The sequence below is a fragment of the Cryptomeria japonica genome, chromosome 5 (assembly GCF_030272615.1).
Source record: "Cryptomeria japonica chromosome 5, Sugi_1.0, whole genome shotgun sequence".
NCBI classification, from domain to species: domain Eukaryota; kingdom Viridiplantae; phylum Streptophyta; class Pinopsida; order Cupressales; family Cupressaceae; genus Cryptomeria; species Cryptomeria japonica.
In genome coordinates, this window is record NC_081409.1 from 126,004,371 (window position 1) to 126,148,549 (window position 144,179).

The 144,179-nt window shown below is 36.5% G+C and overlaps 1 protein-coding gene and 1 pseudogene across 1 annotated transcript; both read left to right on the forward strand.

The window, feature by feature from the left end:
* Positions 1–9,634: 9,634 nt before the first annotated feature.
* LOC131030166 (plasma membrane ATPase-like) lies at positions 9,635–17,020 on the forward strand (annotated as a pseudogene).
* An 18,538-nt stretch (positions 17,021–35,558) lies between these two features.
* LOC131030157 (uncharacterized) lies at positions 35,559–97,940 on the forward strand. The gene is made up of 6 exons (XM_057960862.2): positions 35,559–35,757; positions 35,867–36,100; positions 57,465–57,625; positions 58,298–58,328; positions 76,829–76,931; positions 97,328–97,940. Exons 1-6 carry the CDS (start codon positions 35,689–35,691, stop codon positions 97,525–97,527), a joined length of 798 nt encoding a protein of 265 aa, XP_057816845.2. The 5' UTR covers positions 35,559–35,688; the 3' UTR covers positions 97,528–97,940.
* Positions 97,941–144,179: the final 46,239 nt, after the last annotated feature.

Here is a 144,179-nt window from a genome sequence, read left to right on the forward strand (position 1 = left end):
TTTGGTCAAGCCTCTTTGGGTGAGGCAAGAGTGATAAAGGAGATAATACAGAATTATGCATCCTTTTCTAGTCAGAGAATCAATGTTGATAAGTCAAAGATTTTTTTCCTTCATGCTTCACAATTGGTTCAGGATAGATTGAAGATTTTTTGGGGATTTACATCTGGAAATCTTCCTTGTTCTTATCTTGGTATACCTTTCTTCATTAAGCAGGATAGAGTTGAGTTTTGGGATAAGATCATTTCAGTTATCTCTAGAAGGATCCTATCCTGGAATCATAGATGGTTATCTTTGGCTGGTAAGAGTGTTCTTATTAAGTCTGTCCTAAATTTTGTTCCTATTTATCTCATGTCTATTTTGCAGTCTCTGAAAGCAGCTCTTGTTAGTTTGCAAGATACTCTTAGGTCCTTCCTTTGGAGTAATAATAAAGATGGTAAGAAGAAACCCCCTTTAGTAGCATGGGATAAAGTTTGTTTGCCTAAAAACCTTGGGGGCACAAGCATTAGGAGTCTGGAAAGTCAGAATTTAGCCTTAGGTGCTAAGTTGGTTTGGAAATTGTATAAGAGCACATTCTCCTTTTGGGCACAAATTATGTTTGCTAAATATTTAAATAACGAACCAAGAGAATATGTTTTTCAAGTTTCTAATTTACCGTCTGGTTCAGCTATTTGGAATTTTCTATGTAAATGTAGATCAGTGATTTTGCCTCATCTCTCGTGGATTGTTCATAATGGTAGAAAGGTTGGGTTTTGGGAGGAAGTTTGGAATGGACATCCCCCTCTGGTGAACTCGAGGGATTGGTCTCCTTTAATTTCCACTCTTTGTTCCCTTTGGGGTGTCTTTGTGGCTGATTATTTTGAAATTGAGTATAGTGGGAATCTTAAGGTGGCGAAATGGAAATCAATTGAGTTTTTAGATATTGATCAAAATGTGAAATAGGAATATGAAAAGATGTTGGTAGAGAGAGTAATAATTCTTTCTGATGCTGACGATGAGCTTATCTGGACAAGGAATATCTCTGGTAAGTACACAGTTAAGGATGGCTATAATTCTCTCTTGGTTGCTAAAGATTTATCTACTTGGCCATACAAGTTATTTTGGCATATGGCTTGCCTCCCAAAGGCTGATGCTTTTGCTTGGTTAGCAGTGCAGGACAAGGTCCTTATAGGAATGAGGTTGGACAGGTTGGGTATTACTACAGTATTTTCTTGTGTCTTTTGTAATAAAAATTTAGAATCCTCTGCACACTTGTTTCTTCAATGTGATTTTGCCTATGTTTGTTGGCAGTGGTTGTTTGAAAAGCTTAATCTTTCCTTTGTTATTGGTAAGGATCTCCTTTCCCACTTTAGAGCCTGGCCTCTCCTGTTTGCCTCATCTTTCTATGCATGTCTTTGGATTATTTCTCCATCTATTGTGATTTGGAATATTTGGTTAGAGTGTAATAATAAGATCTTTAAACAAACAAGTTCTTCCTTGGTTGAGGTTTTATTGAGGATTGAATCTTCCATCTCTGAAGTTGCTTTGTCTTTTATCTATAAGAATTTAAAAACCCTTACCTCTTTTTCTCATTGGGATGGTAGGGTAACTCGAGTTTGGAGAATGTTATCAGTCTTACCTTCTCATGGATCTATTTTAAATAAGACTAATGCTATAAGTAAGAGAAATTTTGCTTGCTGGAAACCTCCTCCGCAAGGGCACTTTACATTGAATTTTGATGGTGCTTCTCGTGGGAACCTTGGCTTGGCAGGGGCGGGTATGGTAATTTATGATCATAAAGTAAGATTTATTCAGGCTCGTTGTCATGCGATTGGTTTCAAGTCTAACAATTGTGCAGAATTATTTGCTTTGTCTTTTGGTTTGGATATGGTTATATCTTTGGGAATTAAGGACTTGATAATTGAGGGTGATTCTATGGTTATTATTCAAAGTGTCATGAAAAAGAAGTCGAATTGTTGGCAACTACAATATATACTTGATCATATTTTGCAAAAATTAGACTTTTTTTATTCCTTCTTGATTTCCCACTGTTATAGGGAAGTGAATAAGATTGCAGATTTCTTGGCTAATTTAGCCATTGACAGTGATGCTAATATGCGGGAGGTAAGTGTGGATGAGATCCCTTCCTCGGTTTTGGAATTTTTGAAGTAAAGAAGGGCATAGTTGTTGTCTTCATCAACCTCCTTATTTGGTGTGGCTTTTCTTTGGTGTGGGTTCTGCTATGATTGATCATAATGTTTATTTTGACAGGGTGTTTGATTATGGTTTCATTTCTTCTATGTGGTATCATTCTAACTAGTGGTTGGAGAATTGTGTGTCATAGACAGGGGTGGTTCAGACTAGTGTTTTTTGGCAGAAATGGATATGCATCCTTCAGTGATCATACTTTAATCTTCCTTCTATATGCTTCTATTGGCAGCTTCCTTTATATCTAATGCAACTTATGTAACTGGGATGAGTTTTTTGATGTACTGTGCCAATGGGCATTTGGTATTGGGTAGAATAGGCTTGTGTTACTTAAACAATACTAAAGGGTTTTCTTACTGGTTCTTTCCCTTAAGTTCTTTTTGAACCAGACACTGTAAAAAAACTTTTAAAATTTAATATAGTTCAGTGGCTCTATCCACTTTTATCAAAAAAAAATAATAATTGATTTTTATGGCTCAATTAGTTTATGGTTTAGGGTTAGAGTTAAGTTTGATTTAGTGTTAGGGTTTATTAAGGTTTAGGATTAGAGTTATTTAAATTTGATTTGGTGTTAGGGTTTGGTTTAATTTGGTTTAATTCTTTATATACATTAAGATAGATGATAATGATATAATGACTAAAAACTCGTGGAACATGGTATTAGATTTTTCAAATTTATTATTGAAGTAGTGTTAAGGTTTAATATTCAATAAGGATTAGGCTTAGGGTTCAATTTTCTATAGTGTTAGGTATCACTTTGGTATAGGGTTAGGGTTTAATTAGGCTTATGGCTCAATTTGGTATAGTTTTAGGTATCACTTTGGTATAGAGTTAAGGTTCACATTGTTTTAAGGTTAGGGTTTGATTTGATTTAGAGTTTCACCTCAATTTGGTATAGGGTTAAGGTTAAATTTGATTTAGAGTTAGGGTTCAATTTGGTCTAGTGTTAGAGTCAGTGTCATAGTTCAATTGTATTTAGTATTAGGGTTCAATTTGGTTTAGTGTTTAGGCTTAGACTTTAATTTGGTTTATAGTAGGGTTTAATTTGGTGTTAGGGTTACAATTAAATTTGGTTTATGATTCAATTAAGTTTATAGTTAATGTTTATTTTGGTCAATAGTGTCAAGGTTCAATATAGTTTAAATTTAGTATTTATTTTGGTGTAGTGTTACACTTAGTGTTCAATTTGGGTTAGGGTTAGTGTTCAACTTGGTTTATAGTTTAGGTTATAATTCGATTTAGTTTAGGGTTAGGGTTTAGTTTTGTTAGTTTTCTTACATTTATGGTAGATTGTAATTTAGGGTTAGGTTTAGGATTTAATTTGGTTTATTATTCACTTACTATTAGTGTTAGGCTTCAATTTTATTCAAGGTTAGGGTTACAAATTAATTTGATTTATAGTTAAAGTTCAATTTGGTTTAAGATCTATGTTCATTTTCTAGGGTTGGGCTTCAATTTGGTTTAGTGTTAGGATTAGGGTTGACTTAATATAGGTTTAGGATTCAATTCAATATAGGGTTTAATTAGGTTTATAGCCAACATTCAATTTTCTATAATGCTTGGGTTAGCTCGTTAAATTTGGTTTAGGGTTGAGTTTGGTGTAATGTTAAATTAATTTTGGGGTTAAGTTTCAAATTTGTTTAGGGTTAAGATTTGATTTTATTTAGGGTTTGGGGTTGATTTGGTATATTGTTAAATTTGAATTTGGTATAGCATTTAATTTGGCTTATGGTTAGGGTTAGATTTGCATTTGGTTTAGTGTTCTAGGGTTAGAGTTCAATTTGGTATATTATTAAGGTTCAAATTGATTTTGTGTTAGGGTTCAATTTGATTTGATTAGGGTTATGAACCTTAGGGTTAAGGTTCTATTTGGTTTAGGGTTAGGGTTCAATTCAATTTAGGGTTTCATGTTAAGGTTAGGGTACAATTTGATATAGGGTTAAGATTCAAATTGGTATTGTTTTAGGGTTCAATTTTATTTGATTAGGGTTGGGGTTAGTGTTAGATTTCAATTTGGTTTAAGATATGTGTTCATTTTGTTTAGAGTTAGGGTTAGGGTTCCATTTGGTATACAGTTAAGGTTAAATTTGATTTAGGATTAGGGTTAGGGTTTCATTTGCCGTATGATTTAGATTTAGTTTAGTTTAGGGTTAGGGCTCAATTGTTTATGGGTTTAGTTTGGTTTAGGTTTAGGGTTATGGTTAATTGGTTTATTATTTACTTACTATTAGTATCAAGGTACATATTTATTGAAGTTTAGGGTTACAAATCAATTTGATTTATGGTTAGAGTGAACCATTTGGTTTATATTTGTGTTCATTTTGTTTAGGGTTAGGCCTCAATTTGGTTTAGTGTTAGGGTTTAATTTAGTTTTGTATTAGGATTAGGGATATAATTTGGTTAAACCTTTGGGTTGAATTTGGTATAGGGTTAGGGTTGACTTTGATATAGGTTTAGGATTCAACTCATTTTATGGTTTGATTAGGTTTATATTCAACGTTCAATTTTCTTTAATGTTTGGGTTAGGGTTAGGGTTAGCATTTAATTTGGTTTAATATTTAATTGAGATTGAGGTTAAGGTTCAATTGAGAGTTATGGTTAAGAAAAATAGGGTTATGGTTCAAATTAGATAAACAAAAATTTATATCTTCATTTCCTACAGATAAACCTTTGAAGAAATTCTTCTTTTGACCATATTTTGAAATGGTTTTTTGTAATGGATTTCATAGAAATATAAAATATTTCTTTTATGGAATTTGATTTGTTACACATTGTTGGGATTTTAATTCAACCTTGCAAAGAGAAACTATGTTTTAATCTTAATTAATGAAATAGATTACCTTTAGATTATAAATGGTAATCAATTGTATTGGGATAGTTTGAGTTGGATTCATATTCAAGTAGCTATACTATTTGATTTTTTATGCATTTATAGTTAAATTTAAAGTTAATTAGATTTAGTTTGAGGGTACAATTTCATTTAATAACGAAGCCTGCAATATAATAAATATAGATTAAGAAATAAGATTACATAAGGAAAATACGCAGGAAGAAGAGGATGTGCATCTTCAATCCAAACAGCCAGAAGATTGCCATTGTGGACAAAAAAGAGAAACCCAACAAAACAGGATGAAAGAGGGCATACATACAAGAATTTTAAATTTTAACATGTCGATTGACCACAGAGCCTAGTTACCAGAAATGTAACAGAACACCATCGTTTGGCGTTTCGATGGGCGAAACGGGTTTTCGTTGCGAACGACCGTTTCTCAGTGCTAATTTCCATTTGAAACCGTTGCCATTAAAACTTTAACAAAAAAACTTGGATTCTTTAATTTTTTCCCCTAATTTCGAGCAGTTCAGGTTCAGTTCAGGTTCATAAATGGCAGTACCAGGTGAATTTATAATTTTTTGATGGGCAGTTAACTATCACACAAACTTAAATTTTTTTATGGTAGATTTATTACACTTCTCATGCATGTGAAGCCTTTGTATAAATTATTTTAAAATAAAAGAATGAAATTTAAACCTTTTTAGAATGTTTCTAGCTTTTAATTTTTTTTAATTTTTAATTTTTTACATAATATATTTTATATATACACACATGCATATATGTAAAGGCCGTTTCTTATACGCAACCTTTCGATATCCCGTTTCTCATCACATTGCCGTTGCCATTACGGTTTCGTTTCTCGTTTCTCGTTTCTCGTTTCTGATAACATAGCCACAGAGCAATGGTAAAGAAGCTAGCTAAGTGCCCTAGCAGCAATGTTTAAGAGGTAGACATCAAAGCCACAGCCAGCGGCACCAGACGAGGTGGAACATAACGCAGTAGCAACGGGGAGGAAAGAGGACAAACACTAGGAGGTAGCTGGGATAGCCAACAAAACCATAGTGACCCAGAGTGGGACCGTGCAGGATCAGGAAAATCAAAACCACACTGAATCTACAATATCCCAGATTCGATGTCAACGATCACCTCAAACAGAGAGTGCAGAAGGTATAGAATTACAAAGCCAAGTGAAGAGGACTGAGCATCACATCTGCAGGCATAAAGCCAACTCGAACATTGTCAAATTGGATACTCCACTCCAGCACACCGCATGCACGCACTGCTCAGACTCCGAGAACAGAGGGAACATAGAGTGAAATATTAACAAGAACTTGACAGCCGAACCCGTGGAATAAAAAGCGAAAAAACCTGCCCACCGTTGGATTCTAGTAGCTCTAGCATGAACCTGCACACCGAAACCATGGTACAGTAAAAATGAAAGCACAACCAGAGGCAACACATAATCTGGCGAGTTCGCCCTGCATCCAGACAGCATCCTGAGGACATACAGCCAATCCACATGATCTTGATAAACCACCAGTGAGCTATATTAGGCCAGACAATGGCCAAACTAAAGGCAGTGAGAAGTTTCCTCCTGCATGATTTGGAGAAGATCTGCCCTCTGCCAGATCTCTGAAGGAGAAAGGAACTGAGATCCATCATTTAATTGGCAGCCATGATTTACAAGGCAATCAACGAATCTGTTGGCTTCTCGGAAACAATGGTTAATGGAGAAATTTGCCAAAGAGTGGATGATGGCGATGGCCTCCTGAATCATATAGTTAATTTTCCAACTTGGCGCCTCGAGACCTTTGAGAGCCAAGATCACATTCATTGAGTCCCCCACGATCTCAAGGTTATATATCTGATGTTCTAGGGCCATTTTGACTCCCGATAAGAGAGCTTTTGCCTCTGCAATGTTATTTGTGTCGTCTGGGATTTTCGCTTTCCCAGCTACAATGACGTTACCCTTGGGGTCGCTGATAATGCACCCAATGCCTGAGACTCCAAGGTTGTCCTAGATGTGCCATCAAATTTTAGTTTATGATAATTTACATCAAAATTTAGTTTATGATAATAATTTACATCAAAATTTAGTTTATGATAATTTACTTCTGTTTTGAATTATTTAGGAGGCTTCCTTTGAATGGGAGCTTGATCAAAGCCCATTCGAAAAGGATATTACTATCCCATGAAGTGAAAGGAGAGCTAAAAATTTTGTTCTTCATAACATGGGCATTAACAACCTCTGAGATATTAGATGTTATTCTAGAAACAATCTCTTGAATACTGTTTTTCTCCTTTCTAAAAACACGTCTATTTCTTGCCCACCAGACATTCCAAATTATGATGGAAGAGCTGACCTCCCAGATTATGGAGAAAAAAGCCTCTGTGAACAACCTCGGCCAAGAGTTGAAGACATGCAACAAGGTAGAATTGAGCAAGGAATACCAATGGAGTTTGTGCATCATTGAAGTGCAGCATTCATGGGCGAAGTGACATTGAAGAAGAAGGTGATCAGAAGACTCAAAAGACAGGTCACAGAGAACACATTTGAAAGGATGGGGGAGGCCAAGGAAGGAAAGTCTAACGCTGGAAAGAATTCTACCTTGAAGAAACAGCCAAGCAAAGGCCCCATCTTTTGAAGGCCTGCCTCTATCCAACATAAGGAGAAGCCCCTAGAGGTGGATATAATGTCTGATCTAGCGAGCACCTTGTAACCCTGCTTTACTGAGTATGCACCTGAGGGGGAAGGAACCCAAATAAGTTCATCGTGAGAATCTTTGAAATGGACCACTCGTTTGAGGAATTCCTGCCACAGGATCTGTTTTTGAGCAAAGGGAACTGAAACTTGTGAGAAGTCTTTCCAATTTACTATCCAATAGCCATCCTTCCACAAAGTCTGAAAATAGTCTCTAACCAAGAATCCCCGCAAGGATTGTAGCTAATATTTTTACTCTGAAATGTCTTGAAGGAAATCCAACGGGGGAGGCCATTCCAAGAGTCCTCCCAAAATCTAACTGATCCGCCATCACGCACAACCTAGGAGAGGTTAGGAAGGAATATAGCTCTACATTTTATCAAGAAATTCCACATTTGGGAGCCAAAGGAAGGATCAAGGGTGGAGAAGATTCTGCTTGGCTCAAAGAATCAGTTAAAATGTAAGTTAAAAAGGTTAAATTTTGAAACATAGAAGTTATTTTTATTTTTTCTAAATCGAAAATTAAAAACTCTTTATTTGTTTTTTATCAAAGCAATGGTGTCAAATTGTCAATCAATACCACACAACACATATAGAAACTTTCTTATAAGACACCATCCAAAGATGAAAACAATTCTTGAAAAGCATGTTGATGTTGTAGAAGGAATTAACTGATTGAAAATAGAAAGTTGCATTTTTAACTATTTCCTATAAAATAGAACTTGAACTCATTATAATTGTTCACATTTCTTTCAAATGAGAATTTAAGAAGTTGCAAATACCATAATTGCTAACATTTATTTCAATGAAGACAAAGTAATAAACTGTTCACATTTCTTTCAAATGAGAATTTAAGAAGTTGCAAATACCATAATTGCTAACATTTATTTCAATGAAGACAAAGTAATAAACTAATTATATATTGTAAATCATAAGTATATATTTAAAATTATAATTTAAACATAAACCTTTTTTCAATAAGAAAAAATTGTCTTCTAAACCCTTGCCAATAATATGTGTTGGGTATATGAAGCCCAACAGTCACATGGTTGTTTGTGTTCCCCAGAAGACTCTTCATTTCATATTTGATATGTTTATATAAATGGTTGTGTGCAGCCCATACATGGATGTACTGTGTAATTGGATATTGGTTCAAAAGAATTCTCCCTACATTTCTAGTGGACGTAGCCACTTAGTGGTGAACCACATTAACTTTGTGTCTTGAGTTCTTTGTTGTGTCTATTATTCTTTCTACTATTTTCTGTTCATTATTATGTGTTTTCTCTGCTCATTTTTAAACTAACAATTGGTATCAGAGCTTAGGTGAAGTGATTGAGTAGAGATGGAAAGGTAGATAGATAAAGAATTGAAAATTCTCGAGAAGATGCAGAAGTTCGAAGTTAGAGAAATTAGTTGCTGGTATTGTGGCAAGCGAGGCCATGTCAAAACAAAATAATTGGTTTCTCGATAAGGCTAAAAGGCAACCAAAAGATGAAGACATCGATTCAGTCATCGAATATTTTCTTGCAAATTTAGACTCGGTGGAGAGTAAAATTGTGCAAGCAAAAGTTAAAACAAAATGTCATGTTCATTGGTGGGATGGCTGGAAAAATGAGGAGACTTCGGCTGAAGAAGAAGAGCGTTTGAAGTGCTCGTTGTTTGAAGATTTTCTTGATTCGACTGAAGAAGAAGAGTGTTTGAAGTGCTTGTTGTTTGAAGATTTTCTTGATTCAACTAAAGAAGAGGAAGCTGAAGAGGAGGACGCTAAAGCTACAAAGGATGAAGTTGATGAGGTTGAGACCAAGACTCTGGAAGATTATGAAAAAGAAAAATTTATGAGGTTGAAGGAAGAGAATCTCCTACTCACTAACAAACTGATTTGTATGGACCAAAAGTTGATGGTTTTGTGTCGCATCATGAATATTGGAAAAGATAACTTTGAGAAAGAATGGGATTTTTTTGAAGAGACCATATTTCAGCAAGAGGAAAGTGATGGGAAGCTCCTAACAGAGGACTCTTTCCTCACAAAAATGTATGCCTTGTTGATAGGAAAGCCTTTCTTTGGTGGAAAGAATCCACAAGAGGATTCGGGGTGCCTGGAGATTGAATATCGTAGGAGCCCAGGGATTATAGAGATCACGAAGGTAGGAGAGAGCCTCTGGGTCAAGGTTGTGCAAGATCCAGAAGACTTTGGAAAGGCTGAGGATAAGGTCTTTGAGGAAAATGAATTTCAAAAAGAACAAAAGAGTGATGATTTATTGCTCCAGATTGCAGAAATAGAGGCGGAGTGGAATGTATTGATTGCAGGTACTGCACAAGTTTATGCACAAAATACAACAAATTCATTTGATATGGAGCCCGTTGGTGCAAGGTCTATAGCTAGAAGCTCAAAATCAGATCTCGTGGCAGCCCACTTGCATAAGAATATTGCATCCAGTGTTGGTCAAATAAAGAGAGAACATGGGTTCCAATCTGGCCAGTTTGATGGCAGTAGTAATGATTCATTTGATTTATTTATGTTGGATGTCGTGGGGCCAAATGAGAGTTGGTGTGTTCCAGATATGGACAGTGAGGCAACCATGAGAATTGCGAGTGATGTTTGTAGGCTATTCACACCTATACGAGAGTTTTATATTTGGGTATTAAAATCTGATAATGGTGATCTTCTAGATATTCTATTACGGGGGAGCACAAGAGCAAGAGACTTTGATGGAGGAGTGTATTATGCATTTGTACATAGTAGTGCTCATGGTTATGGATTACCAGATGAAGTAGTTAGAGAATATGTTTTTAACTCTGATCTGACTTGGAGAAGATTAATTCGCACTGTTCATGAACAGAGTTTGGCAATATTAAAATCTTCTCAAGAGCTGGTTGTAGTATGAGCCTTGGAATGGAGATGCAAGGAATGTTACAGGCTGTGTCGGTTGGACTTCACGGGGGAGATTATTGGGTATATGAAGCCCAATAGTCACATGGTTGTTTGTCTTCCCCAAAAGACTCTTCATTTCATATTTGATATGTTTATATAAATGGTTGTGTGCAGCCCATACATGGATGTACTGTGTAATTGGATATTGGTTAATAAGAATTCTCCCTGCGTTTCTGGTGGATGTAGCCACTTAGTGGTGAACCACGTTAATCTTGTGTCTTGAGTTTTGTGTTGTGTCTATTATTTTCTCTGTTGTTTTCTGTTCATTATTATGTGTTTTCTCTGCTCATTTTTAAACTAAGAATATGTTGCAGTTGATGCTCTCTCAACAAGAGTTGATTATGCATAGTGTCATTTGAGCTAAAATAGAAAGATTTTTTTGGACATAATCTTAATTTATTTAAGATATTATAGAAAGAATTTTTTATCTATTGATAAATATTCCCAAACTAACAAATATTATTTGAAAATATTCATCGACTTTGTTGGTAATTGTCTCAAATCAATTTATGTGCAACTAAATTAAATAGAAAAACATTGTTATAGTAAATTTTATTTTAGAATAGATTAATTGTGTAGGAAAAATACATTTAAAAATCAAATTTAAGAGAAATATAAAGTGTGCTAGACACTAAATTAATTCTCCAAATCAATAACCTCTAGTAATTAATTACATTAGTTATATCATAACATTAGTTATTATATATTAATTTTATCCATTTGTCATATTAAGTATGCATTTATTATCATTTATTACTCGTTGGATTAAGGTGTCTCAACATTTGCAAATCCTAACATTGTTATTGTATTTATTTGTTATATTTATTTATTTTTTTAAATTACTTATAATGTCAAATCATCTAGTGAGACCCACTTGCTAGTTGGTATCCTATCTGGTGATCACTGTATTGACATATATGTTGTGCATGTGGAGGTAGGCATTCGACTTTGAGAATCTTGACAAGTGTCATGTTATGATAAATTTATGACGGAATCTATAGTGGTTATTATGACACACTTACATTTGAAAACCTATGATAGATTCTATGACAAAATGGATAAGTGGTAGGAGATACCTTTGCACGAATAAGGTAGGTGCCCAAGTTGGATTATGACAAGTAATAGAATGCATTAATTATGGTCAGTTATGACATAGATTCTCTTACAATTTTTTTAAGTGTTGTAAGTTATGGAGATAGCAAAGAAATTGGAAGTGTTACGCAGATATGGAAATAGCAGAGAACTAGTTTTCAATCTTAAGCCTCAAAATTATCAACGACGATCAATAGATCAGGGTTTTAGATCAAATGGGTTGTGGTTGAAAAATAATAGAGACCAAAAATGTAGGAGAAGACCCTTCCGCCAAGGTTTCAACTAGAACCCCTGATTGTTTAGAAAACAAAATGATTTCACGAAAGCTGGCTACCTTGGAGGAATGAGAATGATAGAGGGAGAAGGGCATGTGCAAAAATAGGGGGAAAAGTGTTTTCAATATTATAGGATAAATTTGCAAAACAAGAGGAAAGAAGGGGGAGGAAGATCCGAAGAAAAGAGAGATTTGCACTAGACAAAAGTAAGCAATGAAATGATATATGCAGTATCAATAAGAGAAAACAAAAAACTATTTGGTGGAAAGGAAATCTTGACCAAATAGAGTTTTTGCATGCACTCAAATTTTGAGAATTTTTATTGGCTTAAGAGGGGATTTCGAAGAAGACGTTCAGAAAATCCTACAAGAAAATGGGTTGAAAGAAATCATGTTAATGATAAATCTCTAATGAGACTCCTAATCAAAAGAATGGATAATGAGAAAGGAGATAAGGTGGCACCCCAAATATGAATAAAGAGAATGTGAATCTGAAAAAGGATGGTTTATGGATAAAGAAAATCTAGGAAACAAACTATTTGTTATGCCTTTGGATCTTACAACCCTAGCAATTTGCAAGCTAAAGGAACTAGCTTTGTTTGTTAAATGGGGTGGCATGGGAGGAAGTCCTCAAGAGATAATGGAGTGGTGGAGAAAAAATACCTAGAAAAGGTATGTATACGTCCCCTTTGGAATGAAGTCTATTTATTAGAATGCATAAATACGATTCATAAAAAATGAAATTTATTATGGTAGCCCTAGTTTTTTCAAAGGAAGTAGTTTTAGTAAGACCAATTGGAGCCTAAACTTTGACCCATTAAGTTTCGAGATTAACAAGTTGATTAAATGGCTAAGTCTCGTGGGTTTACCAGATGATTTGGGGGTTGGGGGGCAATTATCAAAATAGGGGATGCTTTAGCTACATTTATAGGGGTGGACAAGGAGTTTTTGAATGGTAGAATAGGGAAGGTGGAAAATATATGTGTATAAATTAATATGGATATGGGTATTTATATGGAATTGGAGATTGTCTCAGAAGGAGTGGGTGGAAGCAAAAAGTTAAGCCTCTAGAAAGAAATTTCCCAGATCATTATTTATCAAGGGAAAAAATGTGAGAAGGGATGTCAAAAGTTTTAAAGAATGGCGAGGAAAGTGTCACTATAGAAAATGATGTAGCTAAAACTACCCAAGATCATACTAACCCTTCAGGGTCTAATATGAGTCCTTCAAATATAAACTAGAGAGGAATGGGGAAAATACCATCAAATGGAGAAAAGATGATAGAAATCCCTTCCAAGAGAAGGAAATAGACTGGTTCTTATCCATCAACAGATGATGGTTAAATGGAAAAGAATGTAGTAATGAGGAGTTGGTGTTGCCCACTAATCATAACAAAGACAATGAAATAGAGCTAGTGGTCCTTCTTAAAGATGCAGAAGAACTTAGATAGACAATACAACATCATTTGGAGGAATTTAGACAAGAAAATGAGGGCAAGTGCACCAAGATGGTGAACAAAAAGGGGGGTATAAGTGGCCACTTTTTTTTCTAAAAACAAGTAAATTTGAAATTCAAAGAGATATTCGAAGGTTGCGCACTCAAAACTTGGAGTTGAGAAAAAATTAAGAATTGTAGTAATCTGAATCTAGTTTCTAAACTACTAAAGTTTTTTAAAATTGGATAAGATTAAGAGGGTCAAACCTCTCTCGCACTAAAAAATATTCCTAATTTTTTCAGAAAAACATAACATAGTTGTTTTCGTGCGTTGCACAAAATATATAATTAGATTTTGTATTTTGCAAAACCCTTTGGTAGGATGATAGGTGAGATTGAGATATAAAAGTTGTGTATTTTTTTGTAATTTTTGGTTGAGTATTTTTTTTTTACGATTTTTTGAAGTGACCGCATCCTGAAAATTTGGTACCTGTTAGTGCGTTGGGCCTAACTTGCATCAAAATTATAAAAAATGAAAACTTTTTTTTTTAATTGTAAAGAATCTAGTGTAGAACAATAATATGTAATTTATTTTGAATTTTGTCAAGTATATCAAAAGTTATTAAAAAAATGGTAGACATATGTCTGTGAGGACTGTCAAGGCACTAGTAAAGAAATTAAAGTTTACTATGCTAATGTTGTCTAAAAATAGAAAAATTTATATGGTCAGAAAGATGAGAAGACATGTGAGATTATGGTGGTAATTTTAAAGATACTAACTTGATCATTTGTAAACTTGATGATGATGAAGTTGAGAAATCATGTTGGAAGATGAAAAAATGTGTAAAGGGACAAAAATGGAGGGAAAATGAGCTTGCAAGCCTTAGGGTCGTTTTCCAACCCTCTTACCAAGCCAAAACCCACATGGGTTCTGATGTGCAAGATAACCTGCTCAGGGTTTGAAAAACAAAAAGTATCATTCATAGTTCTACATAACTTGTACACGTAATGTAGAACTAAAACCATCATTTTGAGTTTCACAAAACCTATACGGGTTATGAAAAACCATAATTTTGAGCTTCACAAAACCAGTACGGGTTATGAAAAACATCATTTTGAGTTTCATAAAACCCGTACGAGTTATGAAAAACCAGTATGGGTTATGAAAACATCATTTTGAGTTTCACAAAACCCATACGGGTTATGAAGACATCAAAACGTATGCTTGTAAACTTAGCATATACTACACATATGTATAGACATACATATATAATATGTGTGTGTGTGTGTATATATATATATATATATATATATATATATATATATATATTTGTATGCATGCATGTCTCTCTTCTTTTCCTCTCTCTCCTCTTCCTTCCCCCATCACCATCTTTGTCTATTCTGAGCCCTAATTATCCTCCTTGAGTTCTATCTCATCTCTCTCCCCCTCACACTTCTCTCTCTATTGAGTCTCTCACCCTCTTCTCCTTCTCATTCTCTCTCTACCTCATGTCTCTCACCCTCTCCTCTCTCTCTCTCTCTCTCTCTCTCTCTCTCTCTCTCTCTCTCTCTCTCTCTCTCTCTCTCTCTCTCTCATTATCTTGTCCTATTATCACCCTCTCCCCCTTCTCTCTCTTTCTCTCCCCCTACCTCCCCCTCTCCCCCTATCCCTCCCCCTCTCGTTATCTTATCCTACTCTCTCTCTCTCTCTCTCTCTCTCCCCACTTCTTCTTTGGTTCCTAGTTATGCATAACCCATATGGGTTATGCAGAACTAAGACCAAAACTTCAGCTCGAGGTATGTATATGTTTCACAAATTTTGAAATCAAGCCAAGTATACCTTTTTGAACCATAATTATTTTTCATCTCAACACTATCAGGTCAAATTAATTATTCTTTTGTATTTCATGTATATCTGAGGACCTACGTTTCAAATTTCGGATTCATATGAGATTATTTGATATGTTGTCTAAAGTAAAATGCAATTTCTTCAAATTTGTAGTATACAATTTCAAAAGTTTTATCAAGTGATCATAGTAAAAGACTAACAAATTCCTTTTTGCGGGAGTATCATGCTGAATGAATTACGTCTTGAAGCCTTATGTTTGCATTTTACATTTTTACATGAAAGTCATTTTATTTGTATCTTATAATTATTTTTCTTAAGTATAATATTAATTGAAAATATTTAATGTTAATATTATATTTGTCCTCCAATTAATATTATAGTTTTTAAATTATCTGTGTTGTGAAACTATATGATGCCAACACTATTTCGAGTTTGTATTGTGTGCAGAAGGAGCTAAAAAGGTTTATTATGTATTATGGGGTTTCAATTTTATTTCAAATCATTTTATCCTACTGAATAAAATGCCAATATCTTTTGAAATCATTTCAATAAATTGATTTAAAAATCTACAAGCATCTTTTGAGGCACGTTTTCAATCAACCAATGAGTTTTAGTTTCCAGAGGTAAATTTGTTTAATCTTTTAAAGTTGCAAGGTGGGGCCTGATGGGTGAAACCCATCGGGTATCGGCATAGGCATTTGAGAGCCCTCCCGATCCCCAATAGGGCAACCATTGATAACACAAATAATGTAGGCAATGTTGATGCTGCTCTAATGACCCATTTAGCTCCCAAGACCAAGGTGCTTAGGGATGGCAGATGGCAGGAGGAAGATGCTTCTATCCTTGTTCCTTGGGATATAATTAGCATTAAGTTGGGAGATATCATTCCTGTTGATGCTAGGTTGCATGAAGGAGACCCTTTAAAGATTGATCAGTCTGCTCTAACAGGAGAATCTCTCTCAGTAACTAAGAATCCTGGGGATGTATACTTTGGCTCTACATGCAAACAAGGAGAGATTGAGGCAGTTGTTATTGCCACTGGAGTACACACTTTCTTTGAAAATAACAGAGATAGGATTAATAATTTGTTGGTGCTATTGATCGGGGTAATTCCAATGGCCATGATTTTGTTTGTAACTATGGCCATCGGATCACACAAGCTCTCGCAATAGGGGGCTACCATAAAGAGAATGACTGCCATTAAAGAGATGGCTACAATGAATGTCCTTTGAAGTGATAAAACTGGAACACTGACTCTCAACAAGTTGAGCATTGATAAAAGTCTAGTTGAGGCATTTCTCATTGGAGTGGTCAGAGATTCTGTGTTACTTCTGGTTGATAGAGCTTCGAGAATAGAGAATCAAGATTCCATTGATGCAGTTATGGTGGGAATGCTAGTAGATCCTAAGGAGGCTCGAGCAAGCATCAGGGAAGTCCATTTCCTGTCATTTAATCCAGTAGAAAAGCATATAACATTCACTAATTTTGGTCCTGAAGGAAATTGGCATCGAGCCAGTAAAGGAGCTCCTGAGTAGATTCTTGATCTCTACAACAGCCAAGAAGCTCTGAGAAGCAAGGTGCATGGCATCATGGACAAGTTTATAGATCTCGGACTGAGATCCCTTGTTGTGGCTAGACAACAAGTTCCAGAAAAGAGTAATGAGAGTGCAGGAGACCCACATGAATTTGTCGGAGTAACATCGGGACTTTGGGAGGAATAGAAAAAGACTATTCCAACCCCTGATGAAGATAAAAGCGCCTGTGGGGATATCGGTGTGAATTATACCAATAAAGTAACAAAAGGAAAATGCATCAGGTGCTCAGTAGAGCAATAAAATACTTACCCCAATGAGCCGATGAGGAAGACCTATGTCATCGAGCTATCGACATAATTAAAAATGTGCTACCCTGACATTGGAAAGCTACACTGATGGAAATCAAGTGGAAGATGTTACACGTAGGAGTAAATAGATTTTTTGAGGGAGTATTCCTTATCCAATCATAATGTTTTGATATTCTATTTTGGATATAATGTTTATTATTTGCAAAAGTATTTTGAGGAAAATTTATTTATAACATATGATATAGTCATGATAATGTTTCAATGTTATTGCCTTTTAGAGAGTATAAAGAAATATATTCTATCAAGAAGGAAATTATGACAACATGACAACAGGAAGTATTTCTTACCTAAATTTAATATAATGTTTTGATATTATATAGCTTTATCATTTGTAAAAGCATTTTGGAAAGTAACTCTATCTATTATATTTTGATGTAAATAATATTTTAATATTATTTATTATTCTTCAGATAGTACTAAGGCATTCATTTTGTCAAAAAGGAAAAATGCATTTGACATACGTGACTTGAGTGACCTTTAAATATTTAGCATGTCATCTTGTATTATTTTCATTTGAATGATCTTTTTTACCCTAATTCATTAAAATTAAAATATATACATTAGGGTGAAATTTATTATTTCTGAATATTAAAGCCAAAGGATGAACGTCTTCTTTTCTAAGTAATATTTTTTCAAAGGTTTAAAATACTTAGACGCAAATGGATTATCTTAAAAAGTATTTATATTAAAAAAGGGATTATTAATCTTACAAAAGCAAAACCTAATCAAGAGTGATATATGATTTATCAATGAATTTGATTGGTTTAATTTGTGTGCAGGATATTTTATCAGGGTGCTGTATTATAAAATAATTAAATTATTTTCCCTTGGCACATAAATACAGAGGAAGTATTCTTAGACCTTGGTTATATTTTTAATTTCCTTTGAATAAATACAAGTGAATATTCTTTGTCTTTTTAAATTTTGAAAATCATTAGGATATTTCCATTATATATTTTTACCCTTTAAAATTCATTGAATCATTTAGATTAGGGTAAATAATTATAATATTTTTAAGCATCAAAGTGTAATTATTGTTATTTTGAGAAAATGTACTTTTACCACAAACAAAGTGATGAAATTGCATTTATTAAAGATGAATATTAATGTTATAATGCAATCCTTTCATATGCATATTTTTTGCTTTATGTGTATAAATTGAATATTTTTTAGGATATATTATTCATATAATGTACTTTATGGTTTGATTTGTATTTGCAAGGGTATATCCATGCAATAAAATATTTCCTATCTATTTTAGATTGCCCTAAAAGGTGAAAAGGTAGTAGAAGTTTTCCATGGATATCATTTTTACACAGGGAAGTATATGCTTTTTATTCGCTATATAAAATCTTTTACCTTATGTTTTTTAATGAGAACTATTATTAGGGCAAATTATTACAAGTATAAAATACTTTGATTTAAGTGAATTATCCTAAAACAAGTATTTTACATAAAGGATTATTACCTAATCAAAGGTAAGATATAGTTAATGGTCAAATCAAAGGGATTTGATTGGTTTGTCTAATGTGCAGGAGATATTGAGAAGATGATGACTATTTGCTGAGGAATTGTATCAAGGCGGAGAATACGAGATACATTATTAAAGCATCATTCGTATGAATATTTTAGGGTTTTCTTTTAATTATCTTTGTAAACCAAAGGGTGTGTCCTTTGGGAAGACAATTGTTTGTAACTCCCTTTTGTGTGTGAAAGGGTGTGTCCTTTCATATGTGCTTATTGATTTATATATTTAAAGGGAGTCATTTTTATAGAGGAATGGGAGATTTTCATAGAACATCATGTTGTTGTAAGGACTGAAAGTCATTTATACTAGGGAAGTTTGTAGGAAGAAGAAGTACCATTTTGTGCAAGAAATTTGTAATGGAGTATCTGCAAGTGCAGCTTATGTATGCAATCATTTCCTGAAGGTTAATATACAAGGTTCATTGTTTCTTTTCCAAATATTGTGCACACTTTTGTGTTGATGATTATCTTTGTCCTCTTGATAAATCTGTATATAGATTTGCTATGATGTGAATCACATGTTGTTACATTAAGTGAAAGATTGAGTTCTTATTGTTTGTGTAACACATACTGAACCTTCATAGTTGATGAGAAATTGTCTCTTGAGTTGATAAGATATTCTGTCCACAAAGTGTCATATATATCCTTGGATAGAGGCACTGGTCTGTTATTGATTTTTCAAGGTTTTGATCTGTATGCATTCAAGGTCCTTGACAAAAAAACATTCTTCCCAAATCCTATATGAATTGATCTATGCATATGTCTTTTAGGTCATGAAAGCAATCTCATATTCAATATACATTCATAATCATTTATTTTCGAGGGTATTTATTTAAAGCACATAATAAAGCATAATTGCAAACAACGATTTGCTAGTTTGTAATTTGCTAAAAGGCTTAAATCCACTTTAAATAATCTCTTTTATGATTGAGAGTGTGAGGTACACCTACCTAGGTTTAGTGGAGCCTAAAGTGCAGAGGGATTTAGTCTTTGACTATCCCTGTTCGTTGGCCAAGGCTAATTGGACTGCTTGAGGATTTGGCAAGTCTTTGGGTTTTCCAATCTGTGGTTTTGGGCACCAACAAGATCTATGATACAATGAATCTCTATGAGGAAAGAGTTGATCAATTTGAGTGTGAGAGAAAATATTGAAGCAACTGAGTGTTGAAGAAGAACCGGTAAGGAAGGTTTAACCGACAAGGGTTAAGGTAACCAATAAACTGTTACAATGTATAACAGTATGTTAAACCGACAATCTCTGAACCAGTAAGAGATCAACAAAGATTGAAGGAGAGCAAGGTAAGTTTCAGAGAAGATCTGGCAAGGTTGAATTCGAGTTGATAAAGGATTCAGAAAGTAAGAACAAAAGACCGATAGAATAGAGAAGCAGTAATACAAAAAAAGAATTTTAACCGATAGAGTGAATAGTTTCCAGGTGTTACAAAACTCATTTGTAACTAGGTGTTTATCATTTTATTGATTTATATCTCATTCTATTTCACTAAGTGGGTGCTCGGTGCTCCTTGAGTTGGTGCTCAGGATAGAATAGGGGTTGGTGCCCATAAATTTCTAGGAGTCGGTGCTCCTTGGGTTGGTGCCCTAAACATTATAAAACTGTTATTTCATTGTGAGGCTGGATTGGAGTAGTAGATCTCCAACAACTTTTCTCACTAAGGTTTTTCCCATAGTGGGTTTTCCTCGTATATATGGTGTTATGTGATGTGCTCTTGTGTGTGATTGCTTGTTAGTGCTTTCTTTATCCTACTGGTTCCACACATTGTTTGAAATTGTGTATAATCACTAATTCACCCCCTCTCAGTGATATCTTGTGTTCTACAATTGGTATCAGAGCCTTAGGTTCCCTGTTTGTCAAAGCTTTCTCTACCTTTGGTAGATTCTGGTTTAAGAACACAATGGAAAGGAATGAATCCTCCTCCTCCAAAGATCCCATGTTTGATGGTACCAACTATGCCTTTTCAAGTAGAAGAATGGAAACCTATCTGTCCTCCCTAGGTTTTGATGTTTGGATGTTTGTGCACAATGGGTATATTATCCCTAAGAATCCTCCTACATATCTAGATGCTAAGAAGGAGTACGAAAACAATGCCAAGGCCAAACATCCTATTCTCAGTGGTTTGTCTGATAATGAGTTTGTTAAAGTTATGCTCTGCTCATCCGCCAAGGAAACTTAGGATAAGTTGAAGAGACTGTTTGAAGGAGATGTCAAGGTTAAGGAGGCTAAACTACAAACACTAAGAGGTCAACTTAAAGGATTGAAGATGAAAGATGAAGAGAAGATTGTTGATTATCTTCACAAAATTGATGAAATGGTGAACACTATTGGAGGACTTGGAGAAGGTATATTTGATGAAGTGATTGTCAAAAAGGTACTTTGATCACTCACATCTAAGTATGGCACAAAGGTCTCTGCAATAGAAGAAGCCAAGGATCTGAAAACCTTTTCGATGGATGAGTTATTTGGGTCCCTAGCCACTTATGAGTTGAGAACAACCGGTGAAGGAATTTCAAAGAAAGAGGCTGCTTTCAACTCCATCAAGAAGGGTGAGGAAGAAATTACTCATGGATAATCTAGTGAGGACTCAGACACAGTGGTAGAAAAATTTGTAAGGAAGCTTAAAAGAGGATCCAGTAAGTACAAAGGAAAATTACCTCTCAAATATTTTAACTGTGGTAAAATAGGAGACTTTGCTTCAAAATGTCCCTATGGTGAGAATGTTGGAGAGGAGCAACAAAGCACCAACAGACTATCAGGTGAGGATAAAATTAAGAATGCTTACCGACAAGATAGAAGAAGCTACCGGAAGAAGGACAACTTGTATACTAGTGAAGATGATGTCACAGATGAAGAAAGTGCCTCAAAAAATGATTATTGTGAGGATGAAAGAGAAACCAATCTCTTTATGGCACTAGATGAACCAATTGATGAAGATAATGAAGATGAAGGCATTGAAGATGAAGTGGACCTGGAAGGTGAGCTCATAAGTGCTCTTGAGGAGCTGAGTTAAACAAGAAGAGATCTCAAAAATGTTAAGTGTGGTTGCTGAAGAACAAGACCATTTGAAGCAATCCCTGGATGAGTCCAAGAAAATAATTTCTAATTTGACACTCCAGTTGGAAGAGGTCAAGAGGATATGTGAAGTTACATCCTCCAATTTGATAAAGAAGGAGAAGGAGCATCATAATTTGGAAGAAGAAATTGTAAGGCTCGGAAAGGAGCTTGAAAAGAGTAAAGATGAATTGAAGATGAAAAGCAAGTATGAGGGTAGCACTGAAGCCTTGGACAAAATGTTGAGTAATCAGAAGCACTCAAAAGATACCAGAGGTTTAGGTATTGAAGAAGGATAGAGTTCAAATAGATAATACACATCTGACAAGGAGATACAATTTGCTTCTTCGAGTGAGAGTAAAGAAAAATAAACCTTTACTGTCAATAAAGCTACCGAGAAGAAGACCTATGTTGAAGCTACGAGAAATCTTCCTGTGAATTAGAGTGCTTAGAAGTGGAAGGCTCACTCTCTATACTAGAATGTAAACCATAAAGGCAAGTTCAAGATTGTTGAAGAGGGGTTCACTAAAGTCAATAGCATGAGAGGAAAACATCCGATTAGACAAAGGTTTTCCGGTCCAATGCATCAAGATTGGTATGTACCCAAATTCCATGGTTACTATTACTGGTGTAATAAGTTTGGTCATAGAATTGCTGATTGTAGTTGATTGCGTAAGCCCCCTTCTAGTTTTGAAAGTAGAAATTTGTGTGTTGCACTCTGGGAGATGAATGTCACTTGTTATCAATGTAATGGTTTTGGTCATAAGAGTTATGAATGTAGGAGAAGTAAACGGGTATCCTACAATAGTTTTTCACATATAGCATTCAATGTCAATGTGAAATGCTATCATTGTCAAAATGTTGGCCACATTGCAAAGCATTGCAAACTCAGGACTTCTAAGCAAAAGAAGTCAGTACCAAATCAAAAAGAGGAAGCAAAACTAGAGCAGAAAATTGGAACTGACAAGAAGAAGGAAGCCAACCCGGGTTGGGTTGAGAAAGATAAGAATAAAGCATAATCAAGTCTAATTGTGCAGACTGCCCTGCATGCAGAAAGAAGAAATTTATATGTTGTAGACAACGGATGTTCCAATCACATGACCGAAGACAAAAATAAGTTCATCAAGTTTGATGATTGGAATGGAGGTTCAGTGAGGTTTGGAGACAACTCTTCCATCAAGATAAAAGGAAAAGGAACCCTGAACATAGATGGCAAATTAAAGGCACGCGATGTATACTATGTGGAAGGACTAAAGCATAATTTGCTAAGTGTGAGTCAAATGTGTGATAAAGGATTAAAATTCACATTTAACTCTACCGGTTGTCAGATAAGGAAGGATAGTACTAGACAAATTGTTGCAGAAGGTAAAAGGATAGATGTAAATGTGTATAATTTGAAGGAATGCTTTGAGTCCCAATGCACGATGGAAGAAGTAGATGAGAGTTGGTCATGGCACAAAATATTAGGCCATATAAACTTTGATAATCTGGTTAAGGTGAGAAAGAAAGGTTATGTTAGACATAACCACCAATTATCAAACCGAAAAGTACTTTCTGTGATGAATGTCTAAGAGGCAAGCAGACTAAGGTAACCTTCAAGATCAAAGAACATAATACCTCAAGGCCCTTAGAACTTGTGCATACATATCTGTGTGGTCCAACCAGAACAAGAGCTTTAGCCAATGAGAGATACTTCATGTTGTTCATTGATGATTTCTAAAGAATGACATGGGTCACTCTCGTACATGACAAATTACAAGCACATGAGAGGTTAAAAATATTTCAGAAGATGATTGAGAAGGAAAGTGGATGCTAGTTGAAGTGTCTAATATCAGACCAGGGTGGCGAGTTCACATCGAATGAGTTCATAGACTACTATGAGAGGCATGGAATTAGAATATAGTATTCAACGCCAAGAACACCACAAAAAAAATTGTGTTGTAGAAAGGAAAAATCAGACTGTCAAGGAGATGGAAAGAACTATGTTGAATGAGGCAAACATACCGGATATGTACCAGAAGGAAGCAGTACATACTGTTGTATATACACTGAACTGGGTTCAGTTATAAACAAATAGCAGAATGACACGTTAGGAACTGTGGTATGACCAAAAGCCATCAGTTAAATATTTCAAAGTATTTGGAAGTAAATGCTCTATCAAGAGAGATGAAGATAGTTTAGGTGGTTTTGATTCTAGGAGTGATGAAGGCATCTTCTTGGGTTACTCTACTCACATCAAAGCTTACAAATGCTACAATAAAAGACTGAGAAGAGTCATTAAAAGTGTGCATGTAAGAGTTGATGAAGATTTGCATAAAGGCAAACAAGCACATGCAAATTGGTATGATGATCCATGTGATGAAGATGAATTTTAATTAGAGAATGAATTGGGAGAAGCACCCAATAAGACCCCTAATAGATATGTGCAAAAAAATCACCCGGAAGAGTGGATTATAGGAAATAAAAGTAACAGTGTATAAACAAGAAGAAGACTTGCTGGGAACAATGAACAAGTGAATTTCTACCTCGTGACTGAAATGGAACCCAAAACATTCAATGAGGCCAACAAAAGTGAGAAATGGATGGATGCAATGGAAGAAGAGCTGCAACAGATTGAAAAGAACAAGACTTGGGGAATTAGTTCCTAGACCAGCATATAAGAATGTCATAGGTACTAATTGGATCTACTGGAACAAGATGAATGAAGAAGGTAAAATTGTCAGGCATAATGAAAGGTTAGTGTGCAAAGGGTTTTCTCAAGTAGAAGGAATTGATTTTGAAGAAATATTTACACTGGTTACAAGACTTGAGGCTATTAGAATGTTCTTAGCATTCTCTGCCTTCAAAGGATACAAGGTATATCAAATTGACGTCAAGTCTACTTTCTTGAATGGTAATTTGGAAGAAATCTACATAGAACAACCAAAAGGATTTCTGGTGCATGATGATGAAACTTTTGTATGCCGATTGAAGAAAGCATTGTATGGTTTAAAGTAGGCTCCAAGAGCATGGTATTCAAGGTTGGATAAGTATCTAAAGGAGCAAGGTTTCAGAAAGGCAAGCACAAATAGTAATCTGTACATAAAAGCATATGGAAATCACCTGGTTATTGTTGTTGTATATATAGATGATATAATATTTGGAGGCAACAAGGATCCTGTGTAAAGAGTTTGTTGATCAGATGCAGTCAGAGTTTGAGATGTCAATGCTTGGAGAGCTCTCATATTTTCTTGGTTTACAAATTTCACAACAAGATAAAGGAATATTTATCTCTCAAACCAAGTATGTCAGAGATATGTTGAAGTTTTAGATGGAAGACAACAAATTGATAAGTACCCCCACGGTGACCAGATGCAAGTTGAGCAAGGTTGATGAGTCACCGGAAGTGGATCAGATCCTGTATAGATCCATGATTGGTAGTTTGTTATACCTTACCGCCTCAAGATCGGATATAGTACAGGCAATATGTATGGTGGCAAGATTTCAAGTTGCACCTAAACAGTCACATGAGAATGCAGTTAGAAGAATCTTCAGGTATCTACAAGGAACACTTAATTATGGCTTATGGTATCCAAAGAAAGGATATTTCACTTTACAAGCCTACACTGATGCTGATTGGGCAGGTTGTATTGATGACCGAAAAAGCACAAGTGGTGGTGCATTCTTTTTAGGTGATTTGTTAGTTTCATGGCACAACAAGAAGCAGGATTCAATCTCCTTATCTACTATCGAGGCAGAATATATTCTACTGCTACATGTTGTGCTTAGGTGTTATGGATGAAGCAGACCCTCAAGGACATTCAGATAGAAATATCTGACCCTATTTCAATCAGGCGTGATAACTCAAGTGCAATCAACATTTCAAAGAATCTGGTTATGCACTCAAGGGAAAAGCACATTGCTATCAAACACCACTTTCTCAAAGAGAAGGTTGCAGAGAAAGAAATGAAGGTAGAATATGTTCCTATAGGTGAACAAGTTGTTGATATCTTGACAAAACCTCTACTGGTAAACATATTTGAATATCTAAGACACAAGTTAGGAGTTTTCTCACCAGCTTTATGCTCTTAAATGTGTATGGAGATCTGTGGTTCAAGGGAAGTTAATATTCATCCATTTTTTGACTCTTGGACCATATGTTGTACTCAGAGGGAGAGTACACATTCCTAGCTTGTTTGTATTTTTATAGTTGTGTCAGGCGTCTCTTCAATTCACAAGACTGGTAAAAATTTTAGTATCAAAAAGGAAATCAGGTTTGGGACTTTGGAAAATTGAATATTCAATTTGTCTGTCTACCAAAGTCATAATTAGTTTGATTGGGAGAGTGACTTCACCACGGAAGAATGTGCTCATCAGTCCATGTTTGTGGTTGTTTTTCAATGTCTATTTGATTTGTACTTAATAAAAATCACAAATTGGACTGTAGAGTGAAAGGGAAAAGTAGTTTGGCCTACCGGGAGATACAATATAGTAGTTCATGAATTACCTACAAAGGGGAAGACCTCAGAAAGCTATCCTGGACCTTTGAGAAAGCTATCTTGGACCTTTGTCATTTTTGTCAAAGGGGAAGAAAGTCAGCATTGGAGATGGTTCAAAGTCAGCATTGGAGAAAGCTCATAGTTGGAGATAGTGCATATTGTGAGCTCGATAATATGGGTGTTGCTATCAATGCCAAAGGGGGAGATTGTTGGCATTGTATTGTCATTGATGTCAATTGATGAGTATGTCAATCGGTATGCAAGATATTGTTACTAGCATTGGAGATTGTTGGCATGTTGATGTTAACCGGTACATCTGTCAACCGGTAAGCAAGCAAACCTAGTAAGTGTAGTCTGGTATACAATAACCTAACCAACATAATAGTGAAGTGCATGTTATGAAGGTTAACCGGTTAGTGTATATCGGTAGCATGTTCAGTCAGTGACCAAATTTGAACTGACACAATCAAGTGAGTTGGATGCTGAAAAAGATGACACATGGACTCTAGGTGGCAAATGTGCATTGGGTAAGTGAATGGTGTGTCGACGAGGTAGTTGTCGACTGCGAAAATCACAAATTAGTTGCAGAGGATTACGAATCAAAGCAAATCGAAGGGCAAAGATTTGATTCTTTGACATCATGATCGAACCAGGATATTTGATCGTCTAGTTGATTTGGAGAAAGAAACTACTAGGTCATTTATTGTGATCGACAAAATCAAGACTGATGAATAGAGTCCAGTTTGCTAAATATAGTAAAGATTCATAGAAAGAATAAAATATGAAAAAGCTTTGTGTTTTACTATTGCACACTATCAATTCAGGAAAGATGACATCTGATATGATATGGATCAAGGTCGGTGAAGAAAACCCCAAGCGCGTGAAGTTTGAGTTTTTGTTTTGGTAGGAAAGCATATATAAATATCCAGATAAAAAACTTAAGCAGGTTGAGAGTGAGCATGCTTGGTGAGAGATCTATGATATAGTGAATCTCTACGAGGAAAGAGTTTATTTGTCTGAGTGTGAGAGAAAATATTCAAGTGACTGAGTGTTGAAGAAGAATCGGTAAAGAAGGTTTAACTAGCAAGGGTTAAGGTAACCAGTAAACTATTACATAGTATAACAATCTGTTAAACTGACAGTGTCAGATCCAGTAAGAGATCGACAGAGAGTGAAGGAGAGTAAGGTGAGTTTCAGAGAAGATCTGACAAGGTTGAAACTAAGTTGATAGAGGATTTTGAAAGTAAGAACAGAAGACCAACAAAACAGAGAAGCAATAATACAGAAAAGAAGTTTAATTGACAGAGTGAATAGTTTCCACGTGTTACAAAACTCATTTGTAACCAGGTGTTTATCATTATATTGATTTATATCTCATTGTATTTCATTGAGTGGGTCCTCGGTGCAGGGGTTGGTGCTCCTGGAGTTGGTGCTCCTTTGGGTAGGTGCCCATAAATTGCTAGGGGTTGGTGCTCAAAATAGAATATGGGTTGGTGCTCCTTTGGGTAGGTGCCCATAAATTTCTAGGGGTTGGTGCTTCTTGGGTTGGTGCCCTAAACATTGTAAAACTGTTATTTCACTATAAGGTTGTATTGGAGCAGTAGATCTCCACTAGCTTTTCTCACCAAGGTTTTTCCCACTTTGGGTTTTCCTCGTATATCCGGTGTTATGTGATGTGCTCTTGTGTGTGATTGCTTGTTAGTGCTTTCTTTATCCTACCGGTTGCACACATTATTTGAAATTGTTTATAATCACTGATTCACCCCCCTCTCGGTGATATCTTGTGTTCTACACAAGGATATTTTGGAAAAGGCTCTTGTTGATACTACAGTTCCCAATGACCTAAATGTTGATCGATTCCAAGCCATGGTGGAACATTTAACTATGCCTCATAATCTATCATTCTCAGAACATGATGATCTCTCTCTAAATCATCCGCATAATACTCCACTCCATATCGAAGTCCTAGTCTATAAACATCGAGCGAAAAGAGTAATAATAGATGGAGGAGTTAGTCTAAATATATGTACTTTAAAACATATCCTTGCATTGGGTTTCTCAGAGGTAGCCATTGATTCTAAAAAATGGATAACAATCAAAACATATGATTACGAGGAAAGATCATCAAAAGGGCTTGTGGTATTACCCATTCAAGTAGGGCCCATTCAAAGAGATACTCTATGTCAAGTCTTGGATATAGATTTATCTTATAACATACTTTTGGGTCGTCCTTGGATCCATAAAATGCAAGTGGTGCCATCCACATATCATTAGTGCCTGGAATTCCCATATAATGGACAATAAATCTCTATTACAACAGACACTAATCCTTTCCAATATTGTCATATTGCTTTGTTGGGAGAGTGACACTTAACATTCCTACTTGTGTGTCTTCATCATCCTTGTATAACCAATTCAAAACATCTTTGTCGTCTGTCTCATCTGCTAGTGTTCTTGCTTGAATGAACATTCCATTAAACTTTTTGATAGGTTGTGAAGATTGTTGTCTTGAAGTTGAGGGTTGTCCATGAGACCTTGGTGAAATTGGCAATTTTGATAGACATAGGGATTCAAAAGAGTATTCTCCCATGCCTTTGTCCTTCAATTTCATATTTTTCTCAAAATCTAATGATAGAGTTTTGAGTTGATCCCGACTGTTTGATGATGTGGAAGTGAGAGCTTCCCTATTATGTGGTACAAGAACATTTTGAACTGCTTTGAGACTATTGCAATCCTGTCGGTTGTGACCTCTCTACCACTGGACGAGTCACAACTATGTGCTCCCATGCCCACATTTGTAACAATGTGACCCCAGTTACTAGGCTCACACCCCTATCATATACCACCTGATTCAACTCATGATACAAGTGGGCCAAAACAGAGATACCCCATGCATATCGTGTCCTTTGTCGAATCATCCATCATAATACCTAGCCCCATCCAACTGAAAATCCATGAGATCTCCTATCGGGATAGAGGAAGCCACCGATCAAACTTGTTAATATAGATGGTAGTGGGGCATATTGATCTACCATGTCCTGCCATGCCACTAAGTAGCCATTGAGTTACAGATCACCAAACACCTTCCACAATGCATTAGTCCCACCTTGCTCCTCCACATCATACTGAACTAACTCTCTAGTGATCGGGATTTGAAGAATCCTATATATGTCCTCAGGTGTCACAATAATCTCTCCTGTGGGTTAATGGAAGGTGTTATGATCACTATGTCACCTCTCCGCCAATGTAGTCAATAGAGCCCTATTATTTCGATAGGAAGGCATGTGCAGGATATGTGACAAACCGCACACATCAATAACTACTCTGTCATCATTTGTCAAGGCTCCTCGCATGACCAATGTCTTCGGGTATCGCTCCCAAAGCATCAACACACCTAATGTGGCTTGCAAAACCACAATCGACACCATATTAGTCCTAAAAACCATCGATGCACTCTCCTATCAATGACGAAAGTCATGATATCATTTATAGAGTTTCAATCTTAAATTCTTATCAGTTAGGTGAATTTAATTTCACCTATCCTATCATATCCTATCAAATCAGTTGACCCATATCGACAACCAATGTATCCCACATCAAAAACCAAATTAGACCCATATCTACAACAAACGCAAACAAAATTTGACCCATATCAAAAACAATGTATCCACATCGAAAACAGGCTATCCCATATCAGTGATATAGTTGACCCATATCAAACTCACAGTTATCCTACAATGACTCATATTGACAACAATGACCCATGTCAACTCTATTGACTCATATCGACAACAACGACTCATATCAAATCAAGACTCATATCAAAATCAGTTTGACCCATATCAAATCAAAACCCATAACGACAACAAAGACTCATATCAAATCAAGACCCATATCAAATAAAAACCCATACCAGCCACAATGACTCATATCGACGACTTATATCAAACCTAAACCCATAATCGACCCAACGACCCATATCGACATCAATGACTCATATTGACATTTGGACCCAATATCTGACATCATCAACATCTCTAAAATCAATTTGGCACATGTCAAAAATTACCAAAAGTTTCAAAAAATCAAAATTGTGACAAATGCACCATAATAGTCAATATATGCGCCAAAACAAATGCGCTAATACAGTACACAAATGCGCTAATACAGTACACAAATGCGCTACAAAATCGAACAAATGCGCTAAACAATTAGACGTATGTGCTAAACAATCAGACATATGCGCTACAAAATCGAACAAATGCGCTAAACAATAAGACATGTGCTACATAACTAAACAAATGTGCCACGATAAATTGCATATGCGCTACAAAAAATTACAAATGAGCTTGGAGTTTTAACCTATGCGCTAAAAGAATCTAAAAAACTAGGGCACAAAAATATCGTGCAAAACCGTTCAAAAATCTTTAGAAACCTAGCTAAAAATCACACGAGGAGGTTAGAAAATTCACTTACTAATGGTCCATACGCTGCTGGTTGCTCATATCGTCAAACCCACTTGAATCGGTGGCTGGCATAAGGTGGTACCGTTTTGCTATCTCTCTCCTTCTCCTCTCCAAGCTCCAATCTCCAAAAGCCAAATGTACAAATGAGCTCAAAGTGGACCCTTGGAGGCTTATATAGCTCCATGTGTTGCCTAGATGGACGTGCGCAGTGTATGTTTTGTATTGGGCATGTAATTTTACAGACAATATCATTTTAATTTTAATTTTTATCGACAGATCCATATCGAATTTTTTTGTAAAAATCTAAAAAATCCAAAAAATCGCCAAAATTTTGTAAAAATCTAAAAAATCCAAAAAATCGCCAAAATTTTGCAAAAATCTAAAAAATCCAAAAATCGCCAAAATTTTGTAAAAATCTAAAAAATCCAAAAAAATCCAAAAATTGCCAAAATTTTGCAAAAATCTAAAAAATCCAAAAAAATCGTCAAAAATCAACAAAATCACCTCGAGCAGCAAAATTTTTCTCAATTCATCTCTCGAGGGGGCATCATTATCATATCAACGTCATATCAGTATCGACATCTGAAAATCAATATCTGGGGCATCATATCGAAACTTTTGGCAACGACATCAAAATCAAACATTTTGACAATATAATGAGTGATTTTCTTTGAATCAACATGTGGTCACACGTTTCGAAGAGGGGCAAAATGTAGATGCCTAAAACTTGAACACTTAATTAAATGAATTTTATTTATTTAATTATCATTTATCCATCCTATTAGTTAAACTAAGGTTTAATTAATATCCCCTTTTCTTCTATCTAACCATTAATTAAATACAACATTTAATTGATATCCTCTTTCTTCCATTAATTGAATAAATTCTATTTATTTAATTAAAATCCCTTCCACCATTTTAATTCAATTTACATTTAATTAAAATCCTTTTTGCAAATAAATAAATCAATATTTATTTATAAAATCCCCCCACTTACATTTTTCTACAAATGCAAGTTGCATTCATTTTGGTTGAAATAAATCTTTTTATTTTTAATTAAAATTCCCCTTTTCTCCCACTTGCATTCTCCTACATTTCCCACTTGCCTCTTAATCATTCTTCTAGAACCTCTCAAATCTCACTTAACTAGCCTTAATTCTTCTAATCATGTCACATCCCTAAATTTGGGGAAGTCACTTCTCCAAATTTGGAAGAAAGTCTTCCAAAGGTATTTTAAGACTTTATCCTTTTCAACAAGTTAACTTGTTGAGTTCCCCAAATTTGTCTCCAAAGTTTTCCAAACCATTAAAGGTTATTGCAAAACCTTGAAGGTTTCTCCCTTCACACAGGCTAAACCTCCAAAGTCTTCAAAGAGCCTTTAATGCTCTTACAAGACATCATCTCTTCACCATGCTAACCCATGATGGATTGTCCCTTTGACCATCTTTCAACTTTGCACAAGAGTTGAACCAATGGGTAATAGCCTACATCCTTAGATAATAGCTTTACCCAATAATCTCACCCACATGGGATTAACCATCAAAACTTCTCAAGCATTAATGCTTATTCCCTATCCTCTCAAGCCTCCTCATGGTGACACTTGTCAACTTGAGATTGGATTGAAAAACTCACATGGATTGCTAACTTTTAATCCTGACCCTTGTTAAGATTACTTAATCTTGACCATCCATTTGATCATTTCTCCTATAAATAGAGCTCATTTCCTCCATTACACATCATCCAAGTTTTTATGCATCTACACTATAGTCACATAGCATTTAGTATTTTAGCCTCTCTTTGAGATCATTATAGTAAGCATCATAACATAGATTTCATATCATGTTTTTGCATATCATGTCTTAGTATATCATTCTAGTTCCAAATCATCTTCATATCATTCTCATGCTAGTTTAATTATCTCACACTAAATCTCTCATTTTGGTAATATATCCAGTGTTGCATATCATTAGCTCATCACTAATATCTTAGTTGCATTCATTTAGATCTTAGATCATACACTATCTTGTTCTTTGAGTAGTCATCCCAAGATCAAGTGCTCTTCCAAGCTGAGAGCCACCTTGAATCTAAGGGATCCTTGGAGATAGAGGACAATGGAATGTGCGTAAAGTTTGGTTTAATTTGCTTATTTTATGATTGCTAACCTGTATCATAATGTTTCATTGGTGTGTTTGTGTTGTTTGTGTCTCTCTTGCAGGTACTACAATTTGAGCATACATTAATTAATATATAAGATTCATATTACTTATATTATATATGCTTTGTTATATTTTTTTCATGATATGACTATATGAAGTGTTAAAATTGATAATAGAAAGTTGAATACAATATTATATTGAATTTTTTAATTTGGAAGGACTTTTATAATTTCACATTAAATAAAATATAACATTACGAATATATAATTTTTTTTATCAAGTGTTAGACATTTTTTACGAATATATATAATCTATTTAAACAAAGTTAGACATTTTTTTTTTAATTATCTATTTTTAATCAATTTTCATATTAAATCAAATTAAATAAACATATTATAATTTTTCATAAATTGATTTAAGATAGATATTACATATTTATAAAGATATGCCTCAAAGTCTAGATTAATTATTTAATAATTAATATATAAATACATAAATCTTAACTTCTTTTGTATAAATTTATCTCAAATAAATAGATTACTTGATAAATCTATGAGGGGATCTTATGGATTTTATGAATTTTGTAGTGAGTGTAAGTTTTTAAATAAAAATAATTAATTGATAGAAATTTAAAATTCTAGGGGAAGAGCACTAGATTCTTTAAAAGCATTAAAAAGTGGTGGTTCTATGAATTTTGTAGTGACTACAAAATTCTTTAAATAAAAATATTCAATTGATACAAATTTAAAATTAGTAGGTGTTATACTTCTAGTAATTATTTACTTCTCGTGTACTCATTCACCCAATTACTAACTTTAAAGAAATAAAAAAATGATAATCAAAAGTTCATTAATAAATTTCACATGTATTATATATGCTCACTTTTTAGCTTTTGACCACTACTAGGACATTTGTGCATGACTACTGAGACATTTGTGCATGACTATTGGGTCATATCGGAGCATCTTTAACAACACTTTGAAATGTGTTTTTTTTTGACCCCATCGTGTGTGTCATTACTATCCAAAAGTCAAAACAATAGCTATATGCAGTTAATTATACGAAAACAACTAAATAAAATCATTGAAATCCGTTAGCTACATATATGCTTCCCCTAATATAAGAAGTGACACACTGGGTCAAGCCCCTGCCAATAGTTTGGTTGGTTTAGAGTAGATAGAAGTAGATATGTAGAGGGAGATAAATAGATAGAGAGATGTAGAGAGGTAGAAAAAATATAAAAAATAGAGAGGTAGAGATAAAGAGATAGACATATAGAGAGGAAAAGATAGAGTGAGAGATAAAGATAGACATAGATAGCAAGAAAGAGATGGATAAATATATAAGAAGAGGGTAGGGTAGATGAAAGCAAGATCACAATGTGAATTACAAACCGTAGAAAAAGATAAAGTTGTGAATCACTCATCTAAAACTAAGACAAAATAATAAAAATTACCTCAAATCTTAAACATTTTTATAGAGATTAAACCTAGGGCCAAACCCTAGGGGTATAAGATGGGCCAAGTTCATCAATTCATGTAATAATGCAAATGATTACACTACATAAATAGGCTAAATTTTTTAATGTTTAAAGCACTAAGATAACAAACTTATATTGAATAGTCCAAGCTAATTAAATAAATACAATTTATAATCACAATTAATCTATATTTATTAGTTGGGTTAATAATTGTAATAAATATTAAAAAATTAAATGAGAGAGTTTCATAGTGGTACTTAATGTTCATGAGACAAGTACAACAAACAATGCACCAATTATTAGCAACAACCCAAAAGATGTCCAATATATTAAAAAATAAAAATAAAAATACATTCTTTTATTTTTAAGCTCATTTAAGACAGACATTTTTAAAGCATTAAGATAAAAATAAAATTTTCCAAATATAATATTTATATTTATTTTATTGTAAAATTATTTTATTCACAATTTTTTTATTTAAGATATTTTAAATATATTTTTTTATTCAATATAAAAATTAGATATTAAAAAATTAATAATTATAATACTCTATACCTACTCTAAAATTATAAAAATATCTTAAAACGAAAAACATTATATTTTGACATAGATCTTATATATTAATTTTTAAAATCATTGTTCATACAAATTATTTATTATTTATCTTAAAAAGATAAATTATTATTTAAAATAAGAAATTAAAAATAGATCAACTTTACATATTTATATTAATAATGAGTCCAAAATTATTCTGGCTAGGCTACATCCATTTCCTTTTAACTTATTTTATCCTATTCCTACAAGAATTGAACATGTACAAGGGCCATTAATTATTTTAATGGCTAGTAGAGTCAAAACAAAAGTGGAAACCATTATTAATATTTATTCTAGGTAAGTTAAAACGAAAGAAAAATGAGATTTTAATAATCATGTAAAATAAAAAATAAATATAAACATTAGAAATTTCATTTCAAATTTATAATTTTTATCTATTGATCAAACTAATAGAAAAATTGGATGCAATAGATACACAAATTATTTAACTTTGAAAACTTGAAAAGATTTTTTTTTTTAAACTGTTTTATTCAAATAAGAGAATACTTAATATTATTAATAATAATAATAATAAAAATAAAAAACAATGACATCCCAGTGAAGATTTAAATCAAACACATAAGAATTTTAACTTTAATGACACAGAATCACAACACCTCTGTCTAATTTTAGCGCCTGGTACATTCATACCATGGAAATTATGTAACAAATATCATGAACACATAATTTTACTCGAACGATAGAAGGACCGGCAGAAATGATCGTGCCTGGCTTGCTGAGACAAATACACCACAACAGTCGGGATGCCCTCATCTCTTCTGCAAAGGTATAATTTATCCTCTTTTTATACTGTGCGTTCCGGAACTCTTTGCCTTTCTACACATTGAGAAAATGCTTCACAGAAGATTTTTTATTGACTCAATGTTGGCCAAAAGCTTTTATATGCAGCGGGTAGCAGCAGGTCCTATGCTAAAAAGACTTTTGTTAAACTTCCAACCCCTAAAAAAAAATCAGAATGGTGGGTCGTGGATGGAGAGATGCATGAAATAGGAGACGATATACCTCCCAGAGAAAGGTTTCACATACCCAGGGATAATATCCCTAATAGAAAGAGGAAACAATTGAGAAGCCAATTCATGAGGAAGACCCGCTTGAACCTCAAAGAATCTGTATGTTTTTCCAATCTCTACCTATACTTATAGCATTTAAATTCAGGGTTTTGTCATTCATGTGGGTAATGTTGTCATTACTTTTCATAATGAAAATTGGGCGTGATTTGATTTTTTTAATCATTTTTAAATTACTACGCGGGATTGAACTTGGGAACCTCTGGCTGGTAAATGCGACCTGGAACTTGTATTGACATCATCTCTATTGATTATGAAGTTTCTAAAGATTTGCTGTGTGGAAATTGGTAAGGTTAAGATCCGCTTTTAAGGCTTTGTGGAGTAAGCTTGGGCCATTTTTTAAAGATATGTTAACACGGTAAACATCCAAACGTGCTTAGTAATTGTCACACGACGACCTTGGCACATGCCTGTTTGAGTTTTTGGCTACCTTATTCATTGTGGGGGATTTGAACCTGGTTCAAAAAGTTCTCCCTCACAATCACATTACAACCCGATAGGGGGTTTTCTATGTTTTTTTTTAATATTTTTTTTTAAGAAACTGCAATCACAGGAGTACCTACTGGATAGTAACTAGAGTTCATCTTAGTGCGTGCATGGGCATTGGGAGTTATTAATATTCAAGCAAGAAGTTACGGGAACCTTCCCTTTGACACAAATTGGGATAAACTTGGACCAAAAATTTGAACATTTGTAAACATGTTTCTTGCTCGAGTATTTGCCATAATCACTTAACAGAAAACTTGTTATATGTTGGCCTGAGTTATGAGCCACCTGTTTGCAGTAAGCGAAATTTGAACCTGGGTCCGAGTTTTACAAGTGGATTCCATTATCATTATGCTTTCTCCCTTGGACTGCCAACCCCAATGCTACTAATTTTTCAGTTTCCTTTTTCAATTTAAGGGTAGTCTGATTACATGAGTAGTATCTAAAGAGGAACTAGAGTTCATCTAAGTAAGTAGCAGATCTTTTTGTAGGATTTGGCTGGAAGTGCTCTAGTTATTCCTCAATTATCTTTTGTGAACACTGATTATATAGTAACTTAAGAAACCCCTATTATTTTTTGCTTGGAATTGTTTTGGATCAGGTTATGATGAGCTGCCGTAATCTAGAGTGGGGTAATGCTTTGACGGTTGGACCACATTCTTGATATCTATAAACATGGTTCACACTTGCATGTATCTCATAATTGCTACACAACTACCTTGCAACATGCTAGCTGGAGTTATAGGCTGTCTTTTGGCGGTGAAGAGGATTTGAGCCTGGGTCACACTCTTACTAGGGCCCCATTCCCATTACACCCCAACCTCTTAAACAATTAAGAAACCCCTAGTTTCTTGACAAGGAACTTGAAGTACTGCTAACCAATTGAATAGTTTTCCCCCTTTCTAAATGTGGGACTAGTGTAACTGTAACCCAAGTCAGAGGGATATCTGATTAGCAAATTGCTACACAAAAGACACTGGAGGAATCAACACTCGAGGAATTTGTGAGTAAAGAAATGTACTACTACTTGATAAAGGCAGTGGAGATAAAGTAGCTTGCTTGCAACTTTGGTGTCCTAAATATTGTATGTTTATCTATTCATAATGGGCAATTGCCAATTGGGTAGGGAGAATCTTCTTTCCACGTACATATTGGTGACTACGAAACTGTTGGTCTTTCCAAAGAGCTAGGGTGGCTCCTTGTGCACTTAGGCACATTCCTTGGGTTCTCACAGCTGTCTGGCCTCTACTAAGTGCAGTGATGCTCAACTGGAGAATTTCTCAACTGTCAAGCTTTGAGCTTGGACATCGTAAGATATGTATTGCCATTTGAGCCCTGAGCTGCCTTAGCTCGAAATCAAAATTACCTTGCATATCTGCTTAATAAATTGATGGTGGTATGATAATGAGGAGGATTTTTCTTAACTACTCAAAACGTTTACCTTGTCTATCCAACCACCCTCAAGTAGCTTTCGTTGTGAAATTTGTTGAGAAACAAGGTGAATAAAGCCTGCAATATTAACTTTCTTATGTGATTACAAATCTGAAACGAAATCTGAAATGAACATGTGATTGCACCATTCAACATAAATATAAAATCGACCATACCAAAAGAGACACCACATTTATGTGGAGAAACCCTTTCAGGAAAAAACTCCACCAGAGAATGAGTGCAAGTATATTATAAGTGACTCTTCAAGTGACTCTCAGGGTGCCAAACCCAAAGCCACTTAGTCTTTACACATGCCAAGTGCTCCAAAGCTTGCGATGACTGTTCAGATCCCCAAATGGACACCTTTTCCCCTCCCAAACTTGGTCTCCTTATGCATGACTCTTCATGCCTCATTATGGATGTGGGAAGGAGTGTATTTTATCCATTTTGATTTATATTTATCAACTCTTCATGTTCACCTCTTGAAAATGCTATTACAAATAGCTATAAACTACAAATATATTAATATTTTTCTCACATGTACTAGGGAACACTTTACAAAGAACATGGAGATATATGAATGGCTTAGGATTGCAAGGTTAATGTCACCTTAACCTAACAAAAATTTGATCAGGTTCTAAATGTTATTAGATTGAACCACAGTGCATTACTGCTTCTCTTATTTTCTTCTTAGTTGTTATTGGGTTTTGATAGCTTCCTTACAGTAGATCTGGCTTCATCAATGTACTTATCTGCATCACAAGGATTTTGTGTAATGTCCCTAATTAATACTTTGGACAAATATATTTCATGTGCAAAATCAGAAATTTCCCTTCACATCTACACATTAATATTGATCACCAAGATTACAACTCAGGCCCATAAAAATGTAAGGTGAACTGTATAACATTTCTTATCATAAACAGATCTTAAATACATTACAATATGCTGCTACAGCAGCAATAACAAACTGAAATACAATGCTCAAATCCATGCCAAGTTGCAAATCGTACAAGTCTGAGGAAGCTAAAATCTGCCACCATGAAATTTCAGTCACAAACTTTGAATGGGATCGTCCTATAGGGCTTATGGGGTTTCATCCTTTGACTCGTGAAACCAAAGGTTTTCATTCTTGTTGTGACCTAATCACACATCACCCCATCCTAGATGGGGACCCGCTACTTTTTAGGCCCTTTTGGTCATTTGGTTTTGGTTTTTTGTGGGTTTTGGTGGCAGTCTCGTCAGTCTCTCAACTTTGTGAGTGTTCGGGGGTCAAATTGGTTAAGTCTGCTTTTCGTTTGAGTGAATTTGATGAAGTCTAGGGCCTGTTTTGTCAATTTTAGGGTTTCTCCCTTTAGTCCTAGATTTTAGGGGTTTCTGTTAAGGTTTTGGAAAAACTGAACATATAAATGGAATTAGGTCCTTTCAAGGAACCTCCCAGTAAAATTTGAGCCAAAATGGAGCAACTTTCTATTTTTAGAAAGTTCCTATTTTTTAGGGATTTTACTGAGTCCCAGAATGTCATCATTTTGCCAAAAATCAAACTTACTATTTTTAGTAATTTCTATTTTTAGTAAGTTTTTATTTATAGAAAGTCATTTGGTGTCCTGTTCTAGGAGTCTAACGCTGATGTTCTAAAGGTTTCTATTTTTGGAAGTTCATTTCTGGTAGGACCATTTAGGCAAAGTGATGAAGGCCAAGCATTCACGACTACTTCTAATTCTAGAAGTTAGAAAGCAGACAAAGAGAGTAAAAAAACGGCTAAGTGTTGAAAGCCCATTCCTGAAGTGGAAAGCTCGAGAAATTTGTCTCTGTCCGGGAAATCACCTCAAGTCCACATATGGTAGCCTGATCCGGAAGAAGCTCAGAAATTCACCTAAGTTCGGAAGAAGCAAGAAAATGATGAATTCCTCCTTCACTGTGAAAATCCGCCCAAGGCATAGTAAAGGTGCTAGAATGGAGGTGTCATGGAGGATTCAAAAATCTCAAAATTCCATGACATATGAAGAAATGCACCCAGTTCTCAGATAGGGTGCCAAAGTGGAAGGGTCATGGAAGGACAAAATGTTGAATTCCTTCCTTAGGGTGAAATAGCGCCCAAGAGAGGTAAAGAGCGCCAAATTCACATGGTCTTGGAATTCATAGTGAATCACGAAAATCCCTGCCTTAGTCAAAATTGCGCCCAAGTACTGTGGAGGGCGCCAAATTGAGGGGTCCTTGGAATGCATGGAAATTTGATGAATCCTTGATCAAAGCAAAATGCCTCCTAGGAGTGACGGAGGGCGCCAAAATAGCATGCTCGTGGAAAATGGACAAAATTGCCAAATTCCTCCTCACCACCAAAAGTCCGCCCAAAAGGGTCAAAGGGCGCTAGAATGAGGCCAACATGGGGAGCGTTGAAAACATTGAATTCCATGGCAAGTGAAAAATGCCGCCCAAGCACTATGGAGGGTACCAAATTGGGGGGTGCAAGGAATCCATGGAAATGTTGAAATTCCATGGCCAAGTCAAAATGTCGCCTAAGGATGATGGAGGGCGCAAAACCAAGGGAAGCAAGGAAAAAATCTAAATTTGCTAAATTCCTCCTCACCATCAAAGATCCGCCCCAAGCCAGAGAAGGGCGCCAAAATGGACATTCCATGGAGAGCGTGGAAATTATGAAGTTCCATGCATAGAGAAGAATTGCGCCCTATAAGGAAGGAAGGTGCCAAAATGGAAGGGTCAAGGAAAGATGAGTAAGATCATAAATTCCTCCTCCATGAAGAATTTCCGCCCTAAGACAAGGAAGGGTGCTATAATGGAGTGTGCATGGAGGAATTGAAAATTTGCAAGAATCCATGTCTAGGTGAAAATTCCGCCCAACACTCTGGTAAGGCGCCAAAATGAAATGTGCAAGGAAAATTGAAGAAGTTGTGAGTTCCTTGCCTTAGGAGAATTGCACCTTGGCTAAGAAGAGAACGATTGAAATGGCTAAGCCAAGGAGAATCAAGGAAGTGATGAATTCCGCCATGAATTCCATGCTTAAGCTTGAAAACTCGAAAATTTGTCTAAGGCATGAAAACTGAAGGGTCAAGGAGGAATGAAGAACAAAAATCCCCTCGGGGAAATTTTTGAAATTTCCAAATCTTATTAGAATTTGGAAATTTTTATGGATTCGGAATCGTGAGAGATCTCTCTATCTAATGGACTTGGCTCCTAAATTTTAGGACCCCTAAAAAATAGGGGATGTCGAAGAAGCATGGAAAATTCCTCCAAAGCAAGAAAAGTCAAGCTAGGATGGAGAATCAAGTGAATCTTGAAGAATCTTCCAATTTCCCTTCGAAATTTGAAAGAATGGAAAGTTAATGAGTTGGCAAAGGGAATATTCTAAGTATGACGCATAACTTAGTGCATTAAGTGAAACTTCCAAATTCGAACTCAATTACAAGGGAAGTTCCATTTGCATGGCATAGTGATTGGGAAAGTATGACGCATAATAAATTCAGTTGCCAAATTAATGCCTCCTAACTTAGCAGTACGATTTGAAGAATTCTATATAAGCATGGAGAAGCATTTTATTTCTCATGTGCAGGTTTTGAGAAAGAAGAATTGGAGAAGTGAAGAAAGGTCATACTTAGTCAATTTTTCGTCATTTTCAAGGTGCTTTTCAGAATGGCGGAATCAAGCAAGACAACTACCATCACCAAGCAAGCATTGATCAAGGCAGAGATGAAAGGCTTCCTTCCTAGTTCCCAGATGAATTCCAGATGGAAGGAAATCAGCGATACAAATTTGGGCACATTCAACCTGGCTGCCTTCAAGATCAAAATGTTCGGAACAACAAGACATAATCCATCACCAACAGTTGTCAAATTTGTCAAGAGCAGAGTTGTTGCAGCAACTGGTTTTCCTCCTTCTATTTAGTGGTCCTGATTTGATTCTGGAGTGTGCAAAGCATTATAATCCAGAGCGGAAGACAATTTCAACGTCAGATGGCAAGCTGTTGGCGACATTGACTCCAGAGTCAATTGGTGAAGCTTTTGGGATTCCTTCACACCATTCCATGATGTACATGACTATCAGCGGAGCTCAAGCAATGTATGCCGCAGGTCCTGCTAGGTGTGCTGACATGATCACCAAACAGTGGTTGCTGAAGCCTAGGCGACATGTCTCCAAAATGCCAAAGACTCTCACCATCTTTGAGTTCAAATAGGAATATGTGGACTTGATAAAGATGCTGAGCAGGGTAATGGGATGTTCACATACTGTGAATTTTGAGACATGGATGTTTTTCTACATTGGCGAGATCATGAATGCAAACGGGCTAGTTGACTGGGCCAGATTGATTAGTCATTACTTGCACGGACAACTGAGGAACTTGAAAGAAAGAAAGTCTTAGTCCTTCTTCATGAGCTCCTATGTAATCTATATGCTTGCACGAAGGGGAGGATTTGATGGTCTGCCAGCAAGTGGAATCATGGGTTGCGGACCAGCACAACTGAAAGTGCATGAGTGTTATCCCTAGCTACATCTTCACAATGTTAGTTCTTATAGGCTGGCGAACGACACCTTCACTATATACTTGACGCGACTTATGCAGAAGTAGTTGCATGTAAGGGTGTCGCCACAAGCAAGGGCCCTGGTTCAGAAGTATGGAGCCATGTTCTTACAGTTTCCAAAATTCACCTACATCAAGACGCAGGGATTTTCATTTCAGTCATACAAGTTGCCAAGGTATCCATCAGACAAATCCATACTGCTGGAACTCATGAGGCAGTTAACAGCCTATGATCAGCTACAGAAGAAGAAGAAGAAATAGTCCATTGAATTCCCAGTTGTCCTAGGTGACTTCATGGAAATGTGCCCAGGTTTGGAAGCGTTGGAGAGTGCAGCGGAGGAGTTAGCATTCTATCGCTTACCATTTTATACATCCAGAGCTCAGTTTGATCCTTACCGTCAAATCAGGAAGGTTGCTGGCATGAAATTCATACACAAATTTGACTTCGAAGATTATTAGGCAAGTGCCGAGGACAACCTTGAAGTTCGGAGGAAAATGCATTCTAGACTGCCCCTTGACACCATCAGGATAAGTGAAATTTACCAAGTGTCGGATCAGGTGAAAGAGGATTCGGATTTAATGCAACCTGAATTTGAGAAAGTGAAAGATCAGCCCTTTCAGTTGCCAGATTGGTTAGAGCTTGAAATTGATTATTTGAATGTCCTGGCTAGTCCGGTGCTAAAATTCACTAAGCACTGGGTTGATCGACAAGTAAGGAAGTTGACGGAAGGAAATGTTCATTTGACATATCAGCTAATGGGAAGTTTAGATTCCCATAGTGAAACAACTGAAGGATCTTCACAGGCCCAGGCAGAAGGAGAAGTCCGAATTGTTAAAGGGAAAAGTGCTCCGAAGAGATCAAGGACGGCAAGACAGAAAGATATCCAACAGGAAGTTCAACAAGAGGTGCGATAGGAAGAACCTTCGTAAAAGAGAGCAAGGGTAGAAAGGGTGCAGTCATCGGCAAGTCCTTCCAGTGTACATGAGGTAGAGATGTTTGCACATCTAGCAGATCCACCTTCAGGTAATACTCCAACATCAGATATACTCAGAACTAGTGCTTCACACAAACCCAATCAGCCAAGAAGCCAAAGACAAGAAAGTCCTCCACACTAGGAAGAGACTCGTCAGGATAGCTTCGTGGAAGCCATCCTTGGTGAAATGGAGGAAGAATCACAGGAGCAAGAGCACATGGAAATCCATAGTCACTCCATTCCCGCTCCTGATTGGTTGATAGAGAGGCTGAGGAAGGAACCAGAAAAGGAAATTGAGCCAGCTCGGGAATTAGAAGATTTGTTGAAGAGGATGGATCAGCCAACAGAAAGGAAGGCTCCCCTTAAATTTTCTAAGGTTGTGAGGGATGAATCTAGATCCTGGACCCTGCACATTGCTGAGCTTGCAGTGGATAAGGACAAGAATGAAATCAAGCAGGAAGATTATGTTATTAGACAGGTTGATCTTGGTCCCGCTTCCACGGGACAAGTAATTGGAGACTTTGAAGGATCTTCCTTAGCCATGAAAGAAAAGATGTTGAAGACAAAGGCGAAATGTAAGAGGTTGACGGAAGAAAATAGAGCTTTATGCGAGTACATCAAAAGTTTTAAATGGCCACTCAGAGGGGTGTTGATGTGTCTTTTGTACATGACCAAACACAGAATAAAATACCCAAAGGTACCTTATCCTCTCTTGAGCAAAGCTTCTCCGAATGCTGAAGATTTCTCCTAAGGATCAATCGGAACAACTCCAAGGTTCTAATATGTAGGCTCTCTACTTGTGGATAAGCACCAGTGTTCGTTGTGTTCGCTGTTTCATCAAGGGGCCTTACGTACTTTCTGCGAAAGCTGGTTCTTATAACTATTTGATCAATGAGGAACTGGGTTTTCCTAATACTAACAACGTTTCAAAAAAGGCAAAAGATAGGGGATTCGAGAGGGTTATGCTAAACTAGGCCTAAGAATGACTAAATGGAGAGCGATCTTGGTGAAACTCTACCAATCTCAGTATTGCCAAAGAACAACAACTCTACTGGAATTGGTGCGATCTTCGAAGGGAATTCAATGATTTTCGAATCATCAATGAACATAGATACTATCAATTAGATACATATCGGTATTCAAATAATGATTGAACTCTGAACAATTTCAATATCTCTAGTTGACCACACAGGGCACACTTACAATCAGTAAGAGGCTAGTGGTTTGGACTATGAGCTTCACTAAAAGATCAACCACAACATTTATCACTCAATATAACTTTAACATCTAAATAGTATCTTCAATAAGAGCGATTCAAGAAGATGAACAACCATGTAAGAAGCCACAAAGATTGCAATAAAACACCATAACTTCAATATTTCATTGATCTCATAGCAAAATAAAACAACAATTGTTCAACTTTCTCTCTTCACCAAATGTGTATAACTACTCTTCTTCTCTGCTGCTAATAAACTTATTCCTCTTAACTTTTTTCTAACTCTTTAAAATGAATTGAGTGAGGGCTTATATAGCACTCTCAAATACAATGAACGACCTGGATCTAAAGAAGATCAAAGGCTGAGATTTTGACACAATAACCCTAATTAGGGTTTGTTACAAAAATGACCCTATTTAGATAAGTATTATCACTCCATAGCCAATAGAAATTGGCACAAATAACGAGGAAACATAGCCCAATAGGAATTGAATTGCCACATCATTTCATAACAACTTTTCATTTCTATGTTCTTTTTTGGCATATTCAATAAATCTGGACATAATCCCTTCGATCTCTACAATGGGAATCTCATGCAGGTTCTTCATCCACTCTTCCAAGTGAAGGACCTGATCAATGGCTGCAAGAAGGGTCATCTTCCACCCATGCTCTAGTTCTTTTGTTTTCTCGATCAAGAACATAGTAGCATACATCTGATCTCATTGCTTTTATGTGATCATGCTCTCCTCTTTGCAAAAAATGACCTTGATCCTATCTTCCAATTCTTGGACATCCACATCTGTCAAGGATTGTACATAATACATCAAACACCTTATCCTGAATAGGATGGATAGTATTGTCCAATCGGCTGCATCTACTATTGATGTCCTTGAATAGAACTTCCTTCATTTGGAGCAAAGTTGACCATTGTAGAAGATTATGGGTTCCTCCACCAATTATCTTCTCTTGTGCTAAAACCTGTCTTGATGTCCTTCTTACCACCTGTAATACAGGGATGACAATATCTCTAGTGTGAGTGAAGGCATCTACATTCACCACTAGATTATGAATGATCTCAAGGACTTGGATAGCTCTGTGGACTGTCTTCATCATTCTTGCTACAAATTCCATGGCTACCTTGTAGGATCCATCAATCCATGTACTCATGAGTTGGGCTAAGTTCGTCATCTTTTCTGCCTCATTTATTGACTCAGGAGGGAGTGCCTGCAAGGGTGAGACTGTTGGATCCTGTCGCCTTAATGGCTGATTAAGGTGGCTAAAATAATTCCTCCAAGCATTAACCTCTTTTTCCAACCTCTTATTCTTTTCCATTTCTTCTTTTAGTTTATCATTAACTGCTCTCACTGAATCGGTCGCTTCTTCCACGGCTTGCTCGGAGGTAAGTGGACCAAGATCAAATGTCTCTAAATCATATTCTTCTGCCATAATCTCATCCTTGTACTTGTCCACTGCTGGTGTAGCTACTTGTATCTTCCTGGATCCTACATCATCTCTAACTACCTTTGACATCTTTGTAGCTTTCTTCCTTTCGATCTCTTCTTCAGAGTTTCCTAGAAGACTTTCCAAATCAAATACTTGCTCTACATCTTCAACCACAACTACCCTCGTAAGTCTTTCTTTTAGCCAATCTGGAATGGAAGATTTTCTCTCCCTTACCTGTATTTCCTCAGGCAAAGATCTCTGGGCTCTGAAGGGAGCTGTTGCTTCATCATCATTCTTTTCTTCTTGTTGCTCATTAGCACCAACTTGGAGAGGAAGAGATTGACTTGACAAGTGCTGAGATGTTCGTCCTTTGCCTTGTTTATCATTCTGCACTGTGGATTCCATAGACTCATCTATTCATACACCTTCTCCCTTTGATCCTCTCCTTGACCTATCTCCTTTTCATGTCTAGAAGAAGTACTCGATGGACTATCAGGATTCACTTTTTGTTTCTTCTTGGATGGTTCTTTCTTTTCAGGTCCCTCCTTTCTCTTTGACCCCTTGGAATGAGAAGTGTTCTCACTTACACTTGCTTCTCCTTCTTTTGTTCTTGCTTCTAGGCTGAATGTCATGGCTATATTCCGTTCCTTCAATTTTTGATGTTGGACATCTACCCATCTGTGAGTACAACTCAAAACTGGGTCCATCAATGCTCTTAAGTTTGCGACTTCTTGCTCATCCCAATCTATCTTCACTTCCCTGTCTTCCTTCTCATAGGAGGATTGGAGATATCTACCACTGTCTTGTGCTTGATCAGCTACTCTATAAACTTTACATTTCCTGATAAGATCCAAAGGTAATCTAGAGTGCATCTTCCTTTTTACCTACACATCATCCTGAACATTCATCCAAAAGTCCTCTACTTGAAACACATGCCTGTACTCTTCCCAACTGCTTCTTTCATACCACCATTAGGATCAAAATTCTCTCTCGAGGCAAAGGATGTGAATGAATACAAAGATAGTTCCTTTTCTGCTTCTTCGGCTGCTTGAGAATTAGGACACACTTCAACTGAATTTCCCAGTGAAATAGGTATGGGGATACCATTCCCATGCTTATGTCTTGATGATTTAGCACAAGCTGCCAACTGTCTAGTCACTTCAAGTAATATTATTTTATTCGTAGGATATCTTGGCAACATATAAGGAGGTGAAGGACATCCATGGACCCTGATGTAGGTGAATTTTGGAAATTGAATGAACCATGCACCATGTTTCTTCACGAGCTCCTGTGCTTCTGGAGACAGTCGATGGTGAATCCCTCCTTGTAACGTCCTAGTGATATATATTGTGAAGGTGTCATTGACTAGCTTGTAGTAATTCTTAGGCGGATGATGCAATTGAGCATAAGAATCACATACTCTTATCTCTCCTGATCCTCTCCCAAAAACTCCTCTATGTGGTAGCCCTGCATACTCGAAACATCTGACTAAAGAATATATAACATATGAACTCATGTGGAATGATTTAGTAGGGACTAGCCTCCTCAACTGGACATCTTGGTTGTTGCTAATAATTCTGGCCCAACTGAATAGTCCTTTTTCTTGAACAATCACATCTATAAAGAAGAACATCCACTTGTCGAAAAAGAAGGCTTGAGAGGCACCTATAATCCGGTTGAGCATGGTTATCAAGTCTTTGAATTCCTCTTGGAAATCAATTCTGTGAGGTGTATTGGGTATCTTATTCAAGCGAGGCCTACTCTTGAGTAACCAATTCTTATTGATAAAGTTCAGACAGGTATCAGGGTCATCTTCGTAAATAGACTTAGCTCCTTCTAAGCTCTTGTAGATCATATCTCTCTGTTCCAGAAGATGAAAAGCTTCACTTATAGCTTCTTCTGAAAGATAGGCGAGGACAGTTCCACCCTTGGCTACGATTGTCCTTGAATGTGAATCATAGTGGCTGGCACATTCGATCATTAGCTCATGACATCTAACTGCTGGAGGGAAGCCTGCGGCCTTGATGATGCCACTCTCAATTATCTTCTTGGCTATGGGTGATGGCTTGCCGATGTAGGGTGCTTCTCGAAACTACTTCACATTGAAGGCCCCTAAGTTGGTGTCTCCAATACTGCTCCATTTGGATACGATCATTGTCTCCAAGTTGTCACTCTTTTGATCTTCTTTAATGAGAGCTTGCCGGGTGGCGGATCCACTTGCCTTGGGGGCCGCCATTTGCTACCTACAAAAATGCTTAAGTTAGGTTTAGGTATATTACCCTAGATAGGTGATTTGAGATCTTTTAAAGAAACAATTGAACTTTAATTTGAAAATAAAATGATAAACCCTTAAAATTATGAATTTTCAAAATGATATCACCTATGTGAATCAAACTAGATTATTGAAGACAAAATTAAAAAATTGATATAGAAATTTGAATCAGATCTTCAATACAGCTTCAAAAATCAGATTGTACATAGCTTATCCTTGATTTTAACTATCAACCTGAAAAGATGGGTAAAAAAGGGAGATTGCTGCTGGATTCGCCTTCTTTCCAAGTGATGTTCAAAGGAGTTCAAAAGCTTCAGGTCTGCACCTCAGGTTCGCCCTTGCTGACTCAGACCTTGACCAGCCTTCCTAAATCAGAAATTCGCCTATACCTGCTGCAAATCGCTTCTCCAATTCTGCTCCTCAAATTCGCTTAGGAAGAATCAGTGAATGGATGATTAAAGATTTCAAAATCTATCTTTCTTTATAGGGTGCTTTTACCCTTTTCCCAAGAGGCCGACCTCTTAAATAAATAAATAAAATTAAAAAAAATCCACCTCCAAGCTGGCCGACTTACTAATAAAGCTTAAAAAAATACTTTAGCGCCAAAAGTGAATTTTTAAAATTTTATATTTGGCAAGTGTTTTATCAAGGTAAATTTGCTGAGGTTTGATTAGCAATTTAAGAGAGGAATAATGTGTCTTGAAGAATTTTGCCTGTGAATCCTTTGAAGAGACATAGGCAAACCTAGGAGATGTTGAAGCTTTTTCAGGATTTGATGTTTGCCATTGTACTCCATTTACTCCACTTTTCTATTATTTCACCATCTTGATCCTTAACTTTCAATGTTCTTGTCATCATGACCTTGCAACTTGCCTTTTACCTAGCTCAAACAAGGTGAAAAATAGGGATTTCAAAGGATTTTGCTCTGGACCCTTTGGAAGGGTCAGGAGTGATTTTCATGATTAAGACATCAATCCACCATTTCCCTATTCCAAATTGCATCTCAAGGTAAAAATATATTAGTCTTCTCTCCACCAATACCTTAAGAATCCATATCTTGGCCTTAAACATGAGCAAATTAGGTGATTTTGAGAATTTCGCTCTGGACCCTTTGGAAGGGTCAGGAGCGAAATTCATGATTTGCTTGTTTTCCCTCACTTAGCTTCATTCTTCATCCCTTAAGTCATTAAGAACAAGTCTTTGGGCTTCAAAATTGATTGGGAATGCACTAGCTTGTAGATTGGAGCAAGGAATAGTGTCTGGTGAAGAAATTCGCTCTAGACCCTTTGGAAGGGTGAGAAGCGATTTTCTTCCTTTAGGTTGAATTCTACCTTCTTCTTACCTTGCTTTGCCATGATTTTCACCTTTGGATTCCTCTCTCATGAAGACAACACTCGCTTGATTCTCAGGAAGGCCTGAAAGGAGAAATTCGCTCTAGACCATGGCCAAGGACAGGACCTATTTAGGATTTCGCTCTGGACCCTTTGGAAGGGTCATGAGCTATTTTCATGTTCTAGCTCAGAATCTTCACTTCTAGTGATCACAACTCATTTAAATGCATGCTTAGGGACATCTTCATACTCAATTCACCTTGGTCAATGATTGGTTTAACACAAAATTGGAAGAAAAAAGGAGATTTTGAGAATTTCGCTTCGGACCCTTTGGAAGGGTCAGGAGCGAAAGTCAAGATTTAGGCTTGATTATTCATTTCTTCAACTCCAATCTACCTCAAAAGGCAAGAATACATCAATCTACCCCCACTATGTCCAAGGAACAAGGATGTTGGCCTAAACAAGGAAGAAAATAGTGTTTATGGAGAATTTCGCGCTAGACCCTTTGGAAGGATCAGGAGCAAAATTCTTGTTCTAGGTTGATTTCACACTTCTTCCATTCAATCCACCTTCAAACTTGATCAAACTCATCTCTCCTCACCACAATCAAGTCTGTTTGCCATCCACTTAGCTCAAAATCCTCACTTTTCAATGTCTTAGGCAAAATAGAGGATCAAATTGAGGATTTCGCTCTGGACCCTTTGGAAGGGTCAGGAGCGAAATTCCTATTTTGGGTTGATTTTCACTATTCCATCGCCTCAATCCACCTTTCAAAGGCAAGAACACATCAAAGTCTTTCCAACATGCCTTAGAAGTCGAAAGCTTGGCCATAACAAGTAGCAACATAGAGGTAATGTGAATTTCGCTTTGGACCCTTTGGAAGGGTCAGGAGCAAAATTCATATTTTGAGCCCATTTCTCACTTCCTTTCTCCTTTCCATGCTTTGGACATAACTTCTCAAGCTTCCTTCAATCATCATTAAGTGAATTTGCTCCTCAAATTGGCATTTAGTTCAAGATTTTGTGAAGAAATAGGGTCCTACAAGAATTTCACTCTGGACCCTTTGGAAGGGTCAGGAGCGAATTTCACACTTGGGCTCAAATCTTGACTTTTTTCCCACATTTCCTTATCCAAATGAGTGTTTTGCCTTCACTAATGCTTGGGAATGAGCTAGTTCCTAGTTTGGGTCAAGGTGGAGTGTCTTATATAGAAGAATTCGCTCTGGACCCTTTGGAAGGGTCAAGAGCGAAATTCCTATTCTAGGCTCAATTTACCTTGAGATTTGACTTGATTTCGCTTTAGACTCAATCCTTAATGCATTTCCTTCCATAGTCTTGCAAATTCGCCCAACCACTCATTGACCTATGTGAAATCTCAGGTCCTTGAGAAATTTTGCTTTGGACCCTTTGGAAGGGTCAGGAGCGAAATTCATGATTAGCTCAAGTTTCTTGACCTTTTCCAGTCATCATGCTTTAGACTTATCTTCTTGAATCCTCTCCTTGCCATTCAAGTCCATTATTTGATGTCCTTAATGAAGAAATAAGCAATAAGGAGGATTTCGCTCTGGACCCTTTGGAAGGGTCAAGAGCGAAATTTGCAATCATGTCCAAATTCCTCACTTTTCATCACTTCTCCTTGTTGCAAACATCAATGCTCTTTTCATACCACCATAAGGACACGACTTCTTATGCAAATTAGGACCAAGAAAGAAGATCCAAGGAAATTTGCTCTGGACCCTTTGGAGAGGTTAGGAGCAAAATTCTTGAATTTGCCTTAGACCCTACTCAAACATTCAAAGTTTTCCCTCAATCTGATTGATCATACCTCTAATAAACCACTTTGAAGAGTTCCTGGCTCAAAATCTTGGATTACAAAGGTATCTTAGCCATTTCGCCCAAGTACCCTTGGAAGGACAGGACCTATCCTAGAATTTCGCTCTGGACCCTTTGGAAGAACATGAGCTATCCTAGAATTTTGCTCTGGACCCTTTGGAAGGGTCAGGAGCGAAATTCATTCTTTGGCTCACATCCTTAACCTTTTCTTCAAATTAACTTTTCAAGCCAAATCCTTATAATTATATCTCTTCAAGCTTGTTCATGCTAACATTCGCCTTTCGAGCCTATACTTTGATCACTGGCTTCATTCAATTGACTCCAACTCGACAGAAGACAAGACTTAGGCCTAAAAACTCACAACCTTGACCCATCCTGACTCAACCCCTCTTTCAAAATATATACATTTTCATCATTCAAAGGCAAGATCCCTCTAAAATTACATCAGGGCCCTAGGCACAAAACAAATGACTTTCCCAAGCCTAGGTCAAATTTGGCTTTGAAAAGAACCCTAGGCAAGCTCTGTGAAGGAAATCCTAACTTACCCAGCCTAGGCGACCACTAACTCACTCAAAACACCTAGCAAACAGAGAAAACTAAGCTAAGAGAAAGCATGACCAAAAAAAGAGAGGGGGTCCCCATTTTGATGGGGCAATGTGTGAAATGGTCACAACAGTAGGCAAGTCCTTCATTCATTCCTCCTTCCCTTCCTAAGGAAGTTGATGATGCGGAAGTAATTAGAGCAATGGCACAAAATTATAGGGAGTGGATAGAGGATGTTTACGTTGAAGCAGGAAAATTCATCGAGGACTTGGCTCAACTTCATTCAAGGTTTGTAGCCCTTTTGAACAAATTGGACACAACGAAAGGATTGTGGGAAGATGTTCACATATACCAAGACTTAACCATTCCGCGACTCAGGGCTCTGACAAAGATTCCAAGGCAAATCCTAATTGATGGGAAAGTAATTCAGGAGAACGAGGTTTATGACTTTACCCGGTGTTTCTACGCTGTTTGCTTAGGAAAGAACACCTTTGATAAATTCAGCATGGAGTCTTTAACCTTGAAGGACTCGATTAGAAAGGTGTAGGAAGAAATCATCAATGCAATTGAAGCACTGTTCGCAAAGAAGCTCAATGAGAATGGAGTAACAGTGAACTCCCTGAAATCTCAGTTGCACGAGTTTTTCTTCGTCGGCTAATTCCATAAGGTTCATTTTCCAGTACAATGAAGAGGACACAAGAAATCATGATGGAATGGGAAAGCTTATTTTCCAAGAGTGAGGAAGAAATTACCTTGATGGAATTTGATATTGAAAATGTGCCAAGTATCTCCATCGGAGAGCTGGAAGCCATCATCAATAAATTCATTGCATATGCAATATTTGAGCGGGATAATGGTCGTCCATTCTTGGACGAGAATCTTTTGGCTGAATAGTGGCGGCATATTTACTGCTGGAATATTTTTGACTTAGTGGCAGCTTGGTCGATGCATGTTGAATGCATGAGGAATCTTCTTGCATGCAGCCGTCTTATTAATGATTTTATGGCAGATTCTCTACGCATGTAGCCATCACATGGGGAATGATGGGCATTTATTTCTTGCATAGGAATGTTTATTATATTTTGGGCATGTTTGATGTAATGGGGTGCATTTAATGCACTAATGGACGCCATTTTTGGGCTTTTGAAATAATTGTATATGGGCTTGGTGGGCATTAATAGCTGATTCCACCTTGTTGCATCTTGAGTGGGGAATCTTTAGGGTTTGCATGTGGTCAAGTCCAGGAGCCTATATAAAGCGGTGACCCCCCTCATTTGAAAAGGAGGAGAGATTATTATCTAAGAGTTTTTGAAGCAAACACTTAATACATTGTTCTATTGTTGGTGTGTTCTTGTGTTGTTTTGGAGCTCGCATGGTCTCACTCTCTTCATAGATTAGATTTGCTTTTATTTTATTAGATGGATTGGATTTGATAGGATTGCTTGTTGCAAGATTCATGCTCATACTTTTGGTGTGCAACTGATTGTTGCATACTGTGCAAAGTTAGCCTGAGCCCCCATTATTTGTGTATGTTTAACTTTGATTATCAATAGAGATTGTTTGATTTGATGGTTTCTATTGATGATTTGAAAATCTTTAACACACCCTTTGAAGATTGCACCGCCTTCGTGTAGTTGTGCATTGTTGGCAAAGCGAAGCATGGTTGGATTTTGCATAAGTAATCTCGTCTCTATGTTCATAGGATTAGATTAGCCTTAGCCTAGTTCTCTAAACCTTTCCTCATTTACTTTTCCGCATATCTTAAATCCAAAAATCCAAAAAATAGAGCTTTTATTGCAAATCATTCGTATAGAAATCATTGAACTTACTATCCTCTTCAAGTGCATGCATAAGGCCCCTTGGGTTAACAACAAACCCATCAACCGACTGAGTCACGTCCATGCATTGAAGGAACCTTGGAGTTAGCCGTTTGAACTTTTTTGTGCAATCTTAGCATACAGACTAATTTTGATCGAGAGAGTAAGGTGACCATTGGTAACTTTATTCTGTGTTAGACATAGTCCTAAAAGACACGTCAACAATTCTCTTATCTCCTGCTAATCCAAGGGTTTTTGACCTCAGATCTGAATGCCTGAACAAGGGTTCATAAGAGTTTTCAAACAAGTTTTTTTTTTAATTTTTAAAATTTGTTATTATTATTATTATTTTTGTGTAGAATATGCATGATGCTCTGGATGAACTTGTTCCCTTCTTTTAATCAATCAAATTGATGGACGATGATGAATTCCACTTGAAGGAGTGGCTTTGATCACTTGAGAGGACCAGCGGGTGTTGGTATGCAACCATCACATCAATGAGGGCATGTCATGTTCCCTCAAGACATCATTGCCTTAACAATACAGAATGCAGCTTTTATAAATAAAAGTCTAGGCAAGGGAATAAAAAATATACCAACCACAAATATTATTTATCCCATTCTTGTTGCAGCAAATGGCTTTAAGGAAACATTTTCATAATGGCTGCAAACGTTTCCAAATATTATGCCTAAGATCCACTTTCTTCACTTTCCAAGGTTGCATCTTTGAACAGATGTAAGGTGCTGCCATGGGTTCTTTTCTGCCCCTTGTTGTAGTAAATGGCTTGAAGGAAACATTTGCATGATGGGTTCTTATCTTTCTTTTTCTTAATTTACAACAAAAAAAGTGGAAAATGTATAGTGATTATACCAATGTTAATTGGCCACATGATAGGGATCCTTCAAAATTTATACTCACCTCAACAATTTATGGCACAACATTCAATTTACAAAGGAATTGCAAAGCAATAGATTTCAATCTTTCCTAGATTTAACTTTATCAAGAAGAATGGATGGCTACCTCCAAGCCTTCTCTCATCCTGGTGTCCTTTTAAAGTGAGAACACTTTCCTAGTGTACATGTAAAGAAACAGAACTTATATTTATCTCTGCCTGCAAGCCTTCTCTTAAGGTCTCATCACCAGCCATCTCAAAAGCTATGTGTTCTCAAAACCCATAATATGTAGTGGCTTCAATGTTGCTAATGTGGATCATATTGGATAAAGATGCTATCTAGTCAAGGTGTTCAGAAAGAATGGTTGTAGTGCGAAGCATATCTCTAAGGTTTTAAGGATGTTGAAAAGACGATGTCATCACAAAATTGAACAAAGGAATAGAAATAGGATCTTCTGATGACATTTCTTCCATATAGTGAATGGATAGAAAATAAATTTGACAGAATTTTGAGAAGGCACAATGTAAAATCCATCCTCATATGTCCAAATAAAATTGATGGCATGCTCAGATTGATTATAAATGAGCTAGACCTAACTCATATTGATTGTGTGTGTGCTCATCCATTTACAAAAGAAATGGGTATCTCCTTCAAACAAAGAATTAAAGAACATTGCAAAGATATCTACCATGGTTGTGTTAAAAGCAGCATCAGCAGAATACTCTCACACAAAATTACATAAAATTTGCATTGAAAAAGCACAAAATTCTAGTGCAAGAGGAGCATTTAATGAAGAGAAAACTTAGCGAAGCTATAGAGATAGGGAAGCAACTAGATAAATTATAAATAGGGATGAAGGATAGGAACTTAGATTTTTTTTGAAACCCATTACCCATCTTCTCCTAGCAGCCGATAGAAAATAATTAAATACTGTAATGTCCCCTATTTATAAATGCTCCTGTTTTTGCCCAAAAATCACAATCCCAAGTAAAACAAGAAATGGAATATAGGAGCATTAACTCGATCATAAGACATCTCTATTTTATTGGAGAATTTCAACCATAGGTAAACTAGAATAAGGTGACTTGATAGGGTGCCCTAGAGATCCTCTGCCCTAGGCCCAAGAGCAGATATACCATCCCTCTGGTAATCCTCTCACACCCTCTCTCATCACGGTTTTGATATACCATAAGTGATGAAGAACCAATATTCATGTTCATTAAAACAGTAATTGGTTACTATTGAACCCATCGTATTATGTTGATATTGTTGTACTACCTTGGCAAAATTATATTAGATTTCTATTCTCAACACTAACCTCAAATTATTTTGTTGGTTGTTGTTCTGTGTGGGCTCTTGCCCTGTTTCGGTGATTGTTTTGCTGTTGGTTTTGGACTGGTTAGTGACTCTTCCATTTTTCTTAATTTTCTGTTTGGATTTGGGTTTCAGGTCCCTGTAAAACCCGTTTATCTTAATCAAAAACACTAACCTCAAATTACATTAATAACATTATGTTATATTTACACCCTTATGTTTTATCATATTAGTAGTATTTAACATTCCCCTCTTATGTCACATTGCCCGTATTACATTGTATGACCAGTATTAAACTATATTGATATTATTATACTGTATTAACAGTTATATTATGTTCACCTACATTTGATTACATCATCTGAATTGTATTACATTGGCAGTATCATACCATACTGACAATATTATGTCAGATTCTACTAACAGTATTAGCTTCAGGTTACATTAACGTCATTATATTATTTTGGCACCTTTAAGTTATACTATATAAATAGTGTTTTTACATTAGTATGCGCCTTCTATATCATATTAATAGTATAAATTGTATTAACAGTGTTAAATTGTATTAATGGTATTAGTATTAATTTGTATGAGTAGTATTAATTAATTCCTGGCTTTATGCTTTTCTTTTCTTTGATACTTTACTGTTCACAAAGCTCAAAATTTAATCTGATCTTCCTTAACAAAATAAAAATCTGAAAATCTTTTCCAAGCATGTCTTTTTATTGAGTGTGGTGTTATATTTACAAGTAAATTGAATGTTGCAAACAGATCTGATCCTTAAACACTCTTGGATATTTATCGCATCCTTACAAATCACTAGATCATCTACAATTATATTCTATGGGGTAGACAGTTTTAGGATAAATCCTTGATTGGATCTACAACTATTGGTGGGCTCTGATGTATTCCGCACTGGAAATTAAAAAAGAGTATAAAAGTAGTATAAAATTATAAATATCTGAACCTGAAAGGATACTAAAAGATCTTTTGAGAATGTTATTATGCCATGTTCAAGCTATTGATTTATGTTTGAATGAAATATAATCTTAATTGTATGTGATTGTGATCTTGATTAATTTCCAAAACCTCAAGTTCTTGTTTTTTTGCTGTTCCTGCATCCTGTTTGCACCCACATGTGCTCCTTCATCTATGCTGTAGTAATTTTGTTGCGGTAATTATACGGAAAGATGAAAGTGATTTGGGAAAGTTGTTTCTTAAGTGTTTTCCAAACTATCAGAAATAATTTAATTTATTAGAAGGCTTTTTTAATACTTCTTGATTTGTTCATTTAACTGGTTGGTATCGACTCCGAAGGACCATGAGACCTGGTGCAAACAGTATATAGAATTATATCAGCAGTTGAGAGAGGACTGGGAAAAGCTTTATTGGGATGAAGGCTATTCAAATAAAGTTGCCCAGGAACATGCTGCTCATGATTCTGAAGAAGACGATGATGCTGACTTTTCTCCAAATAGGTCCTGTTTTTTGCCCTCTTTTTAATTCTCTTGAATTTTTCAGATATTGTCAATGGATAGGTATTGGTTAGTGTTTGGATGATGCTTGTTCTGTCTCATTAGCTCACTTTTAATTTTCACCAAACTAATTATTCTATGCTGCATACATTACATTTGAATTTTGCACTATTCACCATATGATTAAGGTGAGGTTTGTGAAATATACTTGCCAAGTACTGCGTGAATGTTAATAGCAAGACTCACTCAAAAGTAGCGTGTGTAGATGTCATATCTTAAAATCTTTATACTACCTATTTATAACTATCTATTTGACATTTTGGTGCTTATAAATGTCAATGACTCTTTGTGTTACCCTGTAGACTGTATGGGAGTTTAACTGGAATTTCTATTATAATAGCAGTTGTAATTTTCTAAGCTCTTATGCTCATAGGTTTTCTGGTATCTAAGTTTCAATTTCTTGTATGTATCATTTTCCTCGAGACATTTCATCTCAATAAGCTCCCATTGGATATGCACCATCTTTTTTGCTTTTCTGAGTTTTCTAAGGTTGCAGTTAAAAGAGCATTGGTTGAATATATGTAGATTATTATGAGAAAACTTAAGGTTTACTTATCCAGGGATTGATCTGTATAATTTTTTTTAGTACTCATTCTTTCTATTTTTGTAATGTAGGAGGCGGGCTTTCCAACCTGCACAAATGAAGGTACCATAAATAGTATTTTGTTTGTATTCTGATCACGTACTTGATTTTAGTTTTATTGTTATTATCTATTTGTTAACACTGGTATTCATTGAATGCTAGAAGCATGAATGCAACATTTCTGTTTCGCTTTAATATTTTAGTGAAAATGTTTCTCTTTTCTGTTGATTATCATGCATTCCCTCGTCCTAAATTGCATGCATATTCCTTATATTGCAAGTAGTTACATTTGCAAGGTAGTTTGTTGATGTTCAAATCAGAGGGCATCTTGAAAATGTTTCTGCATCTCTATAAGTTTGTTTTCTTAATGTCTGGCTGGATTATGTGTTCTTTTCTAATTGAAGTCTACTTTTGTAACTTAGGAATAATGAATGGCTTAATTGGAAAACTAATATATTTGCAAGTATTAGGAGAAGTTTATATCCATGATCTTTTCCAATTATCTACCATTCTTCTAAAATCACCAGCAGACATTATATGTTGTCTATTCATGCCAGGAAATTTTGTCATTGCCCCCTCATTAGGTGGATAGATATTTCTGGCAAGTTGTGCAACAGTAACATTCAAGTCAACTCACTCAAGAGGTAGATCCCAATTCCTCATCACCCTCTAATTGTAATCAAGTTTCATTTGCAACAAGAAGGGCAGTGCCTCTTGCGGGGTCCAGGGGTAGTGTCCCTGGTGTATTCCTATCATGATACAAGGTGGAGTCGAGGGGCAGAGCCCCCGCCACCAAGTCCAAGTTAAGGCCTTTGAAACCACACATACCTTCATGGTGCACACTATTTTCATAATTTTATCACTAGAGGAAAAAAGTAGTTACACACTACTTTTTTGTTTACCAAAATGTTTGAAAAAAAAAGTTTTTAATATAGATGCAAAAGCATATGGATTTCAAAGAATCGATGTTGTTCAATTAATCAAGGAGACAAATCTCCTTTAAATAGAGTTACAAAGACGATGTTTCTAAAAGAAACAATCGTTAACTAGAGGCAAAATTAGAAACAACTTAAACGACCATTAATAACACAAAGAGAAAGATATTATTCTAATACCCTCCCTTAATGGTCATCGTTCTAATTACCAAGAGAAATAACAGAGAAGGTTGCCCCCTTCTTCTCAGAACATGCTGCAACAGAAGACAAGAGCCCGCCACTAACTCTGCCACTTGAGATGAGTCTGCCACCAACCCTCCCAGAAACTGCAGAACTTTTGGAGATACAGCAACACCAACCGTCCAACCTAATGTTGGAGAACTGTCCCTCCCTGTAACCAGAGACACCAAGAACAGTTGTCACGATTTTGAGGAAAAAATCAGCAAACCCTCCAAACTATTGCAGATGAGCAAGATGCCCGAAAATAGACTGCAAATAAGAGACTAGTGCAGATGTTCGCACAACAACTCCAGGTGCGACTAAAAACAGACTGCAACAGAGTACAATTTTTGAGGAAAAAATCATAAACCCTCCCATGATTTTTTTTCAGGGACAAAAAATATTTAAAAACCTAGAGACTTTTTTTTAAGGGAAAAAAAATATTAAAACCCATTAGAATTTTTTTCAGGTTAAAAAATATTAAAAACCGAAACAAACATCGATGCCCATAAGCCATCTTCACACTTTTCGAGGCATGAAGAACAAGGTACTGAGAAGATGCTAAGTGCACAAAATCTGACTGCCTTCCAACATCAAGTTGGTCAATGACACCATCTTGCATGTTTCCCAATGCACGGAAAACGAAAAAACTAAGAAGAGGTGCTAGCACATAATTCAAAAAATTCGAATCCCAATGCAGGAACAGAGGCAGATGCAGGTACAGACTTCAAAAAATGAAGTACAGTGGGCACAAATTTCAAGAAAAAAATTCCGGGTGACCCAGAAAAATCCGAAGACAACCCAAAAATCCTTGCAAAAAACCCAAAAAGAATCTGTTGTTGGAATCTAGATCTGCTGGCTCGAAAATCGAGGCACCCAGAAAATTCTGACGACGACCCAGTTGAGATCTTGAAAAACCCACCACGAATTTGTGCTCAGAAATTTTTTTTGACTGAATCTGGAGGGTCAAAACCCTAGCCGAAAATGCAGATTTCTGTCCAAAAATGGCAGAAAAAAATCTGCAGGCGGGAAAAAATGCAATCACAAATAAACCCACATGCATAGGCATAGGAAACGAAGTCGCACGGCCAAGGATGAAAATCACGATTTTTTACACAGCAAATGCAAGCGCCTGGAAAACGCGCGAACTGAAAATCCACGGTTTCAAAAAATCCGAACAGGCTGAAACAAATCTGCGATTTTGTGGAAGAAAATTCCAAAAAAATTCGAACAGAAAAAAAAACTTTCAATTTTGTTTTTCAAAACAATAGAACAAAAAAAATTCACACTGAATTTTTTGCTTTGAAAAAATTTCGAATTTTTAAGGAACCGGGCTCTGATACCATAATACAGATGCAAAAGCATATGGATTTCAAAGAATCGATGTTGTTCAATTAATCAAGGAGACAAAACTCCTTTAAATAGAGTTACAAAGACGATGTTTCTAAAAGAATCAATCGTTAACTAGAGGCAAAATTAGAAACAACTTAAATGACCATTAATAACACAGAGAAAGATATTATTCTAATAGTTTTCTTTCTTTTTTGGGCATTCCTTGGGTTTGGCCTAGATTTGCCCAGTTCGTATGTTCACTTCATGCTACCCTTGACTATGCAACTTGGGAAATCAAGGAAACATTCCATTCCATGAAAAAAACTTCACTAGATTGCTTGCTGGGAACAAAGTCAAAACAATGCCCTTCATCATCCCAATAAATTAAGATTTGTTGCAATCTTTTACATGGATACTAGGATACATGGTATATCCACACATAAACTGTTAAAATTCAAACCATGGTAAGCAGATTTTGCGCTCAGAAAATAACCCAAACTACAAACTGAAACTTTAATAAACCCATGGCCTTTTGAATATGTTACCCACAAAAAAAATCTATTTAAAGTACAAAAACCAATGAATAAATGAAATCATAATAATACTACTTTCTGTCTAAATATTCTTTTTATTCTAAGCTTCTATTTACAAAAGTACCCATGGTCATTAAATAGACATGCTGACTTGCACAACCAAAACGGAAGTAAAGCGCTAATTAAAGCTGGAGCCTTATCTCCTTTTCCATTGCTGCTTAGAATACAAGTCTTTAGACGTGCCGAATTTTATTATAAAAATTTCAAATTTTCAGAAAACCTAAATGAAACCTTAAATATCACCACTGTAAAAATTTTCAAGGAAAAAGTTAGGGTATTATGTGTCTTTTCCTATAAAATGTGTTTTGCGTTGACTGGAAAAATGTATGCTCTCTTGGCTTTTTGCCAGTAACTTGGTTTTCATCACAGCTATTTGTGAGTGCCTTAGTTTTTTGTGTTTTGGAAACCATTTTTGTGCTTTTGCCGCACCCTTTTTGCACTAGTTCATTTGTTCCAAAGGTGTGAATGCGTGCTGTCGATCTGAAGGCATTTGACAGTGACATGACCATGTGTTTGTCAGTTCATTTGTTCAGTTATTACAAGGCATGGGAGCAATATTTGACTGTGGCTCTCAGGTTTTACCAGCAGTGTTCGGTTCTTCTCAGTAGTGTCTGACTGTTCATTTGTTTTTTTATTTTTATTAATGTGCAATGTTCATTGTCTTTTTCGTTTTCCTTTACCATCTTTAATAAATGTTTTTTAACCTAAAACTTTTAGGTTTAAATTTTATGGCATAATTTTAATAATTTTTAAATTCAGTCATATATTAAAATTTATTATTTATTTATAACCAGAGTAGCCAGAAACTCCTGAGTCCCTCCCCGGGCGGGCGTGTATCCCTGTATCCTAAATAGATACGTATCCGATACAGCCCAAATACACGTTGGATATTGTACCCATGCATACCCAAAAAACCTTGATTTTAAACCGTGCCAAATACTATGTGATTTGATTTTTTCAAAATTTAATGTCAATCTTCATAAATTTAATTTAAGAAAACTTCATACAATTTGAAAAAAAAAATTGGTATAAACAAAACCTACATCAAATGAGAATTATCTTTCAATGTAGCTCTACTATTTTTGGATATTGTAAATTGTTAAATCAACTTATAATTATTTATGTAGCAATTATGTGTCTATATTGCTTTTGAAGCAATGAAAATCTCCTCTAATACCTTGGATAATTGTGTTCAATATATGTGTATGTGTTATTTATGAATGTTGTATCCAGCCATATGGCCATATCCGATACTGTATTTGTATCTGTATCCGTGTCCATGCAACTTTGTTTATAACATTATTGAAATGTGCTGAAATAGGATACTAGCTTAGAGACATAAACTGAGATCTCGAATCAATATCATTCATTGGAGGAACTAGCCACCAAGATCTAACTTCAGTCTTAAAGGAGAGTTGAATGCTATGTGTGATTATTTCCTCTTTCTGTGTTTGATTTGATTTGATGTGAATGTGTAATGACTAGGTAAAATGCTAGGAAACTAACAATAATCAACATAAACAGACAGACATAGAACTGGAATCTAACACAGAAGTATAGATCTAGAAATGAGATGCAAAAAGGAACCTATCATTGAAATTAGGAGTTGAAAGTGCCAGACTATGCAGATAGGCCCATTAGTCCTGCAGGGGTCTTTGTTTGTTGATGTTTCAGATCAGGATACTCTATAGATCACTCACTCCAAAATTCAACCAAAAAGTGTCGGACTATGGAGCTAACTGAATTAATCCTTGGATTTTCACCTGTTCAAAATTTGGAACTGTTTGTCTCTGTCTGCTCTACATAATTCTGTCAATTTCGATAGTCGGATCTGTAACGTACACATAGAGAGAGAAAATGTGTTGTATAGGCATTTGCCTAAATCAAAACCCGTGTTGGTGTTTGCACCTCCATAACAGCTATGATGGATGAAAGAGAGCTTAGCCCTAGTAGGACAGAGGCTAAATCAGAAATGAAATGTTGAATTGACAAAATTATACCTTTGGGATTGATAATGGTGGTGATGCAATGCTCTTTAGGTAAGACCTCCAAGTGTTGATGCAATAACTATTAGAATATTTAATTATATTTTAGTCATCTATATTTAGTTCCTTGTTTAATGGTCATTTAGCTTTTTAGTTAATTAGCTTTTAAGCTTAATTTAGCTTTTACGCCTAATTTAGCGCTTAGCTCTTTAATCTTTTACTTTAACGTTATGTTCTAATTATAGAACATTGTCTTGTAACCTCTATATATACATGTATATCGTTCAATGTAATCATCCGATTATTGAATCATTCATTCAATTTATTTTTCATGGTATCAGAGCAGGTCAATGGGGTTCTTTAAAGTTTGGCGAATTTTTTAATAAAAATTCATGCCTTTCTTTTGGAATATTTTCCAGATTTTTTTTATTGTTTTTTTAATGAAAAAATGATTTTTCTTTTTAGAAGGCTTTTTGAGGGTTTCTGGTTTGTTGGCAAATTTCTGTGTTGGGCAGCAGTTCATGTTTTTTTTAGAATTCTGGAGATTTTCGGGCTTGCAACCTGGAGTTTTTTTTTGCAGATTGAAAATTTTCCTAGGGTTTTTGCAATTTTCGACTAGGGTTTTGACTCTTCAGTTCAAGTCGGAATTTTATTTTTCTTGCAGATTCTTGGTGGGTTTTTCGAGACCTCAACTGGGTCATCGTCAGATTTTTTTGGGTGCATCGTTTTTCGTGCCTCAATTTTTGAGCCGTAAGATCTGCATTTTGTTTTCAGATTCTTGGTGGGTTTTTCGAGAGCTTTTCTTGGTTGGTTTCAGATTTTTATGGGTGCATCGTTTTCCGCACCTTGAATTTTGTGCCAGCAAATTTGCCTTGGAATTTAAAAACAGTTCACAATTTCTGCTACTTCTGTGGACATTGAGATTTTTGTTGTTTTTTTTGGGCACCATTTATGCTGTTTTAAGTTTGCAGAAATTTTTTAATTTATGGGTTTCTTCCAAACCTCGAACTTCGCGCCTTGGAATTCGTGTCTCGAATTCCACTCCAGGTTTTCAGATTTTTTGTGTAGCTGCTTCTATTCTGATTTTTAATCAGAATCTTTTGTCTCATTCTTTGTGCCTTCACTAGGTTGACTATGTTCAACCTCAGTTTCTGTGATGGCATCTTTGACCAACATCATGTTGGAACACAGTCAGAAGTTCAGTGGCCTCAACCACAACACTTGGAAACAGTGCATGTTCACGATATCTGAATATCGTTACCTTTATCAGATTGATTTAAGCCAGACCTCGTCTTACAAGTCCCAGGGTTTTCACGATTTTTTCCTGAAAAATTGTCTGTCGGTTTTCTGATTTTTTCCACAAAAAATCATGGGAGGGTTTTTCACGATTTTTTCCTCAAAAATTGTTCGTAGGGTTTATAGTTTTCCCTTAAAAATTATCTCATCCGTAATCCGCGATATTCACGTAAGATTTTAGTTATCTGGGTTTTACTGTTTTTTTCCACAAAAACGATTATTTCTAACTTCAGATTTCTTGGTTTTTCAATTTTCTCCTCAAAATCGTAAATTCTCTTTTCGAGGGTTCCTATTTCAGGGTTTGACAGTTTTTCCTCAAAATCATGCTTTGTTGCAGTTAGTTTGGGTCGCACCTGCCAGGGCGAACATCTGCAACCGTGGTATCTTGCAGTCAGTTTTGGAGTTGGTACTCTTCTGCAAAAGGGTTTGCCGATTTCAACACTTCATTTCAAGTCGAAATTTGAGAAACTTTGCCGGGCTCAAGGTCTTGGTGAGGATATTTGCAGTTTGATCTTCTGTAGGAATGTACTGCAGTATCACTGATCCATCTTCAACATATTGGCGGATGAAATGACAATGAAGCTCCACATGCTTTGTCCGCTCATGGAAGACTGGATTTTTGGCTAATTTTAGAACCCCTTGATTATCACAAAACAAGGGAGTAGGTCCTGGTTGAGACATTTGCATGTCTGCAAGCATCCTACGTAGCCAAATTGCCTCACATGCTGCCTTAACAGTTCCCCGATACTCTGCTTTGGTCGAGGAAAGAGCTATTGCATGTTGCTTCTTGCTGGTCCATGTGATTGCACCTGTACCCAAGTTGAAAACATACCCAGAAGTTGACTTTCTGTCATCAACACAACTTGCCCAATCTGAGTCTGTGAAACCAACCAGCCTAGGATCTTTGCTTCTACTGTACAAAATGCCAAAATCAGGAGTGCCCTTTACATATCTAAGCACACGCTTCACTGCAACCCAATGTTCAACTTTTGGGACTGACATGAAGCGAGAAATATAGCTCACAGCATAACTAATGTCAAGTCTAGTGGCAGTGAGATAGATGAGGCTGCCCACTAGTTGCCTGAATGAAGACTCATCCACTACAGGTGAATCTGATTTGGCTGATAATTTGAGCCCTATCTCCATAGGTGTAGATGCAAGTTTACAATCTTGCATTCGAAACTTATCTAGTAGGCTCTTGGCCTACTTTGACTGAGAAATGAATATGTGGCTATCAGTCTGCCAAACCTCTACACCGAGACAATAATGGAGAGGTCCCAAATCTGTCATATCAAAATGCTGACACAAATTTTGTTTGAACATGAAAAATAAATTGAATGAATGATTAAATAATCGGATAATCTATTCAACAATATACAAGCGTATATATAGAGATTACAAGACGACGTTCTAAATTAAGAACAAGTCGTTTAAAGTGAACTACTAAAAAGCTAAACGCTAAATAAATCTTAAAAGCTAATTAATCTAAAAAGAAAAAGCTAAATGCTAAATAAAGCTTAAAAGCTAATTAACTAAAATCTAAATGACCATTAAACAAGGAACTAAATATAGGTGACTAAAATATAATTAAATATTCTAATAAGAATATTGATTAGACCGAGCCCATTTCATGTTCCAAAATCTATGTTTCTTTCAAAAATAAAGGGAGTGAAGCTACAAAATTTTGAGGAATGTATTCCTCTTCACCCACCATTTATCTCTTCATCATCTTTGACCATGTATCCAAGTTTATTTGAAATGATTAGTGGGTCTTAATGAGGTTGGTGACTCAATATATGTGAAATGACTTGCATGAAAGAACATTAAAAGAATCCACAATTGTTTTGAGCCCAACTTAACATGTTATAGCTGATCTGAACATTAAATATTCTGAACTGAAAAAAACCAGAATTCTGAGAAGACAGTAGAGATCTAGAATGCAATGCTGTAGACTTTGACAGATATAATTCCCTAGAATATTAGTTACATAAAACAACTCTTAATGTAATTTCTAAACAACTGAATAAAACTTCTGAAAAGAATTGCTGTAATCTGTTGTTTTAATGTTTCTAGAAATAGAAGGAAACAATACAGAACAAAAATAGATTTACTTCCCCAAGAGGGTGTGGATGCCCCCTCAAATAGGGGTGCTGCCTTGGTCGATCACAGTCTTTAATGTTCATAACTGTGCAAGAGAGCTCTTCTAAAGAACACAAGCTTTATCCACTCTCTAAGAGTGTATTTATAACATAACCCCGCTTTAATGTTAATTACTTTTGTATGTAGGATAATTATTTTTCTTTTTAAAAACTACATTTTCTATACCAAAAACAAAATGGACCCCACAAGAGTCAAGACTGATTCCTACTGGTGAATAAAAGACCCAAAAATGAGACGGAACCACAAGACTTGCCCATACTGGTTGATAAAAGATAGAAAAAAGATGACAAGTGGACCTACACAATTGGTCCCATTAGATACAGAAAACTGGTCACAGATTCACCTACCAGATACAATTATAAAATGCTAATGAGCCTCGCTGACTGAAGTTCACAATTTTTAATATCAGAGGACTAGGAAGAAAGGTTCAAAGCGTCCTCTCTTCTTGAATTGCTTTGCCCTCTAAGCAAGTTGTATAGCTAGGAATAGAAAACCTTCTCATCCTTTTTAACTTTTTGCTTATTGAGATGTTCCATTCCTCAGGGAACATTCCCTCTCGGATCAATTGGCTTGGGACCAGTTACGGTCAATTTTATTATCACTACTGCAACATTGAATGATTTCATTGTGGTCATGCACTACATTAGGCATACCACAAAAAATGTTAACTATCGTTGAAGGCTTGGATTTGTTTGAATAAAGTATATTGAAGATTCCCCAATCACATTGATCAAGAGTGGAATATCCATTGTATTAGCTAAAGATTTAACATCACTAATCTCATTCACGATACAACTGATGCTTTAATAAGCCAAAACTAGATTAACCATTGGAAAATATGTTTTGTCTTGAGCATCTGGCTTGCCAAGAAAGAACAATATCACAAGGTTTTGACTTTAACACATAAGGCAGCCACTCTTTATGGCTGCTGTGATTTGCAAAGAACTTTTTTTCAACAAGCTTTTGTGCTACTTTAGACCTAGCCATTTAATTTTGAGAGAAACTTTAGGCATAGGTTTGACCCATAAAAGTCCTGGAAATGTGGCAAAAATCTTTTCCACATGTGGAACTATAATTTCTAGGAGAAACACAAAAGATCCAAACGTGGCAGCTGCTCTTCTTCCTGTCTTGCATTTGTATTTGGTATTTGATGCAATGGCATAATTTTTATCATTATGTGCTAAGGTGCTTGAGGTACCTTTATTCAGACCTTTCTAATAAGGACTTATCCAACAAAGGCCTTTTTATGAATATGTTGATTTCAAGGATAGAGCAAGCTTTGCCTACGTCTTTGTTTCCAACCTCATGTTCACAAAAATCTTCACTAGGGTTTGGAGCTTTGCTGATAGGACAGGGGGCTAAATGATTTTTAGGCTTTGCTCATAGTCTTCTCAGTAATTTCTTCAAATTGTAGCTGCCACTTATTTTGATCTACTTTATAAAGGTCAGCATGCTCTGAAAAAGATAGGTCTTGAAGAGTATGCGCCATATGTTTCCCTTGCACTTGGGCTGATTGCCTGACAAAATCTGATAATAAAAAGGAACAAGATTCTGAAACTGACAGGAAACATGGCAAAACTGCAGGAATCTAGGTTTGTGTTGCTATAAATTTGGAACTGTTTAATAAGTGAAATCTGAAAACGTCTGTAAAATAAATTTTAGTAAAAAACATCTTAATCTAATGTTGAAATGTTTCTGGAAGTAGAAGGAATTGATACCTGAGAAAATGGATTTACATACTTGAAAGGGTGTGGATGCTGATCCAAGCTGAATCAAGGGTAAGTGTGGGTGCTGCTTTAGCCAGGTATATTCTTTAGAGTTGAAAAGAAAATTTCTTCCCTCCTAAAACATGTGCTTTACCCCACTCTCTAAGACTCCATTAATAACATTGCCCCTACTTAAGCTCACCTTTTGCATGTTGGACAAGCAGTTTTCTGACAAAAACATTATCTACTTAGCGAAAAATCAATCCAAATGGATGCTCAAGATTGGGCATCATTGACCAACGAAAGACAATAGAGAGCAGTTTTAAGTGGACTCATACAACGACCCTGTTGGAAGAAACATAAGATTCAATACTCATAGTAAAAATGCTAAAGATCACCACCAATGGAAGTGTACAATCTTAAATTAAAATATCATAATGCTTGGAAGAAATGTCCATTTTAACAACTTGCATGGGAAGGATGCTGATCTGATTCTTAAAAGTATATCTAGCTCATTTGGGGTATCTTTACCTTGCTTTCTGAATAATGTCTTAATATTGTTCCTGTAGTCACATAAATCTGTCCACTTAATTAAATGAATACTTAGTATTTTTTGAGACGGGCAAATGTAGTCACATAAATCTGTCCACTTAATTAAATGAATACTTAGTATTTATTTGATTATTTAACCATCAATTAATAATTAATTAAATTAATATTTTATTAATTCATCTTAACCCTCTTCTCCTATTAATTAAATAAATTATTCAATTTATTTGATTTAATTCACTTAACCAAATTCATACCATTAATTAAATAAATAAATCATATTTGTTTAATTAAATCTTCTCTCACATTTAAATAAATTAATATTTATTTAAATCCCTCAAAATCCCACCTCTCACATTAATTAAATATTTATTTAAATCCCCCAAAATCCCACCTCTCACATTTAAATAAATAAATCATTTATTTAAATCACCTTTATCCTCCACCCACTTGTATTTTCCTACAAAAGCAAGTTGCACAATTATTTTAAATAAATAATTTATTTAAATCACCTTTATCCTCCACCCACTTGTATTTTCCTACAAAAGCAAGTTGCACAACTATTTTAAATAAATTATTTATTTAAAATCCTATTTATCCTCACCCACTTGAAACCTTTAATGGTTTCCCTTAAAGTATTCAAACTTGATGGCTTTAAAGTCTTCAAACTTGATGGCTTCCTTCTATAGTCTTCTTAAGACTTTAATGGTTTTCCTTAAAGTCTTCAAGCCTTTAATGGTTCCCCTCAAAGTCTTCAAGCATTTTAATGCTTTATCTTCCTTTTTCTCATTTAAATAAATTAATATTTATTTGAATATTTATCCAAATACAACTTGCACACATTTATTGAAATAAATGAATTTTTATTTTAAATAAAATCCTATTTTCCCTCACCCACCAAATCCACTTGCAAAATCTAATCCCCTTCTAGATTTTTCTAACCCCTTCCTAATTAGCCTAATCCATCCCCTAATTATTGTCACATTCCTAAGCAAAATGGAGTCACTTCTCAAAGCCTAAAAGTCTTTGATAACCATTAAAGGCTTCCAACCTTCAACCACTAAATGTCTCAAAGTCTTGGATAACCTTTGAAAGCTTCCAACCTTCAACCACTTAATCCACAAAGTCTTCAAAAACCATTAATGGTTAACCCAAACCCTCCTACATGGTTAAAACATTTGTTTTGACTCAACCTCTACCCAACCCAAGGGTCTCATCAAGCCTTTAATGCTTTGACCATGATTATCTCTTAATCATTTGCACAAAGGTTTATCCTTGCATTAACTCCTAATCCAGTGGGTAATCCTAATTTAGGCTTGACCCTTACCTTCTAGATAACCATGAGGTCTCCTCAGACATTTAATGCCTCCAACCTCTTCTTTCAACCCAATCTTATGTTGACACTTGTCACCATTTCATTGGTGCAAATTGTGCACATGGATCCCCAACTTTCAAGCTTGGCCCTTGATTAAACCTTTCAATCCTGGCCATCCATTGCTCCATTTTTCCTATAAATAGAGCCCATTCCTTCATAATCCAGATCCTGAAAACTTGTATGCATTTAGGCTATAGACATTTTTAGAGAGCATTTAGCATAGCATAACTAAAATCTTGTCTTTTTGGTAAAATCAATCATTTTAGCATCAATAGCATAGTATTTAGCTTTTCATTTCATATTTGAAGCTTAATATTAAATCTCAATCCTCCATAAGCATCCATAGTGCAAAAAGCTGCTGAGAGCTACACTCATTTGGGACTTGGAGAGGAGAGGAACAAGGGAGGAGCAACTATGAGCATCTTGATTAGCTATTTTATTCCATGTTTATATGCTTTCTATTTCATGCTTAATATCTCTCTTGATATGCCTGTTTAGGATAATCTTTTGTTGCTAACACTAATGTTTGTTTCTTGTGCTCTTGTGTGTGTTGCCATCAAACAGATTTTCTAATCCTTTTTGCAGAGCATCAGTTCCATTATGGTGATGACTTGTAGAAATATAATTTCAGTCTAATACTACCCAAAAGAGGGATTGTCCTACCTTATTTGTTAAACAGAAGTAACCCGTTAACATCGGATGAATTATACAAGAGCTTTCCAACAATGCGTAATAAGCCTATGTTTAATATTCTTCGCCAATGCCTTAGTGAAAATGTCTGCAACCTGCTCTTTCATAGAAATGTATTTCAGTTGAACTTCCTTCTCAACAACTTTCTCCCTTAAATAATGATATCTGATTGAAATATGCTTTGTTCTTGAATGCATAACTGGAATCTTTGAAATGTTTATTGCACTTGTATTGTCACACATAATAGGAATTGCTTCATCATATGTTACCTTGATATCCTTAGGAGTCTGTCTAACCCACATTACTTGAGTAACAAGATGTTGCCGCAATATACTCTGCTTCAGCAATAGATAAGGAAATTGAATCTAGTTTCTTACTGAATCAGGAAACCAATCTGCCCCCTAAAAAGAATGCACCACCACTAGTACTCTTCCGATCATCAACACTTCCAGCCCAATCTGCATCAGTATTGGCTTTCAACATAAATTCTCCACCTTTTTTGTACCAAAGTCCATAATCAACAGTACCTTTCAAGTATCTGAAAATTCCCTTTACAGCTTGTTCATGTGTCACTTTTAGATTTGCCTAAAATCTAGCTACCAAACAAACAGCCTACGTGATATCTAGTTTGGATGCAGTCAATAACAACAATCCACCAATCATCGATATGTGCTTCTTTTGTTCAACTTTCGAAGACTCATCATCTTTGCTCAACTTGCATCCAACGGTTAAAGGAGTTGTAACCAGTTTGTAATCATCAAAACCAAACTTTTTCAACATTTCCTTCACATGCTTGCTCTGAGAAATAAAAATTATATCTTTTGACCGAATAACTTGCAACCCAAGAAAGAAAGATAACTCACCAATCATTGACTTTTCAAATTCTCTCTCCATCTCCTTAGCAAATTCTTTACATAAACTGTCATCTCCTCCAAATATAATGTCATCAACATAAATTATAACAATTAACAACTTATCTTCATCAATCTTGAAATAAAGATTGCTGTTTGTTGTACCTTTCTTGAAATTCTATTGAAGCAAATACCTATCCAATCTTGCATACCAAGCTCTAGGTGCTTGTTTAAGTCCATACAATGGCTTCTTCAGTCTGCATACCATATCCGGCTCTTTTGTCAATCTGAATCCATTGAGTTGCTCAATGTAAACTTCTTCTTCTAGATCTCCATTCAAAAATGTTGATTTGACATCCATCTGATAAACTTTAAAGTTCTTGTAAGCAAAAAATGCAAGAAACATATGAATAGCTTCGATCCTTGCTACCGGAGCAAAAGTTTCTTCAAAGTCTATACCTTCCACTTGAGAATATCCTTTACATACCAGCCTTGTTTTATTCCTTGTCACCTGTCCTTGCTCATCTAACTTATTTTTGAATACCCACTTAGTTCCTATTACATTCTTGTCCATTGGTCTAGGTACCAGCTCCCAAGTCTTGTTCCTCTGAATCTGATTTAGTTCTTCCATTGTTTTTACCCAACTCTCATCTTTGCTTGCTTCCTCACAAGTCTTCGGCTCTGTCATAGATAGAAAACAGTAATTAGCTTTATCTTGAGCTTCTGCAATCTTCCTTCTTGTCTGAACACCTTTTGTTTTATCTCCAATTATTTGATTCTTTGAATGATGCTTCTGAACATACTTAGTAGGTTCTTTCTCTGAATTCTCTTCCTCTTCTTTTTTTTCTTCATCATTTGTTTCCTTATCTTTGCTTTTCTTTTGGATCACTTGTCTTCTTTGGAATGATTGGAATAGTCTCAACCTTCTACGCTAGCAAACACTCATTCTCTTTTCTATCCTTGATATAATATACATTTCCACTTGTTCTAACTCTTTCTACGACTCTTTTACCAGTCTTCTCCTTTCTGATCACACATCCGGTGCTACTAAACAACACTTCATATCCTTTTCTACACATTTGACTAACACTTAACAAACTATGTCTCAATCCTTCAACATAATAAACATCATTAGTTTTATGCTTACCATCAATAGAAATGCTTCCAATACCTCGAATAGTTGCACCATCTTGTCCAACAAACTTTACTAATCTTCCGTCATACTTCTTGAGATTAATAAACCTGTCTTTATCACACCGGTCATATGATTTGAACATTCGGAGGCTAATCCATGTACTCAGTTCTATCTTAGCATACAGTGTAGTCTTAACTGATTTCTCTTCTTTCGGTTTCTCCAAAACATTCTCCTTATCACCAATTGCCAGAAACAAGGATTCTTCACTGGTGCAGGGGCACCCCATGAGTTTTTATGTCATTTGCTATAAGGAGCATGGCTCCATGACCTTTTGAAGGTCTTATAATGGTTTTCTTTTCCTTTGTATTTCAAGACCTATATTTGGGTCCTTTTGTTTGTAATAAGCCCTTAGGCTACCAAGTGTTGTCAACTTGGTTTTTAGCCTTATGAGGGTATCATGCATATGTTTTTGGTGTGAGAAGATCAACATAGGTGTGAGTGTTGTTATTTTTCTAGGGGAAGGCTAGATTTTAAGTTTTTGGTCATTTAAGGACCTTATTATAAGGTTGTCAATGTAAAAACATGAACATTCATTTGAACAATGGTTCCTCAACGGCTACTTGGGTGGTTGAGGGTGGTTGTAACAGTCCTTAGGCGTGATAAGAGCCTGAGGGACAAAGTCATTGGGTTGGAATGAAGAAAAAACAAGATTTCTTGCTTTCAAACTGCTGTACTGTGTTTTTTTTCTGCGAAATTTGCTGCTATTTTGTGTTGTACGGACGTGTACGGATTTGGAGGCTTGGGGCAGTCATTGGGGAAGAAAGTATAATCAATTACCTTTCATTTGCACTTGGAATGAGGTCTTGAAGTGCTGTGGTTGCAGAGATATCCAATTTTCTTCCTCGCTGCCCTGTTAAACCCTCAAAATGTGGGTTTTGATGCTTTTTGGTTCAAAACTCCACATTCCAACGTGTGAATGGATTGAAACTTCTTGGAATGATGGAGTGGCATGTATTATAAAGGATTCTTTCAATTTTGAAGGCAGGAGGTTGTGTTTGGCACCCTTGGTTTGAAGCCCTAGGCTTGACATGGTGGATGTGGCAAGCCTGTGCAGCGATAGATTGGAGTAAAACCCTTCACCAGCAGATTGAAACATGAAGTTTCTTGGCATGAACATGTTCTTCTCACATGTGCAGACCCTCTCCATCTGATATTTTCCTTGGGCAGATTGACTGGTGAAGAGTTTTGTTGTTATTTGTTGCAGACTGGCTAGTGCATCCTTTGTAGGGGGTCATAGGGTTGGAGTACTTAGGTTCATCACCCAAAGACCAAACTTTGGAGTCAGAGAGAACTAAAAACAAGGTGTTCAAAGCAATAATTAAACCCCTGTAACATTTGAAACCTTTTGGAGTTATTGAGAAAAAAGACCAGTTTTAGGACCTAGAACGCTTATGTGCATTGTCTAGGCTTAAAGATGCATTTGTCATGGGATAACTTCTAAATGTGGTGTAGATGATCCCAAACATCTTAAATGTCATTTTAAACATGTCCTAATGTCTGCAAGTGTGAAATTCCTTGATTGAGTTGATAAACTTGTTGGTAGGGGGATTGAGGTTGCTAGTGGCCTTGGTTGAAGGGTTGATGTCAAGGGAGTGAGAGTCTCCTTGTGAAAGTGAGTTGTCCTGATTAGGAAGAACCCTTGGAGGGTCTAGGGCAGTCACCTTGAACCTTTGGAAGGTTGAAACTTGGACCATTGGATGGTGCCAACAAGAAACCCTTTGAGACAAGAAGGAAACCAAGCCTATTAAGGAGCAATCCCATACCCCTCTGCATCATTCACTCAAATCATCATCAACTTCATCTTCTGATGTATGCTTCTCAATAGAACATAAGCCCTTCTTCTCTCTTCTGTTAAAATTGCATCTCTTAAACTTGTTCTTCTTCTCATCATTATCTAGTCTCTTATAGTCTTCTCTGTAAGTGCAATTAGAAGCATAATGTCCAATTCTACCACAAGAAAAACATTTCAGAGGTAACTTACCTTTGTATTCTCCAATGCTTCGTTGCAATCTTCTCACAAAATTTACTTCAGCTTCATCTAGATCTCCACTCCATTCTAGATCATCAAGTCTTAAAACATTAAATGTTACTTCTCTCATTTCTCTCTTCTCTTGCTCCATTTCTGAAATCTCATAGGTTTCTAAGGTACCAATAAGCCGATCAATGGTATACTTACTCAGATCATTGCTCTCTTGTATAGCACATCTCAATCATACACACCCTTATATACAAGATAGATCATCAAAGCTTAAACCAAGTCGACCTGAATCAAAATGCATTTTCTAAACCAAAAATATACACACTGATCCACTCTAGGAGAAAGAGGGAACCAAAACACAACTTACAAAGATCAATTCACTGATCCTCAATCACCGGAACATAACCAACAACATATCCACATGCTACGCATCCATATAAGCCATTAACAGTCAACAACATACTCTCCAACGCAAATAACTCAAATCCGGATCTCCACACGCTACGGTGAGACCCATAACTTGTCAAACATGCTTCCACAAATCATATCCGAACCTAAGGATAGGTCTAACATAGAATCTCACAACCAACAATGATCAAAGCCACAACACCCAGAGAACACAAAGATGTTTCCGTACCACAAAACCATTATATCCATAATACGGAAACTATATCTAATGAAGGAAACAACAACACTCAACACCAACAATAGATTCCAGACCCAAGCACTTCTGAAACAACCAATAGAACTACAACAACGTCAGCAACACAGCAAGATAAGTCTGCCATAGACATTCTAGACCAATTCGGAACAAGAAGTTTGACATCAATGACAACCACATCAACACATACTTCCAACAATTTTACCTATCTAGTTCACCTAGTAGGTCCTATTCACATGTTAAATTTACTTAGGTCCTAGGAATCTTTCAAGAAGTCTTAGTTGCTATGTGATCTTATCTTATCTTTTGTCATTTATTTCTCGAGTTTTAGGTTATTGAATGATTGCTGTCTCATATCATAGGATTAAGACATTGTCATGATCTTGTCTAATCCTATCTCTCACTTTGCCTATATAAGCAAGGCTCTTCTTGCATATTTTAAGCAAGGATCACAATCATCTTGTGAATATTGTATTCTTGATTTGTGGAACAGCATTTCTGTTGTTGCTTATCTCATGTGTATGGAAGGTTATGTGGTGTTGCAGATTGTAGATCCTAGTTGCATCTTGGTTTCTTACTTCAACATTTGAAAAGCAACACCTTTTGAACTACATAGTTGTCCTTTTCCACTAGAAAGATCTTCATAGGATACCTAAAACTAATGAGCCATTAGCATTGATTTTTGAAGTGGAATATTGACTTCACATTCACATAATTGTTTCACACCTCTACTTCTACTAAGGATATATGCACAATATTGAGCATCAATATTTGAAGTGCACAGTTTCTTCTAGAGAATTGTTTTTTGGTTTATTGTTGGTCATATATGAAAGGTTATATGAGAACTGAGCATCTTGTGTACTGATTCTGGTGTAGGTGATTACCGATTTCCATTCATCCATATCCTTTATGTATTTGGGTTATTGATATGATACTTTGAAAGCTTTGTAAACCTCTATTATACTTTGAATTATCTAAAGCATAAGTACTTTGCATTTAATGGAAAGGCTACTAAAGTGTTTTCTTGCTTTTTCTCAGGCAGGAGTGGATGTGTACAACCGGCTAAATTACAATCAAGGCAAGATAAGCTACCTCCGAGACAAACTAGAACGTGACCAAGAGAAAAGGTTTAGGGATAGGGGTAAGTTCCTGATGTAAATTGATGACTTGCATAATACAATTGCTTTACATATATGATGCTTTAATCTTTGGCCTGAATGATATACCATTCATTGTTTTTGAACCATGTTTTACAAATTTCCCTTCATTTTTGTTTGCTACATGACAGCCAATAGCTTGGTTTCCATCATGGTCCAACGTTTCTGTACCAAAAATTCGATTAAGACTACTTTCACCTTTTCTGTCTGGTATAGGAAATAGTCATACAGAAGGATTAAGGAATTGAGATTACTTGAAGTTATGTTCTAGTTTTATACATCCATGAAGTTATTTTAAGCATTGGGCTATGCCTACTTGACAAGTTATTGTTTGATAATTTATGGTAATTTGGAACATCTTCTTAATGAAATTGAGAAGCAAACATAGGTTCAAAAACTGAGAAATGGAAAAACTAAAGCCGATCTGAAATATATCAGTGATTTTTTTTTAAAGTGCTCATACAATGTTATAATGGTGTAGTGACGAAGATGCCATGTTGTGAGGTCATGTGGTTTGTGGTCAAGTGGCCAGTATACCATGCCAAATACTCATTCTGCTGTCTGTATGCTCAAAGACCACAAAGAACTCTGTTATACTAATTTGGATTTGTGTCTTTCTTTTCATTTGAATTCTCAAATGGAGTACAATAGTGACTGAGATCCACATGGTTTGTAGTCTAGCAGCTGCAATCTCTTTTGGTACTACTGCTGCAGGGTTCAACATGCCAAGATCTTGCTTTTCGTGAGAAATGAATGAAATGAAAGTTTTTAATGACACCTACAAGACCAGGCAGTCTGTAATGTCCCAAATTGGGCAACCTTAGGAAATAGATGAACTTTTGAATATGTGCAAGTTGACATGATGAGCAAATATCAAATACCCAATTTTAGAATTCCAAAACCCTTTTAAATTAATGCTGATCAGCAATTTTGCAAGCCCGTTTCAATCAAATACGCAACTTTTAACAGTGAATTCAAACTTTCAGAAGCTGATATAAACTTTGGTTAAACCCTCAAATGCAAAATAATTAACTATAACAGTGGATCAGAGTCCATGCCAAAATATATAGGCGTAACAGCAGATCTATATCTGATATTAACATGAAAAACAGATATAAACACTAGGATAATCATTATGCTCAGATCTAATATATGATGTTTAAAAATAATAATATTTACAAAACCCTGCACTTTGTAATAATGCATTCAAACAGCAGTATTTGTGCAAAAAACTACATCTTTATTTATGCTAAGCGTTATTACTGTCAATTCCAATTATAGCAGCAATCAGCAACTTCCTAGAAATTAGCAGCAATCACTAAATTGTCCACTAATAATTACAGCAATCAACCACTCACCAGAAATTACAAGTAAATACCAAATATTTTAATAATAATATCAGCAGTCAGCAAATACCATAAATCACCAGACGTTCCAATAATATTACATTAGATCTGCCAGAGGAGCAGTCAAATCTGGGTTAGGTGCAAATTGGATCTGCAATCTGGTTTGATCTGTTTGTAGATCCACTAAGGATGCAGGCAAAGGGAGGTGAGTTTGTGTGGAATGAACGAACCTGTGTGAACCTGAGGAGGATCGAGGCGGACCTAGCCAAATATACGGTGAACACATCAAGTCTCTTTGCAACTTTCTATTTAAATTTTTTCCTTCTAAAATTTTCTCCTTGTTTGACTTTGTCTTTGGCACCCTAAAATGAATTTCTGACCTTGAAAGTCTCTTCTAGAGCTCAAACACCAAAACAAGCTCCATTTATCTCATTTATTGCTAACAACAAATACCCTTCCAAAAGGATGAACTTTCATTTTCTCGTCATTCAACAAAGGGAGCTGAAGATTGATCTTTAAAAGTTATACATTTGCATTGCCATTCATACATATTTGCAAGTGTCCATTAGTTGCCAAGGTCATATAAGAATATTTTTGCTAGGAGTTGGAGTTAATTTTTTTTCCTCCATTTTTGTTTTACAAAAGTGAAACAAACTCTTATATTTGTTTTTCTATAATTTTTCTACAAATGTATCACTATACTTAAAACTTTTAAAAAGCTAGGTTTTATATAATCTATTTTTTATTTTTAAAATTTATTTTATTTGTTTTGAATGTGTTACTTATAAAATTTCTTGCCATAAGAATTACAATGACAGTTAGTTTTTGTTAATTTTATGATCAGATTAATAGAATGCAGAGATAAGACAATTCAATCAAATTTGCACAGCATATACCCTGGGAAAACCCACCAACATGAGGGAGAAAAACCCAGCAACAAATGTCTCTTATTATATTAATCAAATAGCAAGATGTCTTTACAAAAAATCGCTTCACCCCTTGAAGCTAGATGTATGAAACAATCCACACTTGATGTTACGGGAACTGTTGGTGGTGATATTCGATCTGCTGTGTAAGATTGGACTGCAGTGAATATTATTTGAACTGCTGTGTAAGATTGGACTGCAGTGAATATTATTTGAACTGCTGTGTATGATATTCGATCTGCCTTGAATGTGCGGACTGTGATTGTGTGTGTATTGATTGCCAATAAGGGGAGAATCGATCTCCCTTTATACCCGAGCAAAGGTGACTTTTTATCAAGAGTCGGCTCTCTTCGAACCAAGACCACCCTTCATTAGAGCACGGTGACCTTTCATAAGGGTGGCAGACTTCTCCAAAAGTCGGCCCCCCTTAATAAATATATATTTGTTTTCCAAACAAATGCATCGCACTTTATTAATTATCGGCCAACTCCAAATATGCAAGGCCGATGGCCAATTGCATATTTGGTGAAATCGGCCCCAAGGAGACTCTCGCAGATACATACGACAACACTCCCTCTTAGCTAGGGAGGAATTCTTGCTGATATCCGTGTCATGGAATGACATCCACCATGGCTACTTCCAGAGGGTGAAACAGAGTTCATCACAGAGGCACTCAACATTGTGGCATCCATCATGGCTACTCCCATGTATGGATATGGATATGTACACAAGTGTCCATCACAGAGTCACTCAATGTGATGTCGTCATCTCATCATGACGTTCACCATGGCTACTCCCAGAGGGTTAATAAACACAAGTGATGTTGTCTTGGAGTCTCTCAACATGACATCCACCATGGCTACTCCTAGAGGGTGGTACAAGGGCTTTCACCTCAAACTTCTCTCTCTCAAAGAAGAATGCATTACAAGGGCTTGCACCTCAAACTTCTCTCTCACAGAGAATAATGCATTAACAAGGGCTTGCACCTCAAACTTCTCTCTCGTAGAGAATAATGCATAAAAGTACATCTCAAGAAATCACTGATGCTGAGACTCCCTCTCAGCAAGGGCTTCATTCTCCACAACTCCAAGCTTGTCTCGAAAATGCACAAACTTCACTTTGGCAAGGGGCTTGGTGAGAATATCGGTCGTCGAATCATCAGTGCTAATATACCTCAGCTGAATGGCTTTCCTTAGAACCATATCTTGAATGTAGTGGTATTTGATCTCTACATGTTTTGTTCTATCATGAAACACAGGGTTGACAGAAAGTTTCACACAACTTTGATTATCACAATGAATGACAGTAGGCTCCATCGATTGTCCAAACAATCCTGCAAGGAGCTTCGGAAGCCACACTGCTTCTCGAGCTACCACACATGCTGCAATATACTCTACTTTTGCGATGCTTAGTGCCACTGAACACTGCTTCCTGCTACACCAAGAAACCATAGAAGACCCTAAACTGAAGCAACAACCTAAGGTGCTCTTCTGATCAGTAACACTCCCTACCCAATCAGAATCAGAATATCCTTGCAGATTTAGATCTGCACTGGAAGTATATGTCAACCATATCCTACAGTGCCACACAAGTACCTCAATATATGTTTTGCTGCAACTAGATGGACATGTCTTGGTTCACACATAAATTGACTTAGAGCACTCACTGTATAACAAATGTCAGGTCTAGTATTGACTAGATACATCAATGCACCAATCAACTGTCTGCACATGGTAGGATCTACCAAATCCGAACTAGCTGCAGACTCACTCAATCTCTTCAAATTTGTCTCCATAGGTGTAGACATAGACTTGCAGTCCATCATTCCAAATCTCTTCAAGATATCTATGGTATATTTCCCTTGACTTAGAATAATGTCACTGGGTCTTTGCCATACCTCCAATCCTAGAAAGTAGTGCATAAGACGTAGGTCTTTCATCTCAAACTCAGAAGCTAACTCTTTCTTACATTTGTCAATGAGATGATCTTCTCCAGTAATAAATAAATCATCAACATAAAGAACTAGTATAAGAGCCTCGCCATCAATTACCTTGAATTAAAGATTTGGATCTGCATCATTCTTGAAGAACTCCAAGCCCATCAAGTATCGATCAATCCTCTCATATCAAGCACGAGGAGCCTGCTTAAGGCCATACAAAGCCTTCTTTAGTCTGCAAACATGAGGCTCCTTCCCATGAATCACAAAGCCATCAAGTTGCTCAATGTAAACTTCCTCTTCAATCACACCATTAAGGAATGTTGTCTTCATGTCCATTTGATGTAGCTTCCATCCCTTTGCAGCTGCAATGGCAATGATAGTCCTGATGGATGTATAGCGAGCAACCGGAGCAAATATCTCCTCATAATCTATTCCCTCTTTCTGAGAGAATTCTCTAGCCACAAATCTTGCTTTGTACTTCTCAATGCTTCCATCAACTGCATGCTTGATCTTGAAGAGCCATTTGGAAGATACAACTGATTTTCCTTCAGGTCTTGGAATAATGTTCCAAACATCATTCTTAACAATGGATTGATATTTTTCATCCATAGCATCTCTCCATATATGCTGACTTGAAGCTTCCTCAGCATTGGAAGGTTTAGATTCAATGATATTAGTCATTAATGCAACATAGCTTGAAAATTTCTGAGGTCTTTTGCTTTCTCTGAATGTGCCTCTAGAAGCTACAAACTTTTCTGCCTCCTGCATAGTTTTCTTAGCCCAAAAAGGTCTCTTCTTGCTTATGACAATGTCTCTCGAACCATCAGTAGGTTCCAAGGGTTCAATTGGATCAATAGCCTCTACTGGTTTAGTAGACTTCCTCTGAATCTTAGGAGTATGATCAACATCCATGTCTTGAGGAGTTTTCTGGGTCATCATCATCTATCTCCATGCATGAATCTTTAGATCTTTTGAATGCAACATCTTCCTCAAATGTAACATCTCTGCTAACTGTTGATACATGATAGCTTCGATAAGATAAATGATTGAATGAGAGATAAATGAAGTCTCTCATTCAATCATCTATCTCATCGATAGACTATAATAGACTTCACTTATTATTCCTTTGTTCTATCATCTGATATTACTATTATAATTGCTCTCCTTATATATATGGTGCATTATCCGTTTTACCGATTATAATCATACAAACTGATGTTAAATTTACAATCATGCTAGGATCGTATTTCACGATCTGTGTTAATATATAAACATTGCAATCTAACAATAAACAATAACCTTGATATCTCGATTATTATCGGGCTTCATTGTTAATGCCACCTATTAGTTATCAGGCTTCATTGTTAATGCCACCGATTAGTTATCGGACTTCATTGTTACGCATTGACACCGATTAATATCGACATTAGATTGGTTACGTATTGCAAATGAAAAGGCACGATCAAGTGGCATCTTGATCGGCCATGTCTAATAGACATGTCTGATCAAGGTGTCACTTGATTGTCCCTTTTTTTTATATATACCGATCAATGATAAATGGAGAAGACATCGAAATTATTAATGCTCTATCTCCACCTGCAATACACAGAATATAATTAATCACCAGAACAATTATATTGTGATAACATTTACATTGAAATACAACAACATTATATATATACCTTGGTCATTGAATTGGAATTTGAAAAACATTTACATGGTACCAAAGCGTTGGTAGATCGAACCTGCGGCTTTCAAATTTGTGAAAAATTAAAGTCAAGAATATATCTAACATCACATTTCTCCAAATGGCCAGCACTATCAGATTTGAGGATAGGCTCGAAGGAGGTGACAATTTCTCAGCATGGAAGTTCAGAATTAAGATGATTCTAAGAGAAAATAAAGTTGAATCATTTGTAAAAGTTGAATCTAAAGAACTTGAGAACGAACCTGACAAAACGACATGGATCGAAGGCAATGAAAAGGCCATAAAAATCATAGTTGATGGGGCGAGGAATAATATTATGCCTATCATAAAGAAACATGAGACGGCCTACCATATGTTCAAAGTACTTGAAAATGCATTTGAGATATCCAATGCAAGTAGAACCTTGGCCTTAAAAAGAGAAATAAATCATATAAGTATGATCAAAGAGGAGTTAGTCAATACCTACTTCATTCGGACATCAGCGCTAAGGGATGAACTAGCAACACTTGGATATGAGATTGAAAGCAAAGAGTTAACACTCATTGTCCTAGATGGGTTGCCTAGTATATGGGAAACGCTCGTCCAAGGTATCAGTGCAAGGGCTAAATATCCAAAATTTGAGAGGCTAAGAGCAGATTGTCTTCAAGAAGAGTCAAGGTTAAATAAGAAAGGGATCAAACAAAAGAATATAGATGAAGATCTCCAAGTCCTAAATACGAACTCCAATAAGAAAAGCAAGAAGAAACAATTTAAGAAGAGGAAAGGTTGTCAAGGCAAGAATACCTCCAAGAAGGATCTCTCCCATATTCAATGTTACAGGTGTGACAAATTCGGGCACTATGCTACTAAATGTCCTGAAAGGGCTAAACAACAAGCTACATTTGCCAAAGCTGGAAAATCAAAGGGAGAAGATGACTTTGAGAAATATGTACTCTACTCAGCACTTTCAAACCAAGCATCAAACAAAGCCAACTCATGGTTGATCGACAGTGGCTCATCCAGACATATTACAGGGTTTAGAGAAGTGTTAGACTCTATGATAGAGGAGATTGATGAGGAAGTGACAATCGAAAATGACTCTGCACATCCAATCAGAGGAATTGGAACTTGCACCATCAGACTGAAGTCAGGCTTATCATTACAACTTATAGGAGTACTATATGTCCCAGATATCAAGAGGAATCTAGTCTCCATCTCAGCACTAGAGGATAATGGGTATAGGGTGACCTTCATGGACAACAAAGTATTGGCTTGGCCAAAGAATTCGTCCATTAAGAAAGTCAAAACTATTGGTCAAAGACAAGGCTACCTGTATGAGTTGTGCACAGAGCCCAACCTAGCCCTAATCCATGAAGTTGCAGATGCTAATGAAGTTTGGCATAGAAGACTAGGGCACCTGAATTTTAGAGCTTTATCATCTATGGAAAACCTTGTCACAGGTTTACCCAAGTTAAAGCAGTATCATTCAAGGGTATGCAAGGGATGTGCCCTAAGTAAAAATACCAAGGGTTCTTTTCAAAATAGTACTAGGAAAACAAGTAATGTTTTAGAATTAGTCTACTCTGATGTATGTGGACCTATGTTTGTACCCTCTCTAGGAGGATTTTTGTATTATGTAATATTTGTGGATGACTACTCTAGAAAGACTTGGATCTACTTTCTGAAATGTAAAGAATTAGAAGAGATCCTTAATAGGTTCAAAGAATTTAAATCACTAACAGAAAACTCCTTAGGAAATAAAGTAAAAACCTTAAGAACTGACAATGGGGGGGAATACACTTCAGATCTGTTTAAGGATTTTTGTAAAAATGTTGGGATTAAGAGGGAGCTTACTATACCTTATAATCCTCAACAAAATGGGGTAGCTGAGAGGAAAAATAGGACAATTGTAGAAGCTGCCAAAGCTATGCTCCTTGATCACAACATAAATACCAATCTTTGGGCAGAAGCCACCAGCATTGCCGTGTATATACAAAATAGATGTCCTCACTCTCATATTGAAGACAAAACCCCTAAGGAAGTTTTTACTAAAACAAAGCCAGATATCAGCCATCTTAGGATATTTGGGTGCTTTGTTTATATTCATGTACCTAAAGAGAAAATGTCAAAACTAGAGCCTTTTGAAAAAAGGGGAATACTTGTTGGGTATAGTGAAACCTCCAAGGCTTACAGAATCTATATACCTGGTCAAAGGCATGTTGAACTTAGTAGGGATGTATTTTTTGAAGAAGACTTAGCCTTCAGAAGAGCCCAAAGTTCCATGGAACTTGAAGTCCATGTTCCTGCCCCTAGCATAGATGAAGATCTTGCCTCTAAGCTTCAGAGGGAGAATCTTGAGGAAAATGAAGGTGAGATTCAAAACCCACCTAGAGAAAATCTCAAGAAAAGACCACCATGGGCCACCAAAACTGTAGAAGAAGCTCAGAAGTATGCTGCCCCTTCAGGAACCTTCAGAGAAAGCAAAAGGCCTAATAAATTCACCAGCTATGTTGCCCTGATGAATGATCTTTCAAAAGCTGAACTTACCAATGTATCAGATGCACTTAAACATCAAGTATGGAAGAATGCCATGTCTGAGGAATATCAATCCATTATGAAAAATGATGTTTGGGAGATTGTTCCTAGGCCAGCTGAAAAATCTGTGGTTTCCTCCAAATGGCTTTTCAAGATCAAACATGCTGCAGATGGCAGCATTGAGAAACAAAGGCCAGATTTGTAGCCAGAGGGTTCTCACAAAAGGAAGGAATTGATTATGAAGAAACCTTTGCACCTGTAGCCAGATACACCTCAGTAAGAGCAGTCTTAGCCATTGCAGCAGCAAAGGGATGGAAAGTACATCAGATGGATGTAAAGACAACATTCCTTAATGGAAAGATTGCAAAAGTAGTATATCTAGAGCACCCTGAAGGGTTTGAGAATCATGATGCAGAGTCTCATGTGTGTAGACTCAAGAAAGCTCTTTATGGGCTTAAACAGGTTCCCAGGGTCTGGTATGAAAGAATTGACATTTATCTCGCAGGGCTAGGCTTCTCAAAGAATGATGCAGATCCAAATCTCTACTATAAGCAAGACAAAGGTGATATGCTGATATTGATTCTATATGTTGATGATTTGCTAATCATAGGAGAAGATCACCTCATAGATCAGTGCAAGAAAGCCCTTGCTAAAGAATTTGACATGAAGGACTTGGGACTCCATTATTTCCTAGGATTGGAAGTATGGCAGAATTTTGATGGCATTTCACTAAACCAGGGTAAGTATACCTTGGACATTTTGAAGAGATTTGGAATGTTGAACTGCAGACCTATGACTTCTCCGATGGATACAAACCTTCATAAACTTAAGGAAGCAGCAGCAGAATCACAACCCACAGATCCTACTCTATACAGGCAAATGATTGGGTCCCTGATGTATTTGGTAAATACGAGACCAGATATCTGTTATGCAGTTAATGCTTTGAGTCTATTTATGTGTGATCCAAAGGAGATACACCTAGTAGCAGTAAAACATATCATGAGATACCTTCAAGGTACTCTAAAGCTTGGTCTCAAGTATGACAGAGTTGATCTGAATTTACACGGATTCACAGATTCAGATTGGGCTGGAAGTGTAACTGACAGAAAAAGCACCTCGGGATGCCGTTTCAGTTTAGGTTCAGCCATGATATCATCGGTAGCACAGAGTTCCACTGAGGCCGAATACATTGCAGCTTCCATGGCTACACGAGAGGCAATATGGCTTAGGAAGTTGCTTGTGGGATTATTCGATGAACCAATGAAACCTACAGTTATTTATTGTGACAACCAGAGTTGCATAAAACTTTCAGTGAATCCAGTGTTTCATGATAGATCCAAGCATATTGAGATTCCTTACCATTATGTGCGAGATATGGTAGACAGGAATGTGATCCAGTTGGAATACATTTGTACAGGAGATCAGATAGTAGATATTCTTACCAAACCACTTTCCAGAGTGAAGGTTGAGCACTTCAGAAAAGGTCTTGGTATGTTTGAAAGGTAATTTGCTTTGTAATCTGTACTTTTATATTAATAAGATGTTTAATGTGTAAACTTCTTTATCGTGCTATGACTTTTATGGGCTCCACCCCCTGTGTACATTTCTAAGAGGTGACGATCTCTCAGATAATGAACACTTGTATGAAGTCATTATAAGGTGACGATCTTATAATGATCAAACCAGACATCATGTGTGATTCCTGGTATGTCATGGATGTGCCATGATTATATTGTGGTAAAGACAGTTGAAAATGTCAGTGCACATACCACAATTTGGATAAAGTGAAGATTTAATTATTCTCATGCATTTATCCTTAGTTATGCTTGCTTTGCAATACTGATATCACATTCTTAGGTGATATCTTGTCATCACAAGTTAATGTGGTGAACTTCTTGTATCACGTGTTTAGGTGATACTTCATGTCACGTGCTTAGGTGATATGACTTCTTGTATCACGTGTTTAGGTGATACTTCATGTCACGTGTTTAGGTGATACTTCATGTCACGTGCTTAGGTGATATGACTTCTTGTATCACGTGTTTAGGTGATACTTCATGTCACGTGTTTTAGGTGTTATGATCCTTTGGAGAGTGAGATTATAAAACCACATAAGGAATATTGATCAACATGAGAAATGTGATGCTAGATATGTTGTTTGTCATTCATCTTCCCGAGCTAAGAGGGATTGTTGATACATGATAGCTTCGGTAAGATAAATGAGTGAATGAGAGATAAATAAAGTCTCTCATTCAATCATCTATCTCATCGATAGACTATAATAGACCTCACTTATTATTCCTTTGTTCTATCATCTGATATTACTATTATAATTGCTCTCCTCATATATATGGTGCATTATCGGTTTTACCCATTATAATCATACAAATTGCTATTAAATTTACGATCATGCTAGGATCGTATTTCACGATTCGTGTTAATATATAAAGTTTAAACATTGCAATCTAACAATAAACAGTAACCTTGATATCCCGATTGTTATTGGGCTTCATTGTTAATGCCACCGATTAGTTATCGGGCTTTATTGTTAATGCCACCGATTAGTTATCGGACTTCATTGTTACGCATTGACACCGATTAATATCGGCATTAGATTGGTTATGTATTGCAAATGAAAAGGCACGATCAAGGTGTCACTTGATCGGCCATGTCTAATAGACATGTCCGATCAAGGTGTCACTTGATCGTCCCTATTTTTTTATATATACCGATCAATGATAAATTGAGAAGACATCGAAATTATTAATGCTCTATCTCCACCTGCAATACACAGAATATAATTAATCACCAGAACAATTATATTGTGATAAACATTTACATTGAAATACAACAACATTATATATATACCTTGATCATTGAATTGGAATTTGAAAAACATTTACACTAACCTCTATCTGTTTCTGTCCTAGAATGTAAATTCTGTAGGCTTTTGAAGTTTCGCTGTAGCCCACAAATATTCCTCTCTTGCCAGAAGGTTCCAACTTGGTTCTTTTATCTTTAGGTACATGGACATGCATTGGACAACAAAGATTCTCAAATGATTGACTTCAAGCTTAACCCTTGAAAAGGCTTCTTTTGGAGTTATATTCTGCAATATCCGATGAGCACATCTATTCTGAACATATACTGCTGTTCTGGAAGCTTCTGCCCAAAGAAAGGTTTGCAAGTTTTGGTCATGAATCATGGCTTTAACTGCGTCAACTATGGATCTATTCTTTCTTTCTGCAACCCCATTTTGTTGTGGGTTGTAAGGAACACAAAGCTCCCTCTTAATTCCTGCTTCAATGCAGAAATTATGAAAGCATCTTGAAGTGTATTCACCTCCATTATCAAACCTTAAGACTTTAATCCTCTTTCTAGACAAGTTTTCTACTTGGGCCTTAAACTCTTTAAATCTATCTAGGACTTTCTCAGTTTCTTTAGACTTCAAAAAATAAATCTAAGTCTTCCTAGAGTAATCATCTATGAAAATTACATAATACAAAAATCCACTTAGGGATATGTTGATGTGTATTTTGTACACGACCAAACACAGAATAAAATACCCAGAGGTATCTTATCCTCTCTTGAGTAAAGTTTTCGAATGCTGAAGATATTGCAAAAAGGATCAATCGGTGAAACTTCAAGGTTCTGTTATGTAGGTTCTCTACTCGTGGATAAGCTCTTTGTGGTATGATGTGATTTGCTGGAATCACAAGGGGACTTACACTCGATGACCTGAACGTCTGATTTGCTAGAATCACAAGTCCTATTTACTAACTGCAAGACAAACAAATGGTAAAAGATGCAAGGTTCAGGAAGTCTACTCTACTACCTAAAATGCGAGAAGATGGATGAATGACTAGGTGGAGTCCTACTGGGCTGGGTCTCACCATCAGGTTTGAACAATCCGACACCAACTCAGTGCGATCTTCTAAGGGATGCTTCTAATATGTTCAAATTGTACACCATAAGACACTGATCACCATTCAAGATAATGCATGGACAATAGATGTGTAACGACTTAAGATTAAGCTCATTTTATGCCAATTGACCATGTAGGGCGCACTTACAATCAGTAAGAGGCTAGTGGTATGGATTAGACGGATTCCACACAGGTGCATTCAACAACTTCTTTCATTCAATTTAATTATCTATCATCTAAAACGAAGATTCAACAAGAGACCATGCATATTGCAACGAAACAACACACTTCACCATAACTTCAATGAAAATGGAGTTTGTTTACAATCACTAGCAACAATTTCTTGCCTTGTCCTCCTAATTTACTCTAATTGCTATTCTATCAGCTAACTATTCACTATTAGCTAACTATTCACCCACTATCAACTATTGACTAACTATTAGCCTTTAGAAAATGAGGAGTTAGGGCTTATATAGTGCTCTCAATACAATTCAATGGCTCAGATCAATTTGAGATCAATGGCCGAGATTTTACAATGAAAACCCTAATTAGGGTTTGTTACAACAAACTCAATTCTAGCCAATGAAATAATTGCCTTATTTGGACACATGTCTTCTCTGGAATAGTCGACCAATGGATAACCAGGGTAGGTACATCGAAGTTTGTGTCATCTTTGATGAGTCAGGTACATTGAATCTGGACACGCTGAGGTGGACCAATCCAACTGGAGGAATGATGACTAGGACGCCACTCTGTCTGACACTTGTAACTTGGTTGATGTTTCAATTTGATGATGCTGAGAAGATAACTTTAATTAACTCTTCTGAAACTATTGGCTCCTTCAACGGACCCTTGCTTTAACCTCCTTTGTCTTTGATGTGCAGGATGGATGGTGTACCTTTCCTTGAAATGCTGGACTAGAAGAGGTCGTCCTTGATGATGCTAGACTGGAGAAGGTCATCCTTGATGATGCTAGACTGGAGGAGGTCGTCCTTGATCTGGCCTGGTCTTCTTTCATCTGCAAGACAAACCATAAGATGATTAAGGACACATAATATATTTATTCTAACATAGCATTTTATACCTTAAATCATCAACAAGAAGACATCAAAATGAAGTTTGCTCAAGATTCTTTCCAGGGATAGGCCCTATAAGAATTTCGCCCTGGACCCTTTGGAAGGGTCAGGAGCGAAATTCTAATTTTAGCTCAAAATTTGCATTTTTAATGATCAAGAATCTTTCCAAGGCATTCTAAATAGCTTCTCTTACCCTAGTCTAGGCCTGACTTTATTCAAAATTTGGAGAAAAGGATGGTTTTAGTGTTTTTCGCTCTAGACCCTTTGGAAGGGTTAGGAGCGAATTTCTCTCTATGCTTGTTTTCCCTCACTCAACTCCATTTCTTTCACTTTCTATACTTGGAATCTCATCCTTGGATCCCTTTCCCATGCTTGCAACATTTTGCTTGACCTCAAAATGACTAGAAAAGAGAATTTTGCTAGAAATCATGGCCAGGGACAGGACCTATAATGAATTTCGCCCTGGACTCTTTGGAAGGGTCAGGAGCAAATTTCTTCCTCTAGCCGAAAATCATCATTTTTGGAGACAACAATCAATTCAAGGGCGATCTCAAGGGCATCTCTCACCTTGGTCTAGGCCTGGCTTGGCACAAAATTTGGAGGATAAGATGGTTTTTAGGATTTTCGCTCTGGACCCTTTGGAAGGGTCAGGAGCGAAAATCTTGTTTTAGGCTTATTCCTCCATCTTTCAACCTCAACCAATTTCAAAAGGGCAAGAACACCAATCCTCACAATCATGCAAGCTACAAAAACCCAAGTTTGACTTGACTTTGCTAGGAAAATAAGGGTTTTTAGGAATTTCGCTCTGGACCCTTTGGAAGGGTCAGGAGGGAATTTCCTATTTTGAGCTTGTTTTGGCTACTCCATTACCTCAATCCAATATTCAAAGGCAAGAACACATCAAAGTCCTTCTAACCATGCCATAAAACTCAAGAATTTGACCATCTCCAAGAAGAAAATATGAGTTTCCAAGAATTTTGCTTTGGACCCTTTGGAAGGGTCAGGAGCGAAATCCATATTCTTGATTGATTTCTCACCTCCTTCATCCAATCCATCTTCAAAATTGATCTAACTCAACTCTCCTCTCCACAATCAAGTCCACTCACCACCAAATTAGCTTGAAAACTTCACCTCTCAATGCCTTAGGCCAAATAAAGGGGGTAAATGAGGATTTCGCTCTGGACCCTTTGGAAGGGTCAGGAGCGAAATCCATGTTCTGAGTTGATTTCCACCATTTCTCAAGGAAAGAACACATAAATCTACCTTTCAACACGCCTTAGAAACCAACACTTGGCCAAAACTGGGAAGGAAATAAGAGCTATAGAGATTTTCACTCTGGACCCTTTGGAAGGGTCAGGAGCGAAAAGTGCTTTTTAGTCTTCTTCCTCCATCCTTTCAACTTGAATCCACCTCAAAAGGGCAAGAAAACACTTCTCCTCACTCATCCAAGTTATAGAAACCCAAGTTTGACTTGATTTTGCTAGGAAAATAAGGGATCTTAGGAATTTCGCTCTGGACCCTTTGGAAGGGTCAGGAGCGAAATTCACTATTTGGCTCAATACCTTCACTTTCAATGATTTTCTAGCACTTGAAGTCATTCCTAAGGATCTCTTTCACCTCAATTCACTTTAGTCTGCGATTGCATTGGCACAATATTGGGAAAAAAGGTAGTTTTGAGAAAATTCGCTCTGGACCCTTTGGAAGGGTCAGGAGCGAATTTCTCATTCTTGACTTGATCCTCCATCTTTTCAACTCCAATCCTCTCTAGAAGGTAACTAAACATCATTCTTCACCCAAGGGACAAGGTTTGTGGTCTAAGCAAGGTCAAAAAATAGGTGTGTAAGGAATTTCTCTCTGGACCCTTTGGAAGGGTCAGAAGCGAAATTCACCTTCTTGGCTAAAATCCTTCATTTCTCAATGCTTTCAAACATTTCCAAAGGCCAAACATGTCCATTCTTCCTTTCAAGATACCTTGCAAATCAAAATTTGGTCAAACAAGGAAGGGAATGAGGTCTAAGAAGATTTTCGCTCTGGACCCTTTGGAAGGGTCAGGAGCGAAATTCCTCTCCTAAGCAAAAACTTGATCTTCTAAAGCATCCCACTCCCTCTCATGGCAAGAACATACTAATTCCTCCTTCATCATGCCAACGCCTAGCCAAAACAAGGAAAAAAACAAGAGATATAAGGATTTTCGCTTTGGACCCTTTGGAAGGGTCAGGAGCGAAAATCATGCTTTGACCTTGATTCTTTGATTTTTCAAACTCTAATCTTCCTTGGGAGGCAAACATAAACTACTTTCCTTTCATTTCCGCCTTGGTCCTGACTTTGGCTAAAGGAAAAATGAGTGTTTTCAAGAATTTCGCTCTGGACCCTTTGGAAGGGTCAGGAGCGAAATTCACTATTTAGGCTAGAATCCTTCATTTTTTCACCTCTAGTCACTCCCTAAGGCTAGAACATTCAAAACACCTCCAAACATGCCTTAAAAACTAGGAATTTGGTCTTGACAAGTGATAAATTGAGGTGTATAAGGATTTTCGCTCTGGACCCTTTGGAAGGGTCAGGAGCGAAATTCCTAATCTTGGCCAAAATCCTTCACATTTTCAATGCTTTCAAACATTTCCAAAGGCCAAACATGTCATTCTTCCTTTCAAGATACCTTGCAAATCAAAATTTTGTCAAACAAGGAAGGGAATGAGGTCTAAGAAGATTTTCGCTCTGGACCCTTTGGAAGGGTCAAGAGCGAAATTCCTCTCCTAGGCAAAAACTTGATCTTCTAAAGCATCCCACTCCCTCTCAGGGCAAGAACATACTAATTCCTCCTTCATCATGCCAACGCCTAGCCAAAACAAGGAAAAAAACAAGAGATATAAGGATTTTCGCTCTGGACCCTTTGGAAGGGTCAGGAGCGAAAATCATGCTTTGACCTTGATTCTTGATTTTTCAAACTCTAATCTTCCTTGGGAGGCAAACATAGACTACTTTCCTTTCATTTCCACCTTGGTCCTGACTTTGGCTAAAGGAAAAATGACTGTTTTCAAGAATTTCGCTCTGGACCCTTTGGAAGGGTCAGGAGCGAAATTCACTATTTAGGCTAGAATCCTTCATTTTTTCACCTCCAGTCACTCCCTAAGTCTAGAACATTCAAAACACCTCCAAACATGCCTTAAAAACTAGGAATTTGGTCTTGACAAGTGATACATTGAGGTGTATAAGGATTTTCGCTCTAGACCCTTTGGAAGGGTCAGGAGCGAAATTCCTAATCTTGGCCAAAATCCTTCACATTTTTACATTCCATCACCTCAAAACCAGAACGTTGGTCAAAACAAGGGAGAAAATGAGGTTGATGAGGATTTTCGCTTTGGACCCTTTGGAAGGGTCAAGAGCGAGATCCCTACTTCAGTCTAATTTACATCATTTTGTATTCTTAAACCTCCTCTCCAAGGCAAACATGCATCCAAACCTTCTCAACTATGCCTCAAAAATCCAAAACTTGGCCATATGAAAGAGCAAAATAGAAGAAAAGGTGAATTTCGCTCTAGACCCTTTGGAAGGGTCAGGAGCGAAATTCTAATTTTAGCTCAATTCCTTCACTTTTGGTGATCATAAGCAACTCAGAGCCATGCCTAAGGACTTCCTCAATCTCGATCTACACTTAGCCATACACAAAATTGAGAGGAAAAGATGGATTTTAGGAATTTCGCTCTGGACCCTTTGGAAGGGCCAGGAGCGAAATTCTCAATTTGAGCTAATCTTTCACTTGCTTCCTCCTTTTCATGCCTTGGATGCACTTTGCTAGGCCTCCTTCCATCCTGATCTTGCAAATCTACCCTTTAGGTCGACATTTAGCCCAAGAATTTGGTGAAAAATAGGGTTTTACATGAATTTCGCCCTGGACCCTTTGGAAGGGTCAGGAGCGAAAATCATGTTCTAGGCTTGATTCTCCTTCAAACTTACTTGACCTTGCCTTGGACATGATCTTAGAGAGATTTCCTTCCATGCCTTTCGGCAATTTTCTCAACCACTCACTGACTTCCTCGAACTCAAACAAGACACAACCAACAAAACCAAGCCTAAGGAAGACCTTGAAAGAAACCCTAACTTGGATCATCCACTGACTCACCCTGACTTAAGCAAAGCTTGCTATCCAGTGATCCCCCTGCCAGCACTCATCATGCAAAGGCTAACAGACAAAACCCTAAAAGAGCCAAAAACAAACCCTAGAAAGCAAAAAGCAGGGGTCCCCATTTGCAATGGGGCGATGTGTGAATACATCACAACAGGATGCTGCTATTGACATAGGGCCACATAAATCAGAATGTACAAGATCTAATATACTTTTTGACCTACTTTCACTACTATGAAATGGACTCTTAGTATTTTTACCCATGGGACAACCTTTACAAGTGCCATCATGCTCATGGCTGAGCTTAGGTACACCTTTAACCATTTTCTCCAATGATGGAAGGGCCTTGTAGTGTAGATGAGCAAGTCTTCTATGTCATAGCTCCCTAGAACTAGAAGAGTCATGTAGAAGTGCTTGAACTGGACGAATAGAAAGCTTGTATAGACTCTCATGCCGATTCCCAATCACACGTGATGTCTTGATGTTAGAGTTCTTTGGCCAAGCAAGAACTTTCCCATTTGAAAATGCAACTTGATAACTTTTGTCTTCCAAGGCTGAAATGGAGGCAAGGTTCCTCTTGATTCTAGGGACGAACAAGACATCACTTAGACGGAGAGGGATGCCAGATTCTAAGTTGAGAGAGGTAGATCCAGAGCTTTTCACGAGTAGCATGCATCATCTCCAATTATCACTTGAAGATTGGTCTTTCTTTCCACCAGGACTGAAAGATGTTTCCTATAACATGTGATGTGTCGAGAAGTGCCACTATCAATCAACCAAGTGCTGCTATCGATTGGACCATTGCTAGATAGGGCTGAAATGAATAGAAACCCTTCTTGGTTGCTCCTAGATTCCTTTTTAGGAGATACTTCACCAACATTTGCCATAGAAGCATGTTGCTTTGGCCTTGTCAAACAATCTCTTGTATAGTGGCCATACTTGTCACATCTAAAACACTGGATGTGGGAGAGATCTTTCTTCTTCTTAGAATTAGGTGCGGAAACTGAACTTCTATCTCTGTTTCTTTTGAAGTTGCCTTTTCTTCCCATCTCTTCCTTTCTTCTTTGTAGTTTGAGTGGCTAGAACATGATTGTCTTCATTGTGAGAGTTTCGGCCATTTCCCCTTGCAGCCAATCTAGATTCTTCTTGGATACAATTTGCACGAAGACGATCAAACTTGGGAAATTCGGATCTCCCACTAACACTTTGAATAAATGGTTCCCAAGATTGAGGAAGACCATTCAATGCCAACATGACTAGGTCTTTGCCCACAACTTGATCTCCAATGGCGCTTAGTTGATCTCTTAACTCAGTAATCTTCATGAAGTATGATATGATTGATTCTCCTTTCACCGTCTTGATTTGATGAAGTTGTTGTCTTAGAGCAAGGGCTCTACTAGTGTTGTTGATCTCATAAAGTCCTTCCAAGATTTTGAACATATCTCTAGCAGTTGACATCTTGGAGATAAGAGGCACTAAATGATCCTTCACTGAATCAATCAACATCGTCTTGGCCTTTACGCCATTCTTCTTCATTTGAAGTGTCTCAGCTTCATCGGCTGGTTCAGATATATCATCTTTTTCGACGAACTCAAGAAGATCATTTTCTTCTAATGCAATTAGAATTCTATATTTCCATGAATTGAAGTTTGTTGCACCTTCAAGCCTATTTTCAACCTTAAGTCCATTCACCATATTGACACTAAGAATTACTCCTTAGGATGAGAAGAAGAATAGAGAACTTCGCTTCTTTAGAGAAATCTGATTACGATCTTCTTAAACCCGCTCTGATACATGTTAATTTTATGATCAGATTAATAGAATGCAGATATAAGACAATTCAATCAAATTCGCACAGCATATACCCTAGGAAAACCCTCCAACATGATGGAGAAAAACCCAGCAACAAATATTAATCAAATAGCAATATGTCTTTACAAAAAATCGCTTCACCCCTTGAAGCTAGATGTATGAAACAATCCACATCGATGTTACACGAACTGCTGGTGGTGATATTCGATCTGCTATGTAAGATTGGACTGCAGTGAATATTATTTGAACTGCTGTGTATGATATTCGATCTGCCTTGAATGTGCGGACTGTGATTGTGTGTGTATTGATTGCCAAGGAGGGGAGAATCGATCTCCCTTTATACCTGAGCAAAGGTGACTCTATCAAGAGTCGGCTCCCTTCTAACCAAGGCCACCCTTCATTAGAGAACGGTGACCTTTCATAAGGGTGGCAGACTTCTCCAAAAGTCGCCCCCCCTTAATAAACTTGATTCCTGTTTTAGGCTGCACACCCACACACACACGGTTTACACATGATTTTTACATGTTTTTTGCATGAGTGAAGTCAAAATGAACCCAACCCCAGAACTAAAATAAAACCCCTGTTCAATGGCTATTTAAAGGATGATTTGTTGCAACAAAGACTACCCAAAATCCCATTCCTAGAGGCTAAAATATCGGCATACCTCTTCAACGTGGAGGAGGTTACATGTAGTGTTGCTGTGGATTTTTAGATGGGATGTTTGGCCCCAGTTCAGCAGAGGTTGATGTGGCTGCAGCCTTAGGATAGGGGCAGCATGTTTATCCTATTTCCATTATTCACCTTTTGCTATCCATTCTTCTCAGCTAGAGTATTTTTCACTGTTCATGAAGATTTCTAACAACCTATCAATTTACATAGGATTCTATGTTTTTTTTGTTATTTAATAGATTTTTCTTTAGTCTAAATTGTAAGGATGAATAGACTGGTTATTCTGCTGACTGATTAGAGAATTCTTAGTGGCTAACTGATATTTCTTGTTACCTATTCCAGCATTTGCGCCAATGGATTCAGAGAGAAGTTTTAGCCGGCATCAGGAGGGACGTTTTGATCGGCACCAGGAAAGAGGTTTTAACCCACAGCAGGACAGAGGTTTTAATCTGAATCAGGGAAGGTTTTTTAGCCCGCAACAGGAATACCCTAAGAAGGAGCCATTAAATATTAAGAGATTTTTTGATGATCGAAGACATTGAAGACCATACATGTTCATTCAAATGCTATGTAAACAAGTCATACTCCAGATAAAAATCAGTTGACTATGCAACAATTTAAAGTTTTCAACATCCCATAATATTCAGCCATTATCCATAATTATGAGTTTTCTGATCAGTAGGTCTTACCTTGATTATGTTTGTAAGCTTGACAAGTCTTGTTTATATTCTCCTTGTCCAATTGTTTCACACAAATAGGATTGTTAATAAAGTTGTGTACTGCTGCTGTCTTCTTGGTTTTTATTGCTATAATTTGAAATACATGTAGGTATTGAGGGTGTAGGAAGATTGTAAGATCTGATTTGCTTTCTACCATTTGTCTTAAAGTGGAAACCCAGGAGGTACAGATTTGAAATAATGTGCAAGGCAAAGTGAAAACTTTTTCCTTCTGTTCATTAAGGGGATCTCATATGTTGAATTGGCATGCTGGCTTGGAAGTCGCCTAAAACCCACCTTTTACCTTCACCTTTTATACAGTTTAGAAGCCGTCATACTTCTAAGTATGAATGGCCGTTGCATTTATTTTTTATCATACACAGTTCAGATTGATAAAATACGTGAGTATGCATTCCTGATCTCCTCTATTATTTAGTGGATTCAGCTTACTCATTAATCTACTTTCTGTGGTTCTATACTTTGGTATCAAGTTTCTTTGGCTGTGCTCATTATCTTTTTGCCCGTCTTTTTAAAATGTTTTGTTTAGTGTTCTAATTGAATTTTAATTGTATGCTGAAGCATAAACAGTAGTATGGATTGACTCAAAATACAATAAGACCGTTGAAAGAAGGGAACATGCAAAGAATGTATCAGCTAAACTAAAGAATGACCTACCTGAAACTCAAGAAGAATCTAAGAAATGCCCGATACAGCTAGAAATTTGAAAAAAGAATGTAAGATACCTTCTGTCAATCTCTTGAAATGAAACCTACGAAAGGTAATGGATGCAAACTATTTGTGAAATATGAAAATGAACAAGAGTATGAGGCAGTTTTAAGGTAGGTATATGCCCGAGCCTCTAAAGTTATAGGGTGTAAATGCAAAGAATATGCTACATTTCAACAAGATGCTGATATGTATGGTGGAAATGCAAGTACAACAAATGCTAACAAAAGAAAGCTAGAAATTTCTGGCGCATCATTGCTCGATGACAAACCAGGTTCAAATTGTGATGGACCTGATGGACTGTGGCTTGTTAACAGAAATAACAGAATATAACAATAACGATTACTTGCAACAATATTCCTGAAAGATATGTTTTTTTATTCATTCATTCATTGGATGTGCAATAGATACAGAAACTTCATTTGTGCTATCCCCAACTAAAGTACAATAAGAAATATATAGCCAAGCCGATGTTGGTTGAGAACGCCAACCATCAGCAACTACCGAGTTACAACCAACTGTCTGGGACTAAACTTAATTACATATTAACTCATTTTATTTATTGCCGAACTACTGTGATCTCTGGTCTATACCAAGCAAAAACAACTAGCTCTTAAGAAAACAGTTAAACAGTAAAATATGGTTGTCTTTTGCAAGAATGCATAGTATATGTTGTAATTTCTTAATCCTTTGTATATTTGAAAAATTAGGAAAGCATATGGAGCTTGTCAAGAAATTTCAGAATGTTTGGGAGTTGAAACAACCTTTTAGTGGCATCTAAGATCCTTCATTTTGTGTCTATTTATTTTCATTTTGGATGAATGATAGCAGGACTTCCAACTTCTAAGGTGTTCCCCTAGTTACATGTGTAACCAACATGTCAACCAAAAACAGATGCTGAATCATCACTGGCAGTCTTGCTTCCCTCTACAGAAAAAATGGTTTGGACAAGGTGAAGAATAAGAATAAGAAATTTTAACGTCCACAAGGCTAGGTATAGCCTATGGGACAAACCCCTTCAGAAATCAACTTCTACTTTACAGCTCTTTTCTTGTGCAGCGTGATGATGAGAGCTCCTAGCCTCTCCACAAACCCCTTGCTGAATAAATTATCCCAAGAACTATCTGCAAGAGCGGTTTCATAACTGTCCCTGCTATCTTTGAAAGCGTCACATCCTAGAATGAAGTGTTTTTCTGTTACAACCTTATCCAAAGTGCAAAAAATGCACCCTTTTTCCTCCCAATTTTCTTTTGGTCTTTTCCAATGCCCAGTTTCGCATCAGAGCAAATGTTAGTTCTTAATTGAGCAATAAGGTTTTTGGCTTTCCATGATAAATTGGCCCCTATGCATGCTTTTTGATTATGGTTGTAAGATGGGTTAAACTCTTCAATATAATATTTTTTCTCTCCCTAGCTCCTTACCCCAAGTGCGCTTGTGGAACTTATCTATAACATAGGCCTTTATCTCCTTACTATTCGTGGGGCACATGTTCAAGTATATATATCCCATTTTCTAAACCATTTGCTATTTTGTTGCATCCAAGTCTTCTTTCTTTTGCATGATGTGTTATTGAAGATGACCTTAGGCCATCGACTCTCATCCATTTGCTCAATTCTTTTCAAATAACAAACGAGTCTCGCTAAAGCAATTACCTCCATAGGTGTAGCCCCCACTTCACTCAACAGGATATCATATGGGACTGAGCTTTTGAGTTTGAACTTGTTTGTAATCAACTGCTTTTGGATCTACTCAATTTGTTTCACTATAAATCAGAGGTGTTGCTAGCTCACACTTCGCAGCCATAAAGTACAACTGGAAGCATTAAAAGCCCAAAGAGAGTTTGGGTAGTCTTCCAATCCCATAACTTTGCCTCTTTGCACCTATTTTGAAAAACATAGAATGCTTTCCAACCTCCCATCATTCTCTTCTTCCTGCAACCTTCCCAACTTAGATTTTTGTTGAAGTCAATTCCGAGGTAGTTGTAGTATGCCACTTTTTCAAGAACACTGCCTTCAAAGAACTTAAGATAGTTATACTTTTTTTTGTTGGAGAAAACCATCACTTTCGTCTTGCTAATGTTGAGTTGCATACCAACTATCCTACAAAACTGCTCAAGAGAGTGTAATTGCTCTTGTAAGCCAAGAGCAAACCTAGCAATCAAAATAATGTCATATGCATACAAAAGGAGTCTTATCACAAACTCACCCAACTGAACACCATCCCCATCTTGAAGGTTTAACCATTCTTCAAATTTGTCAATGTATAAACCAAAGAGTGTAGGGGACAAAGGGCATCCTTGCTTGACCCCTATATCACTCCTAAAACTTTCAGAGATGCCAACTGAAGTTCGGATTTTGACTTTAACTTCCTCATACAGCCTATGAACAACTTCCCTAAGATGTATAGGAACTCCTATTTCCTCCATTCTTTGCCAAAGCTTATCTCTATGGATTGTGTCAAAAGCTATTGTTGAATTCCACAAAGCAACAAAAAACTTCCTCTTTTTGCTCCCTAACTTTTTCAATGATGTGCCTTAAGAGTAATACTATGATCGATTGTGGAATGCTTAGGTCTGAAACTTGTTTTCCCTTTAGCTCGTTTATCACTTTTTTCTGCCCACTTGTTGATTATGTTTTCTATCATACTGCCAAATAACTTCACAAAAAAATGATTTATTATAATGGTTCGATAATTGGAGGGATTATTGACATCACCAATTTGACAAGAGGCAGTGCTAAGCTAGTTGTCCAATCAGAAGGGAACCTTTGTTGAATGATGCTATTGAAATTTTTTGTGATGAGATACGCAAGAATATTTGTACCCCTTTAGATACTTTGCTTGAAGTTCAACCAAGTCTTTTGCTTTACCAACATCCAATTTCTTGATATCCATTGTGATCTCTTGAACAATGAAAAGCTTAATGGCGGTGTTGACCAAAGGGAGAGAGGCAACCTGTGAATCATGTTCATAAAGCTGCTTTGCATAATCGAGCCATTGAGATGATGTAGTAGTGTTATTAGTTTGCCTCTTCCTCGATTGAAGTTCCTTTCAAAAAAGCTTGGGGTTCCTTTTTCCAAGGAAGATTAACTCTTCTCTCCTTATGACCATGAAATCAACATTTTTCTTTTTTTAAATTTGCTTATAAACTTTGAGATTAATATGTTTATTATTTGTCTCCATCAAAATTCTCCTTGCCTTTTTGCATTCTTCATCAAACCAAGCATTCACTAAAAAGCAATTTGTTTGCGGTTTTCTGTTCTTAGCTCTTTTACATTCCACAAGTGCTCCATGAATCATATTTATAAGCTGAAGACTACGAAGCCCAAGAATAGGAATTTTCTCCTTGAAAAGCCTTTCAAGCACTATTTGGAAAGTGTTACAATTTTTTCGAGTTAACAAAATTTTGCCATTTAGAGGAGATTGCGGAATACATGTGAAATTCCTCCCAAGCTGCACCTTTTTAGTCCAAGAGAAGTTTAAATAAATCGGTTTATGATCAGAATTTAAATCCTACAGTTGTTAACCAATCAAGACTTATTCCATTTTGTCACACAAACCATGTGAGCAAATGACATAATCCACTACAGTTGCACTGTTATAAGTATTACAAGTAAAATTGTCAGACCTCACGCATCTAACCAAACCATTGCAAATGGCTAAATTGAATGACCCACATAAAGTAAGTAGTTGCTCCCCAAAAACATTCCAACCTTTATTGTCTTCTGAGACCCTTGTCCATTGATGAATACTTTCTTCTGAGAGCCACATGGGATTGCAATCTTCTTCATAACAGGGAATGTCGGCTTGTTTGCTAGTTGTCCTAGCATTAAAATCCCCCACCAAAAGGACTTCACCAAGCTAGGAATATTCTGCTATATCCATTTTTAAAGCTGCAAAAGGATCTTTGTGGTCAAGGCCACTATTCTTGTAAGTTTTTTAAACTTGTGGAGCAAAGTAGCATGGTGCAATACAAATGAGATTACCATTTTCTGCGATTTTGAACTAAATGAATTGTTTATTTGAGTCTTTTCTTTCTACTTGAATCAATCGACCTTCTTTTTCTTTCACTAAAATCATGATACTCCCATGACCTTTGCCATTCCCTGATGTCTTGTTCCACATTGACATCTTCAGATACCCTTCAAACATAGGTGTCTTACACCCTTCATGCTCACGAGTTTCAATGAGACAAATATTGTCTCGATCTTTTGCAATAGGCCCTAAACTAGGTCCACGTCTCCACGAGTAACCTTTACAATTCCAACAAACTAAACTTAGGAAAACCCAAGTAGGTCCTAATTGCTATTTGTGTTGACATGTAAGGCTTAAAGTTGAGTCTAGCTCCTCATTAGCCCATACTGAATTTGCTGGCACACTTTCTACTTAAGAATTTGCTGCCACTTCTTTACTACAAACTTGTTCTACTTTGAAATGAGGCCCAAAAGAGGCAATAATTGATTTTCCTTTGTATAGTCATGCTCTTTTACCCTCATCTCTAGTTGCTTTAACTATTGACATTTCCACCCTCCTCTCTTCTAGTTGCCTGATAGTTAAATCTTCATCTAAAGAAAAGAGAGAGCCCCTTAGAAGTTTCTTATTTAGAAGGACTTGCTTGTCCCATAGGTTTGACAAGATGATTCTAATGGGTCTTTCTCTTTTATCACTAAGCTTACCAACCCTTCATGCTTGGCATAAACACCCTTGCCAACTCAACTTATCTTTTAAGAAATTGCTAACCAGCTCAAGAGTACGTTCATTTCTCCCATAATCCTTCACCCCTTTAATGATTAAGTTTGCTCCTCTAACTTGCCTTTCTTTGGTTTCTTTGTCTTGCATACTGTCAACCCAAGTGTTTGCCACTACTACTTTATTATTAGAATTAACAATAACTTGTGACCAAGATTTGGTATTTTTATTGGTAGTACCTCCTTCCTTACCTCCTTTTTCTGCCTTCCTTGCACTTTCTTCCACTTCACGGGTGTTAATTTGGTCAATTGATTTTTCTACATCCTGGGGTGACTCATAGTTCAACACATCTTTACTTTTCGATACAGATTCTTTCATGGCTTGCCAAACAGCCTTCATGTCTTGCCATTCACTCTTACCAACCAAAAGACCCTCTTGCAATAATATTAATTGCTCTTTTAAAAACAATGCTAATTGCTCTTTTAAAAACTTATTACTTGCTGCCAACGTTTGGTTTGCAACTGTTAAAGCATTGATTTTGAGATCCCTTTCCTGCCCTTTGCATTTCAAAACCTCCAACCTCCTTTTGGCCCTTAATAATTCTTGCACATACAAATTGGATGACCAAGTGAGAGGTGTGGAAGAGGGGTTGTAAAAGGCATAATCATGAATGTCCTTGTTGCCTTTGGACTTGCTGATATGGCCTCTTCGTACGAGAGAATGGACAAAATATTGCTTAGTACGAAGGGCCCGAATGTTTTGTCTTTGCTTTGATTGTTCTCATTTTAGGCGAGCATGTCTACACTTTAAAATACCCCGAAACTGTTTAGCAATGACCCAAACCCATTTCTCTGCCTTGACCACATAAGCAATTTTCACTTGACTTAAGAGGTTTGTTTCAATGCAGCTGGAGAGATTTGTTGATATGTGGCGACTGATCAGCAAATTATTGTACACTCAACACGTATTCTTGTCGGGGTCCGGGGCCAGGCCAGGCCCCGGGAATGTGGGTGGTAGCCCGCTGCCAAGGTTCAGGGGCGACAGCCCCCAAGAAAAAAAAATTTGGACGGTTTTTGTTGATGAAAACCGACATTGTAATAAAACCCTAAAAAGGCTGACTTTGTTTGTTGCCCTAAAAACGAATGTTATAAGTCATTGGGATGCTTAAGGCATTGAGAGGTTTATGTACTATTTTTGCTGGATAATAAGAAAGATTGGACGACTATGTATGGTGGACGTAACCCATTCTGGGTGAACCACGTTAAATCTCTGTGTTATCCGTGTCTTGTTTTATTTCTTTATCTTTTGTATTTAGATCTGCATATAATTGTTAGTTCATATTTGCTTCGGATCTGCTCGAATCCCTAACAATTGGTATCAGAGCGAGGTTTTTTGTAAATTGGCAGGACTTTCAGATTTGAGTGGGAGCAATGGAGGACTCCAAATTCAAGGTCGAAAAGTTTAACGGCCAGAATTATCAGTTATGGAAAATGCAGATGGAAGATTACCTGTATCAAAAGGATTTGTGGCGGCCATTGGAAGGAAAGACAAAGAAAGTGACCACAATGTCAGATGAAGAGTGGGACATTTTAGATAGAAAGGCACTGTGATCCATTCGATTGTGCCTTGCACCGTCTGTAGCTTTCAATATAACAGAAGCAAAAACGTCTGTAGATTTGATGGCGACATTGGCTAAGTTGTATGAAAAACCCTCGGCTTCGAATAAGGTATTTCTTATGAAGCGTTTGTTTAATTTAAAAATGAGCGAGGGAGGATCTGTAGCGGAGCACTTAAATGAATTTAATACAATTACCAGTCAATTGTTTTCGGTAAAATTACTTTTGCAGAAGAGGTTAGGGCTCTCTTGATTTTATGTTCTTTGCCAGAAAGCTGGAATAGCTTGGTTATGGCTGTAAGTAACTCGGTCTCTGGTAAAAATATTTTGATATTTGATGATATTGTTGGTGTTATCCTAAGCAAGGAAATATGAAGGAAAAACACAGATGAGACTCCAACATCATCAGGTAGTGTTTTGAATGTGGAAAACAGAGGAAGATCAAAGGAAAGAGGAAAAGGCCCTAGGAATGAGAAGTCACGAGGGAAGTCAAAGAAAGGACGCTCTCAATTTAGAGGAAAGAAAGATTTCTGGTACTGCAGAAAGTTTGGTCATCTAAAGAAAGACTGTTGGTCTCGGAAAAACAAAGAAAGAGACAAAAATGAAAATGACAGTAAGGAAGCTAATATTGCAAGTGATACTTTACAAGATGCTTTAATCTTATGTTTGGATAATGTTAATGATTCCTGGGTAATAGATTATGGGGCTTCGTTTCATGCTACACCCCATAGAAAATATTTTCTAGATTATGTTCAAGGTGATTTTGGACAGGTGTATTTGGGTGATGATGAGCCCTGTCAAATTGTTGGAAAAGGAAAGATAAAGATCAAGTTGCAGAATGGAAATGATTGGTTTCTGTAAGAGGTAAGACATGTTCCTAATTTAAGAAGAAATTTAATTTCTGCAGGGCAACTAGGTAGTGAAGGTTGCATAGTTACCTTCTCAGACAGTATCTGGAAGGTCACTAAAGGATCATTAGTAGTAGCTAAAGGTGCGAAGGTAGGCACATTATATCTGTGTACTGGTAACACTTAGTCTACCCTAATTGCTACAGATAAAGTTACTGCAGGGACATTAACAATAGATGTTGCAAAAACATATTCGATAATGTGGCACCATAGGCTTGGGCACATGAGTGAGAAAGGGATGAAAATCCTTCACTCCAAAAATCTATTGCCAGGACTAAAGAAGATTGATTTAGAGTTCTGTGAAAACTGTGTTTATGGTAAACAAAAAATAGTCAGATTTCTCAAGGCTGGGAAAGAGAAGAAGAGTGAGAAGTTAAAGCTTGTGCATTCAGATGTATGTGGACCAGATCAGGTATCATCTCTTGGTGGCTCTTGTTATTATGTTATTTTTATTGATGACTCAACTAGAAAAACATGGGTATATTTCCTAAAACAAAAATCAGATGTTTTTGAAATTTTTAAGAAATGAAAAACTTTGGTTGAGAATGAAACAGGAAAAAAGTTGAAGTGTCTCAAATCAGATAATGGAGGTGAGTATTGTAGCAAAGCATTTGAAGATTACTGCTCCTTAAATGGGATTCGAAAGCAGAAGACAGTTCCAGGAACTCCACAGGAAAATGGTGTGTCAGAGAGAATGAATAAGACTATCATGGAACGTGGGAGGAGTATGAGATTGCATGCTAGATTGCCCTTACATTTTTGGGTAGATGTTGTACATACTACTGTCTATTTGATAAATAGAGGACCTTCAACCCCTTTGGATGGTGGTATTCCAAAGGAGGCATGGACCGGTAAAAAGGTAAATTATTCTTTTCTAAAAACCTTTGGTTGTGAAGCTTTTGTCTATGTTGATAAAGAAAACAGAACCAAGCTTGATGCTAAATCTCAGAAATGTACCTTCATTGGATATGAGATAGATGAATATGGCTATCGGTTATGGGATTTTGAAAATAAGAAAATAATTAGAAGTAGAGATGTTATATTCAATGAGAAGGTCATGTATAAAGAACAGATGCAGGAAAATAAGCATGAACAAGACAAACAAGAATATGTGGTGTTGGATGAGATTCCTGAAAATGAAATGCCACAGGTACCTGATGCTCAGCAACAACAGATTGTCCCATAAACTCTTGCAAGTGTTAGACGTTCTATGAGGTCATGTAGATCCCCTGAAATATTTTCTCCTTCTTTGTATTCTATTTTATTAATTGATTCTGGTGAACCAGAAGAATATGAAGAAGCAATGCAGGTGGATGCCAAACAAGAATGGGAGCTAGGCATGAAAGAGGAGATGGACTCCTTGATGAAAAATAAGACTTGGGACTTAGTCCCTTTACTTGCAGAAAAAAGAGCCTTGCCTAACAAATGGGTTTATCAACTGAAGGAGGAGGAAGGAGGTCATAAAAGATATAAGCCAGACTTGTGGTAAAAGGTTTTGTACAGAAAAAGGGTATAGATTATGATGAAATATTTTCTTCAGTTGTAAAAATGACTTCAATTAGAACTGTACTTAGTCTTGTGGCTGCAGATGATTTACATCTTGAACAATTAGATGTCAAAACAACTTTTCTCCATGGAGATTTGGAGGAGGAAATTTACATGTTGCAACCACATGGATATAAGGTCAAAGGTAAGGAGAACTTGGTGTGCAGGTTGAAGAAAAGTTTGTATGACCTAAAGCAAGCACCTCGACAATGGTATTTAAAATTTGATAGTTTCATGGCTGAACACAGTTTTCATAAATGTCATTTTGATTGTTGTGTATATTTTAAGAGATTGGATAATGGTAGTTATATTATCCTGTTGCTTTATGTTGATGACATGCTTGTTGTTGGGTCTAACATGCAACATATAAATGATCTTAAACAAAAATTAGCCAGGTCATTTGCTATGAAGGATTTGGGTGCAGCTAAGCAAATTCTTGGTATGAGGATTATACGGGACAAGAAAAATAAAACCTTGAATTTGTCCCAAAGTGAGTGTATAAAGGTGTTGAAAAGATTTAACATGCAGGATGCAAAAACATTTAGTACACCTTTGGCTAGTCATTTCAAATTGACTAAGGAGATGTGCTCAAAGGCACATGAAGAGGTAAATAAAATGTCTAACATCCCGTATTCATCAGTTGTTGGCAGTCTGATGTATGCAATGGTTTGCACAAGGCCATATATTGCACATGTAGTGGGAGTGGTGAGCAGGTTTATGAGTAATCCGGGTATGGAACATTGGAATGCTGTGAAATGGATTCTTCGGTATTTGAAAGGAACTACTATGAAGGCACTATGTTTCAAAAGATCTAATGCTGCTCTGAGTGGATTTGTTGACTCTGATCTGGTAGGTGATATTGATTCATGGAGGAGTACTACAGGGTATGTTTTTACTATAGGGGGAACTGCAGTCAGTTGGATTTCTAGGCTGCAAAAGGTTGTTACACTTTCAACCACTGAAGCTGAGTATGTTGCTGCTACAGAAACCAACAAGGAGATGATTTGGTTACAATATTTTCTGGAGGAATTGGGTCAGACACAAGAGGATCGCCCATTTTATACTGATAGCTAGAGTGCCATTCATCTTGCGAAGAAATCTGCTTTTCATTCAAGGACAAAGCACATTTAGCCCAGGTACCACTTCATCCAGACTGTTTTGGAGGAGGGTCAGTTACGGCTTGAGAAGATTCACACAAGTGAGAATCTTGCCGATATGTTCACGAAGGCAGTTCCACAAGATACGCTGATTTCTTCATCAGTTTCTGTTGGTCTTCTTGATTGATAATCGTGGAATTTATACCAGTCGAGTCCCAGTGTTTTATCCAGTAGATGTTGCAAGTACAGTGGTGTCGTCTAGTATCAGTCTCCAAGTGGGAGATTGTTTGGTGTGGAGCTTGATCAGTCTCCAAGTGGGAGATTGTTGATATGTGGCCATTGATCAACAAAGTACTGTACACTCAGCACATATTCTCGTCGGGGTCCGGGGCTGGATTGGGCCTCGGGAACACGGACGGTAGCCCGCTGTGGGGGTTCGGGGGTGGCAACCCCCAAGACAAATTTTTTTGGATGTTTTTTGTTGATGAAAACTGACATTGTAATAAAACCCTAAAAAGGCCGACTTTGTTTGTTGCCCTAAAAATGGATGTTATAAGCGGCTAGGATGCTTAAGGCATTGAGAGGTTTATTAACTATTTTTGCTGGGTAATAAGAAAGATTGGATGACTGTGTATGGTAGACGTAACCCATTCTGGGTGAACCATGTTAAATCTCTGTGTTATCTATGTCCTGTTTTATTCCTTTATCTTTTATATTTAGATCTGCATATAATTGTTAGTTCATATTTGCTTCGGATTTGCTTGAAACCCTAACAAGATTTTGTTTGTTTATCATGTGCGAAGGTGAAAGTGTTTCCATTGCCATAAGGAAAAAGTAAAAGAAACAAGACAAAGACCAGGGCAAAATACTTGTTTGTCTATTGGAGACAACCAATAATAATAATCTTTTGCAAAGCAACAATGGAGCCCACTGCAATAACAAAGAAGTAAACTTGTCTAACTAAAATAAAATACTATTATCTATCTGTAGCAATGCCTAGAGCCCACTACCTGGCCTCAAACACCAAACTTGCCACTGTCTTTGTTATAAACCCACAAAACCCACGCTGCTCAAAAACCCACAAAAGCCGCACTGTATATTGTCATGCTGCTCAGATACTACACATCGATTTCTCCACACTATGTTTTGGCTCGGGATTGTTGCCCTTGTCGCTGAGAAACCCACAAACCCGTGTTGTTGTTCAAAAACCCGTACACAGGAAATACATAATTGATATTCACGTGTTTACATGAAATCAGGTGGTTAGCGATCAACTTCAACTAGATGTGATGTCTGAATTGACAATGTATTGGGTGAGATGGAGGTTGATTAGTCATGAATATGTTGTGTTGCACAAGTGAGTTGAGTAGTACTTTAACCTGAGTTAAAATGTGTAAAATCTAGCATTGCTAATTGGAAAAATTGAATGTCCAATATAAGCTAATGGTGAGAATTGCAACAACTTTTTCCACAAGCTCATATTTTAAGTCACCCACCAATGCCTTCAATATAATCACAAAAGGCAATCAAAACTATCGTCCCTTTTAGGATGACCAGAATTACCACCAAAAGCCTGCCTATCAGCCAAAAAGGGCCTCCAACTTACCCCATAACTAGTTAGTTCTTCTTAAACAATCTCAGAACAAACATCCTTACAATCCTAGTCTAGAACTCACAATGGCTCAAAATAACTACACACAGGAAATGGTTGTTTGGTGTCACACTTGCTTTGCTCCCCATATTTCCACAACATGGCCACGTAAATTCCATTCCCAACTTGCTTTTCGTTCTAATCAAAATTAAAATACCAATCAAAACATTTAGTTGCATATGGCATAAATTTATAGTAGACCCTGGTGACTTGGTAGGATAGTGAGTCCTACATTGTGAATGAGTTTTCTAGAGCTATAAAAAAACAAGTTTAATTTGATTGTGAAGCAAATAATAAGGTAGTGGAAGCTCAAGTGCAAACAAAGTAGTTAATGCTTACTATGTAAAGAAATGGAGAAGCTCCACTTTTCATTGTGTGCATTACCTCCACTTCTAGGCTTCTGACTCCAATTGGTACACAAGTCAATAAGCTTGGAATCATTAGCTAATTGGAAGCACTTGGGATAAAACAAAGCAATCTATCACATCAAGAAACCAAAAGTACACTAACCATTCAATGTGGCTAAACTAACCTAAAGGCTCCTTCAACATAGTTTGCTAGCTCAAGAATTCCATAGCTAGTATATGATAGTGGAAGGGACTCTTAGTTTTTGAGCAAATGAAGATGTTGGAGGAGGCAATCAAAAGGTAAAAGGTGTCAAGTAAGCAAAGGCATCAAGCCATTGAGGCACTTGAAACAATAAAACCTCTACCCACTACTCTTTAAGTTGTGGGGAATGAGGTAAACAAAATCAAGCCCAAGCCAATCTATTTGACATTAGTTTATAAAGGTAAGTTAATCCATAATTGTATTGTGAATTCTAATTCAAGCACCTCTACCATGCCAAGAAAGGTAATTGATGCTTTAGGCCTATCATATGAAATCACCACCAAGAGAGTCAAGAATACTCTCTCTCTCTCTCTCTCTCTCTAAGTATCTGTCATATTTGACATATTCCTATTCGAAGATTGTAGGTTGCCGAAATAGATGGCTACCATAATCATATGTTCTTGTAATGGTGAAAATATTAGGGTTTCACCCAATGATGTAGTAAAACCACTAATATTTTTCTTAGAGACCACTATATTAAAGAGGGATGAACCCAGTAGATCTAGCTTCAAATCAGCAAGGATAGGGTTGTGAATTCTTAGTGGATTCACTTGAATGAATATTGATACCCTCTTTTAAGTTGAATTGTGAAAATGCTAAAATTAGGGTAAATGTGTTGGAATTGAAGTAAAAACGCATAAATAGTGAGCTACAATCGTCAGATCGAGCCACAAACTTAAATCTGAGTAAAATGTGAATGTTCAGATCTGTTCCCAGAAGAAGCTCCTGAAATGTTGGGACTAGAATGCCTGCCACTCTGGTCCTTCACACTTTTCATCATCTAAAGGGGAATCAGTTCGTCTCTGTAAATAAAGCTAATTTTAAGGATCCCAGCTCCGTACCTATTCCTATGCACAGTAGAGAAGGGAAAATGGTTGGGATTAGGGGTTTGCCTTAGGTCAAACTTCGATTTTGGAATTAACCATGAAATAGAAATTAAATGTAATTGAATTGTTGTAATGGAAATGATTTCCTTTTGAGGGAAATGCTGAATAAAGTTTGAAACAATAATGATATACCTTTTAATGGAGTTATGTTTGTCTCTACAAGGAATTAGGGTTTCATAAAGTCTTTAAAAACATAGAACATGAATGTCAACTCCAATGCTTGACTCTTGACCTTACTTCTGCTCTAATGCTTGAAGGAAGTCTGATTACTTTTTCACTTGGATTTGAATGCTTGATTGCTTGAATTGATTGATTGGATGTATTCATGTATATCAACATGAGAGGGGTAGACCTCCTTTTATACATGCTTGTCAAAAAACAAATTAATTTTCCGACATGAGCCAACACGTGATCTAGGTTCCTGCCCAAATGATGTTACCTTTAAGGGACCCCAAAATGGGCCCTTATTGGGAGGACCAAAGGGCTAGTGCCTTGGTCCTGAACAATCAGGGACCAAGAAATGGGGGCAGAAAGTGTGCATGTTGAAAAAGATGAACTTATTACATGGTGTGAAAAGAATCAGGGCTCCGATCAGGCCTCGGGAAACGAATGCAAATGTGAGGGCCCAAATGAGGACAAAATTGTAAGGGAGTACAATTTAGGACACTGCAGTTCCTAACCATGGGATATGGAATGTGCATGAAAATTCCCTTTGAACCTCCTAACATGCACTGTATTGAGACCAAGCCTATAACCCATAAGATTTAAGAATTTCGTTTGTTATAGAACAATATGCATCTTTTCTTAATCTTAGTGACTTTGTTGATGGAGTTCACACCACTAACCAAATCTCGAATGAAGAACATGACACATGGTGGTTATTAGTGGATGATGAACACAATATTTAGCCATTTTATGAAGATGCTAGTTTGAGAATGCATTTGATCCACGAGGAGGCTTTGCCTATCTTAGGTATCATTAAAAGTAAAGAGGACAATGTTGGAATGTGGAGATATATACTTTGATGGTGCAAATTGTAAAATATGTGTTGAGGTTGACATACATCTAGGCTTACCACAAGGAGAAAGATAGCAACAATCCTATTGATTATAGTTCAATTGCACTAGCAACATAACCAAGTATGAAGGTTTGGTCCAACACTTGACCTTTTCAAAGAAAATAGGTATTAAAGTGTTGCAAATTATGGCGATTCAAATTTGGTTAGTAGGTAGGTTAAATCATGATGCATTGTAAAAAACTCTCATGAAGGCATACAAGCACCATGCATGGGACTTGCAAAATCTTGAGGTCATCAACTTGGAAGTTATTTCCCCGATGTAAAACATAAAAACAATCAAAATAGCTCTAATTGAGCTCACTATTTAATTGAAAAGTGTGAGATTTTGCCAAGATCAAAAGCTCAATGAAAAGTACAATAGAGAGACAAAATAGAGGATAGGAGTAAACTATATTCTATCAAGATGAAAATACTGATCAACTGGATCATCAAAATTTACACACAATGTAGATGAGCCTGCTTATAAAGACAAGGCTAAGAGACAAGAGAGCACACAATTATGACATGTGGCTCAATGAGATGCAAGGGTAGGTAGGGGTAGGTAGGAGAAATAGTAGAATATTCCACATGAGGTGGATCACCCACCGAAGGTGGAATTATCACTCCACAATAAGTGGAAATGATAAAGTAATAACAAGATCACACCATAAAAGGTGGAAATTCTTCTACATACACACTCCCAATGTAGCACATCTCCCTAAGTGTCTCATATGCAAACTACAATGTGGTGCATGTACCTAAGTAAACTTAAGTAAAGTGTAATTATATCCAACATGAATAAATAATTACACCAACAAAAAGAACAATGAAATTGCCAAACAAGTGATTAGAATCATTGTGGTTGACAACCATACTCGAGATGGTTTTCTAGAATGATGAACAAATAACTCGTTTCCTTTAACAAGCTGAACTTACAAAATATTTGACTCCTAAAATTGAAGAAGCTTCTAGTGATGAAATAATCATCACAAGATGATATTCACCACAAAATGGAGTGATTTTACCTATCAAAAGATGTCTTTTCGACTATCTAATGTCGCAACAATATTTTAGAGGGCCACGAACATTGCCTTTAAGGTTTTAATCAATAAAATTATCATGGTATATCTTGATGATCCAACAATATTCTCTAATAATAAGGAATCATTTCAATCATCTAGATAAAGTTTTTCAAAGTTGCCAATAGTTCGGATTTTCCTTGAACCCAAAAATTATTTGGTGTACCTCAAAGGAAATTGTTGGTTCATGATGTCTCCAAGGATGTGAGAGCCACTAATATTGGAAGTGTGTAGGCCATACTTGATTTTTGAATTAATATAAGAAGTGCTTGGGATCTTTCCTAGGAAAGATTAATTTCATCAAGAAATTCGTATAAGATTTTGTAGGTACAATAAATCGATCACTTTAATGCTAAAAAGGGATTGAAGAAGGTAAGTAGGCATTTGAACAAATCAAATAGGACACCTCAAAGGTAGTGGTAATGATCGACTTTGTCTTCTTTGGGGATTTCATCTTGTATGTTTATTGAGGAGAAGCGAGCATTACTATAGTTCTAACAAAGATGGATGGAGAAGAGAAGACAAATGAGCAACCGATTGCTTTCTTCATCCAAATATTAGAGTATGCTAATGAAGGATATGACTTTGTAGATAAGTAAATCTATGCTTATGTGAAATAATTGGAGAAATTTAGGCACCTTCTATTTCAAGCAAAATCATTGTTATAGTTGTCCATTTGAGCATAATAGAGTACATTCTTGATAGTGACATTAGTCAAAAGAGAGCCAATTGGATCACAAAGATCTTAGAATATGACATTGATGTGAAGTCAACTAAGTTGGTTAGGGGCAACACTTGATGGAAGGCATCCCAATTGCAAAAGACTTGGAAGAAAAAGTAAGCCAAGTAGTAGTGTAAAAATGCCATCTAATCAATGAAAAGCATCAACAACTAATTTGGATTGAAGAAAGGATAAAATATCTTGAAACATGACTATTTGAAAGGCCAAACTCCACCAAGAAAAGAGCATATAGGCTATGGATCTAACTTTATGAGTTAATTGAAGGAATTTTATTTAATAGCAATTTTGATAAGTTCTGTAGAAAAAGAAAATGTCACAACTACCCTCAAGGAATTTCACCAAGGCCCTTGTGGAGGACACTACTTTGCTTAGAGAACAACTAAAAAAACCATGTGAGTAGGATATTGCTAGCCTCAAATGTTTGTAAATACTTATAAGTGGATTAGAAATCCCTAGAACTGCCAATTGGATACTAGGAAGAAGAAGAGGGCACCCCTTACCTTAAATCCCATCTCTATGGATCAATCGTTTTCTCTATGGGGATTAGACTTCATTGGAATGATAACTCCCCATCCATTGTAGTTTGCAAGTTCATCTTAGAAAAGACTCACTAATGTACTAAGTGGACTAATGAACTAAGCCCATAACATTAAAGAATGCAACAAAAGTGATGATTATCAACTTCTTTTAAGGTTCTTTAAAGGGGTTGTCTTTAGATTTGGAGCACCGAAGACCATCATCATGGATAATGCTAAACAAACATTTGTAGAAGGTTTTGTCTATTTTTTTCATGATCATGGTATCTATTTGAAAACACCCTCAAATTATTATCCTTAAGGAATTGTATTAGCAAAATCCACCAACAAGAAGGTGATGAGAACAATCAAAAGTATTGGAATGAATTCTAAAATGTAATGACACAAATACATCAAGAAACTCTTATGGGCAAATAAATAACTCTCAACAAAGCCAAATGAACTTGTCCTTATACCTCGGTTTGTGGAAGAGAAGAAAACTACCACATTTAATCAAAATCTTATTGTTTTTTATTAAAATAAGCTACAAAACAAGGGTGTTGGCCCTATATGCAAATAGCATGAAGGCTGCAAAAAAGAAAGGTAGAAGAACACGGGTGTTGGCCCTTAACAAACCTAGGTTAGAAAGGCCTTTAGCAACAGCCAAAAGACCACTCTTAAAAGTATGCCAAACTAGCGACATCCCAAAAACCTGACCTGAGAGTGGGGAGAAAAACCCACAACTTGACACAAAGGATTTTGTGGGGAGTGAGGGGAAGACTTCCCCTTCTGCCTGCAACAAACAACAATCCGGCCAATACTATTATTAGGAAAATCATAAGGAGGATAAAGGGGGGAGATCCTCGCAGAGTTTATGTTTGCAATAGGAGCAGACTGCTATTGTAGAATAGCTTCAGAAGCACATTTAGTCAAAATCTTATTGTTAAAGAGAATCCTATTTATCTCTTTTTCTTAAGTGCACTCTTTTGAGAGTTTCTTTTTGGCTACATTTTTGGCCTAGTTTTTCTCATAGGAGAAGAGACACACATAACCAATTAATTGGTGAAGGTATGTGCTCGTATCTAAACCATCATTTAGCTCCATTATTGGGTTTATATTGAGAGGAAGTCCTCTTTTTGATTCCTTACATAACACCTCTAGCATTTGCATTTAAATATTCTTAATTCTCTAGAATTGGATTTGTTGATTGATATACTTGATTATTTTGAATTGAGGTGTCCTTGGCATGCTATATCGTATTGGCACCTAGACCATGGTGCATATTCTAAAATATATTATCATTAGGATTACACTTCAATGGAATATTTACCTTTGTTTTTATATTTGTTCATTTATATGGATATGTGTATTACCATTCATGTTGTGTATAGATGTTAGAATGATTGTATGACATTTGGATGTACTACTTTACATTTTAGATGATGTTATATCTTGTTGGGTGATTATGCTATGCTTTGGATATTACATATGTTTTTGATTAAGCAACAAAATAAGGCTACCAACCTATACAACCAAAAGCCCCAAGGACAAAGAAATACAAACCAAAATAGTTCACTTACAACAACTCATGAACATACGACTTACAATGCACAAGTATCTAGCAACCCACATCAAGGGTGGGTAGAAATTTCACCCCCAACTTGAAGAGAGTCTGGGAAGAGGAGGAAGAACAACCTTTCCTTTGTCAACAAACAATAGTCCAAACAATATTATCATAGAACATTACATGGCAGAACATGAGGGAAGATACCCTTAGAGAGTTTGTCTACACATGGAGCAGAATGTTGACAAGACAAAACATCATCCACCAAAGGATAGAGCTAAATAGGAGCAACAAGCAGAGTACGATCCATTTGTTGGAAAGTTTGTCATTGATGTCAAAAGGTTAGTCATCATCTTTATGAATGGAAGAATATGTTAGAATTTTATTGATATTGTCATTGATGTCAAGACATTTAGTTGAGTTTGTCAAATATGACAAATGAGAGAAGAATGCATATACAATACAAAGAATGCATTTTATGACAAATGACAGAAGACTACAAATGCAATAAAAAGAATGCATTCGGGTTAAACTGTCTAGAATGAAACATTTCAAAGTATGTGATTTGTTAATAGGCAGCCATTGTAAAGAACAGAAGAAAACATCGATGAGTTAGATCAAACAAATCAGTTTGTGAAAAATATGATTAAATATGAAATATAATAATCAATATCTTAGACAATACATATATGACAAGATAACAACGAATGGGATGAAAAATGAAGAGTCTAAGAATGGTACAAATTTAAGGAAGAAAGATTTCCTTGTTACTCCAAAATATGTGATTTCATTTTGAAGAATACGTACAAAATGATGATCAATCAAGACATACAGTATAGCGAATGTCATTGCCCAAGGAACAATTATGGAAGTAAGAGTTTATATGGTTATAATAAGCAACAATTATGTGATAATTAATATAGCAATGCTTACACAAAGCAAGAGAATAAAAATATAATTCAGATAGAAAAAGAAAGTTTTAGAGGTATGTGATGTGCATAAATTGAAAATCTATATCAGTCACAAAGGAGAATTATTGAAGAATAAATTGTAGAAGATTGTGAGGAGGTTGTTTGCAAGTATAAGGGTAGATCATGAGGAAATGATCATCATATTTAATAGTAGATTTATGCGTTGATGTTGGTGCCTCATTCAGGTGGAGTTGGAGTTTCATCCTTGTGGGTTGGTACTCACTAAATCAGATTTGGGAGTTGGTGCTTACAGTGGGTTGGTGCCTACAAATTCAAAATTGGGACTTGGTGCTTACAGTGGGTTGGTGCCTACAAATTCAGAATTGGGAGTTAGTTCTTCCAGTGGGTTGGTGCTAACAAACAAACTCAGGGGTTGGTGCCTCTAGTAGGTTGGTGCCTACAAACATTGTAAAAGAAGAATTGTATTAAAGCATTGATTTGTCGTGGTTTTCTCCCATAAGGGTTTTCACATATATATCTTGTGTTTTACTTGTGTTCATATTAGTTAGATCACAAATGACTGTTGGAATGCAATGAATATGTTAATGAGATAAGTTATATACTTGCGATTTAAGGTGAAGAAGTTTAAATTGGTAAAACAATTGCTATACTAATTCACCCACCCACCCCCCCTCACTCTCAATATAATTGTGTGATCTTCACCATGGGGTCCGAGGAGGTTACACCAACATCAAGAGGTACACCATCCTAGGAAAAGTCATCATCATCCTAGGAGTAGTCATTAGAATAAGACCTAAAAGCTTGGACATTCAAGTGATCACCATTAGCATCCTTCCACTAAGTAACAATGTCTTTATGGCGCGATAGATCACAATTTGTGGCCAAATGACCAATTGAGAAACAATGACATAAAAAAGGGAGGCATTCATGGATATTATATATGTTATAGGTACACTTGACCTGAGCATTAAGTATTTAGGTACAAGGTTATTTCTCTACCTAAATATGTAGGTTTTAGTTGTTTCCTATTGGTGGTTATTTTAGATATGCCACACTGGGCCCCTTTTCTTTCTTATTTATTAATCGTACTCAAATCGAGTACGAGATGTGTTATGTATGATTCTATTTTAAGTTAGATCTAGATTAGAGATGATTATGGAGCTTGTTTGTGTTGTGATTTACCTATAATTGAACGAGTTTATTTTAATGGTTTAATTCTTCATTTGTTCTCAATTATGTTTTGAGGAACTTTAGAATTATTATATTTTTCTAGTGAAATGCTTTTGGGAAATTTTCCATTGGTTTAATTTAATTTTCTTTATTTTTAAATGGAAAGCATGGAAAATGAGCTTAACATCTTTAATTTATCACACAACAAATTAGATAAAAGTGAAGGAAAATTAGGAATAAAAGAAATTAGAAAATAGGAAAAAGATCAAAAGGGGATAAAATTAAAAAGCTTAGGCATTTTTTATTTTGATTCTTGTTTTGAAAGGAAAATAGATCTTGAAAATTTGAATATGTTGAATTTTCTCACCTTGGATTGTGGGAGCTTGATATTAGCATTAGATTGGATTCATCAAAAGGTGTTTGGATTAGTTTTTAGAAAAAAAGATCATAAATATATATTTTTGTCTAATTTAAATTGAGGTGATTTTTTGTTTATTCCTTTGTTGTTTGAGTTCATTAAGCTTTGGATTCTACACTCACCCTTAAGGTAGCATGTATTCCTTTGTAGATTGGATTTTGAACAAATAGAGTAGATTTATTTATTGTTTTAAAATTTTGAGAATATCAATTTTGTGCTTTCATTATGGTAAAAATTTATAAAAATCTTTAAATTACAAAATTTGTAGCAAAGAAAAGAAAAGAATTAAGCTCTCTTTAATGAATTTTGAAGGGAATTTCCTGGTTTTCATGATAAAATTAAATAGACAAATTTGATTAATACAATTGAATTCTTTGATTTTAAATGGGGAATTAATGTCTCCTTAATAAATTTTTATTGTGAAAATTTTATACTTTGTTTTCTATGGCATGCTCAATTTATTCAATTGTGGAGAATCTATGATGGAGGTATTAGAGAGTATAATGGGAGTCAATTTCTATGTTTTGGGGGTCTAAAGTGGCATGAGGATATGTTGTGCAATATTGTACTTTTTATGTAATAATTAAAATTTCATAGGATAATTAAAGTAAATTAAGATAATGATCCTATAACATAGCTAGAACACTCATATAGGATTGGTGCGAGTGTAGAAAACATACCCACTTAAGGAGAGTTGGTCCTTATTGATTGTGTAATGTCATCTCTTTTGAAAAATGTACTCAATATCACTTAGCCAATACCATAGGTCATAGCAATGACACTCCTAAATCCTATGTAATATCTCATCCTTATAGCCATTAACTTTCAAGTCAAATGAGAGTATCTATCCTTATCCATCATGAGATGTTGGTTGAGTGATTCTTGTATTTTATGTATGTCATGTGTATGCTCCACATTTGTTGTGTGTGTGAGCCTTGCTCCAGTGTATTTGGTGTGAGTGTGTTTATAGCTCATGTGACCATTTCTATCATGATGGGGTGGGCATAAGGGTACCACACAATCGGGTGGCATGGAACCACTATCGAGGATCAGAGGATCCTTAGAATGAGCCCTAGGATCACATGAAAAGTTGAAAAAGGCTTCACAACTTATTTATTTCACTATTATTCTATCTTATAGAAAAGTATATTGAAGAACACTGAGTCCTCCATTCAAATTATAATATATTATTGGGACCTCCTAAGTAGATGAATTGTAAGCCAATCAGATAAGTGGTATTGGTACTATAAACTATTTTGCATGATTTGAAGTTGGATTAAAACACACATGTCATTTTGTATGCTCTTTTGTATTATTGTGACATAGGATAAAATAAATTTAGAGCACACTTCAATTTGGATTCAAAATGAATACCAATTTTTAAAAAATGTTTAATTTAGATCATTGAAAATGCTAGTCTCATTTGGTGTCACTTAGTGTGTTTAGGTGTGAGGACTTACCTCAATGGGGATCCATTTAGGATTCTCCCTATGGTCTTGGCATGTTTGGGAGTTGTACGATAATTCTCTTTGTCATCCATTGTGTCATTATTAATGTTTTGAAGTCTTTTGATGGCTCTCCAACTCTTTGAAGTTATCTCCTTCATGTGCTAGTGTGACTCAAGATTAGGTGTTTAGGACAATCTTGGTTCCTAAGTCATTTTTATCAATTTAGATTCTTTTTTGTACCATAATTATTTACTTGTGGTTCTTGATCATTGTTTTAGGCCTCGAGGTCCATACATTGGCTTTAGTTGTCTCACTAGCTAGGACTCGAATGGAAAAATGAGACTCCAATGTAAAGAAAGGATTATAGTGCATTCTTAGGACTCTACCACCAAATTAGGACTTTAGTAATAAAATAAGATATCAATACAAATGTAGGCTAGTGGTGGAATCATGCTAATGTCTCTCTAGTATGATAGTTTACCACCTAGGTGCTAGTGTCTTCCAAGTGCATTGTAGTCCTCTATCCATCAAGCAATGAGTACTTCTAGATATTTACATTTTTTTTTTTGTAAATGTAATGTTTTCCCTTAGCCTTGTGAGTATCTTGGTTTTCTCATCTTATTTATAGGTGTCTACATTGAAAGTTATGTAAACTAATGCATTAGGAAACATGTCTTTGGACAAAATTAACCCATTTTTGTTTCTTGTGTTAGGAATCTTGTACCTCATAGGTTTTCTTGTTCTTGTAAGATTATAAACCTTATGTTAGAGGCCTCTTTATGGTTTGCATCACTCTTTGTGGTTTATTTTTATAAATATTCTATTTGTGCCACATTTTAAACCAATGATGATGCTTTGTTCATCTTGATTGATTCATTGTGTAGTGCAATACCATAGTGTCTTTGTAATTGTAACAATGTTATTGATAAAATCACTAAGCCAATGTCTTATGGGTCCATGGAAGGGCATTGCACATTATTAAGTTTAGGAAAGAGTTTAAGGGAGAAAAATATTGGGAAGAGATTTAATAGAGTTTTAGAAGGTGTCAAGAGTTTAAAAAGTTATTTTCTTTGTATATTTTTTATTTATGCTTGTGGAATCACTTACAATTGTGGGCAATGCTTCCATATATTTGGTACTCTATCTTTTGAACTCGTTGGATCTATATTGAATGTGTTAAAGGAGGGTCCCCTTTTTTTTTTACCATTTTGGAGCTTGATGGATATAATATGGTGTCTTTTAGGCATCCTTCAAAGTCTTGGTATAATTATGGGTTGTAACTTCTTCATCTTATTGTATTTTTAAAGAAAAGGAAGGTATTTTCTATAGTTTACTTAAATTTTATTTTCTATTTCTTGATAGGAATATATGAATTGAAATGAAGTTTGCATTGTCATAAATGGTAGATTATGTAAATTTATGCATTTATATCTTTTGAGATCCTTGTTTCTTTATGTTTAAAGAAAAAATTGTATTGGAGCATTTAGCTCTATAGTCAAGCTTAAAACCCTTATAAGAGTTGTTTGGAATCACATTGAAAAAATATGTTTAAACTCTTGCCATTTTATATACTCTTATTATTGAAATTCATATTTTTTATTGAATTTTTTTATTATTCCTTTGTTTGAATTATGTTGAGCATGTGTGCTATTGAGAAAGATAAATCCTTCAATAGAGAATATGTATGCATCTTTGGAATTGAAAATTACCTATTTAATTTTTGAGTTAGATGATGAGTTGGTTAGGTGTGTTCAACCTTGTGTGATCCTTGTGTGGTTCTTATGAAACCATTTGTATATGCGTATACAATAATTTATATGATACCCTTTTAAGTCATGAAAGACCAATTGCATGCATGGCTTTGAGAGATCAATTGTGTGTATGTATTTTGAGAGACCTTTATGAGATTCTACTGATACAAATTATATGTTGTGGATCATTGTTCTCCTCTATAGCTTGAGGGCATTAGAAATTTGAAATAGATGAATAACCAAGATCATCTATGAGAGAAATAAGCTATACAATTGTAAATAAAATAACACAATTAGAGACCTATGATTTCCAAAGATGTGCAAATATCAAGATCGAAATATTATATTAGGCCCTCATAGAAAAGGTGTAGGAGAATATCTGCATACATCAATATACAAGAATTCAATCAATGTAAGATCATCACAATGTATGCAAAAGAATACAAAATTCAAGTAAGGCATTGAGTTAATATAGAAATAATGAGAAGACGAAGATGAAAAAATTAACCAATAAATGCTCCTCTCTTTTAGGATGGTGAAACCTCAACACCTTATGTCCTAGTTATTAATTAACTAAAACCACTTTATTAGCCTAAGAAAGTTTAGTAAAAGTGTAGGAAAATCTTATGACTAAGGAAAAATAAATCCCTCTAGAAAATAAGAACCTACATTAAAACCTTCCTAAGGTGGGTGAATTCAATGATTATGGATCCCAACAAATGCAACCTCATGAGGTGCCCATGTACATAGAAAATCCCTCCAAAGAAGAAGAATCCTCCCTCTCATAACAAAAAACATGCCCTCCCACAAAATAGAGAAAGAATATGAATAAAAGTGACCAAGTATCCCACCACAATATCTAATCTCTAGCAAAATTGATGAATTCTTGAAGAAAACACATGATTCAATTATTACAATAGCATGTCTTCCTTTTGGAAGAACAAAGACTAAGTATATATCCATGATTGCTTTCAATTATGAATAGGAACTGGTAGAAAGAAGAGTATAAATGTGTGAATCTTGTAAACTCTTCTCAAGTTCCCCATGTTGACATTGAAAACTATCACTACCGAGTCAGACATTCTAGGGCATACTAATGAAGATGATAATTAAAAATATAGTAGATAAGAATGTAGAGAAATATCCAAAGACTCAAGTATCTCCTCTAAAGACAAAGATACCTTCTCCAAATGTTGCTCCAAAATATCCAAACATGTCAAGCTATGATGAATGATCATATGACTTGTGAGCAAGTGAGATTGAATGTTCCCTCACAACAATTGAAGAAGAATCAATTTCATCAAAGAGAACATGAACACAATCAATAGTGTCTCTGAAAACTACAATATGAGACTCTGTAAACAAGTTTGGACTACTAGGTTAATCAAGTTGCACCTAAAATACTGCATTATGTTCTATTGTGAAGAATCATTGGAAAATTTTAAAGAAGAAACTATAGAATATATAGTAGTAACAAATGCAAAGACAAAAGAGTTATCCTCAAAGAGAAGATGACTATCCTCAATAGTTCCATCAAGATTTGACATGAGGGAATCTACAAACATACATGAGATTTGTGGTATAAATTGGTTCCAATGAACTTAATATGGAAGACACAAATGATCCCCTTAAAAAGAATCACTAGAAGTTCTTGAAGAAGAAACTCTAAACTATGAAGTTGCAATAAGTGTTGTAGATGATGCATCAATATATGTCACTCAAATAAATTGATCATCACAATAGGAGGTCTCACACAAGATGGGGCAAAAAAGTATTGATATCATCCTCAAGAGCCCAATCATCCAAGGAAAGATAACAATCAAATGAAGATCCAATGTCTCCATAAAATTTCTAGATGACGACCCAAGCAATGAAGTCTAATTCTTTGTTCTCTATGTAGTGTAGAGCATTTTCATAAATATCATATTAGTCTATATGTAATGTTATTATTGTTAAGAAATTCATTCTTTTATTCATAGTATCTTGGTTTAGGAATGAGTACAAGGAGATAGGGTAATAGATCTTTCTCAAGGAAATGATGTTGGAAGTATGTGTTGTTGTGGTTGTCATTGATATCAAACTTGTTATTCTGGATAGTTGTTAGTCTAAAATGTCTGTGGTGCAGAGATATCTTTTTGTGTTGGTGTCATAGTTGTTCTGGAAGTGTTCAGGTTCGAAAAGTGTTGCTGATGTTGTTTGATGTTGTTATCTTCTTTGGTTATGTTTTTGGTATCATGGATGTGATAGTTTTATGGCTTGGAAATATCATTTTGTTCTCCGGATGTTGTGGCATTATTCATACCCAATTGTGATATTCCATGTTAAACCTATCTTTGGGTCTGAATATACTTTGTGGAAGGTTATTTGATGTGTTGTGGGTCTCACCGTAGCATGTGGAGATCTGGAGTAGATTCATTTGCATTGGAGGATATGTTTTGACCATTAATTGCTTATATGGATGCATTGCATGTTGGCATGATGAAATTTTTGTTCCGATGATTGAAGATCAGTGGATTGATCTTTGGAAGATGTATTTTAGTCCCCTCTTTCTCTTGGAGTGGATCAACATGTGTGTTTTTGGTTCAAAAGGTGTCTTTTGGTTCATGTCGACTTGGTTCAATCTCTGATGATCTTTTTTTATATAAAGGATGTATGTGATTAAATTGTATGGACGAGTATGTGTGGAAGAGAGGGGAAATATGTGATGTGAAGATAGTTAGAGAAATTCGGTGAAGAGAAGAGAAGAAGAGTTGTGATTGAATGATATGCAATTTATTTGAGACTATGCAAGAATTGTGAGATAGAGTGTTGATAGTTGAGATTGGAGTTATGTTTGTTGATATTAGTTGGTTGATGCAAAGTTCCAAGGAAAAATTCATGATCAAGAGATCCTTCTTTTCAAATCATTTTTGTATCTTGCCCTATTGGAGTTAGCTTCAAGTTTACAAGTCATATTTTTGTATCTTTTCCCAAGAGAAGTTAGCCTTGGTTTATAATTCTAAAGCAGTGAGATCCTTCATTGTAATTTGATATAGATAGTGGATATATTTTGTGGGCAAGTGCTCACCATGGTTTTTCCGTATTTGGGTTTTCCACGTAAAAAATCTTAGTGTTCATGTATTATGTTTGTGTTGTCGATTAATTGTTTATATGTTGCATTAATTTTTGTTTGACTGATTCCCTCCCTCTCAATCCTACTTTGGGTTCAATAATTGGTATCATAGAGAGGATCCTCTTGAGTAAGCCTAACTAACTGCTTGAGGTAGATCTAGTATGGCACAATGCATGCATTGCAAGGTTTCAATCTTTTATGGTACAAAATTTCTATACTGGAAAGAGATAATGGAATCATACTTGGAGACATTACAGAATGGAATATGGGAAATCATTCAGACCAAATATTCATTTCCACAGGGTGGTCCTTAGATTCCAAATGAGATAAAGTTAAAGGAGACTAATGTGAAAGCTAGAAATATAATTTTCAATTGCATAAGTGATTTAATGTTTGGAAGAGTAAAATGATTGAAAGAAGCTAAAGTAGTGTGGAAAAAGCTATGTTTGGCATTTGAAGGATATCTAAAGACAAAACAGGCTAAGTTGTTGAATCTAAAGCATAAGTATGAATATATGAGAATGCTTGAAGATGAAGATGTTGAGAACTACATTAATAGAGTGATAGAACTTGCTAATGGTATTAGAGCTGCCAGTGGACATGTGGATGAATGCGATGTTGTTTATAAGATTTTTTTGACCCTACCAAAATCCTACAAAGAAACAAGGTGTGCCATTCAAGAAAGCAATTAATTGAGTAAGTACACTATTGATTAACTTACCAATACCATAGTAGCCTTTGAAATTTCAAAAATGGAAGAAGAGAAATGAGAAAAGAAAGAAGCAACATTTAATGTTTCAAGACATCATGATTTGGAATGTCATGAAGATTTGGATGAAGTTGAAACAAAATTTGTGAGAAGATTGCAACGACGCAATGGAATATACAAAGGTAAGTTACCTTTGAAATATTTTTCTTGTGGTAGACATTATGCTTCTCACTACACTTACATGGAATATTATAAGAGACTGGATAATGATGAGAAGAGAAATAAAACTAGGAAGCACAACTTTAATAGAAGAGAGAAGAAGGGATTACATGTTCTATAGAGGAACATACATATGAAGATGAGATTAATGATGACTCGAATGAAGAATCCTTGTATTTAGCAATAGAAGAAAAGAAGATTGCATCGGAGAAACCAGAAGAGGAGAAGACAGTCAAGACTACATTGCATGCTAAGATATAACCGAATACATGGATTATTGACTCTGAATGTTCAAATCATGTGACCGGTGATAAAGACAGGTTTATTAATCTCAAGAAATATGATGGTGGATCAGTGAAATTTGCAAGAGAATATGGAGCAACGATTTGAGGTATTGGAAGTGTTTCTATTGATGTTAAACATAAAACTAATGATGTTTATTATGTTGAAGGATTAAGACATTATCTGTTAAGTGTTAGTTGGATGTGTAAAAAAGGTTATGAAGTTTTGTTTAGCACCAAAAGTGTGTTAGAAAAGAGAAGTCTGGTAAAAGAGTTGCAGAAGGAGTTAGAACAAGTGAAAATGTATGCTACATCAAGAATAGAAAGGAGAGTAAAGGTTTTCTAACATGAAGTAATGAATGTTGGTTGTGGCACAAAAGGATGGGACATGTCAATTTTGATAATATGATTAATATTTGTAGATTTGAAGTAGTGAGAGATTTACCTAGAATTGTGAAGCCTACTGATACAGTGTGTAGAGAATGCCAGTTGGGGAAGCAAAAAAAGAGAAGATTTAAGAATAAGGAGTACTCAGCTACAAAATCATTGCAACTATTTCATACAGATATGTGTGGCTACAAGGACAAGATGTTTAAATGAAGAAAGGTTTTGTAAAGTGGAAAATTTGGGCTTAGAAAATTCACCACATGGAAGGGGGAAATAACTAAGTTGATTTTCACTTGGAGGACTTTACATTCAAAAGAGGTGATGAATCCACTAGATCAAATCCTAAATGATACAAGGACTGAATAGTAAGTAGATTGATTGTGTTTGGAATGTGTTTGACCCTCTTTTGTAAGTTGAATAAGTAAATTTTGATATTGAAGACAAAATAAGTGGAAACAATGAGCTATTGGTTCAGGATTTCGTCGTGCACCTGGATCTGAGAAGTATGAAATGATTCAGAGCTGCTTTGCAAAATCTTCCAAAAGTAGCAGAGACCGTGTGTTCGGACTAGGACGCCCACCCTCTTGGTCCTCTGAAATTTCCGCGTGTCAAAAAGGGTTTTTCCTTCTCTACAAATAAAGCTTAATTCCAAAGGTAGAATTGCACACCTATTTACTGCACATAGAAAGAAGGAGAAAGGGGTTGGTAATAGGGGTTTGCCTAAGACAAACCCCAGTTTGGAATCAACCTTGAATGAAATATTGAAAATGGTTGAAATAAATGATGGAAAGGTATAACTTCAGATCTGCAATGGATGATGATGATGCTTTGCTTCTTATATGTAATCACATATATTGTATGAAATGGCATGAACATGACAAAACCCTAACACACACATGCTTGCAAATGAATGATGTAATAATGCTCCACAATTGATGAATGAAAAATATGAAGCCTTGAGGAATGCTTGATGAAAAATGCTTAAATGTAGTCTCCTTGCCTTCTCCTATTTTCACCTTATGATTGTATGTGAATGCCTTCTTATTCTTGTATATCAAAATGAGAGGGGAAGACCTCCTTATATACTTTCCTATTGTCAAACTTATCAATTTTCTGACATAGGCCGACATGAGGAATTAAATTCCTGCTCAAATTTGGGATAGGGCCTAAGGTCCAAAATGGGTCCCAATTAGGGAGGACTAGGGTGTGGAGCCCTGGTCCTACCCCAATTTGGGCCAAGAACATGGGGCTATGCAAGGGTCAAAGTGAAAAGATGAACCTTGGTTGCATGGGGGAGACATAAACAGGTCTTGATCAAGCATGGGGAAGAGGCCGCTAAGGTGAAGGCCCCAAATGCGGTCAAAATTGCAGGGGGTGCAATTTTAGGATGCTACATTTAGTCCCCACTTTAGCACGACTATGAGATTACACAAATACTCATGGTAAAGTAGAATAAAGAGAGATGAAGAAGATGAGGAATGTACAACAAAATCACAAGGAGTATAAGATATCACTAATCTCGAGGAGCTAAGAGCCCAATCTTAGGATCTCAACTCACTCAAACACATGCAAGGGCACACATGACAAGATAAAAACAAAAAGGAAAACAAAAGAAAAACAAAAAACAAAAGAAGAAGTCACAAAAAGATACACAACAAAAGATAAGAATGGAAAAAAAGACCTCAAGTCAACTAGCCAAAGAGAACTCAATATCAAAATGTCTCAACAACTAATATCATTCTTGAAAAAAAAATGCCACCTCACGAACACAAATGATCACATAAAAGAGAAAATAAAGCATCATCGTTGAACTATCAATAGAAAAGCTACAAGTTCATGAGTGGAAGAAGAGAGAGCATGAATACACACTAGATGTTATCCATGAGAAGAATGATGAGAGAAGGCATGAACAACTCACCCCTAGATGTTTTTTTATCTAGGTGATCCATGGGAAAGAACATTGACAACTCTCCCCTAGATGTTTTTATCTAGGTGATCCATGTGGAAAGGAGAGTAAGAATAGTCTAGTTGTTTTTTAGCTAGTTCCACCCATCCTCGTGCCTGTGTGCAAGTGATATCTAGTTTCAAGTGTATAGCACCCCGTGTAAGAGTCCTTGCTCTATTTTTGAGTGTGATTCAACCTGTTTAATACGTAATGTAAATGCAAATGACAATTGGCAAATGACAGATATATGTTTGGTTTCAAGGCCATCCCGTTTTAGAGTCTTTGCTCTGGTTTCGTTGATGTGTAACCCCATCTAAGACATATATCAAATGTTGCATCTAGTTTCGAGTATGAAGCATCTCGGTCTAAGAGTTTTTACTTTGGTTCCAAGAATGAACACCTCGTTTAAGACATGCAAAAATGATATGAAAGAGTTCTAGTACAATATGGTATAAGGGAGTGATATGGGTGTCCCCTTTTATGATGTCAACATAACCGTATGTTGATGTCTTAAGGAACCAATAGACAAGGATACCTTACCTTCAACACCAAGGAGATATCCTTTAAGCAATAATGCCATAAATCCTAAGCTAGAGAGGGAATACTCTTCGAGCAATGATAAGATAGTTGAAAAAGAGATATCTTGCAACAAGTATAAAGGGGATCCTTGGAGGAGAAGAGGTCTTTGCTCAAAAGACATCTACCTCCAAGAGAAGGTATCTTGAACAAACAAAACATCTTCTACCAAAAGAAGGGAAGGAGAACAAGAATTTATACCTTCCTCTTATTGCTAGGTGAAAGGGATTCTTGATGAAGGATGAAACACTTTTGACCCAATGTGGGGGTGGTAAGTTTATAATAAATGTAGATGTAGCCAAGGACTTACACCTCTTGTATAAGGGAGAATCCTTGAGAAAACAATAACTTCACACAAGGAATAATATCAAATCATGAACAAACACCACTCAACAAAAGTAAAGTAGATCCTTAGAGAGAGAGAGAGGAGGAGAAATCAATTATTTCCCCCCAAGTGTAAGGATAATGAGAAGAATTGCACAAACTTCTAAGGAGAGATTAGGCATAAGAAAATGCACAATAAACTCACATGAATGAATATTCAATGTAAGAAAAGACATTAGTATATGTATAATGTATCTCAAAAGAAGTGGTAATCTTTAGAGAGAGAGAGAGAGAGAGAGAGAGAGAGAGAGAGAGAGAGAGAGAGAGAGAGAGAGAGAGAGATCACATATTCCCCTAAGGAGGGATTAATCATAAGAGACATACCTTCGCAAGAAAGGATATCAACACATGAAAAATGCAGCCCTTAAAGGGAATAGTGATAGGTTAGAGAGAGAGGGAAAACATCCATCCTTGCCCCCCAAGCAAGAGGGCAAGAAGAATAATTACACATCTTCTAAAGAGAGGTTATTCAGAAGAAACATTCCATTTCAAATAGGGAATGGATCCTAACTAAGGAACAAACATGTGCTCACATGAAGGATAACTCTATGCAAGAAAAAACATCACTTTATGAATAATTCAGTCCAAAAGAAGAGGTAATTTTCAAAGAGAAGAATGGATTCCCACATCCAATGCACATGTTTGATGTCTCTACCATGTGTCATCTCACATGTGTTCTTAGGATCATGATGATATTCTCTGAGGAGACTTTCTCCCTATCCTCTGTCCTCTGATGTATTTTTATTGTATCGATATCTTGTGTCTTCAAGTGCTAGTTGTTCTTTAGATCACAAAACAAAAATTGAGTTTGTTGAACTCCTGCTCAATTTAAATTATAAACGACCTAATTTTTGAAAAACAATTCTCACAGATATTCAAAAGGTTTGATTGAGGCAGGAGTAAGATGAACACAATAAAGGAAAAATAGAATTGGGCATCTACTAGCATGCTAATGGTTCAAACCAATTTTCAAGTCTTTCCCCACATTATCATTAAAAATCGGTCTAAGAAATATGCAATGAGTCAATGGAAGTGATCCAGAGGTGCAACTGTGGAACTAGAGTTTCTAGGTTCAACCTTCATATGCGAAGCTCCCCAATGAGTTGCCAAAAGCTGTAGATTATACCCATAGCTAAATCGGGGTGAGATTCAATTTAAGTAAGTAGTGGTCATTTGGTTTCTTTCTCTACTCAACTTTAAAAGTTCAACTTATAATCTAAAAGGGCCCCTCTCCAATTTTACCATGTGGTGGCTTCTCATTTTTCCTTGCATTGATGACCTTTCCATTCACATGAGGTCATTTATGCTCACCACATAAGTTTCTCACTCCCTTCATAAAAATGTCTTAGCCCAAACAAGGCTCAAGCCAAACACTCCACATGGAGGCCTCACATAAGACTATAACATGGGCAAAAAGGGACTCTCAAGAATCCCTGCCAGTACACCAGATGTTTAGGGCACATATAGATTATACTTCAAGCTAATAAATTATGTTGAACTAAGCCACTTGTCACAAAGAAAAATTCCAAGGGATTTCCTAGGCTTGTGAAGAAGTAAAAGTGTGTCATTAGATAGGTGGAAGGTGCAACTGAAGGTAGACAACTTGGCTTAAGTCAGGGAAAAATGTCAAAAAATAGAATGAAGGGAGACTTAACATCTAGATCATCTCGATGGAAATCATGTGTGATCCAAGAGTCATTTATGTTATGTAGATGTGGCATTCATTCCATGCATGTGGAAAAAGGCTACGATTCAACATGTCCAACACAAAGGTAGTTGTAATGGTCACCATGATAAAGTGGACACATGATATATATGTAGGAAGGATATTGATTGTAAAATTATAGGAAATTTTTTTTATTTAAGCTTGCAGGAATTCCTGTAATAGGGGCTCAACACTTTGACTTCTCCTTCTAATAAGGAATGAAGATATTGTTTTTAGATCTTAGTAATTTGTAGTTGTGATTAGACCTTAGCATGTTTGTTCTTAGATAAGCCATGGGACTATGCCTTTGTTTTGTCTTTTGCTTGTTTTATTTAACATGCTATGTGTCATTTGTATATGGAGATGATTTCTATATGCTCAATTCAACTTTTCTATTTCATGGTTAATCTATGAATGATGGACCAGGTGAGATCTTTTTTTTTTTTTTATAACAAAAGTGGCAAGCATATATATATATATATATATATATATATATATATATATAATAAATGATTCAAGAGATCAATAGGGAAAGAACCAGGAAGAAAACCCTATATCCTTGCTCAGATACAAAGAACAAAGAGGAATCGAGGCTATAAGAAGGAACCCCCCAAGGATCCGAAGAGAAAGATAGAACCTGCCCATAGTATAAACCTCATAGAGGCCAAAATTGAGAGTAGCGGGTCGGGACAAATCCAAAAGAAACCTTTAAAAACTACCCCCACAATCGGTTATCATGAAAAATTGGAAAGTGGAATTCTGGTTGTCGGAACATTGTAGAGATGCCACGACCAGTTATCGATTGTGTTATACCAGAACTTTGATACCGGTATGTTGTCCTCTTAACTAGTTCATAAAAGAGCCTCCATTACTGATACTACCTGGCTGATTAACAAGATGTCTCCACTATTGGTTTTGTTATACCAGTGGAAATAAATGAATAGACCAACACTGGTATTAACAAGAAGCAGTCAAAATTTTTTGGGTCAGATCGGTTGCTAACAGATTTCCTTACACATCAAAATGGAGCATATTCTAAGTAGCAAAAAATAGAGCCAAAATCATATTACTCATCCATGGCTGCATCACCCTCAGTTTGATTTTCAGGGGCATCGAAGGCAAGAATATCTACCTCCCATCGCACCGGCACTGCATCTTCTTGAGGGCGATGAAGGACCTCCTAGATATTGGCCTCCATGTGTTGTCGTAGTCTGGCATCTCTCGAAGGAGTCAATGCGATATTTTCCCACACCTCTGCCACTTCGGGCTGAGAGGAGCTAGTCCATCTCGAGACCCCATCCTGCACCGGTGCATTGAGGTCTGGAACCCTATATGAAGCCCGTCCCCTTTCCACTGGTTGTGAAATTGGTAGACTGGGATTAACATTTTCTAGTTCCAAGATCACCATGAGAGCCCCAACTTTGATTCTGACTCTGTGCACAATATGCTCATCTAGTTGTCTGCCAAATTGCTACAGACCATTCTTCACATGACAAAAGTTTTGCCTTTCAAGGGCATGTTTGATTCGGTCATAGAGCACCATGTAAGCATGGCGGGATTGAATAAAATATCATGGAAACAAGCCCCCTAGGAGAGACAAGCCCTGCCATAGATTATAATTGACCAAGGCTTCATGGAACGAGGAAGGTGCAAGTACATCCTGCCTTACCAACTTAAAAAACACTACTTCAAGCAGAGGAATCGATTGCAAGAGGTCAAGAAAGTTGGACATAAAAGAACTGAGAATTTGATAGGGAAAAAGAATTATTTTGGCTTGAGGGGACAAAATCTCCACACCAATGAAATCTTTGACTGCTCTTCTCAGTTGTGGGTTTTCTAGAAGAAACAGTTGATCGAGGTCCCTATCGTTGATGTGTCCATGAAAAGCCGTCGAGGGTTCTGTGATTTTCACTGGAGCACGGTCATTCCAAGGCATGTACTCCCAATGCATTTGCCTGCACCCTTCGCTCCATATTGCAGAACACTGAGATACTTCAAAAATCAAAAAATTTGAAAACTTCCGCTAAGAACTGTGTATATAAAAACAGGCAAGTTTCCATTTAAACAAAACTTTACATCTCTGAATGCAATGATTAATCGGACTTAAAATCAAGTTTGAGATTTCTTACATTAACTTGTGACCATAATGCAGTCGCGAGGATGTGTGAGAGGCCAAAATCAGTTTTACCCCGTGTGAAATGACATCATGAAAATCTCAGAGTACTCGCACTAATCTTTCATTCATACCATCCGCAAACTACATTTAAATGCATAAATGTAAGTGTCCTGTCAGTCATCCTATTCGCAGGCTTCAGGTTAAATGCATACATGCGGGTACTTATTAAGATGTAATTTGTAATTTAAGTGTTGTACTTTCCTTTTGTACCAATTCAAGCAATTCGGGAAAAGAAGACAGTTTGATGGGAGATGCAACCGACTCAACTGAAATGCCATCGCAACCCATATTTGCTAATTTGTCAGCAACATAGTTGCCCTCTCTTAATGTGTGGCTAACAATGTAATCCGAAAATGTGTCAAGTAAATCCGAGATATGCTTCAAAACATATGATAGGTGCCAAGTCTTTGATCTTTTCGAGGTGATTGAATTGATGATAACTAATGAATCCCCTTGTATATGTATGTTGGAGAAACTGCATTTCCTTGCTAACACGAGACCAACTAGTAAGGTATTTGCCTCCGCCATGTTATTTGTACCCGAAGGGATGGGGGAAGCTTGGAAAGCACACATTTTTCCAAATTGATCTCGAATGCAAACTCCAATCCCTGACTTCCTTGGGTTTCCACGAGAAGAGCCATCGAAGTTGATCTTAAAGAAATTAGGTGCTGGGGATACCCATTTTATGGAAGACCTATCTCTAACATGAGTTGAGGACCAATTTAGAGGAATCCCTGTCGAGAAAATAATATCGTTCCATGATTTTGCAATTACCTTATCCCACTGGGTGAATGACCGAATGTCCTTGGAATCAGTGAGAGAAGAATTTATAATTTCTACAATCGAATTTTCCAAATTGATCAAAACTTGATCCAAAGAAGAGGATGTTTTTCTGAAAATTCTTTTATTCCTCTCCCACCAAATGGCCCAAATGATGTGAGTAGGAGCACATTTCCAAATGCCTGAGAAAGTTGATGAAAAAATTAAAAGAAGCCAAGAGTTAAACATATCCCAAAGTGATTTCAAGAAGGGCATCATAACTTGGATTTTATTCATGATGAAGAACCAACATTGGGAGGCAAAAGTGCAATGTAAAAATAAGTGATCAACTGATTCTTCCTCTAAGCCACAAAGTACACAATTAAAAGCTTGTGAAATGCCCAATTTTATTAGTCTATCTACTGTTAGGATTCTTTTGTTCAATGTTAACCATGTAAAACAACCTGCTTTTGGCAGAACAATATCATTCCAACATAATGAGTATGCCCGACTACTAACCTTAATGTTGCAACCCTGCTGTAGGGCATTATAACCTTCTTTAATTGAATATTGCCTTGATTTAGAAGCTGCCCAAATTAACACATCTTCTATGTTAGACATGAGAACTGTCCTATTTAATAAGATAGTTGCCAAGGAAGAAGATTGTTGGGTGGATATTGGGAGAAGAGTTGGGTCTTTCGAGATTATTCTACCTGAAAATATTCCTACAACAGACACATAGTCACTCAATTTTGTACCCCAATGAGCTATAGCTATATTCATAATATCTTCCATATTATCCATTTGAGAAATTGGAGGATGCCCACACCATGAGTCTGTCCAAAAGTTAGCACTGAGACCATTATTGACTTCCCATGAAACATACTTAGATATTAGATTTCTTGAATCCATCATAAAATTCCAAATAGCTGACCCCTTTGGAGGATCCAAAATTGTCAATACCCTAGATGGTTGATTGTTGTCTAGATATTCAACTTGCATAATCTGGCACCATTTGGAAGCAGGATTAGTGTATATTTTCCAAGTCAGTTTCCCTCCAAAAGCCTTGTTGTGATGCTTTAGATTATGAAGACCTACTCCACCTTGGGATTTTTGACATGACATATTTTCCAGAGAGGCTAGGGGGATTTTCCTTTCATTTGTCATATTACTATTCCATAGAAAATCTCTAACAAGTTTCTGCAATTTTTTATGATAGATGAGGGAGCTTTGAGAACAGACATGTAATAGTTTGGTATTGCTATTAACACTGACTTAATAAGAAGAATTCTACTTGATAATGAAAGCCACCTTACTTTCCAAGCTGAAATTCGAGCCTTGATTCTACCAATAACAACAGACCAATAAGAAGATTTGTTTGTTTCTATAAAAAAGGGAATGCCAGGGTAAGAAGATGGAAATTGATCCATTGGGAAGGCCAAAGTCTTGGATATTCTTAGTGAGAAGATTGGAGGTGTGTTGAAGATGAAAATTTTAGACTTAGCAGCATTAATTTTGTGGCCCGAAGCAGAAGAATAGATTTCCAATGTTTGCTTAATGTGCCTGGCTTCTTTTTAAAAAGACTTACCAAATAACAATGTATCATCAACAAAAAGAGAGTGAGTTACTGCTATTGAAGTACCTGGAAGACTGGCACCAAGCCAAATCCCTTTTGAAGACTGAAAATTGATGTATCTACTAAAGGCATCTGCCATAAGAATGAAGAGAAAAGGTGATAAAGGGTCACCTTGTCTTACTCCCTGTGTACTGTGAAAAAACCCTGAGGGATGTCCATTTATTAGAATAAAAAAGTGTGCACCTGAGACACAAGTTTTAATCCATTTGCACCATTTGTCTGAGAAGCCAAATTTAGATAATACCTTAAAGAGAAAATCCCACTTAACCCAGTCGTATGCTTTCATCATATCAAGTTTGACAACAAAATTTGCTTGCTGGTTTTCATGGATAGAGTGTAAAACCTCATGTTCTACTAAGGCTCCTTCCATAGTCTCCCTACCTGGGAAAAAACCCCCTTGTTCTTGCGAGATGATCTTAGGTATGAGATAATGCAGTTTGAGGTATATGGCCTTAGTTACGATCTTATAGATTGTATTATAGAGTGAAATAGGTCTGAACTTTGCGAATGTTGATGGCGAAGGTGTTTTGGGGATGAGAATAATATTTGTTGCATTATAACTTTTTAGCATTGCTCCCTTTTTTCTGGATTCTTCCGTGACCGCCAAGAGGTCAAAACCAATCACATCCCAATACTTTTGGAAGAAGAGGGCGGTGAACCCATCCGGACCTAGAGATTTATTAGGGGAAAGAGAGAATACCGCTTTGTGGACTTCCTCTAGAGTGAAAGGGGCTAGTAGGACTCTATTATCCTGGTCGGAGATCAAAGGAGGTATAGATTGCAATAAAAGCTCAACATTATCCTTCGAAGAAGGATCTAAATCAGAAGGAATAGGATCTAATAGATTCTTGAAAAACTTTACTCCTTCATCTTGAATATCTGCTAAATTTTTAATCAATACCCCTGTGTCCGAATGCTTGATTGAGAATATGACATTTGATGCTTTTCTTTGTTTTGTGGATGCATGAAAGAATTTTGTGTTCTTATCTCCCTGCTTCTGCCAGAGCTCTCTTGATTTCTGTCTCCAGTATTCTTCTTCTCTCTTACAAGCTTCTTCCCACTCACTTTGAAGACCCTTCTATGTAGAATGCAGAAGTTGATCCAGTCCCTTGGAAATTATATTTTGATTAACTTCTTCCAATTGTTGTGCAATGATTTTTTTTTAGCAAAAACATTCTTTAAGACCTCTATTCCACTCCTTAGCCTGAACCTTAATAAATTGAAGTTTCTTAAAAAATTGGAACATCTTTGTTCCACTACATGTAGGGGCATATACCAACCATTGTCTTAATAAAGCTTGAAAGTGTGGATGTCTAAACCACATGCGCTCAAATTTGAAAGAATTACCAAAACACGGCATGGGGTTTTGATTTTGCCATTCAAGAACAATTTGAACTTGAAAATGGTCTTATTCTGAAATAGGAAGAATATCTGAACAATAACTAAATTGATTAAGGCACCATTCCAAAGGAATAAAAAACCTATCAAGTCTCTCTGCAATCTGAATGAAGCCTGACCTCCTGTTAGTCCAAGTGAAGAGGCCATTATTGGGAATCACATCCAATAAGTTGTTTACTATGGTGAAGCTTAGAAAATCATGCATAGTTCATGGGGGTGGGCAGATTCCTTCTTGTTTCTCCTTATGAGACAAGATTGCATTAAAATCTCCCCCGATGATAAAATTATGTGCTTCTTCTTGTTGGAGCAAAAGAGTCAGTTTGTCCCATAGATCTTTCTTTTCCTGAGTGGGGATGGGGCCATAAACATTGAATACTATGAAGGTCATGTCATAGCATACTACTTTCAACATTTGCCAATTATGATCTTGCTCTAATAGGTGAGTTGAACTTTTTTAGGATTCCATAATGTAAGCAATCCTCTCGAGGCCCCAACACCTTGCATATGGGCAGATCCAAATTGTGTCCATTTAGCCACTGTTTTTTGATACATTTCCTGTGATAACTTCATTTCTTGAAGTATAAGGATGTCATCCTTGGAAGAATCAAGATGTGACTGGATTCTCCCTCTTTCGTCAGGAGCATTAATGGGACTGACATTCCAAGAAATCATTTTCATTGTGAACAGGGAGTGCCTTTTGCACTCATAATTCTTTTTGATACCTTGAATTTTCCATCTAAAGTACTCTGAACACCTGCCTCTATTTCTTCTTGAATCTTCACAGAGTTCGATTTTCTACTGTATGTGGGAAAAGTGGGGCTATGAAACTCAAAATGTGAAAAATGAAGCTCCAAGAGGCTTGTCCACACACCCACATGACTTCTTGGTGCAATTTATGGAGTCATGAAGAATGACTCAACTTCCCAAGGATGGTTCCATGGTTCTCTATCTCACAAGGTCCCTCAAGCCAATGCTTTTTCTCTCAGATCACTGAGAAAAGTGTCTTAGGGATGACAAATGCAAGAACGAGGGATGCTTTTGATTGATTTTAACATGAGAATGCATCCTATCTATGCATGATCCTACAAATGCAATAAACTAGATTGTAAGATGACAAGATTAGTAGTAATACTATCCTAACATGATATACTAGTTATATGATTTAAGCTAATGATAAAGGAAGTAGTCTAAAATGTTTATTAGATTAATTCCTTTTGCAAAGAGAGACTAGATGTGCTAAAATTGAGCATAAATGAGATACTAAAGCTTGCATGGATTTTAGATAATAGATTTCTTAGATTCATGGATCCCCAAAATGGAGGAAGGAGAGCTCTATTTATAGCAAAAATAGGGCAATGGATGGTCACAATTGAAAGAGTTAATCAAGGGCCAAGATTGAAAGTTGTCAATCCATGTTTACAATTCTCACCAATGAAATGGTGACAATTGTCAACATAAGGCTGGTTGAGAGGAGATGTAAGAAGCATTAAATGCTTGAGAAGACCTCATGGTTATCCTAGGGGGTAAGGGTTAAGGTTAGGTTAAGGTTATCCATTGGATAAAGCTTTTACCCAAAGGTTAAACTCTTGTTCAAGGTTTAAAGGAATAACCATGGTCAAAGCAATAAATGCTTGATGAGACCCTTGGGTTAGATGGAGGTTAAGTTAGGCAGAAACTCTCTAACCATGCCACTAAGGGTTAGTTAACCATTAATGGTTTGAAGACTTTGGGGACAAATTTGCAAGAGTCCTTCCAAATTTGGGGGCATAAAGGCTTTAATGCATTTTGAAGACTTTACTCCAAATTTGAGAAGTGACCTCCTCAAATTTAGGGAAAGGGGTTAATGGATGGGTTAGGGTTAATTGATTAGGATTAGATGGATTCTAGAAGAATTTAGGAATAGGGTTTAGGATGCAAGTGGGAGATGTAGGAAAATGCAAGTGGGTGAGGGAAAATAGAATTAATTAAAATAAATTGCTTTATTTCAATTTGGTTGCAAGTTGGGGATTTTAAATAAATTAGATTTATTTAATTGGGGTAAACTATTTAATTAAATGTGAATTTAATTAAAAGTAGAGAGAAGGGTTTTAATTAAATAACATGATTTATTCAATTAAATGATGCAAAAAGGGCTTAAGTAAATTTAACTAAATAAATTGAATAATTTACTTAATTAAATAGAGGAATGTGGGCGAATTAATTAAATAGAGGAATGAACATAAAATATTCATTTAGGAATATGGTCATTTTTATACGCCTACATTTTGCCCCTCTTTGAAGTGACGTGTGTGCACATGTTAATTCAAAGAAAATGATGTGTCATTATGATTTGTTTGTGATCAATTTTTATGTCGTGCCCCAGATTTGATAAATGATGTTGATAATGCCCCCTTGAGAGATGAATCAAAAATTTTGAAAAATTGATTTGTGTTGGATAATTTTGATAGCATTGTAAATTTTGGTCTATGTTGAATGCGAAAATTGATTCATCTCCCGATAATGATGTTGGGTAGGTTGGCATGAGACACCAAAAGCGATTTTTCGCATTCCTCCATGTAACCCTAATTTCGATTTACCCTATATAAAGGGAAAAAGTGATTTCTTTTGTCTCATTTGTGCTTGTTGACTTTGGAGAAAGTGACACTTGGAGAGAAGTCAACATGCCGATTCCGTATTCTTCTCATTGATTCGAGCGCGTTAGGAGGTATCGGAGGCTTGCCACGTATGGACCACCGGTAAGTCAACCTTTTTGACCCCTGTTGATTTTTGATTTTGTTGTTTTTGGTCATTTTTTGAAATTTTTATGCAGATTTTTACGTTTTAGCGCATCGGGTCAAAAAGGTAGCACATATAAAAAATTCCGTAGCGCGTAGGTTTTAACAATAGAGGGTAGCATCCAAAAAGTTTAGGCTAGCACATTATTAGGTTAGGGTAGCGCATAGGATTAGGTTAGTGCATCGGAGACACAGGGTAGTGCTTTGGGTAAAATGGGTAGCGCATAGAAAATATCCAGCGCATAGGGGTTCTAGGGGGTCCCATGGGTAGGTCTAGACAGCGCATAGGTGTGACCTAGCGCATAGGGTTAAGTGTGTAGCATTGAGATAAGAAAGAATAGCGCATAGGGTAGATTTAGCGCATAGGGGAGGTTAGGTAGCGCTTTGGAAGAAAAGGGTAGTGCGTAGGTTTCTGCTAGTGCCTAGGGTTGATTGGGTAGCACGTTGAGAAAACAGGTTAGCGCATGAGAAGCATCTTAGCGCCTAGACAAGATGTTTTAGCGCATATAGGAAAATTTTTGGTATAGTGGGATCTGGGAATGAAGAAAATGGGTAGGGTGATGTCAGTTCTGCCGGGATAAGTGCGTTTTGTTAGTCTTCATGTTTGCTGCCATTCATGGGACAAGTGTGTCCAATGTGAGTTCTGAGATAACTTGATTTGATTTGCGATGTTTCAAGTTGATATAGATTTGATGTGATTTTGATATGATGTGGAACTTGATTTAAATTTGTTCAAAGTTTTCAAGTTTTTGATATGAATATGTTTGATATGAATTGTGGAGCTTGAGTTGTGTTACAAGCTGATATGGATTGTGGAACTTGAGTTGTGTTACAAGTTGATATGAATGTGAAACTTGAGTTGTGTTACAAGTTGATATGTTTTGATGGATTGATATGATGTGGAACTTGATTTATATTTGTTCAAAGTTTTCAAGTTTTTGAGATGAATTTGATTTTGATATCCATGTTTTGATGAGGGAACTAATATTAGACTTGCGTTGCTTTTTGACAGGAGCGTCTTGGAGTGGTACAGTCGCATGAGTGATTTCTGAGACCGTGGTCCTTGATACCACGATTGACACAGGCTGACAGAGACATTATTGAGAGGTGTGGTTTGACCTCTTTGTTAGATATGCCTCAGTTTATTGTAAACCGAGGTTTATTGACAACATTGGTAGAGAGGTGGCATAGCGATACGAATACCTTTCATTTGGCGATAGGCGAGATTACATTGACACCTGAGGATTGCTACCAGATTCTATGGATTCCTGTAGTAGGTGCATTGCTACCCTACGAGCAGACGGAGGAGGGTGGGACTGAGGCACTCCGTCAGATTTTTCAGGATGACACTATTTATGGGTATGAGATCCCTTGGCAGGAGTTTTTGGATTTGGATTATGTGCCTCTACCATCAATGTTGGTAGGATTTATAGGTGGTTTCTTATGTCCCGACCATAGGTCGAAGGGACTATCAGTGGATGGGGATTGGTGCTAGAGGACATGGTGACGCAGGGTCGTTGATTTGCATGGGGGTCGGCTATGCTGGCCCACTTATACAGAGATTTGCATGAGGTAGTGTATTTGGGTTATGATAGTCTATCAGCGGGAGTGACACTGCTACAGGTATGGGCGTGGGAGCATATCCCCACAGCTAGACCATTGGCAGATAGAGACAAGCCTGTTGGATGCGCATGCACATATGGGTATAGAGGGATAGTTGTCCAGCATAAGCTGGGCAAACTAGAGCATTGGAGGAGAGTGCTAGATGATATTGATACGGTCATCTGGCGACCATATACAGGTTGTGAGGTATGGGATGAGGATGGGATGGAGATGCCCTATGTCTTTATGACTAGATATTTGATAGGGCGGACGCCCTTTGTGATTGAGAGGTTTCTGCATAGCTGGGTGTTGTGGCAGTATGGTCGACAATAGGGGATGCCACATGGAGCATGTTTTTATGCTTGACGGAGACAGGATATTCCGGATTGTGGACCGATGATTGATAGCAGGGCAATAGTGGAGGAGTTCTTTCATGCAGTCGGCCAGATTTGGGATTATGCCCCTGAGATCGTGGATGCAGGGATGACTGACGAGTTTGCAGCACTCTTTGCAACAGGGGCAGTGGCTAGGATATCTGATCCAGCTGAGATGATTCCAGCTTTTGATGATGAGGAGGAGGTAGATGAGGGGGGGGGATGGAGGAGGAGGTGATGGAGGAGATGGTAGAGGAGGTGGCCGAGGGTAGTGAGGGGAGATGAGGAGATTGGATCGAGGGAGACTTGATTGGAGGAGGGGAGGAGAGAGAGGTGGAGATGGTGGTGCTAGAGGGATATAGGGTGAGAGATTAGGGCAGCGAGTGGTGATGGATAGGAGGAGAGGATGTTTGGCTATCAGAGCTGGAGAGGAGGAGCAGGTTGTCGAGGTATTAGCGATGGTGGGAGGGTATGATGATTTCAGACGACCAGCCCAGAGGAGGAGGTCAGATGTTTTACCTCCACCAACACCGAAGATAGTTAGAGGGACAAGAGGTACCCTTTCATAGGTACCCTTGCAGGTGCGGATTCTGACACATGCGAAGGATGCACAGATTAGATCGTTGCAGTTGTCAGTGCAGCAGTTGCAGACACAGATGCTAGCGCATCAGCGTCAAATGGCACAGCTGATCACAGAGTAGGATAGTGCCTTGTAGCGGTTGGGTCGAGCTGAGGATCGAGCAGAGGCTTTGGAGAGAGTAGCAGTAGGTGGCCCGATGAGAGACACCTTGAGAGAGTTGGATTTGAGAGCCAAGGAGGTAGAGTATTACAAGAGACATTATGAGGATGCAGTGCCCAAGGAGCATCAAGTGCAGAGTTTTACACAGTCGAGATCTAGTCAATCTCGAGAGACTGGGTCGAGGACAGAGAGCAAAGGCATGACAGGGCCTCCTAGACAGGATCCACCTGGAGATCCAGGTGCTGGGACATCTTCAACGAGACTGTCTCCCTCAGGAGATAGTCATATGTGAGAGACGTTGTCTCCATCGTATTTTGATCATTGTATTGTACTTCGCACATATATGACATATTTTGTATATTGATCATTTGTCGAGATATATATATGACACCATTTTATTTGATCTCATGTGATGTGTTATGGATGATGCTTTCTATATTCTTTTGTTTATTCTATGATGATGCAATTCTTAGATAGATGTATGTGATGCGATATTTTATGAATATGATGTGATAATGCATGTTGCTGTGAGATGTATCTTGAAAATGAGATGTATGATATGATATGTTGTGAGATGTATCTTGAAAATGAGATGTATGATATGATATGCTGTGAGATGTATCTTGAAAATGAGATGTATGATGTGATATGCAGCTAATTGTAAAATGATATGCAGCTAATTGTTTTTGAGCATCCTCATTCTGCATTCGTCATCCCTATATAGCCACATGTTGTTTGCTTTCTTTTTATGTATCATCATTGAGCATTGATTTGTTTTGGGATATGTTGAAAATTTATACAAGCATAATGGTATAATTTGAACCATAATGACCTGAGAAAAATTTACATAATTTTTTATTTTGCAAGATAGCACAAGTGTCAAGGTATAATTGAACCAGGACGACTTGAGTGCGGATTGCGTATAAATAGATAAGAGTAAATCATTTGTATGCATAAAGTGGAATCATGTCTTTAGTGATATATTGTGAATCACGTCTCGAGACAAGTATTTACACAGTACAGATGATGGCCTCACAGACAGAAAACTAAGAACATATTGGAGTCTCTATGACGTTCTCTAGCTTTGAAGCATTGTGGAGAAAATTTAGAGGATCCAACAATTCAAAAAGTTAAAGTGCAAAAATAGTCAAAAATTTATGCAAGATGCAACATTTGATATTTCAGAAAATCATCCATCATATTTTGTGAATCCTGTTAAGTGATCAATGCTTTGCTCTGCGATTGTACAAGTGTTGTTTTGTTGGATATGAAGTTCTGAGTTTGCGGAAAGTTTTGATGTTT

What these genes read in the sequence shown, in the direction of transcription:
- LOC131030157 (XM_057960862.2), top strand. Translation starts at nt 35,689, where the DNA reads ATGATCGTGCCTGGCTTGCTGAGACAAATACACCACAACAGTCGGGAT. An exon ending in CCCTCATCTCTTCTGCAAAG is followed by an intron (nt 35,758 to 35,866) that starts GTATAATTTATC and finishes GTTGGCCAAAAG; the next exon opens with CTTTTATATGCAGCGGGTAG. An exon ending in GAAAAGGTTTAGGGATAGGG is followed by an intron (nt 76,932 to 97,327) that starts GTAAGTTCCTGA and finishes TACCTATTCCAG; the next exon opens with CATTTGCGCCAATGGATTCA.